We start from the raw sequence: 144,179 nt of genomic DNA, 5'->3' as shown, positions 1-144,179 counted from the left end.
TAAAGTGGTGTTTCAGGTTAAGAACAGTTTCAGGTTAAGAACGGACCTCCAGAACGAATTAAGTTCTTAACCCGAGGTACCACTGTATTGTGTCCTATATCTATTGCTCAGTGTGTCATTGATGCTTTAACTAGCTCGTCTTTTGTTTCCCATTCTAATAAAAAATTATACATTTTGGATAGGAGTTCATCCTTATTTTGTAACAGTTCCTTTTTAAAATTGTGAACTTTGGTCCAAAACCGCCCTTCTTTTTGTCTACCTTACACATAGCGTATATCTGGTGGTGCATACATTCTAGATACAGCTTCATTTATTGTATTTTTTACATTTTGCTAGAAGTTTCTCACCCTTCCCCCTCCCCTTTAGAGAGGGAAACATTGGCTGGCCTCCAAAGAAATGCAAGTTCAGCAAGAGTCGGTTTTAAGTTCAGTTTTCTCTGTAGAGCAAGGAGTGGTGTGTTGTTTGATGAAAAGCTAAGGCTGTGTTCACAGTCCTGTTTCCTGTGCCTTTACAGTGCTGTGGGTTTTTAAATTTCTGTGTCCACACCGTGTTATCCAAATTGTGAACATGGCCTAAGGCTGTTTCCTGATGACAACACATTGCAGGAGATAGTGATAGCCCCCAGCTTTCAAGGAGGATTCAGACAAATTCACGGAGGAGAAGACAATTGATAGCTACAATTACTAGCCATGATGACTATGCTCTGTACCTTTGGAATGCGGGTGGCGCTGTGGTCTAAACCACTGAGTCTCTTGGACTTGCTGATCGGAAGGTCAGTGATTCGAATCCCCGCAATGGGCTGAGCTCCCGTTGCTCTGTCCCAGCTCCTGCCAACCTAGCAGTTCAAAAGCACGCCAGTGCAAGCAGATAAATAGGTACCACTGCGGCAGGAAGGTAAACGGCGTTTCCTTGCGCTCTGACTTTTGTCACAGTGTTCCATTGTGCCAGAAGTGGTTTAGTCCTGCTGCCCACATGACCCAGAAAGCTGTCTGTGGACAAATGCCAGCTCCCTCGGCCTGAAAGCAAGATGAGCGTTGCAACCCCATAGTCGCCTGTGACTGTATTTAACCATCCAGGGGTCCTTTACCTTTGCCTTTTTTTTACCTGCTCTGTCCCTTTAGCCCTGCACCCCATCTGCTTTGGATAGGCCCTCAAGCCTCCAGCACAGATTAGGTGGGGCATGGTGGGAGCACTGTTGTGGGGAGGGGAAGAAGGGGAAGTTCAAATTTTGAATTTTTATGCTGTGAACCACCCTGGGAGCTTCAGGTGAAGGGTGGGATAGAAATTTATATAAATAAATTGTGTGTTTATTTATAATAGGGACGTGGGTGGCGCTGTGGGTTAAACCACAGAGCCTAGGGCTTGCCGATCAGAAGGTCAGCGGTTTGAATCCCCATGACGGCTCCCGTTGCTTGGTCCCTGCTCCTGCCAACCTAGCAGTTCGAAAGCATGTCAAAGTGCAAGTAGATAAATAGGTACCGCTCCGGTGGAAGGTAAATGGTGTTTCTGTGTGCTGCTCTGGTTCGCCAGAAGCGGCTTAGTCATGCTGGCCACATGACCCGGAAGCTGTACGCCGGCTCCCTCGGCCAATAAAGCGAGATGAGCGCCGCAACCCCAGAGTCATCCGTGACTGGACCTAAAGGTCCGGGGTCCCTTTACCTTTACCTTTTATTTATAATGGATGTAATGTTGGGTCTCACCCATTAACAGCAGTAGTGTGTACGTACACACGCACACCCAAAAACTATCATGATCATGACAAAATACAAAGAATCACTCAACATCCATGCCGCATAGCCTTCGTAACAGTAGCCTTTGATAGGCATCCTCTGTGGGTTGGTGTGGGAAAATGATTGCTTGTACATAAGAGCATGAGCAAAGTTCTTATTATTGCAGGGTGATTTCATAGCTAAAAGCATCCTTGGAGCATGAACAGCGCGTGAATAGCTCATGCTGTCCCAAATGATTGGTCAACGTAACATAGCCTGATCGTCTGCGTGGTCTAGTGCGATGGCCCTTATCTGCTGGCTTAGAACAAGGTTGCATTCTTGTGGTTGTTACTTTTTCGAGTACGAGACAGAACAAGCGTTGGGCTGGAGGTAGAGAGGATGTATTTTTTGCTGTGCACAATAAAGGCTGGCTATTAGGCTCTTTGAAACCTATCTTGGTGTGAGACTGATTTCTTCGGATGTTGAGCAGGCCCTCGACATTTGGTGCCCCGTGTGGTTGGTCCAATCCAGAGGAGGGGAATCTCATGCTCTGGCGGGCTGGGAATCAAATGTGGCCCCAGGCCTCCCTATCTGTCTCACAGAACCTTCCCCAGTCCACATCTTGCTTCACCCTCAAAATGTTTTGGCTCAGCTGGAATGAATCCTTAAATTCTGATAATACCTCTCTCCGTGGAGGATGAGGTGAGGTGACTGCATGTAGAAACTAGCCTGCTGCACCAAGATGGATTTTACATTAATTGCTCTATCCATCCCCCCCCCTTTTTTTTATTTTTTTGCCTCCCACCACTGGTTTGTGGCTTTTGGAAGGTTGCCCAGCAGGGAATGCAGACTCCAGTCTGAAAAAGGTTCCCCACCCAATGGTCCTTTCAGAGCTATCTGTTGCTCCATCATGTGGCACTGAGTTCCACAGTTTTAGCTGTGCATCATTGCAAAGAAGCACCCCGGATGTCATGGACTGGTTAGAGGCAGAGGAATGGAGGCAGGAACCAACTGGGGAACCCCTAATGGGAGAAGGCTCAGAGACTGGGGAGTAGTGGTGGGACGATGGCGAGTGGTTAAGAGGGAAAAGACTGGGAGGAGGAGGTGTCGGAAGCTGAAGTGGTAACAGGGATTAGTGAGCGGGGAGAGTTTGTGGCAGAGAGAAGTCCAGAATCAGAGGCAGAAGCTGAAGCAGGAGAGGAGGGAGGCCAAGAGGCTGGTGCAGAGTCAAAGGTGTTTCCCCTTCCTGCTGTAACAAGCTCCTTTTCCCTCTGGTCTCCCAGAACCAGTAGAGGCATGAAGTGAGAGGAGCAAAAACGATATGCAGCCTTAGTCTTCAATTGCTTGGGGGGGAGAAACCCTGGAGAGGAAATAACATAGCCAGCTGTGGAGAGGCAGGGACCTTTAGTCTCAGCAACTGATTCATGAGGCAAGACCTATCAGGGATGAGTTCCTGTGCTCACTGGGCCTGACACTCTTCCAAGTCTGTGCATATCCTGCCCTTGCTAATAAAGTGTTAACTTCAATGTGCACAGTGTGATTTACTGCTGGCTTGCTCCTGTCGCTGAATCTTCCCACAAAATCTGCTTCTTTGGTTGACATACACACCCTTGTCTTCTACTGTGATGAGACAGGGAGAAGCCGCTGCCTTGTTCTGGGTCATGGATTGTTCTGGCTCCACGCCCCTCCTCGTCCTTCCCCAAAGATGCCAAGTGACAAACAATGGGCAGAATTGTCTTTCCGATTTGCCAGGGGTTGACAAAGAGCCACTCGACCTGCCGCTGAGCCATTAGTTGCAAAACAGTCAGAGAGGACTCTTTTGCTCAGACATATTATCTAAGCCCTTTAGGGGACGCCTGGGGAGCTGGAGCAAGTATCTATTCTCTGAGAGACGCCTTTTTGTTCTGATTTTGCTTTAGGTTTCTTTTCTTCTCTTCTCTTCCCTCTCCCCACCCTTCCCTTCCCAAACCTCCAAGTCAAGTTCATCTTTATTCATAAAGCATGCCATGTCGCTTTAAGAAACAGCTACCTTAAGCGGCAGGTCCTAAAGAACCAAGGAGCAATCAAGTAAGGACTTGCACAGATAATATTTGCTATATTTGCATCCTGTCTCCTTACCTATCCCTAAAAGATCAGGGTGCTTCCCCCCCCCCCCCCGCCACCTCATCATCACAAGAACCCTGTGAAGTAGATTAGGCTGAGAAATAGGGACCCAGTGAGCTTGGCTTATTACAATTATACCCCACTTTTACGACAATGAGCCCAAGAATTAGGGCAAATAATAATAATAATAATAATAATAATAATAATAATAATAATAATACTCTGGGCAGCTTCCACAAAATATTAAAATACAACAATTCATCAAATATTATAAGCTTTCCTAAACAGGGCTGTCTTCAGATGTCTTCTAAAAGTCAGATAGTTGTTTATCTCTTTGACATCTGATGGGAGGGCCTTCCACAGGAAGGGTGCCACTACCGAGAAGGCCCTCTGCCTGGTTCCCTGTAACTTCGCTTCTGGCAGTGAGGGAACCACCAGAAGGCCCTCGGAGCTGGACCTCAGCGTCTGGGCAGAACGATGGGGGTGGAGACGCTCCTTCAGGTATACTGGGCCGAGGCCGTTTTAAAGGTCAGCACCAACACTTTGAAGTGTGCTTGGAAACGTACTGGGAACCAATGTAGGCCTTTCAGGACCGTCAGTTATGTGGTCTCGGTGGCCACTCCCAGTCACCAGTCTAGCTGCCACATTCTGGATTAGTTGTAGTTTCCGGGTCACCTTCAAAGTAGCCCCATGTAGAGAGCATTGCAGTAGTCCAAGCGGGAGATAACCAGAGCATGCACCACTCTGGCGAGACAGTCCGCAGGCAGGTAGGGTCTCAGCCTGCGTACCAGATGGAGCTGGTAGACAGCTGCCCTGGATACAGAATTGACCAGCACCTCCATGGACAGCTGTGAGTCCAAAATGACTCCCAGGCTGCGCACCTGGTCCTTCACATGCATTCCTTCCCAGAATTTCATTTTCACAACAACCTTATGAGATAAGTTAGGCTGAGAGATAGTGATCGCCCAGAAAGCTTCACAGCTGGGAAAGGCTTGAACTCTGCTCTTTCCTCTCCTAGTCCAATTCTCTCACCTTCGCACTATATTGGCTCTGTGTGATGATGAACTGGCCAGGTGAATCGTCTCCAGGTCCCACAATCTCCCCGATCTTTCACTGTCCCAGGTGTTGGACTTTAATGAAGAGGGGCAGGTGTGGGGGACGCCCACATTTTCTAAATCAGCCAAATATAAGGACTCAAGTACCATATTTTTTGCACCATAACACTCACTTTTTTCCTCCTAGAAAGTAAGGGGAAATCTCTGTGCGTGTTATGGAGCGAATGCCTATGGGTGGCCGGGGGGGGGGGGATCTGCTGCAGTCGTGAGCAGAGGATCCATGGTTCCCCTTCCTTCCCTCCTCCATGGCTCGCTTTGAAACTGTCTGGTTGGCTGCTTTAAACCGTGCTCTCTGTCCCTCTCTCTTCCCCACTCAGCTCGCTAAAGAGCAGCAAAGCTTTTCAGCTCTCTAAGCCGGGGAGGAGGGAGAGAAGCAGAGCCTGCTTGTTTTAAAGGAGCAAAGCGGGAGAGGAGAGGAGCCTTCTCCCCTTATACCCCTCTTCAGCATTATTAGCAGCATCCTTCTCCACACACCCCACGCATGCTCCTTGTCCCTTGAGTGCTTTTCCTTCCCTCCCCACTTAAAACGTGGTTACAAAGCACGGATCCACAGGATTTTTACATTGGGCTACCCCAAACTCATTGTCAGATCACATGTCTGTGGCCACAGCATGAACCACAAAAATCATACATCCACTGTTTCATTTAGAATATTTTTTTTCTTGTTTTCCTCCTCTAAAAACTACGTGCGTGTTATGGTCAGGTGCATGTTATAGAGCGAAAAATATGGTATTTGTTGTTTAGTCGTTTAGTCGTGTCCGACTCCTCGTGACCCCATGGACCAGAGCACACCAGGCACTCCTGTCTTCCACTGCCTCCCACAGTTTGGTCAAACTCATGTTTGTAGCTTTGAGAACACTGTCCAACCATCTCATCCTCTGTCGTCCCCTTCTCCTTGTGCCCTCCATCTTTCCCAACATCAGGGTCTTTTCCAGAGAGTCTTCTCTTCTCATGAGGTGGCCAAAGTATTAGAGCATCAGCTTCAGGATCTGTCCTTCCAGCGAACATTCAGGGCTGATTCCTTCAGAATGGAGAGGTTTGATCTTCTTGCAGTCCATGGGACTCTCAAGAGTCTCCTCCAGCACCAGAATTCAAAAGCATCAATTCTTTGGCGATCAGCCTTCTTTATGGTCCAGCTTTCACTTCCATACATCACTACTGGGAAAACCATAGCTTTAACTATACGGACCTTTGTCGGCAAGGTGATGTCTCTGCTTTTGAAGATGCTGTCTAGGCCTGTCATTGCCCTTCTCCCAAGAAGCAGGCACCTTTTAATTTCGTGGCTGCTGTCACCATTACACAGCTCCAATAGTTGCAGTGGCAAGGGATCAGTACCAAGGACAGCTCACAGAGAGGTTCATATCCTGGCTAAAACAGCCTGAGATGTTGCTTCAACACTTGTCAGTTGCCAATTGAGGACTGAAATTGTACTGTGGGGAAGAGAGTGGTTTTAACTGGACGTTCCTGGGTAATACATGTTCACAGGTAAAATGATACTGTTCTGAGTAATGTCAGGAAGCCTCGTGCGCAGAGTAGACCCACTGAAATTGCAATAGACCTAAATAACTTGAGTCTAATGATTTTGATGGGTCTGCTCTGCACATGACTAACATCATAGCTGTCATAATGCATAGGGGGTTTTTTAAATAGAAAAAGAAAATTACTTGGCTTGTTTGTTTTAGATTGAGTGCATCTCGGTTGCTGCTTGATGCAATATTAATTGCCTTCCTTGTTTTCTCTTTGCTGGAGACAACCGCCGCATTCCACAGAACAAGCCATTAGAGTATCCGAGGAACAGAAGTCATTCAGTTTATTGTAATGGTATATTTCTCACTTCCTTTTCCAACAACAATCCAAAAACAGCAACGAGTTCATAATTCCCTTAATGAGCTTGAGTATTGCTCTGGTACTATGGTGAGATTGCAAGCACTTGTGGTTGGCAAACGCCTAACATTTCCCAGCTCTTTGTAGGGTGATTAGAGCCCTTAAGAAGGAGATATGGGAATGGTAGGCCAAAGCTGGGAAGGATTCTCTTACTTAAAAGAGAAAAAGAGAGACAAGACAACAGGACTTGGTCTCAGCATATAATTAAACTGCGGAACTTACTGTATGCTTGTGAAACATGGACCACTTATAAACGCCATCTCCAACTCCTTGAAAGATTCCATCAACGCTGTCTCCGAAAAAATTTACACATCACTTGGGAAGACAGGCAAACTAATATCAATGTACTGGAAGAAGCAAAGATCACCAGTGTCGAAGCAATGATTCTACAACATCAACTTTGTTGGACTGGTCATGTTGTGCAGATGCCTGATGATCATCTTCCAAAGCAACTACTCTATTCCAAACTTAAAAATGGAAAGCGTAATGCTGGTGGTCAACAAAAGAGGTTTAAAGACTGTCTTGAGGCAAATCTAAAAAAATGTAGTATAAACACTGTCAACTGGGAAACACTGGCCTGCAAGTGCTCCAATTGGAGAACAGCTTTTACCAAAGGTGTCATGGGCTTTGAAGACACTTGAACTCAGGACGCAAGGGAGAAATGTGCTAAGAGGAAGGCGCGCTTGGCAAATCCACACTGTGAACAGCTCCCACCCGGAAACCTATGCCCCCACTGTGGAAGGATGTGTGGATCCAGAATTGGCTTCCACAGTCACTTACGGACTCACTTTTAAAGCCATGTTTATGGAAGACAATCTTACTCAGCTATGAGTGATCGCCAAAGAAACTGCGGAACTCATGTCCACAGGAGGCAGTGATGGACACCAACTACACAGGGTGATCACAATGCCACAAGCAAGCCAGATGAGTGCTTGGGACACATATTTTTAGGGGTAATAATAAGCCCACATGCCCTCCAATAGATATATCCCAGAATCTCTTGCAACGCACATAGGACACTGTGGCTCAAGTACTGCCACACACATGAAGCAGTGGCAGCTGGTTCCATTGACACTGGTAGGGTGGGAGGCTGGGAGGCCAACAGTAGGCGGCGCCAGAGCCAGTGACAAGCAGAAACACCCTCTGACTGGTTGTACACAAGAAAGCAGGTGGGTGGAGGCTGGTTGAGGGCAGAGGTTGTTGGCATAGCTCCCCATTTGTCCTAATGGACCAGGCTCCACTGATGGGGAGGTATAACTAATTTTGCCTGGGGGCTTGCAGTGGAGGAAGAGCTGTTAATTTGGCAGTGGGAAAAACATTGCAATCAGATGTACAGGAAGTGGACAGAAGGATACATAACCATTGTGCAATATATCGCGTGGAAAATGGAGCAAGTTTGTTCCCTCCTGCTCCGGAAGTCAAGACCCGAACCGATGGACTCAAGTTAGAAGAAAGGAGATTCTGACTCAACATCAGGAAGAACTTTCTGACAGTAAGAGCTGTTTGGCAGTGGAACGGTCTCCCTCGGAAGGTGGTGGGCTCTCCTTCCTTGGAGGTTTTTAAGCAGAGTTTGGATGGCCATCTGCCATGGAAGCTTTAGCTGAGACTTTTGCATTGCTTGGGGTTGGACTAGAGAACCCCTGAGGTCCCTTCCAACTCTACAATTCTATGCTTCTGTTGTGGAGCATCGGCCACAGATGCATTTGAGCAGACATGGTGGGGCAGAGGTGCTTACCTGACCTCCCAGCAGGTGAGTCCTTGCTGCTTCCTGGAAGGATGAGGCAGCATCAAGGTCGGTGCACTGCAGATGTGCTGCTCCTGCTGATGTGTTTGCACCACCCTCCCTGCCTCCTCACCCCTCCCGATAATTAGCAGTGACTCACCTGACCGGAGGTCAGACCAGAGCCTTCCACCCCATCTCTTACAGCTTTTAAGTCACTCATCTCAGGCCTCAGGACTTATCAAAAGCTTTAAATGAAGCCATTTAAAGATATGATGATTGATTGATTGATTGATTGATTGTATTATTATTTTTTGCAAACAGCAGCCTGAAGAGTTTGAAATGGCATCTGGCATCAAAACTGATTCTACGGCTAAATGCAAGATGGATTGATGTATAATTGCTGTCAATAAGCATTTGCATTGCAATTTACAAGAGGGACCTGCAGTACAATAGTGCAATGTGGGGCTCCCTGGTTGAGGTTACCAGCAAGGCAGCCATGTTCCAAACCATCCCAAAAACAGATGCTCAGCATTCTGCTAAGTCCTCGTTGGGTTTTCTAAAATTTTGTGTACTTCTGCAAATCCTGGACTTTCCTGAGCATGCTGGTACCTGCTCCTTGTTTTTCAGTGGGACCGTTTGGGCTATGCAGTGGTTGTTACTCTGCGTATGAGTTCATCATTAGAAGGGTAAAGGTAAAGGGACCCCTGACGATTAGGTCCAGTCGTGACCGACTCTGGGGTTGCAGCGCTCATCTCGCTTTATTGGCCGAGGGAGCCGGTGTACAGCCTCTGGGTCATGTGGCCAGCATGACTAAGCCACTTCTGGCGAACCAGAGCAGTGCACGGAAACACCGTTTACCTTCCCGCCGGAGCGGTACCTATTTATCTACTTGCACTTTGACGTGCTTTCGAACTGCTAGGTTGGCAGGAGCAGGGACCAAGCAACGGGAGCTCACCCCGTCACGGGGATTCGAACTGCCGACCTTCTGATCGGCAGGTCCTAGGCTCTGTGGTTTAAACCACAGCGCCACCCGCATCCCTTCATTAGAAGGGTACTTTGTCTTAATATTGCTGCACACCAGCCCAATCTCTGAGCGGTGTAGCATTCCAAAGGTTCCAGGCACTTTTCCAGGGTCTGGGTTAGCTTGTTCCAGCAAGGCAGTTCCTATGAATGGCATGCACAAGACGTGTCCTTCTCAAAGCCTATCAGTGACCTCAATAACTGCTGTTATTTTAATTTAATTTGAATAGCATTTCTAGGGTCTGTTGGGTCCCAATATCATCATATTGCAAAATTACCCAGCTCCTCTTGAGGGTCACTTTGATCCACGCAAGAGTCTGCAGATACTTTCTTGTGTTACTAAGGTCTTCCCATGGGAAGCAAGATGAATGCTTTGTGAGTTTGACTGACCCAAATTGGTCTCTTTATGCTACTTATGGATATAGCAAAGCTATGTATGGGGTAGCAAAGCCTTGAACTGACTGCATCTCCTTCAAGGAGACATAAGAAATGGAGCAGGCTGAGTCAGCAGAATGGTGAGGGTCTTTGGAACTCGGGTCTCAGGTGGCTTCTACATCACTGGAACGATAGTGGATGGAAATAAACAACAACAAAATCATTTTTCCACAATGGGCAAAGGACACAACTGAACGTCTTGACTTCATTTTTGAGAAGAAGGAAGCCCAAGGCTATGTGCTTGTCAGGAATGAGCCAGCTCCAAGCGAAGGTTTGCAGCCAACTGCAGAAAGCAGCCAGGAACAGAAAGGCTTAGATGTTAGTCAGGCAGGGGAGAGCTGGCAGCTGCAGACTTCGGCTCTTCCTGACCTTGATGGGCAAGCTGATAAGGCAGTAGCTGAGAGCAGGCTAGAACACAGCCAAAGCTTGCCGTAAGCTCAAATAGGCACGAATAGATTCAGAGACAGCCTCTCAGATCAGGAACGGGTTGGAGCTGATTCACTATGTCTGAAGAGTCAGCGAATGGGAGGGCTGCAAGATAGGGAGCAAAACAAGAGACGTAAAGGTCGTAAATTCAGTATCTTCTGTCAATGCCGGAAGGAGTCTTCAGAAGGGTCATCTTGAGTAATGATGCCAGAGGCTTGTCAGAGCCATCTGGAACTATCTGTTTTTGCAATAAATCCTCCTTTTTAATTGCCGACGCTTACAGTGTTATCAAGCTGGGAACCTGAACTCCTGACAGTGCTAAAGCATCTTTCCACAGCTTAGTGCCCTCAAGATGTTTTGGGCTATAACTCACATCAATATCAGCCAGCATAGGCAATGGTCAAGGATGATGGAAGTTGAACCGAGTTGAGGAAGTCTGGGCAAAAGACCTCACTGAATCTAAGCAGGGCTGGGTGTGGCCAATGCTTGGAGAGGAGTCTGTCTGAAACCCTGCCTGTGCAGGGAGTTCCATGGGATGTATTCTTCCCTTATCTCTTTCTTCAAGGTGGCTTGCAAAATATAAAAAAAGACAGTGTGCAGTGTGCATTTTTTAAAAAAATCATTTTTGCACAGTAACAATTATATGTGTCTATTAAAAGCGTATAATTTTCCCAAACACCACTATCTGGGCTTCAGAGCAGGACCAGTGGCTTCTAAGCAGACATACTGCTTGAGAATAGGAAACGCCGAACGTATAGTGGGTTGCATCAAATGTTAGTTATATTCAGGGTAAGCCCAGATATGGGAGAGACATGTTTTGTTGCAGCTGGGGAAGATGAAGGCGCCCAGTTGTCCGTTTCTTCTCTCTGAGCTCCTCCCAGCCATCATTCCTCCTCTGGTCACTGCTATGGATACATGGCCTGACTGTCTCCAGGCACTGCGGTCGTCTACAAGGGATACCCACACAGGTACTATTATTTCCCTTGATTGGGGCTCTATACTTCTGTTGATGCAGTCTAGAATATCAGCTTTTTTTGCTTCTGCACCACACTGTGAATTCATGTCAGGCTTGTGGTCTGCTAAGACACCCCCCCCCCAGATCCTTTTCTCATGTACCACCGGCAAACCTGGTGTTCCCCCCGCCATCTTATATGTATTCAGCTGATTATTCCTCCCTAATTGTAGAACTGTGATGGCCTGGGAATCCGATTCAGAGGATGAACCGGAGGAATCCCAGCCTGCACAGGAGTCCCCGCCTCCAGGACCGGCTGAACTGGGGCAGGGCCTTGATTCTGAGGTGCCTGCACCTGTGCCGGATCCTCAGGAGCAGGCACCAGGTGAATCCATTCTGGCTCCAGAGGTAGTTGAGGACTCAGTGCCTACAGGTGAGTCTCCCCCTGGGCCCAGTAACCCTTCAGCCTCTCCTGAACTGCAGAGGCTCAGGGCAGAGAGGCGAAGGGAACTGGTTTCTCCCAGGAGGAGTGCTCGCCTTAAGGCCAGGAGAGGCGGGTCTCCTGGGGGCTGGGACCGCCCCTGGCCTCAGAGAAGATAAAGGCCAGTCAGCGCGGTCCCAGGTTGCGGGAGCAACGTCGTCGTTGAGTACCTGCTCCTGTCTGGACCCAGACCTGACCCTCCAGTGTTCCTGTCCTTGCCCGGCTCCTCGCTGTGGACCCCGCTTCGCCCGTGGAGGACTGTCTGCCGACCCTCAACTCAGGTCCTGGACCTCGCCCCACGGTAACCTCCACCCGGGACCAGCACAAGAACCTTACATTTGCCCTTTTGAAATTCATTTTGTTAGTTTGGGCCCAGTTCTCCAGTCTGTTAAGATCATCTTGAATCCTGTCTTCTGCAGTATTAGCTACCCCTCCCAGTTTGGTGTTACCTGCAAATTTGATGAGCAGTCCCTTTATTCCTTTGCCCACGTCGTTTATAAAGATGTTGAACAACAACGGCCCCAAGACAAAACACTGTGGCACCCCACTTGTCACTTTTCCCCAGGATAACAAGGAACCATTAATGAGCACTCTTTGATTTCAGTCAGTCAGCCAGCTACAAATCCAATAATAATAATAATAATAATAATAATAATAATAATAATAATAATAATAATAATTTATTATTTATACCCCGCCCATCCTGCTGGGTGTCCCCAGCCACTCTGGACAACTTCCAACAGAATATTAAAATACAATAACCTATTAAACATTTACAGATAGGTAGCTGTGTTGGTCTGCCATAGTCAAAACAAAATTTTTTTTTCTTTCCAGTAGCACCTTAAAGACCAACTAAGTTAGTTCTTGGTATGAGCTTTCGTGTGCATGCACACTTCTTCAGATACTCTGAATACTTCTGTTTCAGAGTATCTGAAGAAGTGTGCATGCACACGAAAGCTCATACCAAGAACTAACTTAGTTGGTCTTTAAGGTGCTACTGGAAAGAAATTTTTTTTGTTTTGACTATTAAACATTAAAAGCTTCCCTAAACAGGACTGCCTTCAGATGTCTTCTAAAAGTCTGGTAGTTGTTTTTCTCTTTGACATCTGGTGGGAGGATGTTCCACAGGGTGGGTGCCACTACCAAGAAGGCCCTCTGCCTGGTTCCCTGTAACTTGGCTTCTCGTAGTGAGGAAACTGACAGAAGGCCCTCAGTGCTGGACCTCAGTGTCCGGGCAGACACCTCACCCAGCCTGCATTTTACCAGCTCCTCCACAATAATATCATGGGGGACATTCTCAAAAGCCTTATTGAAATCAAGATACACTACATCCGTAGCATTCTCCTGATCCACCAAGCTGGTGACTTTATCAAAAAAATAAACTTTATCAAAAAAAAAAGTTCACCACACAATATCTGCCTCTGCTAGCTTTTTGTGTCTTATAGTTTTGGTGTGTGTGTGTCCCCATTGTCCAGGTGTGTGCTCCACTTTCTGGGTCTATTTTTCTGCCTTTCATTTTAAGAATAGAAGTGTCTCCAGATGGGAGGGATATAAATAAGAAATTATTATTATTATACTCAGGGCCTGTCTCCCGCTCCCTGCATTAAAGTCTCCCCATTCCTCTCCCCACCTGAATGCTTTATTCGCTGCTCCAGCATGCAGAAGACTCAGAGATACCAGGGTTTCTTTGAAAGCAATATTTTGCACATGATTTGAAATGGTAAGGGTCTGTGTTGGAGATGGAGGCCCTATGATGCCCAAGACATGGGCGTAACCAGGATTTATGTTGGAGGGGCAAGACACCCACCTGTCATCATCCTTTCACTCTATCGCTCAGCCAGGTTGCCAGTTGTGTTGCTAGAATGCACCGCAAACTCATGCAAGCAACCTCAGCGATCATTTCAATTTAAAATATTCCAATTATTTCTACTCTTAAGTATTTTTATTTGCTTACAGTGGTACCTCGGGTTAAGAACTTAATTCGTTCTGGAGGTCCGTTCTTAACCTGAAACTGTTCTTAACCTGAAGCACCACTTTAGCTAATGGGGCCTCCCACTGCTGCCGTACGATTTCTGTTCTCATCCTGAAGCAAAGTTCTTAACTCGAGGTACTATTTCTGGGTTAGCGGAGTCTGTGACCTGAAGTGTCTGTAACCTGAGGTACCACTATAATTGATTTAGAGGGGAGCAGCTGCCCCCCTGGCTATGCCCCAGATAATATTTATAATAATGCCCCGCCCATCTGGCTGGGTTTTCCCAGCCACTCTGGATGGCTCCCAACAGAATATTAAAACCATGATAAAACATCAAACAGTAAAAACTTCCCTAAACAGGGCTGTCTTCAGATGTCTTCTAAAAGTCAGATAGTTGTTTATTTCCTTGATATCTGATGGGAGGGCATTCCACAGGGTGGGCGCCACTACCGAGAAGGCCCTCTGCCTGGTTCCCTGCAACCTCACTTCTCGCAGTGAGGGAACCGCCAGAAGGCCCTCGGAGCTGGACCTCAGTGTCTGGGCTGAACGATGGGGATGGAAACGCTCCTTCAGGTATATTGGGCTGAGGCCGTTTTGGTCTTTAAAGGTCAGCACCAACACTTTGAATTGATGTTGTTGGACTACAGATTCCAACATCCCTGGCTGATGACCACAGTGGCTTGCAGTTGGAGTCGGAAGCAGGGATAGCCAACGTGGTGACGTCCAGATGTTGGTCCCATCAGCCCTTTCTAGCATAGCCAAAGGCTAGTGGTGATGGGAGCTGGAGGCCAGAAACATCTGGATGACATCAGGTTCCCCTTCCCCATCCGATGCTGAAGAAAGGAGGAGTTGGGAAAATAAAGAGGTTTCTGTGTAATAAGCACACATATGTTCTCCAGTAAAGTCTAATTCCATCCTTAGTCACGGAGGAAGTAAGTGTTATGAGTCTCCTATCAAATTGCCAAAGGCCTTGGTGGATGAAGTGACTCATTCTGAACAAAGCATGGCACTTACAAGTTGTACTTGCCCTCCGAGAAAATAAATATACATGCCAGAATGTAGAAAAAGGCACAGGGACCAAAATAGCCACCAACCAGCCTTATTTCCAGTCAAGTGGTTAGAGCGTTGGACTAGGAAACAGAACGACCAGGGTTCAAAACCCTACTCAGTCATGGAGCTCACTGGGTAACCTTGGGCCAGTCACTGTTTCTTAGACTGACCTGCCTCACAGGGTTGCTGTGATGATAACATGGGGAGGGGAACCCATGTAGGCTGCCACCTTGAGTTCCTTAGAGAAAAGGCGGAAACCTAATAAATAAACAGATCGTTTCTAAATGATTTTATTAGTTGAGTTTGCACCTTCTTTATACATATATATACAGTGGTACCTTGGGTTACATACGCATCAGGTTACATACGCTTCAGGTTACAGACTCCCCTAACCCAGAAATATTACCTCAGGTTAAGAACTTTGCTTCAGGATGAGAACAGAAATCGTGCTCCGGCGGCCTGGCAACAGCTGGAGGCCCCATTAGCTAAAGTGGTGCTTCAGTTAAGAACAGTTTCAGGTTAAGAACGGACCTCTGGAACGAATTAAGTACTTAACTTGAGGTACCACTGTGTGTGTGTGTGTGTGTGTGTGTGTGTTTAAGCTACCATTCCTTCAGTCTTGAAAAGCCCCATGGGGTGAAAAAAGAGGGCAAATAGTCTGCAAATGGCCAGACTCTGCGTTGCGATCCGCCGCCTGCCCGAAATAAACTCTGGGTGTCAGGATGATAAAACCATTGTGGGCTCTCAGAAGGGAGGTTGTCACAGCAAGAAGGCGCCCGTAATTAATAGAGCTGCCATACAGCTCCCAGGAAGGCTAAGAATAAAACACTCCCTCCGAGGGACCCAAAAAGTTTTGAAAAATCTCCTCTTTGGCTTAATTATATTACAAGGGATGGCACACATTGGGAGGGGGGCGAGGATGGAAACGGGTAATGTGTGTGCAAGGGAGAGTTGCAAAAGGCAAGGCGGAAAAGTGGGAAGGAGGAAAAAACGAGACAAAGGTGAAAATGGGGGTACAAAGGGGATTGCAAAAAGTATAGTTAAAGCTATGGTTTTCCCAGTAGTGATGTACGGAAGTGAGAGCTGGACCATAAAGAAGGCTGGTCGCCAAAGAATTGATGTTTTTGAATTATGGTGCTGGAGGAGACTCTTGAGAGTCCCATGGACTGCAAGAAGATCAAACATCTCCATTCTTAAGGAAATCAGCCCTGAGTGCTCACTGGAAGGACAGATCCTGAAGCTGAGGCTCCAAGACTTTGGCCACCTCCTGAGAAGAGAAGACTCCCTGGAAAAGACCCTGATGTTGGGAAAGATGGAGGGCACAAGGAGAAGGGGACGACAGAGGATGAGGCGGTTGGACAGTGTTGTCGAAGCTACTAACATTAGTTTGACCAAACTGCAGGAGGCAGTGGAAGACAGGGGGTCACGAAGAGTCGGACATGACTAAACGACTAAACAACAAAATGGGTCATTAAAGGAACAAAGGAAGTGGCTCAATGGCAGAGGTGAAATGGGTGGGGGTGCCCTCCCTCAACTCACTGGTAGTTAAAAAGATAAAGGCCAGAGTTGAAGAGTTGACTTAGGTGAGGTAGAACCTAAATGTTGCAAGGCTGGGCAGCTGGGAAGTTTCATTAATGTGTGACCCTGAAATTCTGGGTCCCCCTCCAAACTGATGCCAAAGTTTAGCGATAGTTTAGTGCCGTGAACCCCACATTTTGTGCCACCCCCCAAACCAAGCAATTGACACAGCAGATCAAGGTCACAATGCCCCCCCCCCCACAAAAAACTCAACCTTGTCTGATTGACTCCAAACAGGAGCCAAAGTTTTGAGCTGGTTTTGTGCTATGGACCCCACGTTTTGTCCCACCAACCCCCAAACTGAGTAACTGTCACTCAAACTGGGGTGACAAGTAAATGACCCAAAACCCAACCTTGTCAACCCCTCCCTATAACCCTGGCCAGAGTGAGAACCACCCCCTTTATGCAAATGTGGCCTTTGACTATTTCGCTTTGCACCCCCAAAGTGCCTCCCCGAAAAGGGATTTTCTAGAGCTGCCACAGCACACCTAGCTGGGGCAGCAGGCTTTTTCAATGCTGCCTGCCTGCCCAGGGTCCTGGTCCCTGCTCTGCTTTCACCACTCCTGGTGTTCAGTCCCTTCAGAGCCCAGCAAATGGGAAGAGTGGGATGAGCAGGATAGCTAGACAGCTAGACCAGCTAGATTAGCAACCTGAGATGTGGGCTCAGGAGGAGAGGGTGGTGAACAAGCTATCCTTACGGGGTCTCAAGAATAGATCCACACGGTGTATTCATCAATATTTTTAACTCGCTTCCTGAGGGGACTTCCTGAAAGCACCAACGCAAAATATTATAAATAGGACTGAGGCAAAACGACTTACTAGCTTTCGTTTCCATTTGAAGTGAGGGTCTAAAACAGGGCGTTCCATGGAACTAGCTGAAATGACCGGCAGAATCCGAGATTTGGATGAAGAATCAGTTGAGGGGGATTGGAAAAAATTTAAAGACTATTTGCAAAAATATTATAAGTTGTATGAATCTTAAGATAGTGCATGTTATTGGAAATGTTATGCTTTAGCAAATATGATTAAGCAAATGGTAAAATAAGTCACAAATGAGAAAAGAAGATAAGTGAACCAAACATATTATGTTTATTTTAAAGGTATTAAAATTGAGATACAACATATTGAATACGGAGACATAATAACTGAAAGTTGTAACAAGGTTTGAAATAAGGTAACAAATTGCTGATATTGTTATTACAAAGAACGCAGATTTGGAAGGTGTGGGGAAGTCCAATGGGGATATACGGAAAGTGGAATGTTTGTATATCTATAACTTTATTAAGGTTTTTTCTTTTTCTTTTGTTAAAAAAAAAAAATCAAAAAAAGTGTTTCTTGTATTTGGTTTCTTCTGTACTATTTGGAATGTATAAAACTATGAAAAGAAACGCAATAAAAAATATTTAAAAATAAATAAATAAATAAAACAGGGCGTTCCAACTTTTCATACCAAGTGGGCTTCAAGAGTTCTTCGACATGGAACCGGTGGGCCACACACTGCCTTGTCTCACATGGGGTTGAGGGAAGAGGGGCCAAAATTTGGTGCCCCTCTCAGGCTTTGGGCCAAGTGAGGTGCCAGGCTTTGGGATGGAGGCACAAGGCTCTGGCAGGGTCCCAGAGCCCTCTTTCCTCCTTTCCAAAGCTGGGAAATTACTAAATAAGCTTTGGGAAGGAGAAGGGGGACTCAGAGCCCTCACACCTCCTTCGTAAAGCCCAGTGTTTTCTTACCCAGATAAATGTTTCCATGGGCCACCAAGATAGTCCTCAAGAGACATATGTGGCCCCCAGACTCTGTGTTGGTCCACCCTGGCCTAAAAAATAACAAAAATCACCTCCCATTTGGGGCATCTGCTACAGGAATGATTGGCACTGATTACTAGTTGGCTTTCCCTGGGGAAAAAACTGCTAGTTTTACGTTGCTGTGGATTCCCAAACAGATGATCTGCATCTGAGACCTTCTCCTCTTAACTTTGCCACAGCCACATTTAAATTGTTTGCAGGTTGCTTTGTCTATTACAATACAATTCAGTTCGTGTTATGTGTTATGTGAACTTCACATAGCAAAAGACCAGGAACATATCTTTTGGGAAAATTGAATAGTGATATTCCAAGAGAAAATACTAAATTCTTTCTGTACGTGACATCAGCGGCAGAAATCCTGGTGACTAAGTACTGGAAGGGTAACCAGGTACCGACCGAAGAGTTATGTGAATTATGTGAATATTTGGAACTGGCCAAATTGATGGATATAATAAGATTAAAGCCAATGAATACAGTCAAGAAGGAATGGAAGTGCTTGAATGATTATTTAGAAAGACAAGGTTCTAATGTAAAAATTTGGCTGTGTCTAGAATGACCTCGTGAATGGAAAAGGGGAAACATACATATATACATTTCTATATATTAAGATGAAAATAATACTGAAATACAGATAAAATATGAAATGTGAAAGGAAGTGTTGTGAGAGTGATGGAAGTCTATTATTACTATTATTTTGTAAAATAGTGTTTATTGTATTGAAATATTATACTTTTCTTTATTCTTTTACTGTCTACTTTTCTTGGCATTTCCCCCCCTTTTTCTTCTCTATTTTTTCTTTCTTTATATTATTCTTTATGTATGGTTTGGTACCGATGCATTTACTTTGCAATAAAAACAAAAAAACAAAAACAATACAGTTCGTGTATTTGCTTCTTAAAACAAAAATATTCGTATGCAGCGATTTCATAAAAAGTAGCTAGCAACAATTACATACCAATTGCTTTTAAAAAACAGCCATCAACAATTATACGTACAGACAAACAATTAAAAAACGCACATCAAAATTTAGAATTATAGGTAGTCAGCTAATTATTATAGAGCTTTTTCTTAATTGTCCGCATGAGGCTGGCAGCAGCAGACATTACGTATCCCTCCTGCTCATTCCTGGTCTAAGTCTGACTCACGGAAGGTTTTTCATTCCTCAGTATCAAAGTAAGCTGGGCTCAAATCTAGGGCTCGGTTGAAAGTTCTCCAGTGAAAACTTATTTTATTTTTTTATACTTTTCAGATATATACATTTCACTGATTTTACAATCATTTTGACATTTCAAAACTTGACTTCCTTCCCCATCTTTCTGCGGTTCTGTAAATTTATTTTTAATATCTTCTGCATATCCAAATTAACTTAACTTACTCATTTATTTTATCTTCTTTATATATATACTCTGATGTAGCTGCAAGTTATTACAATAATCCTGCCAGCGTTTTTATCTGTTTACAATTTATCTGTAAATATTCAATAAACCATTTCCATTCTTTTATAAAAAGTTTGTTATCTTGATTTCTTATTCTTCCGGTAAGTTTTGCCATTTCTGCATATTTCATAAGTTTTTGTATCCATTCTTCCTTTGCTAGGACTTCTGTTTCTTTCCATTTTGGGGCAAGTAATATTCTTGCCGCTGTAGTTGCATACATGAATAAATTTCTATACAATTTAGTTAGTTATATCCCTATAATTCCCAAGAGAAAGTCTTCTGGTGTTTTGTTTTGTTTGTTTTGTTTTGTTTTGTTTTGTTTTATGTTTTGTTTTGTTTTTACAAATGTTATTTTAAACATCCTTTAAAACTCCGGTGAAAACTTTTGGCCAAATTCGGAGCCAAAACAGAATGAGCCAGAGGGGTATGATGGATGTGGCCAGGGCTGAACGGGGGCGTTTGTCCTACCCACCTGCTAAAATTGGCCTGGGAGTGTAGGGACAGATAACTATTTGCCCTCCTGGGCTAAAAAAAATTGCCCCACCCCTGGGCTACAGAACCAATGTTTGTGACCTAAAACATTACTTTCGAAACTGGGAGCTGCTTGGACCTGAGTGTGTCTGGAAATTTCACCCTTGAATTTATGATGCCTTTTTCTCCTCAACCCAGATCCGTGTGGGGTTGTTGCAGCTATTCTGCCGGAAAGCTCTCTGCACGTGCTTGAAGGTGCTTTAGTCATTACATCACTTGTTTTGTATCAGAGGTCCACCGCTGCAAACAGGTGATGCCGTTGCTAAACCCATGGCTTGCTTCCAGCCACCAATCTCTGCTGCTGAAAGAGGTCTGTGGGGAGAGATGAGAGAGAGAGAGAAAACTCATTTGCTTCACCAAATGAATATCAGATTTGAATGTTGCTGATTGTCTGCTGTGTGGCAGCTGGGAGACCTGAGTGCATATTGGACTTCATACCTCGGTGCTCTTTCTGAAAGACATCCACTTCCTTGCACTCAAAGGGAGTTGAAATGTCTCCACTTCCTTGCATACGTCTTGGCACAAATGCCCGTTAGGCTGCTGTTGCAAGTCCAGTTTAAAGGTACAGAACCATCAGACGGGAGAGTCTTGAAGTTGCAGACTGAGCAGACAGAAAAACAGGCCAGCTTGTCACGGTTTTCCCCACTAGGGTGTGATGTGTGCACTTCTCTTTAAATTATCATAATTATTTCCATGTTTGCATCTATGCACACAAGTTCCTATATGCACATTTTATGTCCTTTTGTTTGCAGAAGGAGGTGATGTATTTCCTCCTTTAAAAAAAAAGTGACCCTTTATTTGCAGAAAAAGCAGCATTAAATGCTGCAATCACACTTTCCTAGGAATAAGGTCCCGCTGGATATTGTGGGACCAGATCCTGAGTAAATATGCATACACAGAGTGGGATTGCCAAGGCCTAAGACAGATGGTTTGAGGACCCAATGACCTGTGGAAAAAGCCAAACCCGGCATAACCCACCCAGCTGCTTACGGAAGTCTCCTGGGTACTTCCTTACGAATCTCCCTGGAAATGAATACCCAATACCCTGAGTTTAATTACTCCTAACAATATCTCAGCTGACACACTTGTGCCAGTTCCGGCTGTAAAACTCCTGAGCCAGAACGTTATGAGTCAGGGGTTCTCGACCCCTCAAGAGGCCTGCAGGCAGAGTATCTCCTTTCATTGCTACTATATGAAGTATCTTGGCTTTTAAGCACTTCCCTTGTTGTCATATATCAAAAAGAGGGCCCCAGGGAAACTGAGGAAGGATGAAATCTCAGCAGGATGCCACTCTGTCAGAATAAGCAGAAAATCAGGGTTACTTTGTCACCTTTGCTGAGAGATCGCCTGTCTTTGGCCTTCCCTCAACTGTCACCTAGCCTGCCTGGACTGCTTATACCTCAGCTGGTCATTATTGTGGGAATGTTCAGGGATGCAGAAGAGGATATATTGTTTGATTATAGCCTTTCCAACTTGTGTTAACAAGTTCACAATTTAGCTGATTAACATTCCCCTTTTTAAACTCACAGCGGATGCGTTTGCTCAGGCTCGCTAAAGCCTCTATAATAACTGTTCTGGTATTTCCCCCTTATTCCCTCATAAAAGATAAGACACGAGACGGTCTTCTATAAAAGTATAAAAAGAGTTTACTCCCATTCTGTTCATAGTGGGATCCCAGAAGGCAGACTTAGCTTAGAAAAGTAACATACACCTGGAAACTATCTCATAAGGAGACAGTCCCTTTGTCCTCTCTTGGCTGGAGGCCAAGAGAACATCTTTGGCTAAGCAGATGTTGCTTCTTTGATGCATGTAGTCAAAGAGAGAGAGATGGCTGTCCTGCCTTTTGTAGTTACCTGCACAGGTGAGGCCACACCCACCTCTAGTCACATGCAGAGGAAGTCTGTCCCAGCCCAGAAGGAAACAGGAAGTTTACCTGCTGGCTGGACAAACATTCTTACCCATGTATAAACATGTTCACTCTAGGAATGTTGTACTTGACTGCTCTTGTGTTTCACATCCCACAATTATTTCCACTGCAATGTCAAGAGCCGATGCCTGTGTTTGCCATTATTATTATTATTATTATTATTATTATTATTATTATTATTAGTGGTGGGCAGGGCCTGAGACAAAAGTGGGTGGAGCAAGAGATGTAAATGGTGTCTTTGGAAAGTAGGATATAGTTTCTCCACACACAGCTCACTATCCTGCACCCCAGAAGCAGTGGCGTAGCGTACTGGGGGCCATGGGGTGGTTTCCCCAATTGCTAGGGGGCTCAAAATGTCAACCCCCATTGGTGCCTCAATATGGCTGCCCGCTTCCGTCACTGGGCTCCATTGAAAATGACTTCTCTACGCAAATCAGGAAGTGACCTCTCCAGACAATGAGACAACTCTTCTTTTCTTATCTCTGTGGCTGTGATCTCCTGGCAGTTTGGCTGGAATGTGAGCTGAGAGAAAGAAAGCACAACAAGCTGGAGCAGAGGGTCAGAGAGCCATGGCTGATTTCTGCTGGCATCCAAGATGGTGGCCGTGGCAGAAGCAATAACCTCTTGGAGTTGAAATAAAAAAGTTTAAGGTCTTATATATATAAGAAATGTTCATAAATGTACCAAGCAAACACGTACATAAATATATAAACCACATGTCTGAAGCAGCACAGGAAAACAGCCATGAAGCCATTTTGGCTCCCAAACTGACCAAATGTTTTCTCTGCAAAGTCAAAGGAAAATGGAAAAGCCTCCCCATTGTCTTTTCCTTCACAAATCCTGTCTTAAGGGTATGTCTGTGTATGAATAGGGTGAGCCTGTGACCTGGCTCAGGAACTAAGTATTTATCATTACAAAAGACTGGCCAGGCTCCCCAGGGTATCCAATCAAGTAAGCATTAACAGGTAACCTGCCAGACAGGAGATAAATGACAGGAGATGAACAACGCACTCAGATTTCTGCTGTAGACTGCCCTTTCTGTAATGTAGGTATTGTTAAGTTGTGGGCGAACATATCAGACGACACAGCAATTCTTCAAACAGCTCTTGTTTATTCAAAGGCCAGAACAGAACTGAACTGAGCAGCTCAATCAGCCTGCTTATATAGAGCTCCAGAACAACGTAACTGTTGCAACTTTCTAAAACTATCCAATCACTGAACGTCACTTTCGATCCTTCATTTGCATACAAACTATCCAATCACTGAACGTGACTTTCGATCCTTCATTTGCATACAAACTATCCAATCACTGAACATCACTTTTGATCCTTCATTTGCATAACTATCTACAGTATCCCCCTGCTGGCCCAGGGTGAGAACTTCAGGACATAACAGGTATGATGTGTCTGGGGGTGGTCTTTGACTCCAGGGCAGGCAATTTAAAATGTCTATATAAGGGCTTGCACGCATGGCTCTGGGTCCTCATCCTTCTCCTGCGTGTGGGGAGACCATGTTGCAACAGTTCAATAAAGATCAGTCTTACTAGCTGCTTTGCTTCTCAATATTCTCTGGTTGGCCTCTGTTCTTTTCTCCGACCGATGGAGAACCTACAAAGGACTCTATAAGGGCTCTTGTGTCCCCCATAAGGAAATTAGGGCAGATTTTCATTTATTACAGAGTGTAATGCTGGGAGCCCCTCCATCATAGGCTCAGGTTGTATATATGTATAAACCATATATCCTAAAGACACCACCATCTCCGCTGTGCCTCATTTCCAAAAGGAAACAGGAACCCTGTGTCAGCTCCCGGAATCCCTGGAATCTCACACTGCTCAGAGATTGGGATGGCAGGCAACAGTATGACACTTTTGATTGGACATTGAATGGCTAGAGCCAGTATGGCATAATGGTTAGAGTGTCGGACTAGGACCTGTGAGATCAGGGTTCAAATCCCCACTCAGCCATGAAGCTCATTGGGCAACCTTAGGCCAACCACTGTCTCTGAGCCTAGCCTACCTCTCAGGGTTGTTGTGCGGATAAAATGGGGGGGGGCAGGGAACCATGTACCCCGCCTCGAGGTCCTTGGAAGAAAAGATGGGATGCAAATGCAATAAATAATGTACAGTGGTACCTCAGGTTAAGTACTTAATACATTCTGGAGGTCAGTTCTTAACCTGAAACTGTTTTTAACCTGAAGCACCACTTTAGCTAATGGGGCCTCTTGCTGCTGCCGCACCACGGAGCACTATTTCTGTTCTCATCCTGAAGCAACGTTCTTAACCTGAAGCACTATTTCTGGGTTAGCGGAGTCTGTAACCTGAAGCGTATGTAACCTGAAGCGTATGTAACCGGAGGTACCACTGTAATGAATTAGTTCTCTCTGCTTTGAATCTTCCTTCTTTTTCTCCTTTTGTGCCCAGGACAAGATTTGCTCAAGGGCCGCTCACTAATATTGCCAAACAAATTTAACATGTCTGCAAACTGTGGTTTTGGCTTTCTCTGACACGGACGGAATTGACGTGCCAAATTATGCCACTCGAACACAGCCCCCAATGTGCAAATCCTCTGCCGCGCTTGCAAATGAAGCATTGTCTACTGAAGACAACGGCTCATTAATTTCCGAGATAGGTTCAAATGCAAAGTGGAGAATTTCACAGCAGGGCTGTCAATTATAAGAAAGCAACACACACACACTTTCCACCTCGCCCTGAGAAAATGTGCCATTCCTGGACCGCATTGGAAAGATTGTAGCTGTACCCTTTATAGTCATAAGCTGGAAGTTCAAAAGACATTGGGGAAACCCATGATTTGAATAGAGATCCCTTTAAAATCAAAAGGGACAGAATGGGGACATTGGCAAGAATAATGTTAACCAGAACACCTTCCTTGTTCTCTTAGAACGGCAAGGACCTGAGAGTTCCCGCAACGTTCCGGCAAGTTCTGGCCCCCCAAAACAAACTGCGGTGTTATCAAAGTACTGGGGGTGAAGAAGAAAAATGAAACATCTACCCACCCCTCAGCCTGAAGCATGGACAGTTCTAAACATGTGTTTGTGTAATTAACAAGAATAAGCTGTTTAAAGGGGATTACGCCTCCTTAAAGCCACAGCCATATGCCGACTGAGGGAGAAAGGTGCATTTCAGTTAATATCAGATTGCTCTGGAGCTGTGAGCAAGAGGGGGGCGGGCAGGCAACAAGACCCTGCTCTTTCTGCCGCGGAACTTGGTAGCCGGCCCAGTGAAAATGGATTGGATATAATGGCCTGTAACCCCGGAATCTGAAAGAGCACACTTAATAATTTCATTGATTACCATGGGGCAGGGCTTAGTGTGGTTTACAGTAATTATGTGAAACTCCAGGCTCTGCTCCCCGGAGGCAGGGAGGGGATAAACTGGGGCCCTGTGTAACAAGGGAAATGTTGAAGGCAGCCCTAGGAAGTGTTGCCAACTCGTTTTTTGACACCCGTGCTCCGGTACTTGAGCTGCGGACACTAGTGGGTGCCAAAGGTGGCCCCCACTTCAAAAAGCTTCCACTGCTGATTTATGCACAAATCCAATGGCATCATAAAACATTGCCTCTTTTTTATCTTCTGTTGTTGTTGTTGTTGTCATTATTTTTATATCCCACCAAGGAACTCAAGGTGAGTGAGTTGTGCCCTGCATGTTTAGATCCCTGAAAGAAAGGGGATTTAAATCATAACAATTTTATAAAGTTGTGTGTCTTTGTTTCTCAATTTTAGGGTTGCCATGTTTCAAAAGGAAAGCCCCAAAGTTGTTTTACAAAAATGCAAAAAATACACAATTTTTTGCATTGTGACTTGCAGTTATTTTTATTGATCATAGATTAGTCATTATTTATTGTAATTGTTAAGAGTGAATTTCTGTTTATTATTTGCTGATGTTTTGAGAATTAATTTTATTGTGTACTATTATGTTCTAATAGATTACTGAATATTACTTTATCTGATATATAAGTCATTCCATTTTAAAGTTACGGTTTATTTTGACTTTTTGCATTGGATCAGATTATTATAAGGTGTGTGTTCTTTGTTGTATATTCTGTTGTTGTAAACCGACTAGTGTATAGTGATATAGAAAGGTGGTATAAAAATTAAAAGTGAAATGAAAGAAATGGCATACATTATTCCCTCTGTCTCCATCTTATTCTCACAACAACCCTGTGAGGTAGGTAAGATTGAAATACAGTAACTGGCCCAAAGTTCACTAGCTGGCTATTTGAACCCTTGTCTCCCAGGCCCTAGTCCAGGCTAGCAGGCTAACCACTATTGCCACACTTCATCCCTGAGACAAATCTCATTTCCTGGTAGCTGTCACTCACTTTGTGCAACAGGGAAAGGAGCACACTTTTGTCCTAATGAAGAAACTAATTAACTTTGGTTAGTTTTGTTTAACTTTTTTTTTCCTTACCCGGAAGATCTCTGTTCCCCTGCGACTTCCTTCCTACCAGATGGCAACGAGAATTTTTCTCTTTATAATTAAGGGCAACATCCTTAAACAGCTTTGGAAGACAATTGTCACCTCTTCTGCTAGATCTCAATGTTTCTTACGTGTCCATCATTGCAAGGCACGGCACTCCCTTTGGTAAAAGAAATCACACCCCTTCTGGGCATTAGGGAACTGATAACACTTAGAAAGTTGGCATGATATGAGTCAGTCATCTGTGTGGGGAAATGGAGGGACTGTTTTCAAATTGAGGGCCGTAATCCCCTCTGGGCAACATTCTGAGGGCCACATGGTGTGGTGGGCGGAGCCAGGGGCAAACATGGGCGGAGCAATGAATATTCATTTCACTTTGGCACAGTGGGCTAGCTTCTATAGGAACACACCCTTCTCTTTCCTCCATCCAGACAAACGAGAGACATTGCAAGAGTTTAAGAATGCATCCCAGCCTGGCAAAAACATTCAAGACATGTGTGAAGCAGCGCTAGTGAGGAGGGCGGCCAGAGGAGAGTTCTGAGCGACCAGGCAGGAAGACTGTATTTGGCCCCTTGGTTTGCCCATCTTCCACCCCTGATCTATTTGATTATTTGCAGACCACTTTTTGTTTCAAAGTAGTTCCAAGGCAATATTGTGGGCTCTGACCAGCTCTCTTCGATATTTGGGCAGGTTTTGGTTTTTGGCAGAATTTAGGCCCCAACTTTATTGATTATAGAAAGTGACTGGTTGCATAGACTCTGGTTCGACTAGCTCCCTGCCATGCAGGTAGCGCTGACCCAGGGTTCCAGCATAGGTCAGCCAAGGGTGAACACCTAGATAAGCGGAAAGCCGGGAATGGGCTAACTCCCCCTGGACTAATGTCCCCCTGGACTCAGGCACGGGCACAACCCCCTCACAGGGGTTGACCAAACCATTGAGTCCCTGGATTCCTTTAATGGATGCATTCTCCCATCCCTATCACCTGAACCAGAGCCTATCCGCAACCTTACAAGTTGTGACGATTTGCTACGTGGCAGGTGAAACCCAAATGGCAACAGCCAATCAGCCAAGTGGGGAAAATTCCTGCTGTGCCCCTGTCCCAACAACAGAGGACACACGACGACATAGCAAGCTCAAGCACAAAGCCCTAAAAGTAGGGAGGGGTGGGCGGGTGTTCCGAATGCATGCGCCGAAAGAGGAAGCTCTGGGTCACATGCATGGGCATAAATAGGTCCCTCAAACCGTTTAGACTGCGTCCCATTGGCCAGATTGCACCCAGCTTCGAGGGACCTACCAATAAGGTGTTGTGGCTGTCCAAATGTACCCACCCAAAACACAGGGTGTCAGTTGTCCAGGTCTCACCGCAATATGTGCCCTCTTTAAGGGAGGACCCGATTTGTCAGATTGTTCTGTTTTGCAACGCAGGGGATTTTTTTGTTGTTGCATGGTGTCTTTGTTTGGCAATCCAAGTGAGCCGGAGGATTTTCCTATGACACTCTGGTTCACATGAGCTCTTGACTCCCTTGAACATAGGAACACAGGAAGCTGCCTTACAAGGAGTCAAGACTATTGGTCCATCTACCTCAGTACTGTCCACACGGACTGGCAGCAGCTTTCCAGAATTCCAGGCAGGAGCATCTCCCAGAGTTACCTGGAGATGCTGAGGAGCAAATCTGTGACCTTCTGCTTGCTCTACCAGGGAGCTATGGGCCTTCTGTGAAATAGTGAAGGGCATGGGATCATTCTCTTCCAAGCAGAACTTCTCTTTCACAGAATGCCGAACAATAAACTCAGGGCGCACAATGACGAATAGCAATTACGTGCCCTTAGCAGGCTATTAGTCTCTCCCCCCCCACACACACACATCATGTACGTGTTTGAGGAGATTATCCACGATTTAGGATTACCGCTGTTGTTCTCAACATTTAATTCTGCCTTCCATGCACCTATGCGAGGGAGGCCTCTCCGCTTCCCTGCCCCACACGCAATCTGGATTTTCGTGATGCTACTGTTGACATTACGGTTATTTTATTTTTTTTAAAAAGCATAACCCTAACCCTCCATCGGCATAGATACAGGACCCCAAATGAGAGCAACCACGCTGTAAAATAACGGCGCAACCTCGAAAAATATATGCCACCACACAAATAACAGCCGATAAAAAAGAAAAAAGGACAATGGGCTAGACAATAATCAGCTTACCAAAAAAAATGGAAATGGGAGGTCAAAGAAATAAGCTGTAACTGGAGGCTGAGATGATGACAACTTGGGCGAAAGCAGTATCTGTGGGGACGGATGTGTACATTTGGTTCCCTCACAACGGGGGGGGGGGGCGTCAAAGGCTCCAATTGGTTTCACTCATTCAAAACATTCCAGGGAGTTTCCTGGCTTACAATAGCTAATGTTACTGTAGGCTGCATCAGCAGAAGGATAGCATCCAGATCAAGGGAAGTACTGTGGTACCTCGGGTTAAGAACTTAATTCGTTCCAGAGGTCCGTTCTTAACCTGAAACTGTTCTTAACCTGAAGCACCACTTTAGTTAATGGGGCCTCCCACCGCCGCCGTGCTGCCGCTGCACGATTTCTGTTCTCATCCTGAAGCAAAGTTCTTAACCCGAGATAATATTTAGCGGAGTCTGTAACCTGAAGCGTATGTAACCCAAGGTACCACTGTACATTCCTGAAAGCCTGGGCCACTCTCACTCCCAACGTGATTGGCTGTCTAAACTTCCAAGCTGGGAATCACGACTCCGAGTTCAAGGGCCAATGGCAGAGGCCCAAATCCTGAAATGTTCTGTGATTGGACATCATGTATCAAATTAGAACGCCAACGCCGCACGATTTCTGTGCTCATCCTGAGGTAAAGTTCTTAACCCAAGGTACTACTTCCGGGTTAGAGGAGTCTGTAACCCGAAGTGTTTGTAACCCGAGGTGTTTGTAACCCGAGGCACCACTGTAATATTGCCACTTTATTCTGCCTTGGTCAGACCACACCTGGAATTCTTTGTCCAGTTCTTGCAGCCACAATTTAAGGAGAATGGCGACAAGCTGGAAGGTGTGCAGAGGAGTGCGACCAAGATGATCCAGGGTCTGGAAACCAAAACTCGAGGTTAGCTGGGTATGTTTAGCCTGGGTAAGAGGAGACTTGAGAGGAGATATGATTGCAATCTTTGAATATCTAAAGGTCTGTCACATGGAAGATGGAGAATGCTGGACCATTGGCTTCAAGTTGCAAGGAAGCAGATTCCACCAGGACGAACGTTCTGACAGTAAGAGCTGTTTGACCTTGGAACAGACTCAGGAGGCCAGGCCTAGCTGTCAGGGACTGGTCAAAGGAGGAGTGGTGGAGACCGTCTCCCCAGCCTGACCCTTCCAGAAAAGAAGGAGACAGTTCAGAATTACAACAGGGGTTTGAGGGAGGTCGCAGCTCAGAGGCAGATGAGGGGGAAAGCTGGGAAATATTGGGAGAGGAGGAGGAGGAGGAGGAGGAGGAGGAGGAGGAGGAGGAGGAGGAGAAGAAGAAGAAGAAGAAGAAGAAGAAGAAGAAGAAGAAGAAGAAGAAGAAGGGGAGTGACAGCTGACGGACTCTGTGTCTTTAGAAAGCATTCCAGACAACACACCCTCTCCCAGAACCTGGCGGGCATTGAAAGTTGGAGAGCAAAGACCTCAAAGGTAGAGGGCACTTCCCAGCACCCGTAGCTATGACTCACGAGGAAGTGGGAGAGAAGGAGGGGGTGGAGATTCACTCGGAGCAACGCCATTATTCTGAGAGGCTGCATTCCCAAGCCTCTCTCTGTGAATATTGAATAAAAGCAGATGGCAAGGACTTTTCCTTGTCTTGTCCGTTCTTGGCAGCCTGCTGTGGGGGTTGGTACGTCTGCCGCCTGACTGAAGCTTTCCCACAGTCGCTGAAGCCATTTCTCTGCATCTAGCCATTCCAGTACACTAATAAAGAGATTGGAGGAGCCCTTGAACACATACAACTCATGTTCAGCTTTTGCCTCCAGCACAGCTGGCTGCATCTATCGTTCTGGATATCGATGTTGGTCCAGCACGCACGATGCTTGGACAGTGTTGTATGGACACGGGAGAGGTTGGGAGAGGGAAATGACTCAAGCACCAGCAAGCTGAGTCGCCAGCTTTCGGAGCTAAATGCACAAAGATGCAACAGGCAGCTACAGAGACATCTCCATAACAATGGGGAGATTTGGCAGATAACATGACTGCATCACAGATACCACGAGACAGCTGGGAGCGCATTAAAAAAAAAACCCACACATGCACCAGAATGACCCATCTCCAGTACAGCCCACCTGCCGCCCTATGTCTCCAATGTCTTAATTTATGTATTCAATAAAGACGTATTAAAGCTGGTCTCACTCTCCTGAGGTCTCTGTGGGCTCTCAGCGGAGCAGTCTCCCCTCCTCTGTCATGCCGTTCTATCAAAATTACACAAGCAATTAAGTCGTAATTAGCCTCTTTTGGCAAAAAGGCATCTGAGACTTAAGCTTACACGGTTGCTCTTAATGACTGCTCGACACCGGCGCTGTGGAAAATTAATCATGCATTTGGCTTAATTAATTAGCTGATCCCTTTGCCAGCAACAGGGTGGGTGTGGAAGTGATACCAGATACCACGTGATCCCGGATAGAGCTGCCTGGAAGGCACATGGAGGTTTCATGTGGACTAGCATCCTCATTATTATTTATTAAACTTGTACATCTCCCTATACCCATAGATCTTACGGTGGTTCACAACACACTTTTGGTATGCGCTAGGTGCCCATTCTGAGATTTTTCACTATGCAATTTCTTTTCAGAGCAAGCATCTGTTTATGGAAAGCTGGGATCTACTGATGGACCTCTGGGCGATTTGGGGTGTAGAAACAAGGGTCAGTTTATTTCTGAAGTAGGAGGATTAGCCAAGAATGTAAGACATTGCTGCATAAACCCAACATTATATTCTAGAATCAATGGAGACTGGCTACTAGTTTTTTCTATGTAGTCCACACACAATCCAGATCTATGGTCGTTGTTGTTGTTGTTGTTGTTGTTGTTGTTGTTGTTGTTGTTACTGCCCCTGGAAAGCACTTCTTGAGAAACTGGTTTCATTCCTAACTTAGGTCCCATTTATCTGTGAGATCACCTTACCACCATATATGCCCACTCAACCACTTTGATCTGTGGAACTGGCACACTTACAGCTGCCTGTTCCACATTTGTAAGAAATTAATCTTTTAGGGTGACAGCACTCGGGATTCTATGGAATTCCCTGCTTTCTAACATCAGGCAGGCACATTCGCTGCACCCCTTTCAGGGTCTGCTAAAAACATTTTTGTTTAGATAAGCCTAAATGTAGTGCGTTTTAGTCTGTTTTTAGTTTATCGCTAGTTTTAATTTTTTTAAAATGTTTTAGTCGTTTTCAGCTGGCTTTGCCAATGACTTAGAATCACAGAAGTCCGCTCACCTTCCCCGGTGAGCAGTGACCCAGCTGGAGAGCAGAGGGATGCTGCCCGTGTCATCGGGACTCCCGGCTGCGTCATGTCCCCAGCTGACCAATTGGCACAGCCAGGGGCGTGGCCGCTTGCCATTTAAACTGTGGCATCCTCCTTTCACCTCCTTGCCGGATCTCCCAGCCCACCCGCCCTCTTTTTATGCGTTGCTATGACAGCAGCCTTGCCATGGACTAATGTCAGCCGCCATATTGGTGGGGCCAGGTAGGAATTTTTCCACTTGGCAAATTGGCACCAGCCATTTGGTTTTCACCTACCTTGTAGCAATCGTCACAACCTTGTAAGGTTAGGCATTGGGTAAGCCTTTGTTATGGGAGGGGAGGTTGTAGCTTCCAGCTGCCCCTCCTCAGTAAGAGTATCCTGTTAAAGGGATCTAGGGGTGTGGATCCTGTCTGAAGCCTGGTTGTGGGCTGGGGCCATGCCATGCCCCATCAGGGACCTTGGGGGGTGCCCCAATTTGACATATGTCATAGGGCTCCCCCTACTGTGGTTTACCCTTAGTGGGAATCCCTGCAGATGGACAGGAGTCAGGATATACAGTGGTACCTCAGGTTAAGTACTTAATTCGTTCCGGAGGTCCATACCAGAAACTGTTCTTAACCTGAAGCACCACTTTAGTTAATGGGGCCTTGTGCTGCTGCCGCACTGTTGGAGCACAATTTCTGTTCTCATCCTGAAGCAAAGTTCTTAACCTGAAGCACTATTTCTGGGTTAGCGGAGTCTGTAACCTGAAGCATATGTAACCTGAAGCGTATGTAGCCTGAGGTACCACTGTAGTTCAGTTTCACCCAATGCATAAGCCAAACCACTCAAATCTGTAACCAATAAAGTTGTGGCCTATTTTATCCCATTAACCTAAGTATTCGTGTCCATATGTTTATTATCTAAGGGAACTGTGGGACCTGGGGCCTCGCCACACAATAGTAGAGTTGCTTTATACTTTTTGTAAATCACTGCGGGGGGCGTTTTGCAATCAAACGGTGTATATATTTTATGAAACGAAGAAACTAGGTTTTCACCTGTGAGTTCAGGAGCTTGGATCCTGGATCCTGGGTTAAGTGAGACCGTGGGTTTGATCCAATAAGATTGTTTTTATGTTCATAGAACACACTGCCAAAGCACCTGAATGAAGTCTCTTTAATCAAATAACATTTTCAAAGGAATGGCTTTGTCAGTTGAGCCATGGATGAAAACATATGCCAAGATGAAAGAGGATGTTGGGCTGATATTTCATCTTCCCATTTCTTTAGCTGTTATCTAAAAAGAAAAAGGAGGAAAAAACACTTATCCACCAGTGCTACCACCCCCGTAATCCAGACATTTTCTTTAATGAGCCTCACATTTAGAAGTGACAACAATGGATCTCTTTGAGCAGCCTGTTTGTTTGTTGAGGCCAAGGACCTTGGGACGAGAGCAAACCGCAGAATATAAATTACATTTCTCTGAGATTCGCTAAATAAAACATGCAGTTGGGGGAATAAGAGGGGAGTTTGTTAAATATTTCAGAGCATCTCCTCCTTCGAAGGTCCTCTTGCTCCCTCACTCCTTGTGTGCCAATGTGCAAAATGTTTTCATACTCAAACGACTGTTAGATTTATTTTAAAACAGCATTTTCTCCCCCACCCCCAAAAAACCTCACGGAAAGCATGCCACTTAACTCTACATCAAGAGCTTTACAAGGAATCAATTGCGCCAAAATTAAACAAATTTTGATACCCAATGAGCTACGACAGAACCCATTTACTAATCAATATTGGGACTGAGAGCTAAGCTGTCTTTCCTGGAGATATTTTTACAACTCTATGAGGCAAATTTTGTTTTTTTGTTGGAATCGAATCACGGGGAGAAACAGGAGATTCTTTCCCTTATTTGTCAGGCAAGATGCTCCATTATTTACACCGCATTTGTAGAGAACAAAGCCAAAGAGAGCTTATCTTCCTTCTTAATGAAAGGTCCTCCTTCCTTTTAAGAGAGAACACGCACTCTTCAAATATTTCCTTTGATTGCGTTTCATCTGTAAGCTCTAAATATAACAAAAGCACAGGGAGGTTTTCGTTCACAGGTTTCTCTGCAAATGGCTCTCAGGCATTTTTGAGCCGTGGGTGTCCTTGCTAGGCAGGCTGGGTCAACAGGTGACCCCCTCTGAGGTTCCTGGTTTGAGTGAGAAGTTCTAGAATGTGGAACCTAGAAGGCAATCATTAAAGACTTCTGATCTGTTGGCAAGGCAAAGACAGAAAGCCACTCCTAGTCTTTAAAGCATGAATGGGGAGAGGACAAGCGCAGGATCCAAATGAGACTCTCGAAACGCTCATTAGGCCACAGCGGGTGGCGCTGTGGGTAAAAGCCTCAGCGCCTAGGGCTTGCCAATCGAAAGGTCGGCGGTTCGAATCCCCGCGGCGGGGTGCGCTCCCGTTGCTCGGTCCCAGCGCCTGCCAACCTAGCAGTTCGAAAGCACCCCCGGGTGCAAGTAGATAAATAGGGACCGCTTTCTAGCGGGAAGGTAAACGGCGTTTCCGTGTACGGCTCTGGCTCGCCAGAGCAGCGATGTCACACTGGCCACGTGACCCAGAAGTGTCTTTGGACAGCGCTGGCCCCCGGCCTCTTAAGTGAGATGGGCGCACAACCCCAGAGTCTGGCAAGACTGGCCCGTACGGGCAGGGGTACCTTTACCTTTACCTTCTCTAGGGCTGGATGACATATTGATATATTGTCCAAAATCGGTTTGAAGTCCATGTTGTGATATTGCTTTCCTAATTTCTGACCTAGCAATATATCACAAATCATTATGTGCGTGCAGTGCCGGATTTACGTATAATCCAAACAAGCTATAGTTTAGGGCCCCACGCTCTTGGGGGCCCAAAAAGAAAATTAAAGGGAAAGAAAACCTGGATGTACATTTCCAAAATATAAGATATAAAAAAATAAAAATAAAACCTACATAAAGAGACAGTTTTCTGCTTTGTTTTGTGTTGTGTAGGCTCCTATGGTGTAAGTAATGGGCCCGCAAATTGTTATTTGCACATGTGCAAGTGGCTTTAGATACCTATTAGGTCCATAAATTACCATATAGCATATATTCAACACAAAAAAAAGTTGTTGACAATTTGTTGTTGACAAAGGACAGCTGGACATATACACGGCCCCATTACTTTTAGTAGCTTAGGGCCTCATCAAACCTAAATCCGGCCCTCTGTGTATGTGTGTGTGCGTGCTATGTCTCCCAGCTTCATCTGGTACGCAGGCTGAGACCCCACCTGCCCATGGACTGTCTCGCCAGAGTGGTGCATGCTCTGGTTATCTCCCACTTGGACTACTGCAATGCCCTCTACGTGGGGCTACCTTTGAAGGTGACCTGTAAACTGCAATTAATCCAGAATGCGGCAGCTAGACTGGTGACTGGGAGTGGCTGCCGGGACCATATACAGTAACACCGGTCCTGAGAGACCTGCATTGGCTCCCAGTACGTTTCCGAGCACAATTCAAGTGTTGGTGCTGACCTTTAAAGCCCTAAACGGCCTCGGTCCTGTATACCTGAAGGAACGTCTACACCCCCATCATTCAGCCCAGACACTGAGATCCAGCGCCGAGGGCCTTCTGGTGGTTCCCTCATTGCGAGAAGTGAGGTTACAGGGAACCAGAGAGAGGGCCTTCTTGGAAGTGGCGCCCGCCCTCTGGAACGCCTTCCCATCAGATGTCAAGGAAATAAGCAGCTATCCTAATTTTAAAAGACATCTGAAGGCAGCCCTGTTTAGGGAAGTTTTTAATATTTAATGCTGTATTGTTTTTAACACTCAATTGGGAGCTGTCCAGAGTTGCTGGGGAAACTCATCCAGATGGGCAGGGTATAAATTTATTATTATTATTATTATTATTATTATTATTATTATTATTATTATTATGCAAAAATCACAATGTGGAAAAAAACCAGGAAGCCAGGCAATGCCTCTGCAAAGCTCCATCCTTATTTCAGACACTGTGATATATCAATATATTACAATGTTTTGCTGGTGATATATTGCAATGTTGAAAACCAAGAAATCATGCTTTGAAATGTTCAACTAGGGATAGCTCAGTTGGGGCAGCATGGGACTCTTAATCTCACGGCCATGGGTTTGAGCCCCACAATGAACGAAAGATTCCTTCATTGCAAGGGGTTGGATGAGAATAATCCTCACAGTCCATTCCAATTCTATGATTTGTGCTTATATAAAGCTTTGCATTGCATTTCTCCGACCAAACAAGGTTTACAGTAATGCATATAAATTAGCGTGCGAAAAAAGTGAAGACTATTGGTGAAAATAATGTAGAAAGTTGCATTATGCAAAAATCTGTTCGTTAGTCAAAACTGCTTATAAAAATGCACTAACATGCTGATGAATTTCCATGAGCGTTTTCATTTTGCAATTCTGGGCTGCCTCAATAGGAGTATAGCATCTAGATCAAGGGAAGTAATAGTGCCACTGTATTCTGCTCTGGTCAGACCTCACCTGGAGTACTGTGTCCAGTTCTGGGCACCACAGTTCAAGAAGGACACTGACAAACTGGAACGTGTCCAGAGGAGGGCAACCAAAATGGTCAAAGGCCTGGAAATGATGCCTTATGAAGAACGGCTAAGGGAGCTGGGCATGTTTAGCCTGGAGAAGAGGAGGTTAAGGGGTGATATGATAGCCATGTTCAAATATATAAAAGGATGTCATATGGAGGAGGGAGAAAGGTTGTTTTCTGCTGCTCCGGGGAAGCGGACACGGAGCAATGGATCCAAACTACAAGAAAGAAGATTCCGCCTAAACATTAGGAAGAACTTCCTGACAGTAAGAGCTGTTCGACAGTGGAATTTGCTGCCAAGGAGTGTGGTGGAGTCTCCTTCTTTGGAGGTCTTTAAGCAGAGGCTTGACAACCATATGTCAGGAGTGCTCTGATGGTGTTTCCTGCTTGGCAGGGGGTTGGACTCGATGGCCCTTGTGGTCTCTTCCAACTCTATGATTCTATGATTTTTAAAAAAAAAAACAGCACCAAATGGCAGATTGCTGCAAAATGTGGAGAACTGAATTTAAGGGTGGAAAAGTTAGAAATGGAGAGACCCTAAACTGGCAGGTCCTGTTCGTTTCCCTGAATGAAAACTGCAGACTGCAAATGACTGGGAGGTGAAATAATACTTTTACCGTCAGCACTTTCCACTCCCCCAGCCCTCCCCCCAGTATTTCATTAAAGAAGACATATCGACTCTGATAAAGTTAAAGCCGCTGGTCTCTCTTAATTGTTCTTGACATTTCCTTTGGTGTGCCATATGATGGATCACCCCAGGAACTCAAGTCTCAGATAGCTGGCAAGGGAAGTCAAGAAAGTCATCTGTTTGTCTTATTTCTGGTGGGGGTGGGATCCTTCCCACTCAAGGGCCCAGTTCCCAGAAGGGCCTCACCTCTGATGGGTGAAAAATAAGGTTTGCATAGAGGGGAACAGATCTGTGGGCTGAGAGCCGGACTTACTTTATTCGCATTTATTTGTAAGATTTCTTACCAGCCCCTCACCATAAGGTCACAGGTTGTCCTGGACTGGTTGGACACAGAAGAATGGTGGAAGGTACCAGCTGGGGAACTCCCAAGGGAAGAAGGCTCAGAGCCTGGGGATTGGTGGTGGGACAACCAGGAGTGGTCAGAGAGAGAAGACTGGGAAGAGGAGGGGTAACAGGACTCAGTGAGCGGGGAGAGTCTGTGGCAGAGGGAAGGCCAGAATCGGAGGCAGAAGTAGGAGCAGGAGGGTGGGATGATGGAGGATGAGAGGCAGAGCTGAATCTGGCTGGTGAAGTTTCTCAGGTGTCTCCCCTCCTGCTGCAACCAGCTTTCCTCCACCCCCATCGTTCAGCCCGGACACTGAGATCCAGCGCCGAAGGCCTTCTGGCGGTTCCCTCATTTCAAGAAGTGAGGCTACAGGGAACCAGGCAGAGGGCCTTCTCAGTAGTGGCGCCCGCCCTGTGGAACACCTTCCCATCAGATGTCAAAGAGATAAACAACTACCTGACATTCAGAAGACATCTTAAGGCAGCCCTGTTTAGGGAAGTTTTTAATATGTAACGCTGTACTGTTTTTAACACTTGATTGGGAGCCGCCCAGAATGGCTGGGGAAACTCAGCCAGATGCCAGATGGGCGGGGTATAAATAATAAATTATTATTATTATTATTATTATTATTATTATTATTATTATTATTATTATTATTATTATTCCTCTCCCAGAACCAGAAGAGGCATGAAAAGGGCAGCAGAGAAGCTAGCAGGGGCAAGGGGAAAACTGCTCAGACTCGTGCTTTCTAGAAACAGCACATGGAAGCATGGACAAGCCCTTAGTTTTCTTTATCTCTTCAACCAGCAGTCTTACCAGACTGAGTAACGGGTGGCACTGTGGTCTAAACCACTGAGCCTCTTGGGCAGGGGTCAGCAACCTAAGGCCCAGGGGCCAGAAGCGACCTGCGGAGGTCCTTTGACCGGCCCATGAGCCACCACCGAACCAAGCTGCCTGCTCGTGTGCTGCACTAAACCGGCGCGGCGCAGCACAGGGACTCGCTTCCACAGCGCCGGAAATCACATCTACGCAGATGCCAGAAATTGCGAGGGCGCAATCCGGCCCATGGAGGGATCTCCGCGGGACCGATCCGGCTTAAGCAAAATAAACCTTGCTAACCCCTGCTCTTGGGCTTGTCGATCAGAAGGTCGGTGGTTCGAATCCCCACAATGGGGTGAGCTCCCATTGCTCTGTCCCAGCTCCTGCCAACCGAGCAGTTTGAAAGCACACCAGTGCAAGTAGATAAATAGGTACTGCTGCGGTGGGAAGGTAAATGGCGTTTCCATGCGCTCTGGTTTCCATCAGTGTTCCGATGTGCCAAAAGCGGTTTAGTCATGCTGGCCACATGACCTGGAAAGCTGTCTGTTGACAAACGCCGGCTCCCTCGACCTGAAAGCAAGATGAGCACCGCAACCCCATAGCAGTGGTGGGCGGGACCAGAGGCAAAAGTTGGCAGAACAGTGCTTGTAAATTTTGCCTTGTAGACTAGATTCCACACTCACATGCCCCTCTCTATCCTCCATGCAAGGAAGGAAGAAGCGTTATCAGAGTTGAAGGACACATTCCCGCCAGGCAAAAACTTAAGGAGGGTACAAAGAGGGGGTGGCCTGGAAAGAGGGGTGTGGCTATGGAGGGTGTTTGGCATAGGGAGAGAGTCCCAAGGGCCAAACAGAGAGGTTTGGAGGGCCAAATAGAGATGTTTATCCCCTGGGTCTGAGATTCCTCATTCCTCCTTTAACATCTAAAACCAGCACTTTGAGTTGCCTTGCCCTAGATATTCTTGCAACTGGCACAAAATCCAGACATTGACAGCCAAAATATTCCTCCCCCCACCTCACAGAGTTGGCTGTCAATTCTACTGCACTGTCAGATTTGGGGGGGGGGGGCCTGAAACAAAGTAAAAGAGCTTTTAATTTGGCGAGTGGAGATGGCAACGAAGCGAGGCACCTTGCCCAGGGATTGGCTTCCCTACGCAGAGAACTGTCTGGTCTCGCCTTCCTCCTCTCCGTCTCTTCTTGTGTGGCCTTCAATCAGCTTGGCTCTTTCTGACATGTGGTGACACCAGTCTAGAAGTCCCCATCTGTTTTCCCCGGCGTAGGGCTCCCTCCCTTCCCCGGGCCCAGATCGACGTTTTAATTAACAAGGCTGTTTCGCAGAGGCAAAACCTTTGCTGAACATGTAATTTAAAAATTGCAGAGGGCAGGAATGGAGGGAGAGGAGGAGGCAATCGGACACAGCTGCCCTTGTTTGAGCTCTCAAAGTGTTGCTATTGAAAATGAGACTTTGGCCCCACCTACGTCATATATTTCAAGCACTCATAATACCACTTTAACACCGTCATGGCTTCCCGCAAAGAATCATGGGGATTGTAGTTTGTTAAGGGTGCTGAGAGTTGTTAGGCGAAACCCTCGCAGAGATACAATTCCCAGCACCCTTAACAAACTATAGTTTACAGGGATCTTTGGGTTCAGATCCTCTGTCATTTTCATAAGACCCCACATATGCAAAGAGCCTCAGCAGTGTGGAGTGGTTAGAGCACAGGTGAGGAATGCCAGGCCTGGGGGCCGAATGCTGCCTTCTAGGCTGTCGATCTGGCCCTTGGGAATGTCCCAAGGACACACCATCTCTCCACAAGCCCTTCACCGCCTCCTGGAATGATCTTGCCTGGCTGGATCCTGTCCTTGTCCTCTGATGACGCATCTTGCTTGCTTGGAAGGATGGAGGATAGAGAGAGGTGCTTACCTGTTCAGAGGAGGTCAACTGAGATGATCAAGGGTCTGGAAACCAAGCCTCATGAAGAATGGTTGAAGGGGCTGGGTATCTTTAGCCTGGAAAAGAGGAGACTGAGAGGAGATAGGATAGCCATCTCAAATATCTCAAGGGCTGTCACATGGAAGAGGGAGCAAGCTTGTTTTCTCCTGCCCTGGAGGGTAGGACTCGAACCCATGGCTTCAAGTTACAAGAAAGGAGATTCCGACTAAACATCAGGAAGGACTTTCTGACAATAAGAGCTGTTCAACAGTGGAACGGTCTCCCTCGGGACTCTCCTTCCTTGCAGTTTTTAAGCAGAGGTTGAATCAGGGCCGTCTTGCCCATAGAGGCAAGTGGTGTGGGGCACCGGGGCGCCAAGTTCTGGAGGGCACCATGGAAGAGGTGGAGGCTGGACGCGGCACCTCCCGGCATCAGCTCGCTGCCCTCGCTCACCTCCGAAGCAGCGCCACGCCCGGAGCCTCCACCTGCCATTGCTACCACAGCTCGGGCGCCAGGGAAGAGGCAGAGGCTGGGAGCAGTGACTCCCAGCATCAGCTCGCCGTCCTCGCCCACCTCGCTGAAGCCGCACCACGCCCGGAGCCTCCGCCTCTTCCCCGCCAGAGGAGCCACCCTCCAGCTGCTGCCCACCTCCTCCAGCCCCACAAAGCTACCGGCAGTGCCCTAAAAAGGTCGGCAACTCTGGGAAACGGGTTGGGGGCGCCGGAGGGATCTTTGCACCACGGCGCTGGATATACTTAAGACGGCCCTGGGTTGAATGGCCATCTGTCATGGATGCTTTAGCTGAGATTCCTGCATTGCAGAGGGTTGGACTAGATGAAACTTGGGGTTCCTTCCAACTCCACAATTCTATGAGAGAGAGTAGCCTACTGTGCAAAGCCCAACTTTATACAGTGGTACCTCGGGTTACAGACGCTTCAAGTTACAGACGCTTCAGGTTACAGACTCCGCTAACCCTGAAATATTACCTCGGGTTAAGAACTTTGCTTCAGGATGAGAACAGAAATCATGCGGCAGCAGCAGGAGGCCCCATTAGCTAAAGTGGTACCTCAGGTTAAGAACAGTTTCAGGTTAAGAACAGACCTCCAGAACGAATTAAGTTCTTAACCCGAGGTACCACTGTATTCTTTCCTGACCTACTTTCCCCACTATTCCTGCCCAGCATAGGCATGTGACCCATAGAATATTAGCCAGAAGGGAGTGCAAAGCCCCTTTTTTCTGAAAAAGGATTCCCACATGTGCTGCAGAAATATTTGTGGACTAAAGAGCCCACTTCATCAGATCAGATGCGTTTAGTGAAACGGTAATAGGTTTGTGCTGTAGTAAGTCTGTTCCTCCTTAAGGTGCCATGAGACTTTCCCAGCGTCCACACTAATGTGTGGTTTCATGCTTCTGGGTAGCATTCCCTCCCTGGCTTGCATCTCTGGTGCACTTATTAAACCTTCTTCCAAGAGATGTAGGGAACTGATAATACTGGCTGGGAGGGTCAGAGAGGAACCCATTTCATGCCCTTGAGAGCTCCCTCTCCATCTCCATCCTGCTGCCACCGAGCTCCAGCCAAATTGACTTAACGCAAGGCAACTGCATGTTAAAGCCTGGTTAAAAATACAACGTAACTGGATTGCTATCGATGTTTCGTTTGGCAGGATGAATTCGGGAGACTTTACACGGCCGTCAGCAGAAAGACTCGTTTTTTTCTCTGCCAGAGATTGCAAAGCATGTAAACAGAACCGGCCCATACATGAGGCGGATTGCAGTAGGTGGATCCAGAGGCAAAAACGGGCAGAGAAATGGACCTGTTACCTGTGCACAATAGGCAGCAATCTAGCCATGCTAAGAACAGAGATTTACACACACACACACACCCCTCCATCTCACATCCAGGCAAGTAAGAGGCAGCATCTCTAGTCGAGGGCAAATTCCAGACAGGCAGAATCAGCAAGAGGTGTGGCATGGGGAAGAGGGAGAACCAAGTAGAATCTCGAAGGGCAGATCTGAACCCCTGGAGGGCCGCATTTGGACCCCAGGCCTGAGGTTCCCTCCCCGTTCCCTAGAGGATTACAGTGGTACCTCGGACTACATATGCTTCAGGTTACAGACTCTACTAACCCAGAAATAGTGCTTCAGGTTAAGAACTTTGCTTCAGGATGAGAACAGAAATTGTCCTCTGGCGGCGCAGCAGCAGCAGCAGCAGGAGGCCCCATTAGCTAAAGTGGTGCTTCAGGTTAAGAAGAGTTTCAGGTTAAGAACGGACCTCCGGAACAAATTAAGTACTTAACCCGAGGTACAACTGTATGTATGTATGTATGTATGTATGTATGTATGTATGTATGTATTTATTTATTTATTTATTTATTTATTTATTTATACATACATACATACATACATACATACATGCATGCATGCATACATACCCCACCCATCTTGTTGTGTTGCCCCAGCTACTCTGGGCGGCTTCTAAAACATATAAAAACATAATTAAACATTAGTAGTAACAATCTGATCCGATATTTAAAAAGTCACAATAACTTTAAAACAAACAACTAAGAATAACTAAGGAGATAGTACAAGAATACTTGGCTAGTCTAGATGTATTCAAGTCTCCAGGGCCAGATGAACTGCATCCAAGAGTATTAAAAGAACTGGCAGATGTGATTTCAGAACCACTGGCAGTCATCTTTGAGAATTCCTGGAGAACAGGCGAAGTCCCGGCAGACTGGAGGAGGGCAAATGTTGTCCCTATTTTCAAAAAGGGGAAAAGAGAGGACCCAAATAATTACCGCCCAGTCAGTCTGACATCAATACCAGGGAAGATTCTGGAGCAGATCATTAAGCAAACAGTCTGTGAGCACCTAGAAAGGAATGCTGTGATCACCAATAGTCAGCATGGATTTCTGAAAAATAAGTCATGTCAGACTAACCTGATCTCGTTTTTTGACAGAATTACAAGCCTGGTAGATGAAGGGAACGCAGTGGATGTAGTCTACCTTGATTTCAGCAAGGCATTTGACAAGGTGCCCCATGATATTCTTGTAAAGAAGCTGGTAAAATGCGGTCTTGACTATGCTACCACTCAGTGGATTTGTAACTGGCTGACTGACCGAACCCAAAGGGTGCTCATCAATGGTTCCTCTTCATCCTGGAGAAGAGTGACTAGTGGGGTGCCACAGGGTTCTGTCTTGGGCCCGGTCTTATTCAACATCTTTATCAACGACTTGGATGATGGACTCAAGGGCATCCTGATCAAATTTGCAGATGACACCAAACTGGGAGGGGTGGCTAACACCCCAGAGGACAGGATCACACTTCAAAACGACCTTGACAGATTAGAGAACTGGGCCAAAACAAACAAGATGAATTTTAACAGGGAGAAATGTAAAGTATTGCACTTGGGCAAAAAAAATGAGAGGCACAAATACAAGATGGGTGACACCTGGCTTGAGAGCAGTACATGTGAAAAGGATCTAGGAGTCTTGGTTGACCACAAACTTGACATGAGCCAACAGTGTGACGCGGCAGCTAAAAAAGCCAATGCAATTCTGGGCCTCATCAATAGGAGTATAGCATCTAGATCAAGGGAAGTAATAGTGCCACTGTATTCTGCTCTGGTCAGACCTCACCTGGAGTACTGTGTCCAGTTCTGGGCACCACAGTTCAAGAAGGACACTGACAAACTGGAACGTGTCCAGAGGAGGGCAACCAAAATGGTCAAAGGCCTGGAAATGATGCCTTATGAAGAACGGCTAAGGGAGCTGGGCATGTTTAGCCTGGAGAAGAGGAGGTTAAAGGGTGATATGATAGCCATGTTCAAATATATAAAAGGATGTCACATAGAGGAGGGAGAAAGGCTGTTTTCTGCTGCTCCAGAGAAGCGGACACGGAGCAATGGATCCGAACTACAAGAAAGAAGATTCCACCTAAACATTAGGAAGAACTTCCTGACAGTAAGAGCTGTTCGACAGTGGAATTTGCTGCCAAGGAGTGTGGTGGAGTCTCCTTCTTTGGAGGTCTTTAAGCAGAGGCTTGACAACCATATGTCAGGAGTGCTCTGATGGTGTTTCCTGCTTGGCAGGGGGTTGGACTCGATGGCCCTTGTGGTCTCTTCCAACTCTATGATTCTATGATTCTATGATTCTAACTTACATCAAGCAAAGCAACATTCAACAGTCCATCAGAGTCTAATCGTAAACAGTACAATTTAGCATCAGCAAATAATAATTAAACACTTACCAGCCACAATAAGGAATTACCAATCTGTAATCAATAAAAATACGTAACAGCAAATCACAATGCATAAAATACAACAAGACATACAAAACCATGTAAAAGGATCCAGTTGAGAAACAAGGGCACACAGCTTATAAAACACGGCCCTGGATGCTCTGAGGTATTGAGGGAAGTGAAAAAACATCCGTTCCTAGCTGCCCGTCACATGACAAGGGCAAGAATCAGTGCTACTTAGGATATAAACATGCTTGGCATCGTAGGAGCCAACTCTGAGGGGCTGAGGTTCCTTCGCCCCACCCAATAAAACATTTGAGGGGACCAGCCCCCCGGCCCCAAGTTGATGGGTGTTGCCATTCAAATGATGCATGCATTCTGTACCACGTGATCAGGACATGCACACTCCCAATATTTTATTCAAGTTGGCACCCCTGCTTGGGATAATTGTGTCAAAAAACAATGACAACCACACGTCCTGAGAAACCCAACGCTGGGATCAGCAATAAATTGTGCTCACTTACATAGGCTCCGACTCCTAGAGACCAAGGAACTTCACCCCCCCCCCAATATATTTTTTTTAGGACAGGCCCCCTCAATATTCAGAGGGTATTCGGCTTCATCCCCTGGCTCCTCATGATGTTGCACGCATGATATCAGAAAGTTGCGTCAGGCCCCCTCAATCATCTTGAGAAGATGACAGCTCTGCTCACTTATTTATAATAATGATGAGAACCTACATATATACTGGATCATTTAGGGACATCTATACTTTTCAAAAGCAAGAACTGCTTCAACGTATCCAAGTCAATTCAAAATAGCCGTTACAAAATCATTATCATTTTTTATAGCTGTTATCATTTCCACTCTGTAATTGGACTTGAGTTATTAGGCACAAGCTATTGGGGAAGACTAACAGTGGAAATACATTCATCTGTTGCGGAGCCTACAGATTTTTTTGATAATTTTTTTTTTAAAGATGATCTAATAATTTTGCAGTCCCTATTTTTAGAAGTCTTCAGCTGGCGAGAATGGGTGTGCTGCATTTTTTATGGCGCCTGAAAAACTGTACATGTAAATAAATTATTAGCATAGACTGATTTATTGTTGATCCCGGGAACTGATTTCCTTCTGAGTATTCAAACAATATTTATTTGCAAGGCCTTGTTGTTAAACAATATACCCCAGTGATGCCCCACACTGGACCAGACCCCAAAAAGTCTGGGAGGGTCATATTAGGAGTTGCCAGGACCCATAAGAATATTTGAGGAGTCCTGCTGGATCAAAGCAAAGACACACCTGGCCCAGCATGTTGTTCACACAGTGGCCAACAAGGTGCAAGACATGAACACAATAGGCCTCTTCCAGTTGTGATCTTCAGCGATTGGTATTACTCAGCCTCTAATACTAGAGATAGGGACCCGGGTGGCACTGTGGGTTAAACCACAGAGCCTAGGACTTGCCTTTCAGAAGGTCAGCGGTTCGAATCCCCGCAACAGGGTGAATTCCCGTTGCTTGGTCCCTGCTCCTGTCAACCTAGCAGTTCAAAAGCATGTCAAAAGTGCAAGTAGATAAATAGGTACCACTCCAGCGGGAAGGTAAACGGCATTTCCGTGCGCTGCTCTGGTTCGCCAGAAGCTGCTTAGTCATGCTGGCCACATGACCCGGAAGCTGTACGCCGGCTCCCTTGGCCAGTAAAGTGAGATGAACGCCGCAACCCCAGTGTCGTTCGCGAGTGGACCTAACGGTCAGGGGTCCCTTTACCTTTAATACTAGAGATAATGTATATAGCAAGGATGGAGAAACTCAGGCTTGAGGACCTCAAGGCCTCTCTGCCTGACCCTTGGGATTCTCCACAAAACTTATATTGTTGGCATCAGATTGTTTCGAGACACAACGGAGTGTGCCTCTGTGGGTCAAGCCAAACTGCTGCATTAGCAGCACTAAGGTGCTAGCCTGGGCAGTGTGTATGGAGAACTTGGGCTGCCCAGGCAACAAGACCTCATGCTCGGCTTCGCTGATGTGGTCCGAAGGAAAGCAGAGCAAGACATTTGGCACAGCTTAGCTGAACGAGTTGCCGGACGTAGTCATGTAAGGTGCCACCCAACTGTCTTAGGGACCCCACTCTGGATTTGTGTAGAGTTTACTCCTGAGCCTTTTCATCTCTTGAAGATATCCCACAAGGCAGCAAAGGTTTAGGTTCAGAGTTTTCCTTCTCCTAGATGGGCTACCTTCCCAGGTTGATTGTCAGTGAAGGATGTCAGAGAAGTTCCTTCACTGACATTGATGTGCCCCTCGCTTCCCACTAAGGCACATGCAGAAACCACCTTCTTGGACCCACTCTTGGCCTCATCCACTCAATCCACCAGAGCCTGGCTTCACATGCAGGGGAAGCCCTTAACTCACTAAGAGTTTAAGACCCATTGGCTCGCCTCACCAGATTTAGCCAACCAGTCGAAACCATTTCCCAGGATGTGGCCACTGTCACAGACTGACAGCTTCTAGGAGCCACAGGTGATAGCTGAGAGCAGGGTGGGGACCAAAGGTGGGCAGACTATCCCAGAAGGAGCACAATGTGCCACCTACCAGAGGTACCACCCCTCCCCATACACCCCACAAAATTTATATACCCCTTGATTATGTTGTTGTTGTTTAGTCATTTAGTCGTGTCCGACTCTTCGTGATCCCATGGACCAGAGCACGCCAGGCACTCCTGTCTTCCACTGCCTCCCGCAGTTTGGTCAAACTCATGCTGGTAGCTTCAAGAACACTGTCCAACCATCCCGTCCTCTGTCGTCCCCTTCTCCTTGTGCCCTCAGTCTATCCCAACATCAGGGTCTTTTCCAGGGCCCTTGATTATACATAGCCCTTTAAGCAGCTCACTAGAAACATTAAAATTACAAATGCAAGACAGCCTTGGCCAGGCACTAACAAAACTGGGCCTATCTCTGCTCAACAGGGACAATGGAGGGTGTTGCTGAGGGCGGGATGAATCATTTTGCTGCTCCTTTGCTCTTCCACCAGCCAGATCCCTGGAGATCCGTCTCGCCTGGATGGATCGATAAGACACGGTTCGGCTCCATTATCCTCAATCTGCTCTCTCACACTTCCGGTGTCTCTTGCAGCTGCTGGCAAGCTTGTCAAGACGCTATTGATCCGTCGCTGAGTGACAGGAGCTCCTTCAGATTTACACGGTGGCAGCCGCTCATTGGGCATGTGACAAGGAGGCCACCAAAGAGGCAGGTGAGCGGAGGTATCACCCAGGGGGAGAGCATTCGAAGAAAACCACCCAGCACAACCCCAGAATCAGGTTTTTGTCTTTCGCCACCACCCAAGAATGAGATGACTCTCTTACGGAGCAAAGTGAGATGGTTGTTGTTTTTTTATCAGAAGAAAAATGAGTCTGATGGAGGTTTAAGGTATTGGGTATATTTAGCTGGGAGAGAAAAAAGCAGAGACATCACCTTGCCGACAAAGGTCCATATAGTCAAAGCTATGGTTTTCCCAGTAGTAACGTATAGAAGTGAGAGCTGGACCATTAAGAAGGCTGAACGCTGAAGAATTGATGCTTTTGAATTCTGGTGCTGGAGGAGACTCTTGAGAGTCCCATGGACTGCAAGAAGATCCAACCGATCCATTCTGAAGGAAATCAGCCCTGAGTGCTCAGTGGAAGGACAGATCCTGAAGCTGAGGCTCCAATACTTTAGCCACCTCATGAGAAGAGAAGACTCCCTGGAAAAGACCCTGATGTTGGGAAAGATGGAGGGCACAAGGAGAAGGGGACGACAGAGGACGAGGTGGTGGGACAGTGTTCTCAAAGCTACTAACATGAGTTTGACCAAACTGCGGGAGGCACTGGAAGACAGGAGTGCCTGGCGTGCTCTGGTCCATGGGGTCACAAAGAGTCGGTTTATTCCTTATAATGAAGAGCTGCCTTGCTTTGCCCGCCCCCCCCCCTTACATAAAGCATGGTGGCTCTTTGTTTTTGCCTTATATTTTCCGCTACCCGCTTGAAAGTTCTAATGAGAGAGATGGTCTTTTATCATCCTAATTAGACGTGACCTTGCAAGGCCTTGGAGATGCATATATGGAGAAGATGAATGGATGCCTATGACAGCAGGACTGGGTGCTCAACCTTTAGATGACAAAGCAATACGGATGATCTTCCAGAAAAACAAAACTTGCGAGCCTGCTTTTTGGCGTCCTTCTTCTAAAAGCCCTCTGCCAGCTTCGGTGCAGATAGGAAGATGTTCCGTGTCACGAAATGGCAGGACAACGGGGAGGGGAAAGAGGATCTCAGCAAAGGGGGCAGACACCACTGGGACCCGCCGGGGTAAGCCAGGGATCGGAAAGGAGAGGTTGGGGTTGCGGAAAGTACACACAGGATGACAGAGGATGGCGAGGGGAAGCTGCCTGACCAAGAGTTTCTCTTGGTCCACCCTGTAGTCTTCACACCATTTAAACATTTTGTTTCCCTGGCAGCGTGTGTTTTGCCCATGGGTGACAGTGTGCAGGAATCTCAACGCAAGCATACAGGATACATGGCGAAGTATCATGAAGTACCATTCCCTTCTGGCGGTTCCCTCGCTGCGAGAAGTGAGGTTACAGGGAACCAGCAGAGGGCCTTCTCAGCAGCAGCAGAAGAAGAAGAGTTTGGATTTGATATCCCGCTTTATCACTACCCGAAGGAGTCTCAAAGCGGCTCACAATCTCCTTTTCCCTTCCTCCCCCACAACAAACACTCTATGAGGTGAGTGAGGCTGAGAGACTTCAAAGAAGTGTGACTAGCCCAAGGTCACCCAGCAGCTGCATGTGGAGGAGCGGAGACGTGAACCCGGTTCCCCGGATTACGAGTCTACTGCTCTTAACCACTACACCACACAGTAGTATTTTTTTTTAATTATTATTATTATTATTGTTATTATTTATACCCCGCCCATCTGGCTGAGACTCCCCAGCCACTCTAGGTGGCTCCCAATCGAGTGTTAAAAACAATACAGCATTAAATATTAAAAACTTCCCTAAACAGGGCCGTCTTCAGATGTCTTTTAAAGATAGGATAGCTGTTTATCTCTTTGACATCTGATGGGAGGGTGTTCCACAGGGTGGGCGCCACTACCGAGAAGGCCCTCTATCTGGTTCCCTCTAACCTCACTTCTCGCAATGAGGGTACTGCCAGAAGGCCCTTGGCAAAGGATCTCAGTGTCCGGGCTGAACGATGGGGGTGGAGACGCTCCTTCAGGTATACAGGACCGAGGCCGTTTAGGGCTTTAAAGGTCAGCACCAACACTTTGACATGTTTCACCTTTCACTCTCACCTGCCGTGTGAAACGCCCTCCCAGCAGATGTCAAGGCAATAAGCAACTATTTTACTTTTAAAAGACATCTGAAGGCAGCCCTGTTTAGGGAAGTTTTTGATGTTTAATGCTGTGTTGTGTTTTTAATATTCGGTTGGGAGCCGTCCAGAGTGGCTGGGGAAACCCAGCAAGATGCGCAGGGTATAAATAATAAATTATTATTACTATTACTATTATTATTGGTGGGTTCCCACGAGGCAAGACACAGTGATAACAGCAATAACCTTTATTGAAGTACATAACTGGGAAACGGACAAAGCAACTGCTTATATACATTCCTGAAGCCTGGGCCACTCCCACACCCAACGTGATTGGCTGTCTAAACTCCCAAGCTGCGAATCACGACTCAGAGTTCAAGGGCCAACGGCAGAGGCCAAAATCCTGAAATGTTCTGTGATTGGACATCATGTATCGAATCAGAACGCAGGAGTTCAGAATCCTTAGTCCCAACTCAAGCTTAGGCAAACACAGGCCACTGAATACATAACACATGGCCACCCAACCTCTGTTTGAAAATCTCAGAGGGAGGAGAGTCTATCACGTTCCAATAAGTCTGTTCCACTGTCAAATGTTCTCCTATAAATAAAGAAAACATAAACAAATAACAAACACATTGTTGCTGCTGCTTATTTTGTGGACGTTTGTAAAAACGTAAAAGCAATAAAATTACATTTATTTAAAAAAAGATTGGGTGGTAGGTAAGGTGTCCAGGTGGACAGGGCTCTTGAATGTTTAATGGTTGTACAGAAGAGGGAATTTCAACCACCGTCTTAAAAAATAATAATAGTGACTTTATTCCATTACGTTTGGCAATAAAATATTTCGCATTATAACTGTTAAAAAATCTGGAAGAACTGCTCTTCCTTGCAGCAGCTGCAGAACAGGCAGAAACTTAACAGATGAGGCTTATTTGAGCAATCAGAAAGCTTCCTGTGCGGAGTTTGCCTGCCAACCACATGCAGCTGTTAAAGGCAGAGGAGTCCTGCCAAGGTGGGCAGGCCAGGAGAGGTTGGCACCCTTTTCTGCTCTCAATTCCAGAAGTGCAGTTTTAGAGGGACAAAGAGGAGGGGAAGGAGGGAGACCTATCCAAACATGAAACACTTTGTCGGGGGAAGGAACAAATAGTTCAGCAGAGGCTTGTGAGTGCGAACTCTGGTTATACGGGTATTATTTTTAGAAAGTTTCCAGAGCGGTAGCGGCATCAGTCTCTTGCTGCAAAAACAAAGACAGTGGTACCTCGCAAGACGAATGCCTCACAAGACGGAAAACTCGCAAGACGAAAGGGTTTTTGGTTTTTTGAGTTGCTTCGCAAGACGATTTTCCCTATGGGCTTGCTTCGCAAGACGGAAACGTCTTGCAAGTTTGTTTCCTTTTTCTTAAAACCGTTAATACAGTTGCGACTTGACTTCGAGGAGCAACTCATAGCACGCGGTGTGGTAGGCTTTTTTGAGGTTTTTGAAGACTTTGGTGATTTTTGAAGCTTTTCCAAAACCGTGCTTCGCAAGACGAAAAAACTCACGGAATGAATTAATTTTGTCTTGTGAGGCACCACTGTAATCCCGTGGCACCTTAAAGACTTAGGGCCCCTGCAGATGATCTTTATTACACATTCATGATTGTTTGCACTCGTGATGTTGTCGGGGAGGTCACACGAGATCCCGCTTTCATTACTGTTTCCGTTTCAAGATGTCCAAGGGCAGTCATACATTGTTTCCTTTTAAATAACTTTTATTAAGTTTTACAATTTTATATTCAACACAATCGTTATCATCACAAAAGAATATATAAATCCCATTCTCCTCCACCTTCCCTCCAGTGACTTCCCTCAACTTCCGCTTCTGGTTCTTTAAATATTTACTTCTCTTGCTTGTTTTATTCTACCCTAATTTTTTAATCATTTACAGTGGTACCTCGGGTTACAGACACTTCAGGTTACAGACTCCACTAACCCAGAAATAGTACCTCGGGTTAAGAACTTTGCTTCAGGATGAGAACAGAAATCGCTCTGCGGCAGCGGGAGGCCCCATTAGCTAAAGTGGTACCTCAGGTTAAGAACGGTTTCAGATTAAGAATGGACCTCTGGAATGAATTACCGTATTTTTCCATCTATAAGACGCCCCCATGTATAAGAGGCCCCCTATTTTTGGGGACTCAGATTTAAGAAAATGGGAGGAGATGTATCTGTGTATAAGACGCCCCCTAATTTTTGACATTATTTTTAAGGGGAAAAACCTAGTCTTATACATGGAAAAATACAGTAAGTTCTTAACCCGAAGTACTACTGTAGTTTGATATTGGTGTGATCTTATCGTTGTTGTGCCATACCCTTTGGTATTACATCTTACCCTTCATTATTTTCTCATTATTACATCTTAACTTTTATGCTTGTTTTCTTAATTGTAAGTGTTTACTCAAATCCTGCTAGTGAGTCCACTTCTTTACAACATTCCTGTAAATACAACATATACTTTTTAAAGTCTCTATTGTCCTTGTCTCTTAGTTTCCCAGTTAGTTTTGCCATTTCGGCGTACACCAGTTTTTCTTGCCGTATTTCTTTCGTTGGTATTGTCTCGTCTTTCCACAGTCACACTTTGCTTCCAATCAGCCCTCTTGCTGCTGAAGCCCTGCGACTTTCCGTACTACAAATGCTTTTTTTTAATTGTGCTACATCTCCTCTGTACGGCAATGATGTTCGTTGCACCGTAGAAGCACTGCGGAAGAAAGTAAAGCAGGATAAACCCACCATTAATGCAATATTATTGGGCCTTAAGAACATGCTGGAAAAGTCACCTGCAGCGCGGAACAACAGTCCCGAGGGACCCTAACCGATGTATTATGGGCTGTATGGAAGCTTATGCCCTAATATATTTGTTACTCTTTAAGATGCCACGGGGACTCTCGCCTTATTTTTAGAAAGGTTATTTCAGGTTATTCTGCCTTGAGATGGTCTAATTGCTTCAACATGCCTTCCTGGTGCTTTTCCAGATCCACAAATAGGCCTCCCACATTGCACTAACCTTTCTTTAAATACCCCACAGTCGATTCCAATGGAGGTTGCCAACTTCTTCCTTTGATACCGGCCCTGCTGCTGTGCTTTTCAACAGTGCATGTGTATAACAAAACGGAGCACCTGAAACTTTTTCTACTATAGCAGGAAAGGGGATCCTGTGGCTTTCTGGGTGTTGCAGGACCAACTCCTGCCAGACCAAGCCAACAATCAAGAGATGGCAGGAATTGTACTCCAGCAACATCTGAAGAGCTGCAAGTTCCCCCATCCCTGACTATAGAAACAAAGTTAAGAGGCAGAGCCGTCTTTCCCATACGGCTTAGTGGTTCATTGCGCCAGGGCGCCGGCCTCTCAGGGGCGCTCCGGTGAGTGAGGGAGCTGCATGGCTTTCCCAGCGGCCTCCACTTTCCCTGCACACCTGCGAGCTGCTCCCCGTCAAACATATGGCTGGTGGACATGCAGCTTGCCTCCCAAGCCCCCACAGGGATTGCTCTCCCGCAGCCGCTGGGGAGAGTTGCACACCCCCCCACACCCCATGGCTCCCCCCCAACTATCTGTGGTAATTTGGGGGCGCTGAGCGGATATTTGCACCCCGGCGCCGCATCTGCTAAAGATGGCCCTGTTAAGAGGGGTGAGCAACTCACAACTTCCAAGCAGAGATTGAATAACAGTAGAATTTTGAAGCGTAAAATGATGGAATTTCATTTTTGCTACTTAATTATTAGTAGGGATCATGATGATGATAAATTTATACCCCGCCCATCTGGCTGAGTTTCCCCAGCCACTCTGGGCGGCTTCCAATCGAGTGTTAAAAACAATACAGCATTAAATATTAAAAACTTCCCTAAACAGGGCTGCCTTCAGATGTCTTTTAAAGATAAGATAGCTACTTATTTCCTTCACATCTGAAGGGAGGGTGTTCCACAGGGCGGGCGCCACTATCGAGAAGGCCCTCTGTCTGGTTCCCTGTAACCTCACTGCTCGCAATGAGGGAACAGCCAGATGGCCCTCGGGGCTGGATCTGTGTCCAGGCTGAACGATGGGGGTGGAGACGCTCCTTCAGGTATAGGGATGAGAGGGGAATTCAACTCAGGATGCATTTAAAGGCAAACCACCACAATTTTCACTTTCTGTGGGATAACCAGCCTCGTATAACCAACATGCTTAAGTCTACTGAAGCCCTTTTGCCTCAGCATCCCTCGTTTGCTCTTATTCATGGCAAAACTAATCCAGACCAACCCTCAGATGCTTGCAGATGCTCCCCTAATCCTGGAAGCTCTCCCTTTCTCGTTCCCATGGAAAACTATGTATCCTTAGGCAGACCTACAGTCATGGTTTTTAACATTAAGGAAGGGTTAAGAAATGGTTTACATAGCATATTTGGACACACAAAGTCCCACTTTTAACCTTCGTATCACGTTATTAAAATGAGACCCCATAGAGCTCTGCAGAGCAACCAGCAGCAGGGAGACAACGTTTTGACCACACACACAAAACAAAGGTTAAAAAAAAAAGCCGCTCTAATTTACGAGTACGCCCTGTGATGTTTTAGAACGACATTATCTAATATCGTCCTAATAACATTACACAGGTCAGTGTAGATACACCTCTTACTGCTCTCTAGGAAACACCTATGTTTTGTGTGAGAGAGCATCCTTAGAATTCTGGTCCATTGAGGAAGAGAAAGTTCAATTAAATCAGGCTCCTGTTTTTTGGCACAGCAAGTCTGAAATAATATAGTTTAGCCGGGAACAGCAAATGCATCTGGGGACTTTGGGAAACAGCCGAAACCTTATTTCTTTTCGTTTCTTTTTTTTTTCTTTTGGTCAGTGTCTAAAAAAAGAAAGGGGGTGAAATAAAACCCTTTTGAGCTAATAAAGTAATTTTAAAATGATGGATTTCTCTCTCTCTCTCTTCTGTTCCTTTCCTTACTGGGGCCTAATGCATTTTTAATGCTTCTTGATGTAGCTATTAAGTTTGTAATTGAAGGAGAGGGGAAGGAAGACCTGTGTAAGTTGGAATGAACCAGCATGGAGACTTCAGCGGAGGAATGGACAGATCTCTCAATTTCTGGATTTTTCGATTTTAAACTCAGTTCTTCCCTGTTCAACATCATTTTGCTATTTATTTGTTGTTGTTGTTTAAAAACCTGCAATAAAAATTCACACACAGTTCAAATCAAATCAATAAGCAGCATTTTTATGCCCAGTTTTGTATGCCCATTGCACCTCGATTGTCAAACGTTTCGGAAGTCAAATGGTCTTCTGGAACAGATTACGTTCGACAACTGAGGTACCCCTGTATTTTTATTATTGTTGTTATCAATTTCTATTGATTTATTGGTTGGTTTGTTCCTTGTAGAGGATATTTTGTGTTTAATGTTTGATGTTTAATTGTGTTTTTATATATGTTGTAAGCTGCCGAGTGGCAGGGGAAACCCAGCCAGATGGGTGGGATATAAAAAAAATAAAAAATTAAGTGACCTCCCCAGGTGCAAGCCTGGGCAGTGGGTACTGGGGTCCTGGGCTGCCTAGGCTTGCAGCAGGAGGGAGAGACACCTGTGACTCTTCGTTCTTGAAAGACCTGCATTGGCTCCCAGTACGTTTCCAAGCACAACTCAAAGCGTTGGTGCTGACCTTTAAAGCCCTAAACGGCCTCGGTCCAGTATATCTGAAAGAGCGTCTCCATCCCTATCATTCTGCCCGGACACTGAGGTCCATCTCCAAGGGCCTTCTGGCGGTTCCCTCCCTGCGAGAAGCCAAGTTACAGGGAACCAGGCAGAGGACCTTCTCAGTAGTGGCACCCGCCCTGTGGAACGCCCTCCCACCAGATGTCCAAGAGAACAACAACTACCAGACTTTTAGAAGACATCTGAAGGCAGCCCTGCTTAGGGAAGCTTTTAATGTTTGATGCATTATTGTACAGTGGTACCTCGGGTTACAGACGCTTCAGGTTACAGACTCTGCTAACCCAGAAATAGTACCTCAGGTTAAGAACTTTGCTTCAGGATGAGAACACAAATTGCGCGGCGGCAGGCCCCGTTAGCTAAAGTGGTGCTTCAGGTTAAGAACGGACCTCCAGAATGAATTAAGTTCTTAACCTGAGGTACCACTGTATTTTAATATTTTGTTGGAAGCCGCCCAGAGTGGCTGGGGAAGCCCAGCCAGATGGGTGGGGTAGAAATAATAAATTTATTATTATTATTATTATTATTATTATTATTATTATTATTATTAGCTAGACTCATCTCTGCCTCTTGGCCCTCCTCCTCTCCTGCTTCAGCTTCTTCCTCTGTTTCTGGCCTTCTCTCTGCCACAGACTCTCCCTGCTCACTAAGCCCTGCTATCTCTTCAGCTTCCGACACCTCCTCCTCCCAATCTTCTCTCTCTTCTCCCTCTGACCACTCATGGTCGTCCCACCACCACCACTCCCCAGGATCTGAGCCTTCTTCCCTGGATGGTTCTCCAGCTGGTTCCTCCCAGAACGCCTCTGCGTCCAACCGGTCCAGGACAGCACCCTGTTCCCTGCTAGCATTGTCTCTCAAGAGCCCTCCCTCCAGCTTTGCAGCTTCTGGAGAACAAGAAAGAGCTGCTCTTTAGTCGCACCATCTGGTGGCTTCTGTTTCTGTGGGTGGAGGCCCCCCTCTGCTAAGACTTCCATGGCCTCCGGTGACCAATGGCCCCATTGTAAAGGGGGAACAATAGCAATGGCCTCCACCCCTAGTCCCACCCAATCACGTCCCGTCCCCGCTGCAACAATGACAACAAACGGCTTGTGTTAGAGCAACAATGCATATTGTTGTATCCCACACTTCCTTTACGGCAGCAAAGGGGGGGGGGGGACAAAGCTGGAATCCTGGCAGTACAGAAGCCTTTGTCCACATCCACTGATAGGCCAGGGCTGAAAGCGGAGGAGTTGGGAGATGGGTCAGGAGCACCAATCACAGGCCTCGTTGTAAACTGGGTGGGTGGTGGCATCCAGTCACAGGTCTTGACACAAATCAGGTGGGTGGTGGCATGTGGCTATTTGCTATAGTTAAAACCTTTGTGGAGCAGTGGTAAAATTCAAACTACAGGGCACTTCCAAGGAGAGTCCTGAGAAAGCCAGTGTGGTGTAGTGGTTAAGAGCAGTTGACTTGTAATCCGGTGAACCAGGTTCGATTCCCCACTCCTCCACATGCAGCTGTTGGGTGACCTTGGGCTCGTCACACTTCTCTGAAGTCTCTCAGCCCCACTCACCTCTCAGAGTCTTTGTTGTGGGGGAGGGAGGGAAAAGGAGATTGTTAGCCGCTTTGAGACTCCGTAAAGGTAAAGGGACCCCTGACCATTAGGTCCAGTCATGGCCAACTCTGGGGTTGCGGCACTCATCTCGCTTTACTGGCTGAGGGAGCTGGCGTACAGCTTCCGGGTCATGTGGCCAGCATGACTAAGCCGCTTCTGGCGAACCAGAGCAGCGCACGGAAACGCCGTTTACCTTCCCGCCGGAGCGGTACCTATTTAGGCTTTGACTGGCTGGCTAAGCCAGGTGACGGGAACCAATGGGTCTCAAACCCTCAGTGAGTTAGGGGCTACCCCTGCATGCAAAGACAGGCTGTGGTCGATTGAGTAGACAAGACCAATAGCAGGTCCAGTGGTCCAGAAGGTGGTTTCTGCACGTGCTGTAGAGGGAAGTGAGGGGCAGATGGGGCTCGTCCACCTGGGAAGGAAACCCATCTAGAAGGAAAACTCTGGTGCTAAATGTCCATGGCCTTGAGGCTAAACTCATTCGTGAGAAAGGCTTGGGAGTAAACCCAATGGGAAAATCTGTACCCTCTGCCTTGTGGGACATCTTCGGGAGAAGAAAAGGCTCAGGAGTAAACCCTATACAAATCCAGAGTGGGGTTCCTAAGACAGTTGGATGGTGCCTTGTACGCCTCCTTCCGGCAACTCCTTCAGCCAAGCTGGGGCCAAACGTCTTGCTCTGCTTTCCTTTGGTCCGTAACAGGGATGCTGAGGGGGGGGGTGACTTCTGGGCAGCCCAGGACCCCCATACACACTGCCCAGGCTTGCACTCCGGGGAGGTCACTTTGGTGCTGCTAACACGGTGCTTTGACTTCACCCCCGAAAGCAAACTCCATTGTCTCTCGAGAAGAAGGGTTTGGATTTGATGTCCCGCCTTTCACTCCCCTTCAGGAGTCTCAAAGCGGCTAACATTCTCCTTTCCCTTCCTCCCCCACAACAAACACTCTGTGAGGTGAGTGGGGCTGAGAGACTTCAAAGAAGTGTGACTGGCCCAAGGTCACCCAGCAGCTGCATGTGGAGGAGCGGAGAAGCAAACCCGGTTCACCAGATTACGAGACTACCGCTCTTAACCACTACACCACACTGGCTCTCTGAGACAGAAAAATGCCTAAAATTCTATTTTTACCGCCAGGGAAGTGCAGGAGGTGGGTTTTCTTTTAAAAATATTTATTAAAAATTGCATTTTAATATTATCCTTTCTCAGTAAACATGTTTTGCATGTAGTTTTGATTAATAAACACGTTTTTTGCTGTCTGGCATACTTCTCAGGGTTACAGTGAGAATAAAAACGGGATGATGGCAGGTACAGTGCCATCAGCATCTTGGTGGAAAAGTGGGATCTACGATTGTGATAGCTAGTTAGCAAATTAAGCCTACAATCCCAGCTCCACTCACCTGGAAGCCCCATCAAATTCAATAGGACTTATTTCTGAGCAGACATGGTTAATACTGTTTAATCTTCTATGGTACAATGTAGAGGGGCAAACATATGTCAACAGCACCCTCTAGTGGTGAATGATGGGAAAGTTTGGATATCACTTTCTTATAATGATCAGAAAATTTCCCAGACAATGGCCAACAAGTAAGGGAAACTGTGTTGCAGCACCTGATGGGATGAATAGCACCTGTGAGTGGAGACACAATGTGCATTTTTATGTCTACTCAGGTGCAAGAAGTGTAGTGGCAAATTCAGAAGTACAGGGTCCCTTCACCCTCTGTGGGATAACCAGTCTTGTATAACCAATATGCTTAAATCTAATTAATGCATGAAGGGGTTAAAACCATAAAGTAAGCTGTCCTGCCAGGCCTAGCTATGGTACTTCACCTTATCTTGGGAGTAAATAGGTAATCAGATCTGTCTACCTGAGAAGCTCAGCATGTGAAGAGCTTTGGGCTGGTTGCTCCAGCTCTGCTGTATGGCTCTCACTTTTGAGTTCATATATCCATAATCTAGGAACATTTACCACTTTGTAACTAAACTTAAGTTCTACTGCCTCTGCAATTTTTCTGAAGCACATGAACATGACCTTCGAAGGCTTTGCAAGTAAACCAATTTTTAACTTAACATATATGCCACATTTTTCCTGTGATGAGTGAGGAGGGAAACTTTGGAAAGAAACTGTGGGGACATTTTGGAACTCACTTTGAGGGTCACATTTTAAAGGACTAATAGCCTATATTTTCACAATTTACTTTGCTGCATACTTTGTGACTTTAAATCTCTGCTGGGGTTCCCACACCAAAGACTACTTGCCGCAAACTTGGATCTTGGCATCCAGTAATGTATTTTGCACCAATACTCTCACAGCCACAACTCCTCACAGCCACTCCTCCTTCTACAATTATACAATAATCTTATAACTATGCAATAATAATTATAATTGCAATGTATCCCTAATTATAATTATGCAATAGTTATAATTAGGGATACATTGCAATGATCGGTGGAGATCTCCATGTGTTGCCTTTCAGCTAGATATATTATTTTCCATGTACATACATAGGCAAATAATTTGGAGTGCTCCAATATCTTATTTTGGGGTGGCTTAAGCTGTGTTTTCGCCAAAGAATTGATGCTTTTGAATTATGGTGCTGGAGGAAACTCTTGAGAGTCCCGTGGACTGCAAGAAGATCAAACCTTTTCATTCTTAAGGAAATCAGCCCTGAGTGCTCACTGGAGGGACCCTGATGTTGGGAAAGATGGAGGGCACAAGGAGAAGGGGAGGGCAGAGGACGAGATGGTTGGATAGTGTTCTCAAAGCTACAAACATGAGTTTGACAAAACTGCGGGAGGCAGTGGAAGACAGGAGTGCCTGGCGTGCTCTGGTCCATGGGGTCACGAAGAGCCGGACACGACTAAACAACAACAAAAAAGCTGTGTTTTCCTTGAAGAATTTAAAATGATGCAAGTAATTCCAGCCTGAACATCTGTGGCACAAAGGTATTGAGGTTACGGGGGGTGGGGTGGCTGCAGTTAAAAATGGATCATTTCACAAAAGCATCAAATGGAATTTCTTGCACTTGCGTATGCCATTTATTACATTCACCAGGAAGACAACTTTGGCATCGTTAAGCCACTTTGAGTAGACAAAAATGCTTAAAAATAAGCACAAAGCCCCTTACTTCTCTTTTGAAGCTGTGCTGCTATGAATAAAAGATTAATAGGGATATGGTACCTAATTTGGAAGGCAGTCGTCAAAATGATGTGATAGCACTCTTGAAGTACCTTCTACAACCCCTCTCCCAACTCTGTGAAAAAGGCAAAAGGAACTTAATTCCTTGCTTTAAGGGATAAATTCAGCATGGATAAGAACTAGCAACCAGGCTAGTTCTTCTAGGCCCCATCTCCACTCTGCATTTAATCTGCTGGTTAGCCTGAACTTTCTATTGCAATCCTCCCAACGTGTTTTTTAACCACACCAAAAAATGTGGGAAAATGATAAAACGATGGCAATAGTGTATGACATTTTAAGTTCCACCAGGAATTTGGGAATAAGTCAGGAGACAGTGGGCTGCTCCCGCTTACGCATTCATGGTGGTTTTCTGCTGCTGCTGGTACTGAGGTGGTTATACAGGATTATTCCAATACCTTTTGCACCTGCAAATGTTTTGTGGCACACCTACTTCCTTTGTTCCCTATCCTGTGTCTTCCTGCTGAAATCCTGTAGCATTTTATACGACTGATGTTTCGGTTTAATTTGTTTATTGCCCTTATTTTGTCATGCAGCGGGACCCCTCCAGATAGCAGTAATGCAATTAACATGGGGGCAGTATTGCAGAACCAATAGAGCAGAATGATTTGTCAGCAGTCCAGTGTAAATCCACCGCTATTGCACTATTGTTGCATCCATGTCATGTTGCAAAAATGAACAGCAGCGTAAAAGCCCTTTGTACACTTGCCTTGACGGAATATAGATTTTAAAAACACTTGGGTTTAACAGTTTTCTGTAAGTTGTCCTGTAAACATGTAAGGCAGTCTGGAGCTATTGCAAATCGGCAATCAGCTCCGATCTAGGTATGCAACTCATCACAGAATAATGACAACACATTATAGCAATGGACAATTTGGGTCAAATCAAGGATGCCTTAAGAAAGCAGTTCTCTTCCCCCAGCTAGGAATTAATGCAAGATTTAAGAGTTGTGATGGCGAACAGCTTTAGACCAGTGTTTTTTGGACTACAACTCCCATCATCCCTAGCTAGCAGGAACTGTGGTCGGGAATGATGGAAGTTGTAGTCCAAAAACAGCTGGAGAGGGACCCAAGTTCAAGAAACACTTATTTAGAGTAAGAACGCATCATCAAGGAAAGCTTGGCTGTTACTTTTATTTAAAGTGTTTTTAAGGGAAAAAAATCACAGAAGAAACTGGGTTGGGTGGCTTATTTTATTGAAAACCAATGACCAAGTTCGTTGTTATATACAGTCTTCCAATTCATAAAAGCATCCAGTCCTTTCCTAGATACAAAACCATTTTCCATCCCCACCGGCGGGCCTTTTTTTGGAAAGGACCCAGGCGGGGTAGGGGAAGCGGAGGAGAAAAAGCAAGCAAGCTGCAGTGTAGTTTAGAGAGAGGCATGTGGTTCTCTCTAAACTAAGATCAACCCAGAAGGTTCTCTCTGGCTCCACGTAGTTCCAGCTCATGTAACAAGGACATGAAAGTATTTTCAGGCTGAGGGCCACATTCCGTAGTGCGCAACCTTTGGTGGGCCACATTCCGGGAGCGGGCAGGGCCAGAGGCAAACGCTGAATGTGAATTTTACCTACATACAATAGGCTAATTTCTACACACACACACACACACACACACACAACCATTCACCATCCAGGCAAGCGAGAGGCATTATTTGGACACATTCCAGTCAGGCAAAAACCACTCAACAAGTGTGTGAGGTAAGGTCAGTTATGGGCGTGGCCAGGACAGAGGGGGCGTGGCCAGGACAAAGGGGGCACATGGGCTTCATTTAGCCCCTTGGCCTGAATTCCCTCTAGTGGGGAAGCGGCCATTTCGTTCACTGGGTGTTCAAAATGGAGTCACTCTCGCTTTATCAAACCAGGTTTTTATTGGAAAAAGTGGGGTGGGGGGGAATATAAAAGAGGCTGAAAATCCAAAACCATGCAGTTTAAAAAAAAAAAAAAAATCACGGAAGCTTTGAAGGAAGAGGAGGATGGGCGATATTTTCCGGAAAGGTACAACAGCAACATTAAAAATAAAGACGAGTGATAAAAATTATACAACACCTGCAATTCAAAAAACCTGCCACAAGACACTTGCAGGGCTAACCCATGACAAAAGTGCAGCAGTTTGCCTTAGGAAGAGATGAAGGGAGGGGGAATTCAGGAGAAAAATAGAAAGTGATTCATCCTCTTTTTATTAAAAAAACAACAACATTAAAAATGGTGAAGGCATGGGTTTTTCGGGACAGACAAAAGAACGAACTTGATCATTCGACACCTATTTAATTTAAGGAGGTTGCTAACACAATAGCCGGCTGGCTTTGGTGACTACAAGAAGGGAGGCTGGGCAAAGTAACAGGAGCCATGATGGCAATATACCACCTCCACTTTCAGTGACGGCATGGCTACTGAAGCCCAGGTGTGGAAAGACAACACAGCCAGTGAGGGCATTGTGTTGCCAGCGTGAAAGCAGGTGGCGCCACCTCTCCTCACCCATTCCATATACCAGACGTGGGGAACCTTTGCTGAAATACAATTCCCATCAGCCCCGGCGAGGCCACTGATCCCAGGAGTTGTAGGTCAGCAACAACTGGAAGGCCAAAGTAACTCCACGCCCATCACATGCAGAAGCTACAGTTCCCATGAGCTCTTTAGCAGCCAATCCCTCTTCCCCAAGGGACTCTGCGAGTTGAATGGGGTTCTCCCAACAGCTCTCAGCAGTTTCTGGCACTGTTTAAAGTAGGAGGGGGCTATTTCAAATGTGTAGAGCAAATGGGGCCAGCACCAGTGATGGAACTGCTTCCTCAACTGCCCCCAAAATCAGCTTGCTAGCTTAGGAGGCATGCAGGTACCACTCTGTAGCTGCTCCCAGCCAATCGGCAGATGTAGCCTGAGGCAGACACTTCACTCTGCCAAATGGCAGGACCAGCCCTAACAGGAGGCAAGGGCCCTTAGCTCCTCACTTGCAGGTTTCCCGGAGGGATCTAGCTGGTCAATGATGGAACTTCGGCCTGGTCTTGCTTGCATTCCTACGGTTCCAGAACCCTGGACCTTATTCCACAGAATTAGAAAAGTAGTTAAGGCAGAGAACTTTTAGGAACATTATTGGGGTTGGGGTTAGGAAGGAGGGAAACCTAATTTCTCCAAAGGAGGTGGCCACTTTTGAAGACCCAAGGCATGCTTTTAAGAATCCAGGGATGCTTCTTAAAAAGGACCTGTTAAAAATTAGGTGGCTTGTTTTTCCCCCCTTTGAACCACAACGCTTCACTAACACTCCCTTAAGGCTGGTTGGTCTAAGTGAAATTGCTGGTTGTTTTGCCACATCTATTCCCACCTGGGCATAATGCTGCGTTTTCAAAATATAATTTATATGTACAAATATATTAGAAAGAAGGAAGATAATAATGGATATGACTTGCACGTGTGTTTAGGAGAGGGGAGAGAGACGCAATCCACAGAAACCAAGTGGGGCTATAATAATATCACAGGTAAATGCTTCCCTTTCGTCGGTCGTGGGCAGGACATTAGAGTACAACTTAGCAACAGGTGTCAACTGTGTTGGTAAGCACCTTTTCCGAGAGGATGAGGCAGGTGAGCAAAAGGAGGCGGTTCCTAGCTCAGCGGTGGAGCACCTGGCTTTCGCATGCAGAAGGTCCCAGGTTCAGATCCCAGCATTTCCAGGTAGGAATGGAAATGGGCACTGCCTGAGAAATCCCAGATAGGGACTGCCATTTAGCACACACAACACTGGACAACCTGACTCACAACTTCACCATGCGCAGACATTAGCTGGCACGACAGAAAAAGCAAGTCTGGTTGTCCTTGTGGTGGGGAAATCAACACAGATGCTTCTACCCTGCAATGTGTTGCAGATGAAAAAGTGCGGATTTTAAAAAAAGTCTTATTAAGACTACAACTCCCATCATCGCCGACTGGCTGGGTGGTACTGAAGCTGGTTTGTGTGTGTGAACTTTGGGAGGGGGGGAGAGAGAGACAGCAGAGAAAGTGTCAACATGCCCCACCCCAATACATATAGACACGTTCAACTGCTCTTGCCATTAAAAAGGAAAGAAAGATCTGGGGATTTGTTAGATAAATCTGGACGTTAGATTCTTCCCTCCACTACGTTAAATATGGCTATGAACTGCCTGTCTGTCCTTGGAACTCTTTCTATAGCAGGAGTGGGAAACACGTGGTGTTCAAAACGCTGCTCGACTAGCAATCCCATCAACCCCAGCAGAGAGCATGGCCAACGGGTGAGGGACGATGGGTATGGCAGTCTGACAACAGGATGCACTTGTGGTCTTAGGTCAGCAGAGAGATGGCAGCTCAACTCAATCACTGCTTCCAGAGCAACTTTGGAGAGGGTGAGACTCTGCTTGTGTTTAAAGAGGGGTTTGTGTATGTGTGTGTCTACTGATTTTGCCACACAACTGTGACTGGACAGAGCATTTAGAAGAAACTGATAATATATTACATTTAGCTGTGGAAAACTAAAGGAGATGTCTGTTTAGGCCTAAGAAAAACGGCTGTTAGAATTAAATGAGTAAATTTGGGGGGGGGGGCGCGATAACAAAACTAAGAGTCGTGTTAAAAACAGAATTATAGGGGTGAGTCCTTCCCAGACTTCCACAGTGGAGAACATTTAAATAACTCTTCCATTCTGCTCTAAGAGCTAGTTTTCGACATACAGGGAGTAACTGGGGTGTGGGTTCAGTTCATAGAGAACAGATCATAGAGTTGGAAGGGACCACCAGAGGCATCTAGTCCAACCTCCTGCAATGCAGGGATCTTTTGCCCAACGTGAGGCTCAAACCCACGACCCTGAGGTCAAGAGCCTCGTGATCTACTGAGCTTTTTTATTTTATTTTAATGTGATCTGCCGCTTGCAAGATGAAGTGACACCACCCAAAAAACAACCAGCCCCGCAGGTCTGCTGGTTAACCTGCGACAGGTGACACTTCTGTGGCTGCTGTGATTTTGTATGCAGTTTCAGATGGGCTCAGCTCTCTCCAAGCAAAAGTACGCATGCTCATAGACACACAAACATACACACACACGTATACACACACACAGCTGCATTTCAACAAGGCGCCTGGTTTTAAAAGTAACACAACGTGCTTTTCTCAAAACCCACCCGAGGGAGAGTTGTCTTGAGCACCCTTCAACCCTTAAGCAGATTGTGCGTGGCTACAGTTGGGACCGAAGACGTCAAAAACGTGTCATTCATAGAGGCCTCTTGTTAAAAAATAATAATAATATCGCTCTCTAAGTCCAGCATGATGCCGAGAAAGGGGGTGGGAGGAAAGAGAAAAATTATTTTTGGGGGGGTGGGTGGGGAGGGGAGGAAGCAGCGAAGACATTCATTCTCTTTTGTGCAAACCACAGTTGGTGCTATAAAAATCCTTATTCCGTTTTCTCTCCCCGCCAGGAGAAGGCAGGGCTGGTTCTTTTGTTCCGATGGCGAGGTTCCGTGGGACTTTTAGGAGTCCTCTCCCAGGATTTCTGTGACGAAGGAGACCATATCAGTCTCGCGGGTGTCGTGCATAGTGAAGAACGGGTGGGCCTGTTGGGGAAGGAGAACGGTTTCAGTTTGGGACAGGGAGAAGAGGTCTCATCTTGCACAAGGAGCAAAGGAAGAGGCGGTCATAGAATCGTGGCCTTGGAAGGCACCCCCAAAGGGTATCTGGTCCAGCCCCCTGCAGTGCAGGAATCACAACTAAAGAGTCCCTGATAAGATGGCCGTCCAAACTCTGTTTAAAATCCTCCAATGAAGGGCAGTCATTTCCTGGATAGCTCAGTAGGTAGAGCATGAGACTCTTAATCTCAGAATCATGGATTTGAGGCCCACATTGGTCAAAAGATTCCTGCATTGCAGGGGGTATGCCCCGCGGAGGACCTTAAGGCCCACAAATGACAACATTTTGGAGGTCCCAAGTCGCAAGGTGGTTAGATTGGTCTCAACTAGGGCCAGGGCCTTTACAGTACTGGCCCCGACTTGGTGGAACGCTCTGTCACAAGAGACTAGGGACCTATGGGACTTGACATCTTTGTGCAGGGCCTGCAAGACAGAGCTGTTCCGCCTGGCCTTTGGTTTGGACTCAAGTCTGACCCTTATGTTTCCATCCCCTTATGGTTTTTGATCTATGGGCTACTTTTAAAATGAGGCGGCATTTTAAATTGCATTTTAACCTGTATTTTAAATTGGTCCCCCCCCATTATGTTTTTACTGTAATTCTACTGTTGTTAGCTGCTCTGCACCAGGCTCTGGCCAGGGATGGTGGGGTATAAATAAAAGTATTATTATTATTATTATTATTATTATTATTATTATTCATGACTCTCGTGATCCCTTCCAACTCTACAATTCTATTAATTCCTTGCTGGCACCACATAACCCTTAACCAAATTTGGAGAAGGAAAGAAGACGAGACACTCACCATGAGTTCCACATAACTCAATCGTTCGGCAGGATTCTTCCTCAAACTGAGAGAACGAAAAACAAGGAAAGGAAATTCGTGAGAGTTAAGAGGTCAGTTGTACAAAACATTAAGAACTTTAGAGGAAAGCTGGATAGGTATTATGTTGCTATGAAGGAAGTAAACATAAAATGTAACTTTTTCATAGTAATGAAGCCATTGGTTTTATTTGTGTGGCATTTTAATATAGTCCTGAATACTCATCAGGTTGTTTTATGTAAACACAGTTTTGTGATATATATAGTTATGTGTAATATGTTTTGGTGATTAAATGCATCCTACCAACACCCAGAAGAAACTTGAGTGCTGTGTGAAGCTTTCATTCCTCCCAATCTATGTTATCTCTGCATAACATTAACAAAGGTTTATGTTTGAAAAAGGACAAAAACAATAGTTTGCATCATATTTTACTCATACATGGGGGGGTTTGGGGGGAAATGGGGGTGGGGGCAGGTCCCAGTATTCTGCTCTTGTTGTAGGCAGCTTTTATGTTGCCTTTTAATTACAATTATAATTTCAATTTGCATACATTTCAGCTGCCCAAATTCATCAAGGACAGTCCCTATTTCCTCTCACCTGTTCCTACAAAATTGCTTTCGCTGCTTTTGCCTTCTGCAGAGCTGCAAGAGTGCAAATTTCTGGATTTGCCATACTTAAGGGTATCAGCTTGCTACCGTGTGACTCAGTAATACCAAAAGCAACACGATGGCCTGAAACAATTACAATATAGAAAACTTTACGTAATAACGCAGAACATTAAAATTATCAAACTGAAGTCTCTAAAAGTCCTTGAATAAGTCACGGTGCCAGATTTTACCCGGCAGAGATCAAGCTTATAAAGCTTTGTATGATCAGCAAATGTCCAAATCTGAACTCTGCTGAACAGTGTTTCCGGACAGCAACTACTGTTTCATTCAGTTTTTCATCAGTTTGATCATTTTGATGTTTTGCATCATTCCATAAAGTTTTCTATACTGTAAATGTTTCTGGCCATCATGTTGTTTTTGATATTGCCGAGTCACATTGTGCAACACAGGGGTTGTTTGTTTACTTATTGCTACCATGTGACTACAGAGGTAAATCTGGGCTGGGAGTGGGGTTGGTAAGAGTTGGCAGAAATGCCCTCGCTTCCAAGGCACAGGTGTGCCCATGCATCACCCACATGAACCCAGAGATGTTTATCCCAGGAATTTCACATGCTGGTGAAGTTCACTGCAAGCTGCTAATAACAGACGGTGGAAAAATGAGGTTCCTACAAATCACTCCAACAGCAAAGCTCAGGTGGTGAAGAAGCTGTATTGCACACGTCCCTAAAACCAACAGCCAACGGGGTCCTAAACCAGATTAAAATGCCCGAGGGTAAAACCTACTTCGATAAAACCAACTTGGAGAGGCTGCCAGGGACGTTCTGAATGCAAAGCTGGGGGTGTTTTGAAGCACTGTGCTCCAGGGAAATGGATCACCTCCAGTGCAGTGCATTCTGGGAGACAAGATGGCGGCCTGGATGGGAAGGGCACCTACCACTGGGCTGTGAAGTCCACAAAGTTCTGTGAGAAGTGCTCCGCAGGCAGCTGAGGCGAGGGCTCTTCCACCACTTGCTTCAGCTGCTGGAAAGGGGTGCCCCAGGATTCGTATGGGAATCGGAGAATGGCCATTTCAATCTGAGAGGGAGAGAGCAGAACAGAACATAAACAGAGAGCCCTTCCTGGTCAAATGGAACTTCTACCTGAGTCCAGTGTTTCTGCTTGCTGCAGTAGCCAACCAGAAAGCCTGAAGGCAACAGTTTCATCGTTCTACATCCCTGACATTTCTTATTTGGAGGTATCCTGCCTTGGAACAAAGAAACTCTATTTAGCTATCACGCCCAGTAGCCACTGATGAAACTCTCCCTGTGATTTATTTTTTTTAATCCTCTTTTAAATCTAAGTACACCAATACACAGGGACGCGGGTGGCGCTGTGGGTTAAACCACAGAGCCTAGGACTTGCCACTCAGAAGGTTGGCAGTTCAAATCCCCACAACGGGGCGAGCTCGTGTTGCTCGATCCCTGCTCCTGCCAACCTAGCAGTTCAAAAGCACGTCAAAGTGCAAGTAGATAAATAGGTACCGCTCTGGCGGGAAGGTAAACGGCGATTCCGTGCGCTGCTCTGGTTTCCCAGAAGTGGCTTCGCCATGCTGGCCACATGACCTGGAAGCTGTACGCCGGCTCCCTCGGTCATTAAAGCGAGATGAGCACCGCAACCCCAGACCTAATGGACCTAATGGTCAGGGGTCCCTTTACCTTTACACTAATACACACCCCTGCATCTGGTAGCAGGGAGTTCCATATGTCTATTCTAGATTGGGGCAAGCCCCACAACAAGGTGACAATATCTCATGCAATATATTTCATAGATCCTCAACAGTGTTCACGTGTTTCCTGACTGTTGAATTCTTAAACCCACAAGATTACTGATCCCTTTACACACAGACACACTTCTGCGTAGATTTCTTACCAAGGTGATGCCCAGGCTCCAGACGTCTGATTTCACATTGTACCCCTGCTGGTTCAGCTCAGGGTTTATTCTCTCCGGCTGCAAAGGAAAGGTATCGAATAGGGTTGGCACGGTCTGGTGGTTGAGCTACGGAAAGCTGGATTCAAGTCCCTGCCTAGCCACGAAACCTCACCTTGAGCCAGGACACTCCATCTCTCAGCCGCAAACTACCCTGCACGGCTGTTTTAAGGATAGAAAGGGGAGGCGAAGAACCATTCCCCCAAGTTCCTTGCAGGTAGGGTAAGATATAAATATACTGTTTGCACCTGCAGAAATCTTCAGGGCAGACAGACTGCACATTAAGTACAGTGCTACCTCGGGTTACGAACAGTCCTGCTTACAACTGCTTCGGGTTACGAACTCCACAAACCCGGAAGTAGGTGTCCTGGGTTGCGAACTTTGCCCCGGGATACGAACACAATCCGCTTCTGGGGCCACAGGAGGACTATGTAGGGAACGTGCATTTAAACGCCAGACAAAAGCATTCTTCTTCTCCCAGGCCTTTGGGCTAATTAAACAATCTATAGCCTCTTATAGGGACGCGGGTGGCGCTGTGGGTAAAAGCCTCAGCGCCTAGGGCTTGCCGATCGAAAGGTCGGCGGTTCGAATCCCCGCGGCGGGGTGCGCTCCCGTTGCTCGGTCCCAGCGCCTGCCAACCTAGCAGTTCGAAAGCACCCCCGGGTGCAAGTAGATAAATAGGGACCGCTTACTAGCGGGAAGGTAAACGGTGTTTCCGTGTGCGGCTCTGGCTCGCCAGAGCAGCGATGTCACGCTGGCCACGTGACCCGGAAGTGTCTCCGGACAGCGCTGGCCCCCGGCCTATAGAGTGAGATGGGCGCACAACCCTAGAGTCTGGCAAGACTGGCCCGTACGGGCAGGGGTACCTTTACCTTTACCTTTATAGCCTCTTATACTGGGGAGTGGTTATTGTTTACATTTGTTACCAGGTCATGTATTTTTGTGTTTTTATATTGTACACCACCCAGTGATCCTCGGATATAGGAAACAAACGAACCAACAAATAAATAATTGTGCATGTTTCTTCCTGAAGGCTGATCAGTGATCACAAAAAACTGAGTGATTGAAGGGGGGGGGCGCAAGAGAAGGGCGGTGTGCCCCAAACAACTGATCAAAAACTCACCGCCATATAAGGTTTGCAACCAGCATCCAGGGTCTTCGCCACAGAATCTACCAAGTATCCACTGATCCCGAAGTCACACATTTTGACATGTCCCTGTTTATTGATAAGGACATTGGACGGCTTCACGTCTGTTAAGAGGAAGATGCACAAAGAGAGCAGTTAACGCTTCTTTCTCTGGATCGGCTAGGGAGACTTTCCTCCGTTAATTTTTTTTTAATGAAAAACTGAGGTCCAGCTCCGAGGGCCTTCTGGCAGTTCCCTCACTGCGAGAAATGAAGCTACAGGGAAATAGGCAGAGGGCCTTCTCGGTAGTGGCGCCCTTCCTGTGGAACGCATCAGATGTCAAGGAAATAAACAACTATTTGACTTTTAGAAGACATCTGAAGGCAGCCCTGTTTAGGTAAGTTTTTAATGTCTGGTGTTTTATCGTTTTTTATTGTTATTATTATCATTAATTCTGTTGGGAGCCACCCAGAGTGGCTGGGGAAACCCAGCCAGACGGGTGGGGTATAAATATTAAACTATTATTATATGCAAAATACAGATGCAAACATGACAAGGTATGTCCAGTCAGGCAGAATGGAAACTAACTTTAGCGGCTCTGGAATGATTAATGGTGAAGCCACCTTCTATCAGCTCAGACTGTTCTCTGCCTCTATCTAGCTCAGTACTACATATTGACTGGCAACAGCTTGGCAGGGTTCTGGGCAGGCAATCTTTCTCTATGTTGTCTGCAACCAGGATCGTTCCAACAGGAGATGCTGTAGGCTGGCCTTAGGATCTTCCACATCCCAAGAGGTGCTCTGCCTATGAGCTCTACGCCCCCTGCTCAGCCCTCGTAATGCACAAACTCCAATGCCTACCTCTGTGAATCACAGACAGCTTGCTATGCAAATGCTCCAGGGCTCGGACAATCTGGAAAAAGACAAAGAGAGAGAGAGAGAGAGAGAGAGAGAGAGAGAGAGAGAGAGAGGTGTAATTCTAGCTGCAGACCAGCTTTGGCCAACCAGGTGAGCTGCCGTGCCTGGAGCGACCCAGCAGTAAAGCCTCTCCTCCTAACAGAGGGAAGGAGTTGTGAGCAGGAGTTGGTTCCCCTGTCGGCAGGGGGGCGTATTCAGCCCCCCTGCGTCAGCTTACCTGGCTGCCGCGCTACGCCTGTAGGCCAGCCAATAGGACTGGCTTGTGGGCAGGGTTTAGCCGCATTCAAACAGCCGCGGCAGCTCCATCTTCACATTCTGTGCCCCTTTGTCATCAGATCACCTGGCCACCCGCCCTTTAGATCATATTTATGTGTCTGACCTTGCTATGGACTCAGGTTGGTTGCCCAGGGGGCCTGGTAGGAATGTTTATCCATCTGGCAAATTGGAACCAGCCTCTTGATTTTTCACTTACCTCGTAGCAAACCGTCACAACTTTTTGGGTATTGGCGGTTAGGCATTGGAATATGTGTCGTGTGTTGGAGGGCAGGTGTGGCCATCACCTACCCCTCCCCTTGTTGGGTATTCCTTTAAAGGAATCCGGCAGTTGTGGATCCTGTCCAATGCCCTGCTGGTGGCTAGGGCCATGGCACGACCCCCGGTGACATCATGGGAAGCTTCAGTTGTACAGTGGTACCTTGGGTAAAGCACTTAATTCGTTCCGGAGGTCCATTCTTAACCTGAAACTGTTCTTAACCTGAAGCACCACTTTAGCTAATGGGGCCTCCTGCTGCCGCCGTGCAATTTCTGTTCTCATCCTGAAGCCAAGTTCTTAACCCAAGGTCCTATTTCTGGATTAGAGGAGTCTGTAACCTGAAGCATATGTAACCTGAAGCGTATGTAACCCAAGGTACCACTGTATTTGCATCAACAAGCTCCTCCCACTGGTTGTTAACCTTCGGGTGACTCCCTGCTGAGCGGGGTGGAGTCATGTATAGACTGTTTGATCCAAAGCGTAAAGCCAATAGCACTCACATGCTGTAACCAATAAAGTTGTGGCCTTCTTTAGCCCATTAACCTTAAATTCATGTGTCCCTGTGTCTTATTTATCTCTAAGCGGGTGGCGGTCCCTCGACTCACAAATCACGCTATGCAAGCTAGAGTTAACTCTATTAGCAAAAAACACAATCTGCAGGCCTAATGAGCACAGCAACTCATCTCCAATAAGTCTTGCCCCCATGAGACTGAAGGTCCCCCATCTCCCCACAGCTGCCTAAGTCCCCTCTTCTCCAAATAATCAGAGACTGTGCCTGCGGGTATCTCCCCTCTGCCCATTTCATGCCTCTTCTGGTTCTGGGAGGTAAGTAGGGAAGGGAGTTTGTTGCGCAGGAGGGGGAGATAGCCACTTCACCAGCCTGAAATAAGCAGCTTGGGGAGACAGTCCTTGATATATAAGTTCAATTAATAAAAAGGGTTTTGCATGACCCCACCCTGATTTTAAAGAGAAGCTGGGGTCTTTCCATCTGTGTTGGCTGCTACATTCTGCGCTTAGCAACCATGCAGACTGCCCTCCCTGCCTCACTTGCTATGGGAGGGTGGGTCCCACAGCAACCTTCCCCAGAGAAAGGTGCCACTCACAGACACGGTTATTTTCCCAAGTATGTCTTCGGGGATCGTCTTCTTCTTTTCCAGGACCCTCTTATAAAATTTATCCAGAGACGTGTCCATTAGCTCCATGCAGATCCACACATCACCCTGAAAAAGAAGGGAGTGAGAGGAGAAGGGGTAGAGAGATGAATTGGTTGGCCTTCGTCAAGAGGACTGAACCTTTAGCAGGTCCTGCCCTGTGGAACTCCCTGCCAATGGAAGGGCGTGGCAGGAGTCATCCCTGCTTTATTTCGAGACATGCCTTTGGAACTTGATTTTTCAAAAATGCGCTTTATTGAGAACGCTATTTGTTTAACCAATGTTATTACTTAAGTGTTACATTTGTTGTGCTGTATACCTCAAATAAATAAATAAATACATAAGACATCTGGGGGGGCACCAGGTTGGCTCCCCCCTGCTTTTCAGCAAACGCTTCAGAGGTTGTGCTCGCTGTCTGAGGTGGCCGGCAAAAACGAAGAGGCTCTGGCCTCCCCGCTGCTCACCTACCTCTCTGAAAAGGGCTCCATAGAACGTGACAGTGTAAAAGCAGTCCACAGTCCTCATGGAAATGTCCAAGTCCATCACTAGCCTCTTCTGTTCCTGAGAGTTCACAGTGGCTCGGATTCTCTGCAGAGAGTGGGAAAGGAAAAAGGAAATAACCATACTGTCAAGGCTTCGGGAAAACTATTCCCCCCCTGGTTGTATTAAAGTCTGGAACGGATTAATCCATTTTGCATTACTTTCTATAGGAAAGTGCACCTTGGTTTTGGAATGCTTTGGTTTTGGAACGGATTAAGTTTGAGAACCAAGTTACCACTGTATTATAATAGATACAGGAGGAAATGACTAACAACAGGACCCACAAAGGGGAGGAGGGACGTCCAGGAGATTCTTTGGAAATCTTGTTTTTATGATGTATGTTGGCTATGTAATTGTAAAACTTTAATCTGAAAAACCAAACAAATAAATATTTATATAGTACTGCGGCTCTTACCTTCACAGCCATGGTGGTGTCGCTCTGCGCATGATACACTTTCTCCACTACGCCGTAAGCTCCTCTTCCCAACTCTGAAATGCTCACCAAGTCGTCGGCCTCTACTTCGAAATTCTGTTGACCAGGCGAGAGAGAGAAAGACGCACACAAAAAATGACAAAATAATACATTTAGCTTAGGATCGAGCCAATATTCGTATTGCTAACATCAGCTGGCAACCTTTATCTCTCTCACAAACAAAATTTGTTGTTAAAGAAGTTAAACCTTGATGTGATTTGCCTCTGAGAAACACACATAGCGAGGAAAAGTAGAAGAATATTGAAGAACAAAAGGACTTTGGGAAAGGACTTTGTAACCTCAGGTGTAACAAAAAAGGAAGGAGCTGTAATCTATATAAAACCGGACCCGAAACAATTACTTAAAGATGAACAAGGAAGAATTATTGATAATCCAGATAACATAACAGGGAGAAAAATTGTTGTTAATCAGTGTGCATGCGCCAAACAAGGAAAAAAAAAATATCAGCATCAACATACCTTCTCACCAACAGTAATGAAAGTCCTGGAATCCAAGTTTCTTGGAGGTCTGCAAGGAAATACAAAGGCTCTATTTAAAAGTCCAATCCAGTATCCACCACCTGGTGTTGATTTTCTGAAATTTTGCAATTTGGCTGCTGGTGAGTGTCAAACGGGTACACTCAGTAAAGTCACTAGGGCTCCAGCAAAACCGAGGGGCACATAAATGGGGAGGAGAATCTAAAGTGGAAGTGGGCAACTGTGCCCCTAACAAAGGTCATGTTGGACGCCAACTCCCATCAGCCCCAAGCCAGCATGCACAATGGTCAGGGCTTTATGAGAGATATATAGTCCAGCAGAGCCACAGACTCCTCTCTCCTTATGTAGACAAACTATGAGCTGGAGAGCTCCAGCTTTATTTGTTTTTATTTATTTATTCAATTTATAAACCGCCCTTTATCAAAAACATCCCAGGGCGGCGTACAACACTAAAAACACATTAAAGGTAAAGGGACCCCTGACCATTAGGGCCAGTCATGGACGACTCTGGGGTTGCGGCGCTCATCTCGCTTTACTGGCCGAGGGAGCCGGCGTACAAATTCCGGGTCATGTGGCCAGCATGACTAAGCCGCTTTCGGCGAACCAGAGCAGTGCACGGAAACGCCGTTTACCTTCCTGCCGGAGGAAGGACCTATTTATCTACTTGCACTTTGACGTGCTTTCAAACTGCTAGGTTGGCAGGAGCTGGGACCGAGCAACGGGAGCTCACCCCATGGCGGGGATTCAAACCGCCAACCATCTGTTCGGCAAGTTCTAGGCTCTGTGGTTTAACCCACAGCGCCACCCATGTCCCTCTGAAAACACATTACAGAACACCAATAATTAAAGATAATAATAAAAAGCATTACAGCAGACAGCATATTAGGAATTTGCAAGCAGCGGTTCTTACGTTGGTGGGACAGATGACTGCCTGTTTGCTGATGGCATGCTCAAGAGGGGCGGCCGTTTCTTCTTCGGCCCTGGAAAGAAAGAGGACACACACATCATCTTTTTCCATAGAACTGTAGAATTGGAAGGGACCCCAAGGGTCATCTAGCCCAACCCCTGCAATGCAGGAATCTTCTGCCCAACGTGGGACTCAAACCCACGACCCTGACATTAAGAGTCGTATGCTCTACCAACTGAGCTACTCCAGGTTATTTTTAATAAAGCAAGAACCAGCAGAGGCATAGCAGTGCTGAAATGAGGTTGGGAAGACTCAGGTTCGAATTCACACTCCAACACAATGTTCACTGGACTGGGTGACCATGGGAAAGTCACTATCTGACCTGCCTCACAGGGTTGTTTCAAGGGAGAGGGGGTAACTTGAGCTCTTTGGAAGGGAGAGGGAATTTTAAAAAATGTACACCCAAAATGTAATCAATTAAATCTTGATGTACCATGTTCAGAATAGGACCAGGTCCTAAACATCAATTCCAAGGTGATGACCTCTCAAGCAAATATGGAAGACAAGGTCTTTTCAAGAGTGGCACCAAAACAATGGAACACATCTCCATAAAGAACCACCAGGGTGTTTCTCCTTAAGGAATCAGTTGAAAACTTCCCCTATGGCACTATACTTTAGCCTGCAACTTTGTATTAAAGGTAAAGGGACCCCTGACCATTAGGTCCAGTCGTGGCTGACTCTGGGGTTGTGGCACTCATCTCTCTTTATTGGCTGAGGGAGCCAGCATACAGCTTCCGGGTCATGTGGCCAGCATGACTAAGCCGCTTCGGGCGAACCAGAGCAGCACACGGAAACACCGTTTACCTTCCCGCCGGAGCGGTACCTATTTATCTACTTGCACTTGACGTGCTTTTGAAACTGCTAGGTTGGCAGGAGCAGGGACCGAGCAACGGGAGCTCACCCCGTCGCGGGGATTCGAACCGTGACCTTTTGATCAGCAAGTCCTAGGCTCTGTGGTTTAACCCACAGCGCTACCCACGTCTCAACTTTGTATTAAAAACCCTTTAATTAGAATCCTTTAATTTAGCCTTTTTCAGATGGCCTCCCTCCTCTCCTGGCTTCAGCTTCTGCCTCTGAATCTGGCCTTCTCTCTGCCACAGACTCTCCCATCTCACTAAGCCCTGTTACCTTCTCCAGCATTCAACACCACCTCTTCCCAGTCTTCTCCCTCTACTTATCATTGTCCCACCACCAATCCCTGGGCTCTGAACTCTATTCTCTTAAGAATTCCAAAGGTGGTTCCTCCCACCATTCCTCTGGTTCTAACCCGTCCATGACAGTCCATGGGTGGGGAGAAGAAAAAGCACTGTGGAGACGAAGAAATGTTTCCAAAGGTTCAGGTGATCCCTTACCTACTTTCCGCTTTTCCGAGGATCCTTTAGGATCTATGAGAAAGGAGAAAGAGAAAACAAACTAAGAGCCCAATTCTAGCCAAGCCGCTGTCCAGGTACTAAAGAATTCTAAACCCCCTGCAAGGCAGGAATCTTTTGCCCAACGTGGACCTCGAACCCACAACTCTGAAATTAGGAGTCTCATGCAAGAAGTGAGGTTACAGGGAACCAGGCAGACGGCCTTCTCGGTAGTGGCCCCTGCCCTGTGGAATACCCTCCCATCAGATGTCTGGGGCAACCCAGTTAGGTGGGCAGCATATAGATCAGGCGAACTCGGCCCTCCAGATGTTTTGGGACTACAACTCCCATGATCCCTATCTAACAGGACCAGTGGTCAGGGATGATGGGAGTTGTAGTCTCAAAACATCTGGAGGGCCAAGTTTGCCTTTGCCTGATACAGATATTGAGTTGTTTTTGTTTTTATTATTTATTTTGTATTTTTTTCTACTGTGATTTTATGTTGTAACCGCCCTGAGACTTGCAGGTATGGGGCAGTATACAAATTTAATAAAGAATAAATTTATTATTATTATTGGGCTCTACCAACTGAGCTATCCCTCTCTGCTAGATGGACCAATGATCAATCCATCAATCTTTTAATTTGTATGCCGCCTTTCCAAAGTTAAAACCACGCTCAAGGCACCTTACAGCACATGTACTAACCATGAACATAAGCAAAAGCAGTCAGAAGCAAAACATCAGAACGTACACAACCAAATTGAACGATTTCCACATAAACCAACGATCTGATTTGGTACAAGGCCTGGATTTTGCCATTTAACTCCTAACCAGCACGAACCAGCTCTGGGCTGAGGGATGCACAGCACAGTGCCGAATTTCAGTTCCCCAGGGTTCCTATCCTTGGGGAGCCAAGGGCGAACAAGCCTTTCTTGACCGCTAGAGGTCACTACATCTCCAAGCATTTGGAGGGGGGGGGGAAATGAAGCAACCAGTTTGGGACAACGCCGCCTTTTTCCAGAATCCGTTCAAGCTCTTCATTCAGAATGCGGTGGCGGCAGCAACCGCTCACGGGGGGTTATGATCGTTCAGGTCACCACGTTTCCGAGGCTGGATCCAGCTGGCCAGGACTGGCGTTAGCAGCAATCGTTGCTATCCTCAGGACAACTCGAGAGACGGTGCAAAATGCCCATCTTTTCCATGGGGAACTTTGATCTTTAACGGCTTGGGCACGAAGTGTGGGGTTCTTAAGGAGAGCTCTTCTGAATTTCCACGTAACAGCACCAGTGTTGCTGCGTGTTGAGTTATTCCTTGTTCATTTCTTGCAAAGAGGTCAAGATAGCATGCTCGTTTCTTCCTCCCTCCTCAATTAATCGCCACAACAACCCTGTGAAGTAGGCTAGGCTGAGATGCAGTGACTTCCCCTTGTACAGTGGTAAAGGTAAAGGTAAAGGTACCCCTGCCCGTATGGGCCAGTCTTGCCAGACTCTAGGGTTGTGCGCTCATCTCACTCTATAGGCCGGGAGCCAGTGCTGTCCGCAGACACTTCCGGGTCACGTGGCCAGTGTGACATCGCTGCTCTGGCAGGCCAGCGCAGCACACGGAACACCGTTTACCTTCCCGCTAGTAAGCGGTCCCTATTTATCTACTTGCACCCGAAGGTGCTTTCGAACTGCTAGGTTGGCAGGCGCTGGGACCGAACGACAGGAGTGCACCCCGCCACCTGCGTCCAGTGTACAGTGGTACCTCGGGTTAAGTACTTAATTCGTTCAGGAGGTCCGTACTTAACCTGAAACTGTTCTTAACCTGAAGCACCACTTTAGCTAAAGGGGCCTCCTGCTGCCACCGCGCCGCCGGAGCAAGATTTCTGTTCTTATCCTGAAGCAAAGTTCTTAACCTGAAGCACTATTTCTGGGTTAGCGGAGTGTGTAACCTGAAGCGTATGCAATACTTCCACTGTATAGGGAAGTTTTTAATGTTTGGTGTCTTATTGTATTTTTAAAAAATATTTTGCTGGAAGCTGCCCAGAGTGGCGAGCTAGTCAGATGGGTGGCATATAAACAACCACAAAAACATTAAAAACAAAAACTATTACAGCTCCCCCAAAGTCACCCTGTGAGCTTCATGGCCAGATCAGTGGCCAACTCTGGTACTATGGCGCCCTGTGCAAGGTCAAAATTAGGCACACAGACATGCCCAGTCCTTGCTGGGCCTTGGCAAGATCTGTTGATGGCCCTTGATGCTCTGTCTGATTAACACCTGGGCTCCCCCTGCTAGAAAGCTTTCGCCTGGCACATTCCAAAATGCACACCCAACGTCAGTTCTGCAGGAGTAGGCTGCATAAAGAATGGAGGGAGGATTTGTAATAATTCTGGTAAAGAGAGGGGGGGCTTGCAGCTCCAAGATTGCAACAGCAGCTTCAACACAGATGGTGTGAGCTAAAGGGAAAATATGTAGTCAAGAAGTGGAACATCTGCCTTGCATGTAGAACATGGGTAGGCAAACTAAGGCCCGGGGGCCAGATCCGGCCCAATCACCTTCTAAATCCGGCCCACGGACGGTCCAGGAATCAGCATGTTTTTACAGGAGTAGAATGTGTGCTTTTATTTAAAATGCATCTCTGGGTTATTTGTGGGGCATAGGAATTTGTTCATCATTATTTTTTCAAAATATAGCCCAGCCCCCACAAGGTCTGAGGGACAGTGGACCGGCCCCCTGCTGAGAAAGTTTGCTGACCCCTGATGTAGAAGGTCCCAATTTCATAGCACTTCCCGGCACAGTTAAGAGAAGACTCCCCATCTGAAAGCATGGAAAGCCATTCCTAATCAGCAGAACAGTTAGAAGGATCAGTCATCTCACTTAGTAGAAGACAACTTCCTGCACTGCAAACCAAAGTCTAAGCTCCAAACCACAAATTGTACCCCCAATATTCAGGCAGACCATAGCATCTATTGTTTCTGTTCCCTGTTCCTCAAAAGTCCCCGAATCCTACCCCCAAACCAAAGCCTCTTGAGGCCGAAGCAACATCACAGTTTGTCAGTTCACATGCAACACCAAACCATGATCCGCCTGAACCATGGTTTGGAAGGGGGGGGAAACAGCTTCAACAGCCATTCACAAACTATAGATCTGTCAGCAAAAAATCAAGCATGCAAAAAATCACAGTTTCAGAGTCAAGTCTGAACAGTCTCAGGCTCAGCAGAGCACCCTGAGAAAATCTGCGGTTCTCCTGGAGTCGTGAAGATGTAGGATGGAGCTTGCAAAACTCAAAGAGATCATGGGAAGGGTTAACTGGGGGGAGAGAAATTGTCCAACACCATCGCAAAAGAGCGCCAGTGATGTCAGACCGGAACAGCAGGCAGCAGGACAATGGCCATTCATTACGGCCTTCATGAAGGAGGCGGCAGCAATGGTGTATCCTCCTATTTTCTGCTAGTGTGAAAGGACTGAGAGGAGCCATTAACTGCAACGGGCCTCTACTGCTCGGGACAGGTTTACATAGAAAAAATGTTCCGAAACACAAAATGGCCTCCATGCACTTTTCAAGACAGAGCTTTTTGGGTAGGGGGGAGGAGTGGACGGCCAATATTCAAGTTCTGCTTCTGGCCTCATCTGCACTAAACATCTGAAGCAGTTTCATGCTACTTTAAACCACCAAGGCTTACCCCAAGAATTATGGGAGCTGTAGTTTCTTAAGGGTACTGAGGGTTCTTAGGAGACCCTCGTTCTCCTCACAGAACAGAAATTCCCATAGTTCCCTGGGAAGAGGGATCAACAGTTTAGCTGCTCCAGGAACTAGCTCTGGGAGGAGACTAAAGGGGGGGGGGTTCCCTCTCCTAACACCTCACTTAACAAACGGGGGAAGCCACGACTGTGCTATTACAGTCGTACCTCGGAAGTCGAACGGAATCCGTTCCGGAAGTCCATTCAACTTCCAAAACGTTTGGAAACCAAAGCGCAGCTTCCAATTGGCTGCAGAAAACTCTTGCAGCCCATCAGAAGCTCCGTCGGACATTCGGGTTCCAAAGAACGTTCACAAACCGGAACAGTCACTTCTGGGTTTGCTGCGTTTGGGAGCCAAAACGTCCGAGTACCAAGGCATTCGGGATTCAAGGAACGACTGTATAGTGCTTTAAATGTTCAGCAAAGATGGGGCCAAAAAGAGTTGGGAGAGAGAGAGAGAGAGAGAGAGAGACAGACAGTCAGACAGACAGAGAGAGAGAGTGGTACCTCGGTTTACAAACTTAATCCGTTCCGGAAGTCCATTCTTAAACTGAAACTGTTCTTAAACCGAGGCGCCCTTTCCCTAATGAGGCCTCCCGCAGCCGGTGCACTTCCACTGTTTGGATTCCGTTCTTAGACCGAAGTAAAGTTCTCAAACTGTTTCTGGTTTTGCGGAGTTTGTAAACCAAATTGTACTTAAACAGGACTGTTTATAAACCAAGGTACCACTGCACCCTGTTTCCCGTTGCAAACAGACAGCCAGAGCATGCATGGGGGGGGGGCTGTTCTAGCTGTCACCGTTTTCAAAGCTGGGGCTCACTTGCTCCCCAAACCTGGAAAACCTGGAACCAGCTACTTGGTGTGATGAGTCTGTTTTGACAACCTGCGGCTCCTGACCATTCTCCAGCCCCAAAGTTCAGAGGAAGCCTGGGATCTCTCATCTTGAGAGAAGAGGCAGTCAGCCCACAAGACCTGAAAAGCAGAGCTGAAGCATGGAAAGGCCCCGTCTGTCTTCCCGTTTACCTACCCTGTCCCTGAGATCTAGCTGCAACCTGGTAGGGAGGGGCAGAGGCTCCACATGCCCCCCCCCCACATTGTGCAAATTTCTCCCCAAGAGATGTGGCTTCATGCAAAAAATAATGGAACACGGAAAATGTTCCTTTGTCCTAAACCAAGTGTGTAACCTGGATCCCAAAAGGCAAACAGATATGAATAAAAATATTTGATGAATTAAAATATTTGAATGGTGAGGGGAAACCCATTAAGAACATTTAATGTTACATTTATAAAAAAATAAAAATGCAAAGCTTTACCTGGAAAGCAATTTTCTCCAAATACCTGGTAGTATAGTATTTGATGCAAAATAGCATTGTGTTCTTAAGACATATGAAAACTCAAGTGAATATTCTTTACGAATAAATAAATAAATAAGAATACCCGGAAGTATTTCAAGGAATGGCCTGTAGTTTCCTTACATTGTTTAAGGTAAGAAAACTATATAGGCCATGCCTTGAAATACTTCCGGGTATTCTTCTGTTTTTATCTCTAAACTTTCTTGAGTTTTCAGATGTTTTAAGGAGGGAACAAAGGCACCGGGGGAAAACATTAGCATTTGTAAATTTTAACACATCCCAAAAGCGGTGCACCCATACACACACACACGAATTAATTGCAACTCTAAAACTGCCTGATGTTTGACTGGTGTTGCAGCTATTAATAATGTCTTTTAGAAAATGAAAAGGTTTCCAATATTCTGATTTCTCTTCCTCCCTACCATGAAAAGTTCCCCAGCCATGTTACTACCCACCTCCCAAATTCAGGAAGATTTTAAAATGTAGGTTAGTGAGGGGTTGGCTAAGGTGGGGGGGGGGGGGGGAGAGAAAACTGCCAAGGGCTCAGCCGCAGACTGAATTACTGTGTGAACCGTCCTTTCGTCACCCATAAAATGAGTGACTGCAACAAGGCTGGTCTGCCTAGTGTCAGGCGCTGTAAATCTTTTCATAGCTGAGGGGGTGTATGTTCCCCGTTGCTGCATTCCAGCGAGCAGGTAAAAACCCTTAATCTTGCCCTCCGACTAGACGCCAATTTATTTTTATTTTTTAATGCCCATCTAGTAACAGTTTATTAGTGAACTCTGTTCGTAGGGACTTCTACAGAATTTAGAATGCTGCAGGAGGCAAAGGGGTAGAAATTTGAGACAGGCGACAAAAAGAGAGAATTGTTCAACATTTACCAAGCGCATTTTGCACCTGGCGATTATCCGCCACTTCCAACCAAGTGAAGATGCCCTGGTGCCAAAATGTCACCTGACGTTTGGATCTTGCCTGTTTTCACAAGCAAATCCTGTAGAATTCAACCCATGATATTTTATCTGCACCATCAGAACAAAATTCAGGAACCAAAGAGTAGTGTTATGGGGGAAAATAGAACTTTTGAGCCCTCTGGCCCCCAAACGGCATCTAAGACATTCGGTTTTGGCGACTGTAATCCCCGGTTTAAAGGAGCCATTTGGTGCCTAGTTTATATATCCGAGTTTCTAACACTGAGAGACCCCACGCTAATGAGAGAAGGGGGAAAGCGTATTTCTAGGTCAGGCAATCCAAAACCCTGATGAAGGAAACCCAAAATTCTACAATCAGCATAAAATTAGGCCAATTGGCTTATTTTCCTTGAGGAACTTCTGCAGCAGTCTGCTATTTTTGCTCCTCTGCTTTCCCAAACTGTTAAATGAGAAGCAGCGCCAGCTTCTGAAGTCCTGCCACCCAGAAGTTCTTACTCAGATGCCTGCCTGGGATTCTGGGATCCCGGCAGCCATCGCCCCCATTCACTTTCAAGCACATCCTCGGATCCTTGAGGCCTAGAGACTTGCTCCCCGCTCCCCAAAGTGGAAGCTGTGGTGGATCAGGAAGCTGGAACGCTGTGTCCACAAACTGCAGCCCACAACTTCTACCGAGAGTGTGACACACAAGGGAGGGAGTTCTGCTCATCGGTAGACGGGCACAGCTATCAGTGGAGAGGTCTCTCATAGGTGGCCAGATTCTTGGGTCCAAACTTTGCCCCCTTTCCTCCACAATCAGGGGTGCTAGTACAATGTCGCTAGCAAATCCTACTTCTTCAAGGCTACAGAGTCTAGTTCCAGATTATTATTATTCGTTTATTTTATTATCTGCATTTTATCTAAAGGACTGCTGTAAACAGATGAAAACACTAGCAGGATTGCAATAACACTTGTAACGTGGCAAATATTACGGACAAAATGGGAGACATGTAACATGGAATACGAAATAAAAAGGATGACAACAGGACCCCATGGATACGTATTTTGTATTGTACTGTTATAATTCTGTATTTGTAAAACCAAATGAAAACAATTTTTTAAAAAAAATAAAATTATTAGTTGCATCTTTTGCCACAGCAACTCAAAGCAACTTACAAAATTTTAATATTTTAAGCAAAAAACAAGCACATACATACATTCAAACCAGTATTTAAAAAATCTAAAAGACGCATGGGGGTTTTGGGGGGGGGTGGGAAGCTATATTTAAATAATAAATAAATTTAAATAATAAATAAAATGATAAAAGATGAAACCAGGGCAGTTATACGCAATTCCTCTTTCAATACTGTTTGTGCCTGCAATGTTTGGGGATTGAACCTACTGCTTTGTTTCCAACTAATCCATTCCCCATAACTTCCTACCAAAATGCAGCATTTTTTTAATACCACTATTTTTTGAGGGCTGTCCCTCCAGATGGCAATAATGTATTAACACTGGGGAAGCATCACAGAAAAAATAAAGCAGAATGATACTGCACTGGATGCTCCAATATATCAGTGCAATATATATCCACCACCAAAGCACTATCATTACATAAAGTTGCAGAAAATGCTTGCAAAAAGACTCCACACATCTGGAGGGGTCCTACATTAGAATAATCTCCCTGTAGGGGAGGTGAGCAAACTTTTTCAGCAGGGGGCCAGTCCACTGTCCCTCAGACCTTGTGGGGGGCTGGGCTATATTTGGGAGGGGTGAGAAAATGAACGAATTCCTATGCCCCACAAGTAACCAAGAGATGCATTTTAAATAAAAGGACACATTCTACTCTTGTAAAAATACGCTGGTTCCTGGACCGTCCATGGGCCAGATTTAGAAGGCGATTGGGCCGGATCCGGCCCCCGGGCTTTAGTTTGCCTACCCATGCTGTAGGGTGCAGGTTGAACAACAACCCCACCCCCTCCACAGATCTTCAGGCTGCAGTTTACAGCAACCAGAAAAGCATCTTCAAACCCACCGCCTCAATGCCTGCGCCCTTGTTAACATTTTTATTTCCTCAGCGGCACCATTGCAACACCTCCGAGATTAAAGGATGGGTTGCAACCTCACGTTGCATTGCAATCTCCACCCTTCTGACGCACCAGCTTCCTGGAACACCTCAAGCCAGGAGCATGCATGAAAATATGCACATTTGGTGACCTGTTCCTAACCCAACAAGCTCTGCTGGAAATTCCGCCTTTCTGTTTTGGAGGCCTTGTCAACGTTTGCTGCGGCTACAGTTTCAGGGTTGCCTCTTTTGCTAAGGCTGCAGCGCAGTTCCCTCCTCCTCTTGTATACCTCTTCATCACCGCACAAACACACACAGGGCAAAGAAAAGCTATAAATAGCACAAGGAGATTTACACTCAGCTGACACTTCTCCGAATACTTGTCAGAGCAAGCAGGAGGATGACAAACCAAAACGGAGAGACAAGGAAAGAGAATTCCAGCTGGTCTAAAAATCCCCCCCAAAACCAGGAATTGCACATTAACTAAATGCCAGTTTGCAGGGAAGGGTTCTGTAAAGTACGAGGATAACAGGACCGCTCACTCGCCTAGCCAAGGAGAATGCATACAGCTTAGGAGCCATCTTTCTGCCTAATGTGCTTTCAGGTGCTACAGGCAAGAGAAGGCAAGCTCTGTATACCAGCTGCAAGCGAAGAGACGGCCGTTGCACCCAAGAGTCTTGCTTGCGAGCTTCCCAGAAACATCTGCTTAGCCACTGCGAGAGCAGGAAGCTGGATTAGGCGAGGCTCCTGCCTGATATGGCAGCCTCTTCTTATATTCTGATGCTCTTATACGGTATTAGACAAATGGACCAAAGCTAAAGCTGTATTGCTCTACCTCTACATTTTGAAGGGAGTCTGCCTCCGAACTGCAGCTGCTGGAAATTGCCAAGTCCCAGGGGAGCGAAGCTGCAACTCAGATCCCCATTCGTGGATTTTTCATTGGGATATCTTTTTGGCCACTGTGAAAACAGGGCACGGGACCAGAGAGAGCTGTCCTTAAATCCTCAAGGCCACTATGTGTTTGGTGCTGCTCCACGCATCTTGCAAAGTTCACTCGCACGGGCTTGCATGTTAGTTTGCAAACAGATTCCTAACTTGCAGGCTGCTTTTAACAATGCAGCAAGGAAACTAGTTTAAGCACTTCATTACTGGCAATGTGCAGCCCAGACAGAGAGGATGCACAAATTCTGGTGTAGCTTTGTTTATGGGGGGGAGGGTTCTCTAATTTCTTTTGGCTGGCATGGGTAGCCAAAACACATTCCTCCCAATACACGCAGCTAACAGCCGCTATAGCCAGTAGGAGAACCTGCGCTGTGCTAATGAATGTGCCGCCACACCGGTTGCGGGGAAAGAGAACAAGCAGTCCTCGCTCATACTCTTGTCGACCAACTAAACCCGTAAATAAAATCGAAAAGATAAAACTGCTGTTCTGCACAGTGTCATTCTTACCTTTAGGAATTGCAGAGAAGCCGATTGTTGACATTTGACCTATTAGTGGATAAGCAAGCAGCACACTCACCTATCCTCAATATCTTGCCAAAACAATTGTTTTCCAAGGGGCGTGCTTTTAAATTATTTCACTTCCATTGCATTACCTTTTCTTTCACCCTGAGGCCTTCCTCCAATTCCCCTAATGGAAACCCTTCATAAAAGGTAAAGGTAAAGGTACCCCTGCCCGTACAGGCCAGTCTTGACAGACTCTAGGGTTGTGTGCTCATCTCACTCAAGAGGCCGGGGGCCAGCGCTGTCCGGAGACACTTCTGGGTCACGTGGCCAGCGTGACAAAGCTGCATCTGGCGAGCCAGTGCAGCACACGGAAACGCCGTTTACCTTCCCGCTGGTAAGCAGTCCCTATTTATCTATTTGCACTTTGATGTGCTTTCGAACTGCTAGGTTGGCAGGCGCTGGGACCGAGCGACGGGAGCGCACCCCGCCACGGGGATTCGAACCACCGACCTTTCGATCGGCAAGCCCTAGGCGCTGAGGCTTTTACCCACAGCGCCACCCGGAAACCCTTCATAAACACATCCAAAATCACTTGGGTTTTGCTGGGGTTTTGTTTGTTTTTTAATGGTATGTTTGGGGCATCAACCAGCAGCCCTCTCCTAAATCCTTGATTTGTTTGGTACCAAGTGTGGATTTTTGCTAGCCTTCCAGATGATCATTCCAACAATATCAAAGCTCCAGGAAGGTGCTTCTTGTTCTATTCTGGGTTATCAATTCTACAGCAGACGACACACCGTGTTTCGCTTTGAGTTCTCCCTGCCTTGCAGACCATGCGTCAAGAGAGAATGGCGCATGTGCGTTCAGCGCATGAGCAGAGTGGAGCACAAAATGATCAACCAAAGCCATGCACATCCAGGAGAGCTGGGTAGAGATCCCTACTCAGGTTCCAAGGTTTCACGGACCAGTCTAACCACAATCACAGGATGGGTTTAAGGGATAAAAACCCAGAAGGCTACTCTGAGCTCCTGGAAGACAAGAATAAATACTGTAGTGGTAATACTGCAAACAGAGACCAATGTGCTGCAGTTTGAAGAACTCCTGTTCCTGGTTTAGAGGTCCGTCCCCCCTCCAACAATCAAGAGGTATATTTTATGGAATAAATAAATACAAAGCCAGCCTGCGTCTCTTCCAGAACTCTTCTAGCCCCCCCCCCCTCATCCAAGAGAGCTCAGCATTCTATGGTCACTGAGCATCTTCAGGCTTCACTGGACAATACTGTATTTTGGGGGGGGGGGTGCAGAAATACTCCAAACTCTTAAACTACTCCACCCCCATCATTCTACTCGGACACTGAGGTCCTTCTGGCGGTTCCCTCACTGCGAGAATCCAAGTTACAGGGAACCAGGCAGAGGGCCTTCTTGGTAGTGGCACCCGCCCTGTGGAACGCCCTCCCACCAGATGTCAGAGAAGAACAATTACCAGACTTTTAGAAGGCAGCCCTGTTTAGGGAAGCTTTTAATGTTTGATGGATTACTGTATTTTAGTATTTTGTTGGAAGCCGCCCAGAGTGGCTGGGGAAGCCCAGCCAGATGGCTGGGGTATAATTAATTAATTAATTTATTTTATTTTTATTATGGGTAACATGTAAGGGTTGGGGGGTACTTCTGCAAAGCTCGAATTTCCTCTGAGCACACAGGTGACCTGTTCCAACTTGGCTACAGTTATGTTGGCACTCACCAGCCGCGTTCACTATTAGATGGAGATACACCTGGCGTCAAATACCGCGCTATGTGCCAAGCTGACAAAACTTTTATTTGCCCAGACATTTCGGTATACAATGTCTTCAGCTGTTTGGATGGCTTTATTCCTCCGAGTCTCCATCTGCACTATATTTTTAAAGCAGTATCATATCACTTTCAAGAGTCATGGCTTGCCACCCAAAGAATACTGGGAGCTGTCGTTTGCTAAGGGTTCTGGGAGTTGTCAGGAGATTCCCAGGGCCCCTTTGCAGAGCTATAATTCCTGAAGTTTCGGGGTGGGGGGGTGGGGAAAGGGCCTGGAAAATGATTGGCAATTAAGTGCAGCTGGGCCAGGATCAGTGCAATATGCTCAAACCATCCTGTCCTCTGTGTGAGATAACCACTGGCGTAGTAAGTACACAAGGGATGACCTGGAAAGCCTTAAATCCCACCCTCTGCACAAACTGAATGGGTGGTCTTTGGCAAATCAACAAGCCCTTCCCACGTGTTGACAACAGGATATATAAAACCACTGAGGTTGGTGGCTTTGAAAAAAGGAGTGAACCGGCACCTATTTCTCTAGGGGGGAGGGTCACTGGCTACACCATGGGTAGGCAAACTAAGGCCCGGGGGCCGGATCTGGCCCAATCGCCTTCTAAATCTGGCCAGCGGACGGTCCGGGAATCAGCGTATTATAACAAGAGCAGAATGTGTCCTTTTATTTAAAATGCATCTCTGGGTTATTTGTGGAGCATAGGAATTCGTTCCTTCCCCCACCCCCCAAAAAATATGGCCCCCCACAAGGTCTGAGGGACAGTGGACGGGCCCCCTGCTGGAAAAGTTTGCTGACCCCTGATGTAGAAGGTCCCAATTTCATAGCACTTCCCGGCACAGTTAGAGAAGACTCCCCATCTGAAAGCATGGTACACTCTGTCTCTGGAAGCAGCAGTGGGTCACAGAAGCAGCAATACTTCTGAATATCAGTTGCCGGAAACTCCGGGAGGGAAGAGCTCTCTGGGGCTCAAATCCTACTTGTGGTTTTCTGGCCGGCCACTGTGAGAACAGGATGCTGGACTTAGAGGAGCCACTGAAACTGATCCAAGCAAGCTGGATGCATATTCTTACGTCTGCTTGCAAGGATTCCTGCCTGGTGCGCACTGCACAGATGTTGCCTCAAGAGGAAGGATAAAATAGGCTGCGAAGCAAGAGTGCCTTTCCGCGTCCAGCCCTGCCCCTCCCCGTGCAAGAGATGCGGCAGAAATTCTGTGCATGTCTGCAAACTTTTCCTTTCTACAGCCAAACTTTTCTTTCAGCCAGCCCCGAGAACTGGAAACTTGCTCAACGCGAAACCACCGCAGACATCAAGAGATGTTCCGAAGGCATGCCTTAATCCGGCAGAGATTGCAAGAAAGTACACGGAGTCCTGAGCGAGCGGGACAAAAGTTCGAGTTTTTTCCCCACCCCTCTCTCCAAAGGGGCCTTTCTGCGCCATCAGGTCCCCGGGAGCACACAGAGATATATACATGTTCCGAACGCATGCATGGCAAGGCAAAAAAACCCCTGCTTTTGTGCACGTGCAGAGTGCATCGCCTTATACCCCAGAATTATAACCCCCCCCCCATGGTCCACAAAGGAAAAAGGTAAAAGGCGGATCTACACGGATCCTCGTGAATTCATATGATTTTTTCATTCAAATTAAATAAAACCACCATGATACTGTAGACCATGTCTTACTCTGTAGAAAGCATCAAAAAAATCACGCATCCACTGTTTCGGGGGGGCGCAGGGGCGCAAAAACATGGTTAAAAAACACGGATCCTCATGGATCCTCATGATTTTTGCACTAGATCAGCCCAAACTCACTTTCAAATTACAAATCATGTCCAGGGGCACAACATCCACCACAGAAATCACGCATCCACGGCTTCCTGGCGAAACCGTGGCCCAAAAACGTGGTTTTCAAGAACGGATCTTCATGGATCCACACGCTTTCTGCATCGGGCCAACCCAAACTCACCGTCAAATCACATATCATAGTAAGGGGCACAGCCTACAACACAAAAAACTCGGATCCACACCTGCCTGGCCACGCCCTGGCCCAAAAACGTGGTTCCGAAGCACGGATCCTCATGAATCCTTATGATTTTTGCACTAGATCAGCCCAAACTCACCGTCAAATCACACATCATGTCCAGGGGCACAGCTTACACCACAAAAAACTCGGATCCACGGCTTCCTGGCCATTCCATGGCCCAAAAACGTGGTTCCAAAGCACGGATCCTCATGGATCCTCACGCTTTCTGCATTGTGCCAACCCAAACTCACCATCAAATCACACATCATTCCCAGGGGCACAGCCTGCACCACAAAAAACTCGGATCCACGGCATCCTGGCCACTCCATGGCCCAAAAACGTGGTTCCAAAGCACGGATCCTCATGGATCCTCACGCTTTTTGCATTGGACCAACCCAAACTCACCGTCAAATCACACATCATTCCCAGGGGCACAGCCTGCACCACAAAAAACTCGGATCCACGGTTATCTGGCAATGCCATGGCCCAAAAACGTGGTTCCGAAGCACGGATCCTCATGGATCCTCACACTTTTTGCATTGGGCCAACCCAAACTCACCGTCAAATCACACATCATTCCCAGGGGCACAGCTTACACCACAAAAAACTCGGATCCACGGCTTCCTCCCCACTCCATGGCCCAAAAACGTGGTTCCAAAGCACGGATCCTCATGGATCCTCACGCTTTTTGCATTGGGCCAACCCAAACTCACCGTCAAATCACACATCATTCCCAGGGGCACAGCCTGCACCACAAAAAACTCAGATCCACGGTTATCTGGCAATGCCATGGCCCAAAAACGTGGTTCCGAAGCACGGATCCTCATGGATCCTCACACTTTTTGCATTGGGCCAACCCAAACTCACCGTCAAATCACACATCATGTCCAGGGGCACAGCTTACACCACAAAAAACTCGGATCCACGGCTTCCTCCCCATTCCATGGCCCAAAAACGTGGTTCCAAAGCACGGATCCTCATGGATCCTCACGCTTTTTGCATTGGGCCAACCCAAATTCACCGTCAAATCACACATCATTCCCAGGGGCACAGCCTGCACCACAAAAAACTCAGATCCACGGTTATCTGGCAATGCCATGGCCCAAAAACGTGGTTCCGAAGCACGGATCCTCATGGATCCTCACACTTTTTGCATTGGGCCAACCCAAACTCACCGTCAAATCACACATCATGTCCAGGGGCACAGCTTACACCACAAAAAACTCGGATCCACGGCTTCCTGGCCACTCCATGGCCCAAAAACGTGGTTCCAAAGCACGGATCCTCATGGATCCTCACGCTTTCTGCATTGTGCCAACCCAAACTCACCATCAAATCACACATCATTCCCAGGGGCACAGCCTGCACCACAAAAAACTCGGATCCACGGCTTCCTGGTCACTTCATGGCCCAAAAACGTGGTTCCAAAGCACGGATCCTCATGGATCCTCACGCTTTTTGCATTGGGCGAACCCAAACTCACCGTCAAATCACACATCATTCCCAGGGGCACAGCTTACACCACAAAAAACTCGGATCCACGGCTTCCTCCCCACTCCATGGCCCAAAAACGTGGTTCCAAAGCACGGATCCTCATGGATCCTCACGCTTTTTGCATTGGACCAACCCAAACTCACCGTCAAATCACACATCATTCCCAGGGGCACAGCCTGCACCACAAAAAACTCGGATCCACGGCTTCCTGGCCACTCCATGGCCCAAAAACGTGGTTTTAAAGCACGGATCTTCATGGATCCTCACGCTTTTTGCATTGAGCCAACCCAAAATCACTGTCAAATCACATATCATAGCCTGGGGCACAGCCTACACCCCAAAAAACTCGGATCCACACCTGCCTGGCCATACCGTGGCCCAAAAACGTGGTTCCGAAGCATGGATCCTCATGGATCCTCATGATTTTTGCACAAGACCAGCCCAAAGTCACTATCAGATCAAACATCATGGCCAGGGGCACAGCATCCACCACAAAAATCACGGATCCACGGCTTCCTGGCCATACCGTGGCCCAAAAACGTGGTTCCGGACCACGGATCCTCATGGATCTTCACGCTTTTTGCATTGGACCACCCCAAACTCACTGTCAAATCACACATCATAGCCAGGAGCACAGCCTACACCACAAAAGTCACGGATCCATGACTTCCTGGTAAATCCATGGCCCGAAAATGTGGTTTTGAAGGACGGATCCTCATGGATCCTCACGCTTTTTGCATTGAGCTACCCTAAACTCACCGTCAAATCACACATCATGTCCAGGGGCACAGCCTACACAACAAAAAACTCGGATCCACGGTTATCTGGCAACGCCATGGACCAAAAACGTGGTTTCGAAGCACGGATCCTCATGGGTCCTCATTATTTTTGCACTAGATCAGCCCAAAGTCACCATCAGATCAAACATCATGGCCAGGGGCACAGCATCCACCACAAAAATCATGGATCCACGGCTTCCTGGCCATACCGTGGCCCAAAAACGTGGTTTTGAAGGTCGGATCTGCACGGATCCTAACGCTTTTTGCATTAGGCCACCCCAAATTCACTGTCATATCAAACATCATGTCCAGGGGGACAGCCTGCAGCACAGAAAACTCAGGTCCACGGTTATCTGGCAACGGCATGGCCCAAAAACGTGGTTTTGAAGGTCGGATCTGCACAGATCCTAACGCTTTTTGCATTAGGCCACCCCAAATTCACTGTCATATCAAACATCATGTCCAGGGGCACAGCCTGCAGCACAGAAAACTCAGGTCCACGGTTATCTGGCAACGGCATGGCCCAAATACATGGTTTTGAAGCACGGATCCTCATGGATCCTCACGCTTTTCGCATTGGGCCAACCCAAACTCACCGTCAGATCACACGTCATAGCCAGGGGCACAGCCTGCACCACAAAAATCACGGATCCACGGCTTCCTGGTCATACCGTGGCCCAAAAACGTGGTTTTGAAGCACGGATCCTCATGGATCCTCACGCTTTTTGCACTAGATCAGCCCAAATTCACCATCAAATCACACATCATCGCCGGCGGCACAGCCCGGACCACAAAAAACTGAGATCCACGGCTTCCTGGCCATACCGTGGCCCAAAAACGTAGTTTTGAAGCACGGATCCTCATGGATCCTTACGCTTTTCGCATTGGGCCAGGCCAAACTCATCATAAAAGCTGTTTGACACCTAATCGTCTCCGCCTCTCATTGCACGGGAGTCTCCTGCGCAGGGTGGGCGTGGGTAGCGGAGTGCCTGGGCTCTCTTCACTGACTTCCAGGGAAGAATCCCGGAGCCCTTCCACCTCCTCTTCCCATTGCTCTCCTGGACTCTTGGTGTCACGCGTATTTCCTTCCCCTTCCACCGAGCTGAGTCTCCCCCTTGTGCTAGGACCTTCACCTGCAGAGTCTGAGACCCTCTCCTTCTCCCGTGTCTCTGATGTCAGTTCCCTGACAGGTTGCTAATACACCAGAGGACAGGGTCAGAATTCAAAATGACCTGAATAGCCTAGAGAGCTGGGCCAAAACCAACAATATGGAGTTCAATAGGGAGAAATGTAAGGTACTACACCTGGATAGAAAAAATGAAATGCACAGGTGGGGGACACTTGGCTTGACAACAGTACCAGTGAAAGGGATCTGGGAGTCTTAGTTGACCACAAGCTGAATATGAGTCAACAGTGTGATGTGGCAGCTAAGAACGCCAATGCAATTCTGGGCTGCATCAATAGGAGTATAGTGTCTAGATCAAGTGAAGGAATGCTACCACACTATTCTGGTTGGTCAGACCACACCTGAAATACTGTGTCCAGTTGAAGAAGGATATTGTCAAGCTGGAACATGTCCAGAGGTGGGTGACCAAAATGTAAAAGGTCTGTAATCCAAGCCCTATGAGGAGAGACTTAGGGAGCTGGATTTGTTTAATCTAGAGAAGAGAAGATTAAGGAGTGACATGATAGCCATGTTTAAATATTTGAAGGGATGTCATGTTGAAGAGGGAGCAAGCTTGTTTTCTGCTGTTCTAGAGACTAGGATGCAGAATAATAGATTCAAACTATGGGAAAAGAGATTCCACCTGGGCGCGGTAATCCAGTCAGGGAAAAAGGGAGGCATACTATGTTTAGGGCACCATTTCCAGCCTCTTCTCCTTTTCGGGGTGAGAATAGTGGATCCTAAAAAGGGCTGCTCAGTCATGGATACAGCTGCTGAGCTGCTCAACTGCCTTATTCCTTGAGTCAGAACGACTGAACGCCCATGTGTCGGTTCATGACTAGGGGCTTCACATTCCTGCCCCTGTAGCCATTTAGTGATCGCCATGGGGGTTGGGTTGGGGGGGGGGGTTGGGTTGGGTTTTTGGAAGATGCCTGTGTGTGAATTTGTTTTATGTGTGTAGATCAGTGCACACTGACCAACGCACAGCCTTCGCAATAGGGCTCTGTTCTGATGGCATGAGTAGTCACGACGAACTGGTGGATCCTATCTCATGCAGCCTTCATCCGCCTTCACAGCCGTTGTAACACACTGCTTGTTATCACCCGCCTGTTCTGCCATTGAGGACTTCTTGGCTCATTCTTTGTCTAGCCCCTTCCCTGTTATGTACTAAGCTTGGATCCTAGAACAATAGGCAAGTAGGATCCTAGAATGCAAGAATTGATTGGCTTGCAGGAAAGACCAATCAGGCTCCAGGAGGGAAGCAGAACCAGCCATTCAGACGGGACTCATTGTGTAAATAATGTATATAAAAGCCTGAGGTTTTGGGGGAAATTCAGTCACTGTTTTACAAGCTGCAATAAAGAGCATGAAATCACTACAGGACTCTGAGCATATTTAATTTTCTTTGACCTTACCACCTTGGGTGACCCTGCTGGGAGTACGAGATTCCCAACGGCTTCACTCACAAGGGTCATAGGAATGTGCAAGCCCACTCACCATGACAAGTGAGAGAACTGAGATAGATTGCACTGAGCCCTGGTCTCATTAGACAAAGTGTTCCACCAAAAAGGCTCTGGCTCTGGTTGAGGACAGCTGGATATGTTTTGGGCCAGGGACCACCAGTAGGTTGCTGTTAGATGAGCATCACACTCATGGGGGTGTATTGGAAGATAATTCCCACAGATAAGAAAGGTCACAGACTGTTTAGGGCTTTAAAGATTAGCACCAAAACATTGAACCTGATTTGATACTCCACCTGGAGCCAATCCAGCTGATTAACAACCAACTGAATGTGGGCTCTCCACAAAGTCCAAGAAAGAACTCATGCATCTGCATTTTAGACCATTTGGAGTTTCTGGAGCAGTCTCAAGGGTAGCCCTGCATCTCTCTCTCTCTCTCTCTCTCTCTCTCTCTCTCTCTCTCACACACACACACACACACACACACACACACACACATATTTAAACCCTGCACTCCCCGGCTCAGGTGTATAGCAAGTTAAAGTACTCTAGTACTGTATGCAGGTGGCTACTGCATGGATCACCATGGCTAGGTTGGAAAGGGACAGGTACAGTGCCGATTGCCTAACCTGACATAGATTCAAAAATTCCAGTTTGGCTACATTTGTGACCAATGCCTCCATAGAGACAGAAGCATCCAGGATCACACCAGGACTCCTGATGGCAGCTACAGGTGACTATTGCACCCCATGAAGAGCTGGGAGCTGGCAAACCAAACTGAAATTATTCTGGCCCAGCCATTGGACGCCCATCTTTAAAGGATAGAGATTCAGCCGACTCCGTTTCCTCCATCCCAGCACACCCACCTAAAAATTGGCCAATATATCCAGGGTAGCATCTGGCCAGGGCCATGAAGCAGTAGATCCATGATGTTTGTGGTCAGATCTGTGGTTATGTACAAGATATGTGAATGAAGGGTGAATTTGGGGTTCCCCAATGCAAAAAGTGTGATGATCCATGAGGATCCGTGCTTCAAAACCATGTTTTTGAGCCATGGAGTGGCCAGGAAGCCATGGATCCGTGATTTTCCTGGTGCAGGCTGTGCCCCTGGAAATGATGTGTGATTTGCCGTTGATTTTTGGTTGGCCCAATGAAAAAAGCGTTAGGATCCATGAGGATCCGACCTTCAAAACGACGTTTTTGGGCCATGGCGTTGCCAGATAACCGTGGATGCTAGTCTTTTGTGGTGCAGACTGTACCCCTGGACATGATGTGTGATTTGATGGTGAGTTTGGGTTGGCCCAATGCAAAAAGCGTGAGGATCCATGAAGATCCGTGCTTCAAAACCACGTTTTTGGGCCACGGTATGGCCAGGAAGCCGTGGATCCATGATTTTTGTGGTGCAGGCTGTGCCCCTGGATATGATGTGTGATTTGACAGTGATTTTGGGTTGGTCCAATGCAAAAAGCGTGAGGATCCATGAGGATCCGTGCTTCAAAACCACGTTTTTGGGCCTTGGAGTGGCCAGAAGCCGTGGATCCGAGTTTTTTGTGGTGTAAGCTGTGCCCCTGGACATGATGTGTGATTTGACAGTGAGTTTGGGTTGGCCCAATGCAAAAAGTGTGAGGATCCATGAGGATCCGTGCTTCAAAACCACGTTTTTGGGCCATGGATTGGCCAGGAAGCCGTGGGTCCGAGTTTTTTGTAGTGTAAGCTGTGCCCCTGGACATGATGTGTGATTTGACAGTGAGTTTGGGGTGGCCAAATGCAGAAAGCGTGAGGATCCATGAGGATCCGTGCTTCAAAACCACGTTTTTGGGCCACGGTATGGTCAGGAAGCCGTGGATCCGTGATTTTTGTGGTGCAGGCTGTGCCTCTGGACATGATGTGTGATTTGATGGTGAGTTTGGGGTGGCCCGATGCAAAAAGCGTGAGGATCCATGAGGATCCGTGCTTCAAAACCACGTTTTTGGGCCATGAAGTGGCCAGGAAGCCGTGGATCCGAGTTTTCTGTGGTGCAGGCTCTGCCCCTGGGAATGATGTGTGATTTGATGGTGAGTTTGGGGTGGCCTGATGCAGAAAGCGTGAGGATCCATGAGGATCCGTGCTTCGGAACCACGTTTTTGGGCCTTGGAGTGGCCAGGAAGCCGTGGATCCGAGATTTTTGTGGTGTAAGCTGTGCCCCTGGACATGATGTGTGATTTGACAGTGAGTTTGGGTTGGCCCAATGCAGAAAGCGTGAGGATCCATGAGGATCCGTGCTTCAAAACCACGTTTTTGGGCCACGGTATGGTCAGGAAGCCGTGGATCCGAGTTTTTTGTGGTGCAGGCTGTGCCCCTGGACATGATGTGTGATTTGATGGTGCGTTTGGGTTGGCCCAATGCAAAAAGCGTGAGGATCCATGAGGATCCGTGCTTCGGAACCACGTTTTTGGGCCTTGGAGTGGCCAGGAAGCCGTGGATCTGAGTTTTTTGTGGTGTAATCTGTACCCCTGGGCATGATGTGTGATTTGACAGTGAGTTTGGGTTGGCCCAATGCAGAAAGCGTGAGGATCCATGAGGATCCGTGCTTCAAAACCACGTTTTTGGGCCACGGTATGGTCAGGAAGCCGTGGATCCGTGATTTTTGTGGTGCAGGCTGTGCCTCTGGACATGATGTGTGATTTGACGGTGAGTTTGGGGTGGCCCAATGCAGAAAGCGTGAGGATCCATGAGGATCCGTGCTTCAAAACCACGTTTTTGGGCCACGGTATGGTCAGGAAGCCGTGGATCCGTGATTTTTGTGGTGCAGGCTGTGCCCCTGGACATGATGTGTGATTTGATGGTGAGTTTGGGTTGGCCCAATGCAGAAAGCGTGAGGATCCATGAGGATCCGTGCTTCAAAACCACGTTTTTGGGCCACGGTATGGTCAGGAAGCCGTGGATCCGTGATTTTTGTGGTGCAGGCTGTGCCTCTGGACATGATGTGTGATTTGTCGGTGAGTTTGGGGTGGCCCGATGCAAAAAACATGAGGATCCATGAGGATCTGTGGTTCGGAACCAAGTTTTTGGGCCATGGTTTCGCCAGGAAGCCGTGGATACGTGATTTTTGTGTTGCATGCTGTGCTGCTGGCCATGATGTTTGATCTGATGGTGACTTTGGGCTGATCTAGTGCAAAAATCATGAGGATTCATGAGGATCCGTGCTTCGGAACCACGTTTTTGGGCCAGGGCGTGGCCAGGCAGGCGTGGATCCGAGTTTTTTGTGGTGTAGGCTGTGCCCCTTATTATGATATGTGATTTGACGGTGAGTTTGGGTTGGCCCAATGCAAAAAGTGTGAGGATCCATGAGGATCCGTTCTTGAAAACCACGTTTTTGGGCCATGGTATGGCCAGGAAGCCATGGATCCGTGATTTCTGTGGTGGATGTTGTGCCCCTGGACATGATGTGTAATTTGAAAGTGAGTTTGGGCTGATCTAGTGCAAAAATCATGAGGATTCATGAGGATCCGTGTTTTTTAACCATGTTTTTGCGCCATTGCGGCACCACGAAACAGTGGATGCGTGATTTTTTTGGTTCCTCCTACCGACTAAGATGTGGTCTACAGTAGCATGGTGTTTTTATTTTGTTTCAATATAAAAATCATATGAATTCATGAGGATCCGTGCCTCGGATCCATGTTTTTATGGTGCTGCAGCGCGGCAAATTGTTGGATCCACGTTTTTTATAGTCCAGTTTGTAGGCGTGCCTTCTAGGTGTGATTTGACACTGCATTTGTTGGAATTATTTTTAAAAAACTGGAGGATCCATGAGGATCCGTGTAGATCCGCCTTTTATGCAGACCCGTCCACAAACAACTGGAGACTGCAGAACAAATAAATGGACCGAGCACATCTTGGTCTAGGAACAGAGAGCTTTTAGGTGCGCGCGCGCGCACGTTCTCTGTCATTCACACACACACACAAAACAACTATGGACATTGCAAGCTTTGCAAGCACTTGGGGGGGGGGGGGTTAAGCCTCTAGCTGCCGCCCATCACCCCGTCGCCGACCCCCGGAGAGCTTTCTCCTGCAAGGGGCCAAGTGACCTTTTTGTTTGCAGAAGTTGCAACTGGGCGTGGGGGAGGGGAGGCGGACGAGAGAGGAAAAAGCAGATCACTAAGAAAAGTCCCCTTTCCAAGTCGCAGAGGCCTGTGCAAAGGAAGGGAAAAGAAGGGGGGGGGGGGGTAAAAACTCAGCAGCAGCTGCAGAGGCAACCCCAGAGAGCGTTACCTGTCAACTGCCAAAGCTAAAATCAGAACTTGGAAAGGGGAGCGGGGGGGGGGGGCTTGCAAGGCAGCATGCAACGTTAAAATGCTCTGCAGAACAATAACCCGGCGCTGGGGGGGGGGGGGTAAAGTTGTGCAACGGGGAAGCATTTCTGCGCAGACCCACACACACACAAAATGCACCACCCAACTCTTCCCCCCCCCCGCAAAACTTTTTTTTTTTTTTGCACGCTCAGGATTGAACCAGGATGACATTTCAGCCGCCCCCACCCCCCACCTTGCAAATCCCTTCCTCCGACTGTTCCCGGCACCTCCCCGCAAAACCATGCAAGTTTCCTGCGACTCTCCGCCGAGCACAGACCCTCCTTTGCAAAATAAAAAAAATTAAAATTAGCAATTGCACGCAGGGCATTTAAAGGAGTCTTGGGAGCAGCACGAGCTGCATTGCAATCGACCGCTTAAGCCTTCCGCCACCCTTTTTCCGACAGTTGCAACACATCTACCTTGTTTTCTGTCCATGTTGGTTTCCCAGAAGTGAAAGAACAGCGAACGGCACTCCTCGGAGGGGCGATTTTGCGCCCTGCAGAAAAGCAACCCCGGGTCGGCTGCAAGAAGCGGCGGCTAGTCAGAAAAGCACGGGTGCATGCTCCCAAGTTCTTGCGGACTAGAACTTTATCCGCCAATTGCTTGTTTTCGCCTCCTGCTCCCTTTAAAAAAAATAAAACACTCTTCCTTCGTGCTCTCGGCGTGCAGAAAACCCGCAGCAAGGAGGCGAGTGGAGGGAGGAAAGGTTTGCACAGAGTCAAAGCAATCCGGATTTTTTTATTTTTTTTCCCCCTTTTCCTCCCGCAGGCTAAAAAAAGAGACCCCGCGAGAGAGGCAGCAGGGAGGAGGGAGAACCAACTCCCGGCGGTAGTAAAGCGCAGCGCGATCTCTCCAGGCGGCAGCTGAGGTTGCCCCGTTCCGGGGGCTTCTCGAATTACAAGCGGAACGCAGCGCAAGTTGCAAAAAAGAGCAGCAGCGGCAGGAGAGAGGAGAGAAAGAGAGAGGCCCGTGACGTCAAACAGGAAACTGGAAGGCCGCCAGCTCGGGGAGGCAGCGGCCAGGCTGCCCGCGGGGGGGCGGGCGAGGAAAAGCCCCGGCTCCCGGGAATCGGGGCGGAAGGGAGACGGCAGCTCTGGGACGGGACACGGAGGCTGCTCATTGCAGCCTCCTCCTCCTCCTGCTGCTACTGCCGCTCGCCCAAAAAGGAGATTGATCCAGCAGCCCAAGCGAGACTTTTTGCATTGGAAACGCCGGCTCAGGATTCGAACCGGGGACCCTTCCTCTGCAAGCGCGGAAAGGGGGGCGAGCGGCACCCATGGGCAGCTGCCGCCCCTCCCTCCCTCCCTCCCTCCCTCCCAATCAAGCAAATAAATAAAAATACTTAATCACAAGTACTGTATACAGTGTAGCGGTGCTTTTTTTCTTTCTGAGGGGCTCATACACCTAAACATTTTGTGAATCTAAAGTTTGGCCTCATTGAGGGGCAGTATTTCAATAGGAATAGGAAAATGAGAGTATGCACCCCTAAACATTTTTTTACGGCAGGGGGAAAGCTCTGCACTGTAGAAAGATGGACAGATTTTTCGAAGCACTTGGGGGTCAAAATAAAAGTAAAAGAACTGTTGTGGAGACATTTCCGAATCTGCAGAGTATGATGACAGGTGGGTGTCCTGCCCCCTCCCACCCCCCAATCCTGGCTACCTGCCCCCCACAAGATAAATCCTGGCTACACCCATGCCAGCACCCCGATATTTCACTCCCTGTCTGGTGGGCTCACTGAAAGGCATGCCCCATTCATGTACAAAATTGTAACTGAATCAAACCACGTTGCAACCCAAAGTAGGCTTAGGAAATCATAAGATCCTACTTTGGGATGGGACCCCGGCGGTCATCTAGCCCAACCCGCTGCAAAGCAGGAATCTTTTTGCCCAAAGTGGGGCTCGAACCCACAACCCTGACATTAAGAGTCTCGTGCTCTACGGACTGAGCTATCCCACTTACTATTAAAAAAATTGTTAGTCGTTTTTTCTTGCCCCAAGGCAACTCTGGTTGCACAAAAAGTCCCCAAGCAGTTAATGACATAATAAAAACGCATTGCTAATTATAACATTTTATTATTTAGCTATAATATTGAGTACTGTTTCTAAAAACCTTGCCGTTGTTGAATTCTAGTATTCTAAAAACTGCTTTGAGGCTTCCTTGTTGTTTTTTTAACAATCAGGTGGCATATAATTCTTATGAAATAAATGAGTTATGAAACAGAAGCATCTACTAAGAACTGTAGGCAGATGGAAGAGTTACCTGAAAGTCGACTTCAGAGGAGATAGTTACTTCAGAGGAATAATACTTTAGGGAGATCAGGTTGAGGGTGGGGTCGTTTGTGAGTAATGTGCTGTTGTTTCTCGGCCGGAACACTGCCCACTTTCCTAGAAATGTTCCTCTCTGTGCACAAAGGCAGAATCTGATTTTTATTTTTAGGTCAGGAGTGACCTCGATGACCCTTGTTTTTAGCTTAAGCCATCAGATAAACGCCAAATGGCTTGTAATATGAATGGAAGGAAAAAAAGTAATAAAAATGTGGATAGCAGATACCTTTATGATAAATAGATTTGAAAGAGTCATTCCTTCCTGGATAAGAGAAAAGGGGATTTCCCCTTCAAAGATGGTGGTCAGCTGCAACACAGGCATACACAAGCCGACAATCACACTTTGTCTCTCTAAAACAGTCCTCCCAAATATTTTGAGTAACAGTAAGGTAAAGGGTAAAGGGACCCCTGACCATTAGGTCCAGTTGTGGACGACTCTGGGGTTGCGGTGCTGATCTCGCTTTATTGGCCGAGGGAGCCAGCGTACAGCTTCCAGGTCATGTGGCCAGCATGACTAAGCCGCTTCTGGCGAACCAGAGCAGCACACGGAAACGCCATTTACCTTCCCGCCAGAGTGGTACCTAGAATCATAGAATCATAGAGTTGGAATAGACCACAAGGGCCATCGAGTCCAACCCCCTGCCAAGCAGGAAACGCCATCAGAGCACTCCTGACATATGGTTGTCAAGCCTCTGCTTAAAGACCTCCAAAGAAGGAGACTCCACCACACTCCTGGGCAGCAAATGCCACTGTCGAACAGCTCTTACTGTCAGGAAGTTCTTCCTAATGTTTAGGTGGAATCTTCTTTCTTGTAGTTTGGATCCATTGCTCCGTGTCCGCTTCTCTGGAGCAGCAGAAAACAACCTTTCTCCCTCCTCTATATGACATCCTTTTATATATTTGAACATGGCTATCATATCACCCCTTAACCTCCTCTTCTCCAGGCTAAACATGCCCAGCTCCCTTAGCCGTTCCTCATAAGGCATTGTTTCCTATTTATCTACTTGCACTTTTGACGTGCTTTTGAACTGCTAGGTGGGCAGGAGCAGGGACCGAGCAACGGGAGCTCACCCTGTCGCGGGGATTCGAACCACCAACCTTCTGATCGGCAAGTCCTAGGCTCTGTGGTTTAACCCACAGCGCCACCCGCGTACCCAGTAACAGTAACAGTAGGCGGAGCCTATTGGACATTGGGTGGAGCCAAGAGCGAGAAACTGGTCAATGGAAGGTAGCTAGACACGAATTCTAGCACCTTCCACTCAGATATTCCTTCCTGCCCTGAAACCTCAGATCAAACACAGAGGGTTGCATCTAAGTTTTATTTAGACTGGGCCCACTGAAATCGATAGATCACGTGCATTAATTTCAATGGGTCTTCTTTGGGTAAGACTAACACTGGAGACAACTCCGAGACTTGGCAACCCTTGTGTGATTTCACACATTACATGGACAAACCTGGGTTTCAGAACTCCAGTGGGTTTACACCCAAAGCAGGTCTGGCCTACAAGTTTATGTCCATAGGGTGCCATCATCCTTTCAGGGCCTGTGGGTACATTTGCAAACCAGAGGAGTTGCTGCGGGCCGAAACTCCTCTATCTCCCCATCTGTGGCATCACTGAAATTGCCCCTGCACCGTGGTTGGGCTTTTAAAATGAGTCTTTTATTGGCTAAAGGCGGCCTCTTTCAAGCACAATTTCAGCAGGGATTGGGGGGCGGCGGAGAGAATGGAACCCTGTGGGCACGAAGGCAAGCGTTTGTGTGCCCACAAGTGCCACACTGGCAACCCACATTTCAGCCCCTTGCAAGGCTCTGTGTGTACGCCCTTGGCAAACCTAGAATCATGGAATTGCAGAATTGGAGGGGCTCCCCAAAGATCATCTAGTCCAACCCCGCTGCAATGCAGGAATCTCAACTTACACAGGCCTGCAAACTCCCTGCATTTGGCTTAAGAAGAACCGTGCATCTCTCCAAGATATCGAAGGGGAAGCCGACGACGGAAACAAAGGCTACCTCGTGTGTTTTTTAAAATAAACGAAATAATAACAGTAATATAATAATAGCAGCGGTGAAAAGGTTTTGTTTGTGTTCCACTGTAGCTGGGTAGCTATGGAACTTCTTTGGGAGAGGGTGCCTCCTGGTGACAGCTCTCACCTATCCCGGTTGACGCCAAACTGCCAAGCCCGGCCTCCTTCACAGCAACCTGCGTCAGGAGCGAAACAAGAGATCCTCTTTTGGAACATGAGCAAGCCAGCTGTCAGGAGGAGAGTGGAATCAGTAACCCTATGCCAGTGCGCTTGCGGGGGTTTTGATTTTTTTCCGGGGAGGGGGAAGGAGGGCGGCCGGGAGGGAGGCAGAAAGAGAAGAGATTGGATGGACTTGTTTGAAGTTAGGCAGGCAGGCACGTGCGTGAAACACGACTCAGTGCAGGATCTGTGCTAGGAGGAGCATTTGTGCACTGTTATCAAACTGATGCACCGTCCGCCACAAATATACGATTATTTCATCAATGAAATACTGCAAATAAAAAACACTCTGCAGGAGCTCATAATGATTTAATAATGTACCTCTCTGCTCAGTGCGGGGTAGGGTGAGAGAGTGATTTTAAGTAAGCGCTACAGCATGGTTGCAAAAGTTAGATCCTTTCCTCTGCACCAAAGTCCCAATCAAAACTGGGACCTCTTTGCAGCTGAGTTTTAGGAAGGGTGAGGGGAGACGTTGTTTGCTCCCAAGACAGATAATCCTCCCTCTTCTGCCCAGCTATTAAAGGTGGCAGAGGTCCAGTCCTGATTATTATTAACTAAGCTGCTAGACACCATATACTTAGTACGATTCCCAAATGCATCTACTACATTAAGGACAGATTCGAACACTCAACCCCTGACATGGTACTAAATAGATTCCCAGCTCGCTTTTGGGGGTAACTAGCCCCTCCTAAAGCAGATTACAGCATACTTGTAAAAGCAGAATGAATAAACAAACCATAAATAAATAGCTAAGGTGGCAGCAGCAGAGAAAACCTTTGTTGAAAAGCACGGGGCATTGAAAGTAACCACATGCAAAAAGGGAGGCCAGACGTTCTTCCAAAGAAAATGTGGAGTCGCCATAGAAGGGGCTCTGTCCTTGGTACTCACTAATCTCACAGCTTTCACCAGTAGATTAAGGTAAAGGTAAAGGGACCGTTTACCTTCCCGCCAGAGCGGTACCTATTTATCTACTTGCACTTTGACGTGCTTTCGAACTGCTAGGTCGGCCCTCCAGGTGTTTTTGGCCTACAACTCCCATGATCCCTAGCTAGCAGGAACAGTGGTCAGGGATGCTGGGAATTGTAGTCTCAAAACATTGGGGGGGGGGGCCCGAGGTTGAAGAAGCCTGAGCTAGGGCCTTTTAAATTACGGAGGGAGCAGTGTTAGAAACTCAGGTATATAAGCTCATTGCCAAATGGCAGTGAACCCTGCACTCCTTGGAGGAAAAGGTGGGATATAAATACAATAAGCTCTTCTTGTTTAACTGTGTAAGAAAGCTGGAAACAGCCAGCCAGACGGAGATGTCGGTCGCCAACGTGGCATCCCCATGAGATCTCCATGTGCTTACAATTGGACCAGCACCAGTCAAAAAACGCGCCTGGCTAATTTCGAACATTGGGAAGCGGTGTTGTTTTGCTTGTTACTATGTTATGTATTTTTGCATTTTTATTTTGTAAACCACCCTGTGATGTAGAAATTTTAAAAATACATACAGTATAGAAATCCTGCTGACCCAGTCGAGCGTTTCTGTTACCTGCTGGGAACAGAATGCAGTCAACGCAGAATTAAACCCTGTCCTCCCACCCATAGGCTGATGTCACCGGGGTTGGGGAATGTCCTGGCAGGCCGAATTGGACCCCATTTTTGACCCACGAGCTGCAAGCTCCATACACTGTAGTAAGGGAAATTGCATGCGTGCATGTATATTATATATGTGACAAGCTTGCATACATAAATGTACCGGTATATATCTGGATAAATTTGAGACTAAAACGTTGGTGAATTTTCATTAGGACTTTTTTTTTAATCACTTATTGTGGAGAACTGAACTTAGGGAAAACGAGAAACCAAAGTTGACAGATTCACCAACCTCGCAGGGTTGTTGTGGCGATGAAATGGGGAGAATCAGGCGTGCCACCTTCTGTTCTTTATGGGAAAGACTGAACACAAATGCAATAGTAACAACATAATGGAGCAGAAACGCACGCTGTCCTATTGCTTCCCAAGGGCTGGTAGGAAAACTGGTCATCGTTACCTGATCAGAGAGAAATCGAAGTTTCAGTGCCGCTGGAGAAACTTGTTCATCTCCCTCTCGCCCCCCTCCTATCATTCCGAAGTGAGTCAGTCTAGGAAACAATAGGGCACCCAGTTGCTTTACCTTCAAATGAGCAGAGTTTCGTCATCGCCAAAAAATGCCCCAATTACATTACGTTAAGTTAAACCATATACGTTGAGTGAGGCTTGTGGGGAAAGGGGGTGGGGGGGTGGGGGGTGGACCGTGGCTGAGTTAACCGCAAAATTCTTGCATTATGAGGCTGTGCCTCTTCAGCCCCTCTATAATGGGACCCAGATGGGCTGCAGAGGCACAGATCTCCATATACAGAGAGGCGCGCTGAGGTTTGCTCTTGCAGAAAGCCTAAGAAGTGGATAGCAACCTTCCCCGCAAGGCTGGCTCCATCGAACCATTTCTGCTGATTGGGTTTTAGAACCGTGATCTCATAAGCCCCTAGAGAAAAGGGGCGGGGGAGACTTTTTTTTTTATTCCAACTCAGCAAAAAAAATTCCAACTCAGGCACATGAGCTGACCTGGCACTAAACCCGAGATCCAGCGGGCTTGCAAGGCCGTGGGCACAGCAGATTCACCAGCTAGAGGAAGAGAAACCAGGAAGGGGCTGGGTGGGAAGCAGCAATTGAGCCTTGGGGTTTTGAAGAACCAGTGGAGGGTTTTTGAGACAGACAGTAGATGTGTGGAAAGGAATTGCGCACTTATGGCATGCTCTGTCAGATACAAGAAAAAGCAGCATCACAGGCAGATGCAGGGGTGTGGCCAAGAGGCAGGCCCAAGAGACAAATTTACATATGCTAATGTATACGAATAGATGCTAATTTAAAATCCAATCACAGCAAATTAAGATGCACAAGCTCTCTGCTTTGCAGCACAGCCACAAACCCCGTAAGCAAATAATTATATCTCTTTTGGTTATGTTTTTAAAAAGTTGCAGAGGGGAGAGAAGGGGATGGAGATATGGGGCCCAGATCGGCAAAACCCAGGGCTTGAGTCATTCTCCAACACCTGGGAAGGAGGATTCAGATTAGCCTCCTGACCACCAACATGCAGTATTTTTCAGCCTGTAGGGAGAAGGAATGTGAGGAGGCAAGGATTTCCATCCTGCTCTGCACTTGTCACAATCAGCGCCGTTTCCCTTCGGCTGCAGTTTGGCTTCCTCCATAAGCAACATAATTAACATAGGGTATCCGGAACTTTTGGGACGCAGGTGGCGCTGTGGGTTAAAGCCTCAGCACCTAGGACTTGCTGATCGAAAGGTCGGCGGTTCGAATCCCTGCGGCGGGGTGCGCTCCTGTCGTTCGGTCCCAGCGCCTGCCAACCTAGCAGTTCGAAAGCACCCCCGGGTGCAAGTAGATAAATAGGGACCGCTTACTAGCGGGAAGGTAAACGGTGTTTCCGTGTGCGGCTCTGGCTCGCCAGAGCAGCGATGTCACGCTGGCCACGTGACCTGGAAATGTCTGCGGACAGCACCGGCTCCCGGCCTATAGAGTGAGATGAGCGCACAACCCTAGAGTCTGGCAAGACTGGCCCGTACAGGCAGGGGTACCTTTACCTTTACCTTTATCCGGAACTTTAGGGACGCGGGTGGCGCTGTGGGTTAAACCACAGAGCCTAGGATTTGCTGATCAGAAGGTCGGCGGTTCAAATCCCCGCGACGGGGTGAGCTCCCGTTGCTCAGTTCCTGCTCCTGCCAACCTAGCAGTTCAAAAGCACATCAAAGTGCAAGTAGATAAATAGGTACCACTCCGTTGGGAAGGTAAAAGGCGTTTCCATGCACTGCTCTGATTCGCCAGAAACATCTTAGTCATGCTGGCCACATGACCCAGAAGCTGTACGCTGGCTCCCTCGGCCAATAAAGCGAGATGAGCGCCGCAACCCCAGAGTCGGCCACGACTGGACCTAATGGTCAGGGGTCCCTTTACCTTTAATATGCAACTTTGCATGCTTTCACTGAGTAGAGGGCAGGGTTGAGTGTAACAGATGAAGAAATTACACTTTGTTGTTTCCCAGTAAGCCCCCCAAACTCTGTCCCTGCCCCTCTTGCACACTCTCTCTCTCCCTCCTTCATGAGACAACCATGAGAAACTAGCTGCACTGTGTAGGTTAGAATCTGATGCCATCCTTGTAAATACAAAGAAACTCAGTACTGTATGTTCTTTTTTTCTTAAATAATTTTTATTGATTTTCTTTTCACATGTCAAATATCCAGCATCCTTACTAAACATTCATTTTCCAATTTCCCCCCTCCCTGTTGACTTCCCTCAGCTTCCATTTCTGGTTTGTTACATCAAATGCTACATTATGCTGTTTGTATATAATACAATGTTATATTTCTTGTTCTCTGTAAATCAAATTGTAAATGTTTATTTAAATCCTGCCAACGAGTCCATTTTTTTTGTTGTTTCTGCAAATATACTGTAAAGGGTTCCCATTCTTTTTCAAAATCACCATTGTCCTTTTCACACAGTTTGTCTGTTAACGTTGATAACTTGTAAAGAACCTGTTCTTTACCAGTGGGACCTTGGTGCAATCCGTTTACTCTTCTTAAGGCAATGGTAGTGAGGCGCGAATGAGACAAAATGGGCAGACCCAGCTTCCAAACTATTAAAACTCTCCTATAAACTAACTGATTTTATTTATTTCTTTAGAAACCCAAGGATTCATTATGCTGTTACATAACTAACTTCAGTCCGTTTTAATGGAAGGGAAACATCAAAAACGATGCAGAAAGGTCATCGGCAATTTCGAGTGGGAAAATACTAGGAAAGGTAAAGATTAAAGCAGCTCCTCTCCCCGTTGCATGACTGCTTTCCAGGACAACCAGTGATGATTGAGAAGGACCAGAGCTCAGAGGTGGAGCATCAGCCTTGCATGCAGAACAATGTCCTAATGTTTGATACCAGACATCTCCAGGCAGGGCAAGGTGAGGCCTATGTCTGAAACCCTGGAGAGCTGCCGTCAGCCAGAGCAGACGCTGGCAAGCCATATAGGCTAATGGTCTGCTACCAGGCAGCTTCCTATGTTCCTAGGAGCAAAAGAAATTTGCATCTGCATATCACACAGCAAGATCCCAGCGTACTGTCTTTCCACATGCAGGCAGTGTTCTAAATTAAAGGTAAAGGTAAAGGGACGCCTGACCATTAGGTCCAGTCGTGGCCGACTCTGGGCTTGTGGCGCTCATCTCGCTTTATTGGCCGAGGAAGCCGGCGTACAGCTTCTGGGTCACGTGGCCAGCATGACTAAGCCGCTTCTGGCAAACCAGAGCAGTGCACGGAAACGCCGTTTACCTTCCCACCGGAGTGGTACCTATTTATCTACTTGCACTTTGACGTGCTTTCGAACTGCTAGGTTGGCAGGAGCAGGGACCGAGCAACGGGAGCTCACCCCGTCACAGGGATTCAAACTGCCAACCTTCTGATCGGCAAGCCCTAGGTTCTGTGGTTTAACCCACAGCGCCACCCACATGGTGGCACTCGTGACCAAGTGAAGATGCCTGGGCGCCAGGATGGTGCCTGGTATCTCCATCATTTGGGGATCATTGGATCTGGGCTGTTTTCACACACTGATACCCCGCGTACTGTAGAATTCTGTTTTATCTGCACAATCGGGAGTGAACGTCTGGAACCGAAATGCTTTTTGGAACAGTCACCGTTAAGAAAAAGAGGTCGGAATAGGTCTATACACACACACACACACACACACAGACTGCCCCTGGATCAGGTGACTTTTCTTCTTTAAATTCTCAAAAGTTCTTAACCTAGCTCAAGGTTGTCATCTGAACTAGCCAGAGGTTTAACTGAGAATCAATCACAATCTGTCCATCATTTGAAAAATAAGACTTTGCAGCCGCCTTGCCCAAAAATGGAAACTAGACATTCCGTTTTGGCGACTGCAACCTTGGGTTTAAGGAGCCATTTAATAATAATAATTTATTATTTGTACCCCGCCCATCTGGCTGGGTCTCCCCAGCCACTCTGGGCGGCTTCCACAAAGACCAAAAATACATTAAAACGTCACACATTAAAAACTTCCCTGAACAGGGCTGCCTCAAGATGTCTTCTGAATGTCAGGTAGTTGTTTATCTCCTTGACACCTGATGGGAGGGCGTTCCACAGGGCGGGCGCCACTACCAAGAAGGCCTCTGCCTGGTTCCCTGTAGCTTTGCTTCTCGCAATGAGGGAACCGCCAGAAGGCCCTCGGCGCTGGACCTCAGCGTCCGGGCAGAACGATGGGGGTGGAGACGCTCCTAGCTTATGTATCTGAGTTTCTAAGACTGCATGGGGGGAGTTTGACAGGGGTGGGAACATTCAGATATGCAGCTTTTGCTTCCCACTGGCTTTTTACATTATTATTTTTTGGCACCGACTGTCCACATTCTTGTGCTCTAGCAGGTCAGCTCTGAAATATGCGGTGCCCCGAGACCCCGTCTGCCAGCAGCAGTGTGGCTGGCCTCGCAGAACGAACGTGGGCTGCACACTCAACTCTTCCTGCAAGGGAAACAATTCTCAGAACGAGGAGCGACTGGAAGAGAGGCCAGCATGACTCAGCGCCTTGCCGACAAGCCTGGAGCTCGGCCAGAGCTTACTTCTATCTAGGGCAGGGGGCCTTTGCGAGCTCTGAAGGTAGCACAAGGAGGAAGGCTGGAGGCAGAAAATGAAAATGCACCCCTTCGACACCGTCGCACCTCTTGCACAGCTCAGTGCACAACAGACCAAGGGCTCAACCACGACAGGTGGCCATGCAACTTCTGCTTAAAAGCCTCCAGTGAAGGCAAGCCCCTTTGTTTTTGCATGTTCTCCACTAACACTTGCATTCTTGTGCATATATTTTTCTGCAAATTTTACACTAATAAGTGCATTCTTGTGCACAGCACGTGGCTGGAACGCTGCATGCATAATTCAGAGACGTGCAAATCTCAAAGAACTGCTGTGTTTCAATTTGTTTCAGGAAGGGCAAATAAGGTAAAGATCACCTTTAAATGCAAACTGATTCCAAATTCTTTCTGCTTCCCAACTGATCACCACCCCATCTCAAAAATTTCTGCCTAAGACAATCTAGTTTTAAAAAATGGGATAGAGGGAAAGGAGGATTTTTTTAAAAGCATCATTTTAACTGAGATGGTAGTTTCCAAGATTACATGGAAATCTAGCTTTGCAGGTTTTCCCCCTCCACTATCCACAGTTATGACGGAGGAAATAAAAAGTCATTCAGTTCTATGGAAATTGGATTTCCCCACAGCAGGCTAGTCCCAGGCACAAAAGCACCCCATCCCTTGCCAGCTCAAGATCTCAAAGGCTGTGAATGAACCCTTCTGGAACCAGCAGGGCAGGAATTTCAAGGCAGAGGTCTGGGGCCCCACACAGAAGAATGGACAGGAAAGCCCCCACACAGACCAGGGCTGCCTTGCCCCATTTTGAAGTGAGTGAAGGAATATACTATCAGGAGCAGGGGGTGTGTGACACATTGCACCCATTCAATGCAGCCTAAAAGTACCTACTAATTGCTTCTTCTTCTTTGGCAATCACTCATAGCCGAGTAAGATTGTCTTCCATAAACAGTTTTAACAGTGAGTCCATAAGCATGCCTTCCTCTTAGCACGTTTCTCCCTTGCGTCCCGAGTTCGAGTGTCTTCAAAGCCCATAACAACAACAATAATTTATTATTTATACCCACCCATCTGGCTAGGTTTCCCCAGCCACTTTGGGCGGCTTCCAACAAAATATTAAAATACAGTGGTACCTCAGGTTTAGAACTTATTAGTTCTGGAGGTCTGTCCTTAACCTGAGGTACCACTTTAGCTAATGGGGCCTCCCGCTGCCGCCGTGCAATTTCTGTTCTCATCCTGAAGCAAAGTTCTTAACCCGAGGTACTATTTCTGGGTTAGCAGAGTCTGTAACCTGAAGCATCTGTAACCCGAGGTACCACTGTGCAATAGTCTGTTAAACATTAAAATCTTCCCTAAACAGGACTGCCTTCAGATGTCTTCTAAAAGTCTGGTAGTTGTTTTTCTCTTTGACATCTGGTGGGAGGGTGTTGCACAGGGCGGGCGCCATGACCAGGAAGGTCCTCTGCCTGGTTTCCTGTAACTTGGCTTCTCGCAGTGAGAGAACTGCCAGAAGGCCCTCGGCGCTGGACCTCAGTGTCCGGGCAGAATGATGGGGGTGGAGACGCTCCTTCAGGTGTCCTTCAGCCCATGACACCTTTGGTAAAGGCTGCTCTCCAATTGGAGCACTTGCAGGCCAGTGTGTCCCAGTTGTCAGTATTTATACTACTTTTTTAGATTTGCCTTGAGAGAGTCTTTAAACCTCTTTTGTTGACCACCAGCATTACGCTTTCAATTTTTAAGTTCGGAATAGAGTAGTTGCTTTGGAAGACGATAATCAGGAATCTGCACAACATGACTAGTCCAACAAAGCTGATGTTGAAGAATCAACCTACAAATTGCACCCAAGTTGTCCCTGCCACACTTTTGCCTTCCAGTAACATTAAGAACAGCGTGTCACCTACCTACATGTCTGCCTTTCCTCTAGCTACAATTTGCCGTGATGTCCAAAGGTACACATTTTTATTATTTTAAAAAAATACTTTTCCCCGTTTTGTTTTATATATAAGAAAAGGCAGAAAACAAAGTTCTGTTTATTACATTTATAAACCATCTTTATCTTCCAAGCTCAAGGTGGTCGTTTTCGTCCCCATTTTATCCTTACAACTACCTTGTGAGGTAGGTTAGGCCGAGAGATTGTGACTGTCCCAAGGCCACCCAGTGAATTCCATGGCCAAGTAGGGATTTGAACCCGGCTCTCCCAGGCCCTAGTCCAACAGTTTAACCACTACACCACCCTGGCTCTCCCCATACACTCAGATCAACTTTAATATATAAAGCTCTTAACCGCTTAGGACCAGTTTATTGTGGAATTGCCTTTTCCCACTTGACCGCTTCAGTAAGCAGAGGTCGCCCTGTTACACATACGATCCACATTTGTGAGAAACTGATCTTTAATTGTGGTAGCAGCTACACTTTGGAACTCCCTGCTGATTGGATATCAGGAATCTTTGCTGTATTCTTTTCAGCACCTGCTTAAAACTATTTTGTTTAGGCAAGTCTATCTGGACATACAGATGTTGTTCTTTTTAGATTAACTGCCGATTTTAATTACTTTAAGCAACTGTAAACATTTAAACTGTTATTGATAATCTGAATATTTCTTGTAAACTGCCAGGAAGTTTTACTGCAATCATGAATAATGAAATATTGGAGGTCCTGTCCCCACGCCTGCCCCCCTCTCCTGCCAGATTAAGTACAGCAGGTAGACAGAGAAGGAGGATGGTGCTGAGGCTCTAAAGTCTGCAGTCTCCCCAAGGAAGTCTGTCTTGCCTGTCTTCATAAGGCATTTTCCCCAGCTAATTAAAACCTGACTTTCGGGATGCCTTTGGGAAGGTTGGTATTGATCTGCTGCAGCGATTTTGCTGCATCATCAAGAACATGGGTAGGCAACCTGAGGCCCGGGGGCCGGATCCGGCTCAATCGCCTTCTAAATCTCACAGACAGTCCGGGAATCAGTGTGTTTTTACATGAGTAGAATGTGTCCTTTTATTTAAAATGCATCTCTGGGTTATTTGTGGGGCCTGCCTGGTGTTTTTACACGAGTAGAATGTGTGCTTTTATTTAAAATGCATCTCTGGGGGCATAGGAATTCATTCATTCCCCCCCAAAAAATATATATAGTCCAGCCCCCCCCCCCCCATAAGGTCTGAAGGACAGTGGACCGGCCCCCTGCTGAAAAAGTTTGCTGACCCCTGATCAAGAACATAGGATGTTGCTTTCTATACCACAGGGGTGTGGAACCTGTGGCCCCCCCAGATATTGCTGACACACAATTCCCACCATCCCTGACCACTGGTCTTGCTGGTCGAAGCTGATGTGGAGCTGGAGGGCCACAAGGTTCCTGACCTCACTTATGCCAAGTCAGACTGCTGGTTTTTCTTCCTCAGTAGCATTCAGTATTTTTCCAGGGGTCTCAGGCAACTCTCTATCCCAACCCTTATCTAGGGACATGTTTTGCATCCAAAGCCTGCGCTCTCAACTCACTACCATTAAGAAGCACGCTCAATGTGCAGGCCTGCTAGACCTGCAGCTTACACCCACCAGGAGTGATGCCTTAACTGCTTCCACATGTACTGCATCAGGAGCAGGGTGGATAAAAATTAATGGTTTTTTAAAAATTTAAAAAATCAATTGTTTTCTGCTTTAAATGGGATTTTTTTCTGCTTTAAATTGGATTTTTTAAAAAACTTAAATTGGATTTTTAAAATAAAATGCTTTTGGAGGAAAAATCTTTCTAAAGATAGTTTTCTATTTAAGTTACATTATAGTCCAAAGGGTTATTTCCATCAGGAAATAAGGATTTGTTTAAAGTTTTTCATGTGTGCTAAAACTCAGTCTAAGGTGTTTTTGTTAAACAAAATTGTTTAACCGCATCAGTTAACAAACAGGGATACATATGCTATAATGTTATTGTTTTAGTTAAATAAATTGTTTAAATTGTTAAGGAAATGATTATTTTTCTCCTTCCAACAAAGTACAGCAGAAAAGTTGTCCAAATATAAACAGTTAACTTATTAAACCTCACAATAATTTCGTAATTATCTGTCTGTGTATTTCTAACAGCATAACCAAATCAGTCATTTTTGATATAACTGTAAAAACTACTCTGAAAAATTTATTATTCCAAAAATGAAACCTTCCTCTGGTTGTAAATATTAAGATTATACCAGCAAGAATGAGTCTTTCTGTAAAAAAAAAAAAAATAATGATTCTAAGCAAGTCTTACTGACCAGTGATTTAAATCAATTTGATTAAAATCAAATCCACCCTGGCCAGGAGGATTTTGGGCATCACATGGCAGGACAGAGGCTCAAACGAAGATGTGCTCTCGCAAGCCCACGTTCCCAGCATGTTCACAGTCCTGTCTCTGCGACGTCTGCGCTGGCTTGGTCATGTCCACAGAATGGAAGATGGCAGGATTGCCAAGGATGTGCTCTACGGGGAGCAGGTTTCAGACACCGGGACCCATTGCCAGACCAACTCTATGTGTTACAAAGATGTCTGCAAACATGACATGAAGGCTGGCAACACCAACCCGGCCATGTGGGAATCCCTCGTGTGCCTGGAGACAGGCAGTCAAGTCCTGTATCCATAGCAGTGACCAGAGGAGGAATGACGGCTGGGAGGAGCTCAGAGAGAAGGAACGCCATGGTGCATCTGCAGCAACAAAACTGGGCGCCTTCATCTCCCCCAGCTGCAACAAAACATGTCTTTCCTGTATCGGTCTCTACTGCCACAGCAGGCGCTGCGACTCTCCAACAGTTTGACTTTACTCCCAAAAGGCGCAAACCTCCATTGTCTCCCGAGACAGACAGATGCCAGGCAAACCTTGTGCTCTATGCCTAAGCCACCTGTTCGTTTCCCTAAGATTTTTATTTATGGCTGCTGGGTTTAAACATGCTTTGCAGTTAACTGATTTGGGCTCTCGAATGGAAGAAAAGTAGAATTATTTTTTAAATACATGAAGAAGTAAAAAAATAAATAATTGCAAAGGACCCCCAAAAAAACACCTTTAAAAACCCCACTTTGTCATGAAGCTTCATTTATTTCTGTTCTTGTTTAGTACATTTCTACGCCACCTTTCATCCAAGGATCACAGGGCTGTTTACAACATAAAAACACAAAGATAATGCACGTAGCCTAGTAACAAACACTAACAAGGATCATCGGGTGACCTTGAGCTGTCACTCTCAGCCTGAATGACCTTGCAGGGCCCTTGTGAAGATTATGGTGGAGGAAAGAACTGATCACACTGTCCTGAGCAGGTGGCATTTTTAAAAAATGGAATAATTGGAATGACTAGTACAGTGGTACCTCAGGTTAAGTACTTAATTCGTTCCGGAGGTCCGTTCTTAACCTGAAACTGTTCTTAACCTGAGGTACCACTTTAGCTAATGGGGCCTCCTGCTGCCGCCGCACCGCCGGAGCACGATTTCTGTTCTCATCCTGAAGCAAAGTTCTTAACCTGAGGTAAGATTTCTGGGTTAGCAGAGTCTGTAACCTGAAGCGTATGTAACCTGAGGTACCACTGTACAGAATACAACAGCAGAAACAGCAGCCAACAAGTCAACTCAAAGGCTATTTGGAAAAGGTCTTGATCGATCTTTGAAAGGACTAAAGGGGAGTATTCATACCAACATCCTTAAGGACTAGTACCTTGTTTCCTAGGCTTGACAGCATGCTTCCATAAACCATTATTTTAAACCCACAGGTGTTTTGTGTGGTTTTAAAGCATATTTTGAGCCTGAACCACAATCGAGGATTGAATTCAGGAAATCTTGAACTGCACCAACATTCCTTTGCTTGTGTAAGAGAGACGCAGAATAAATAAAGGGGGGGGGGGTCATACAATTCTCCAGGGAGGAACTCAAGAACAGAGCAAACAAGAAGGGTGGCAGTAGTTAGCATCTGAAGATGAAAGAGAGAGAGAAACATTCCTCAGCTTCTTCCCGTGCAATTGTTACCAGCACAATTCAAGGAAAGGACGTTAACAACGAAAACCCAACTTCTAACTAAAGCCTTGTCCATCCCAACCTAAAAAGGCTCCGCGAAATGTTGATTTTCTTGCAGATAAGGCGTTTAGCAGGCCTAGGTTCAAACACACCTGTAAAGTCTGTGGTTCCAGACATTACGGAATGGTTTGGAGACAGGGAGGAGAGGAAGCACATGTCCCCTCGTGCTTCCTGTTCCCTTCATTTCTCAGTACAGTATATCCGACACGGACATTATGCATCTCTCCATGTGTTAGGAACAGGTTTGCACACAAGGAATGGGGAAGCTGCAGCCCTCCAGATGTTGCTACACTGCGGTTCCCATTAGCCCCGTTCAGCGTCACTAATGATCCAGGATGATGGGAGATGTAGTCCACAGGCACTCAACGGAAGCACATGAGACAGGCTCTTGCTGTGTGTTGTCCCCACACATTACATCGTGTCCGAAACAACTTGTACATTTTTATTTTTAAATCAGGGTCTGTATGGTGCAGTATTGGGACGAGGGTGGCGCTGTGGGTTAAACCACAGAGCCTAGGACTTGCCGATCAGAAGGTTGGCAATTCGAATCCCCACGACGGGGTGAGCTCCCGTTGCTCGGTCCCTGCTCCTGCCAACCTAGCAGTTTGAAAGCACGTCAAAGTGCAAGTAGATAAATAGGTACCACTCTGGTGGGAAGGTAAACGGCGTTTCTGTGCGCTGCTCTGGTTCGCCAGAAGCGGCTTAGTCATGCTGGCCACATGACCCAGAAGTTGTATGCCGGCTCCCTCGGCCAATAAAGCGAGATGAGCGCCACAACCCCAGAGTCGTCCACCACTGGCCCTAATCGTCAGGGGTCCCTTTACCTTTTTATGGTGCAGTGGTTAGAGTGTTGCAGGACCTGAGAGACCAGGGTCCAAACCCACACCCAGCTTTGAAAGCTCACTGGGTGACCTTAGGCCCATCACAGTACCTTAGCCTATAGTCTACCTCGCAGGGCTGTTAAGAGGATGAAAAGAAGGGAGGAGAACCATGCACAATCCGGTGAGTCCTTGGAGAAATGGCGGGATATAAATGTAAATAAATGAATACTGTACTCTTGAATTTTCAATGCCTGTGACTGCTTGTATTGAGGGTTGTGGTATGTCACACTGACCAACCTTAGCCCTGCCCACAAAAATTAGCCTTAGCCCTGCCCACAAAAATTTCCAAAGAGTCTAGTTTTCAGGCCTAATCCTTCATAAGGAGAGAGGTTAGGCTGGCCTCGACCAGAGCCAGGGCTTTTTCGGCTGTGGCGCCGATCTGGTGGAACGCTCTGTCACAAGAGACTAGGGCCCTGCGGGACTTGACATCTTTCTGCAGGGCCTGCAAGACAGAGCTGTTCCACCAGGCCTTTGGCCAGGGCACAGCCTGACCCCCTCCTTTGGCAATCCTCACAGAGCTTCTAGCCCAATGGTTGCCATTAACTTGATTGGAATTAATTTTACAATGAAATGATTTTAGAATGTTTTATCGTTTTACTGTTAGCCGCTCTGAGCCCGGCTTCGGCTGGGGAGGGTGAGATATAAATTATTATTATTATTATTATTATTATTATTATTATTATTATTATTATTACAAAAGCACCAATAATCTGAAGCAGTGAAAGAAAATTCAAGAGAATCACACCGGTGAGAAAGTTGAAAGTGCAGTAACTTCCAGCCAAACGCTTGCGGATTTTACAGGCTGCAACACAGTTTCAGCCTCGAAAAAGGAAATGAAACAAAAATAACAGTTCTCTCCCCCCCCCCCCCCTTTGTCAATGCTGCCAGGAAGATAAGAGAGCGAGCCGCAGTTATGATCCCATTCACAACTGAGCCACCCACACAAAAAGCTCTCTCCACAGCAGCCGGCTTGACATCCTCTCTTTATATACTGTTGCTTTATTTGGCTTCTGCGAAACACCAGCCAATAAGGGAGGGCGTCAACAGGAAGTGTTGCTAGCTGACCGAATTTGAATTAAACGGGCAAGGCTGGGTGGAAAGTGAAAAAAAATCACCTAAAGAAAAGGAGAAGGGATACTTGTTTTAAAAAAGAAAAGCAGCGACTCGAGTCAATGCTTTCAACACTGTTTTAAAAATAAACCCAAAGCCACTATGCGGAGCTCTTGTACAAACGCGCTCCAGAAATGCAAGGCTGTAACTAGTCAGCAAGGCAGCCTGGTCTACACAAGAGAGAACTCTGCTTGTGCGTCATGTCCAGAAGCTTTCCAGGAATCGCAGAGCATTGGGGACATTCATGGGGATTTGAGACAATCATTGGCTGCTTGGCTAGTCATCTTGGCTGCTTTGTACGCCCGGGATGAGAGGCAAAAATGCCACCAGGATCTGGGGGGTGACAGCAGCAGACAGTCATTGTACTAGTGACCTGTTTGCGAGTTTCCCACTAGGGTAAACAAAGATGATGGAGTGGGCCAGAGGCGGAGAATCCGTAGCCCTCCAAATGATGGTCGAGTAATACTAACGTATTATATTTGTTTCGCTGCAAGCCAGAACAAAGGAGGAAAGGCATTGAGAGCCGAGTCACGAAGTTGGCCAATGCAAACAGAGGACAAGGCACGACAACGTTAATTTCGCTTGCGCAGCAGCAAAAAGAAAGCAAACTCCACTTGATGGAGCAAACTTTGCCGAGCGCAACTTCCATCCTCCCAGAGTCCTCTCTTGACCCATTATTAGCTCAAGAGATCTAGGTCTACATCTAAGAACCTCACGATCTAAGACAGTGGTTCTCAAAGGGTGTGGCAGGAGACAAGGGCAAGTGGGTTGGTGTTTAAGTGATCAATGTAACACTTAAACATTCCTGTGTCGTATATCATGCTGTGGTTGGACTTGACCCACAGAGGCGTACTCCATTGTCTCGAGACAGACGGATGCCAACAAAGCACAGTACAGTATAATATAAAAATGATTATTATAATTATTTTACTATTATGCTGTCTATTATGCTTTTATTATTATTTAAATGAAGTACACTACACTAGGATCTTTTGATTGGTGAAGATCAGTACTGTATATAAATCAATTTATTATTAAATGTTATTTGCAGAATATGTAACTGCTTTGCTTTATGCTTTCTGGATGCCACAGCTGCAATAGCTACTAGCCACAATGGCTGGATCCTGTCACAGAATTTTGTAGGGTCTCTGAGGATCAGTCCACCTCCCTGCAATGCAGGAATATGCAGTTGTCCCAAACGGGGATCAAACCTGCAGCCTTGGCATTATCAGCACCACGCTCTAACCAACTGAGCTATCAGGCAGTCTGCCTTTGGATACCAGCTGCTGGGAGTTACAAGTGGGAAAATGCTGTTCCACTCAGGTCTTGCTGGCAAGCATCTGGCTGCACAATGTGATCAAAGATGTTGGACTCGATGGGCCTTTGACCTTTGTCTCCAAGGAGCTCAGGATGAAATGCACAACCCTCATTTCATCCACACAACAACCCTGTGAGGTAGGTTAGGCTGAGAGGTCAACCCAGTGAGCTTCATGGCCGAGTGGGGATTGGAACCCTGGTCTCTCGGGTCCAACACTAACCACTACACCACACTGCCTCTCGTGCACAGACCTGGCAGCACAAGATCCAGATCAGCACCTCCCAGAAGCAGCATGATTAGCCTTCAGGGTTCAGAATAACTTCCATTTTCATTGCGCAGAAAGGGGAAGGAAGAGCTGGTGGGTTTCAAGAGCTGTAGGCGTACTTAAGAGGCTCAGGCACCTGATGGCTCTTTCGGCCCGTCCTTCCTGTCTTACTGGATAACCCCAACCCGCATTTCCTTCCACTATCTGCGGCCACCACCAGCCAGAAGGAACTTGCCCCATTCCCAGCACAGCCCCTTCAGCTTGCTGCACTATTAATTTCCTGCCTCGCCAAGTTGCAAGACGGTATTGTTTGTTTCCCCAGAGATAATGTCTCCCACCACACAAACCTTCCCTCTCTTATGCATCGCATTCCATTAGAAGAATCACAACATGACCCATTTTTTTACCTGGAAGTGTACCAAATTTGTGGGGTCGCATGGACCAGATTAAAACGACTGCTGCGTTAGGTGCTCGTTTCCACGTTGCACACTCGTTTCGATGTTGGGAATCTCAGCTCTTGTGCAAAATCGGGGCTGGTTTACTTACAGCACAAGTTCAGGCATGTGAATGCACGCAACCTCCTTACAATGGTGCAATGGACACTTGGACACTCTCCCCCTTTATGCTTCAGCAATGCACCAGACCAATTTGAGTTAGGCTACCAGGACACAGTGGGGCACTTCCACCTCGATGGAACTACAGGATTTGGCAGCGTCAACCAATTAATATCACAACATGACAGATGCAACGGAGCAGAGTTTCTCCAAGCTGGGACAGTCTCTTGGCCAACTAGCGTTATGCAGTTGATGCCCTTTTCAAGCTGTCTGTTTGTGCATTAAAATATAATAACATTGAAGGAGCATCTCCAACCCCACGGTTCAGCCCAGACACAGAGGTCTAGCCTTCTGGCAGTTCCCTCATTGTAAGTGAAATTACAAGGAACATTTCAGCAGACACAAAAGGGCAATTAAAGGCATAATGAAGAGAGACACCTTCAAAGACACAAGGGCCCCCTTTCTTTAACTATGTTAATGACCAAAATCAAGACCTTGTTATACTAACAGATCAATATTCTCAGTGGAGAGGTTCCTTTAACTAATCACACCCTCCCTGTGGAACACCTTCCCATCAGATGTCAAAGAAATAAACACCTGATTTTTAGAAGACATCTGAAGGCAGTCATGTAAAGGGTAGTTTTTATTGTGGTTTTATTGAGGTTTTATTATAGGGGTAGACAACCTAAGGCCCGTGGGCCACAAGCGGCCCACGGGGGTCGGTTAACTGGCCCACAAGCCACCCCCAAACTGAGCCGCCCGCTCGACGAGTCCCCATGCGCTGCACTAAACTGGCACAGCACTGCATGGGGACTCACTTCCACGTTGCCAGAAATCGCGTCTGCACAGACGCAGGTGCCAGAAATCGCAGGTAAGCCTTGCCAACCCCTGTTTTATTGTGTTTTTAATATTTTGTTGCAAGTCACCCAGAGTGGCCAGGGCAACCCAGTCAGATGGGCGGTGTACAAATAAAAATTATTATTATTATTATTATTATTATTATTATTATTATTATTATTATTCTGGCATGAATCAGGTCTTGTTAGTTCCCAATATCTCCTACTGCACCATATGATTCTACTCTCCAGATAGCTCAGCTGGGCAATGCCACATTAAAAAGCTCAAGCTGTTCAGTATTGTTGCTGCTGCTGCTGCTTTTAAACAAAGGAAGAAATCTAATCCCCTCTAGCCAGTTCTACTATTTTCTACACAAGGAATGCATTTTGCCTGTTGGGTTTATAAATGCTGACCCACTCCAGGGAAGGGTGGGTAGGAGAGACAGGCCCCTCAAACAACTTGCAGGCACCAGGCTTAGAAATCTGAATTTATTATTATTAATTGCACTTAGTCCTCTCTTTTTTTCCTCCACAACGTGAACCGGCAAGGGGGGGGGGGCGGAATGTGAGTATTTAGAGCTGAGAGGGGGCACGAAATTTTGTCCTCGCTCAGAGAGCCACATTACCAATGTTCGCCCCTGAACCCAGACCTCCAACACATAAGGGAAACGGAAACTGAACCAGTTGGGATCTATCCTTATACAGTGCTCCCTCGGGTTACATACGCTTCAGGTTACAGACTAACCCAGAAATATTACCTCGGGTTAAGAACTTTGCTTCAGGATGAGAACAGAAATCGGGCTCCGGCGGCACAGCGGCAGTGGGAGGCCCCATTAGCTAAAGTGGTACCTCAGGTTAAGAACAATTTCAGGTTAAGAACGGACCTCCAGAACGAATTAAGTACTGTATTTTTTGCTCTATAAAAGGTAAAGGTAAAGGTACCCCTGCCCATACGGGCCAGTCTTGACAGACTCTGGGGTTGTGCGCCCATCTCACTCAAGAGGCCGGGGGCCAGCGCTGTCCGGAGACACTTCCGGGTCACGTGGCCAGCGTGACAAAGCTGCATCTGGCTAGCCAGCGCAGCACACGGAACGCCGTTTACCTTCCCGCTGGTAAGCGGTCCCTATTTATCTACTTGCACCCGGGGGTGCTTTCGAACTGCTAGGTTGGCAGGCGCTGAGACCAAGCAGCGGGAGCGCACCCCGCCGCGGGGATTCGAACCACCGACCTTTCGATCGGCAAGCCCTAGGTGCTGAGGCTTTTACCCACAGCGCCACCCGCGTCCCTTTTTGCTCTATAAGACTCGCTTTTTCCCTCCTAAAAAGTAAGGGGAAATGTGTGTGCGTCTTATGGAGCGAATGCAGGCTGCACAGCTATCCCAGAAGCCAGAACAGCAAGAGGGATCGCTGTTTTCACTGCGCAGCGATCCCTCTTGCTGTTCTGGCTTCTGAGATTCAGAATTTTTTTTTTTCTTGTTTTCCTCCTCCAAAAACTAGGTGCGTCTTGTGGTCTGGTGCACCCAAGGTACCACTGTACTTGTACTGCAAACCCTGTCACAACTCAAGGCCACACCATTTCCCCTTTAAAAGGCAGAGCCGCTTGCTTCAAAGACCAGGAAGCCGGGCCCAGCCTACACACTTCTGCCGGTGAATCAGCTTCTTCATTCAGAAACATGACGGTGCTGACTCATAAGAGGTTTACACGCCAATAGACAGGAAATGCAAATCCAGATTCTCTCTGGTTAAACACACACACACACACACACTCAGCTCAGCTCAACCCACAGGGAGGTGTTGTGGCGTCCCTCACTGAAACCCAGCAAGAATCCTGCACACCACCTCACCGGAAGGAAGATCCCCCCTCAGTTGTTGAAACCTCGGTGGGATACCTAATGCGGAAAAGACAACTGATGAGCCCACCTTCGCCCCACCCTCGTCTACACACTATTTGTTTAAAGCGGTATTGTAACACTTTAAACGAGGCATTTCCAAAGTCCGTTTCGGGGGCCTAATCCAGCCCACCAGTCAGTTTAATCCAGCCCCTATGGCAGTCTATCTCCTGTGGTAAAATCCTAAAAAAAGCTCAACAATGTCCATTTTAAAAAATGCTCAACAAGTTCAATCCTTTAAAAAAAAAAAGCTCAGCAATTTTGGTCAGCCCTCACGCATGTTCACTTCATCAAATCTGGCCCTCTCTGAAAAAAGTTTGGGCACCCTAACACTGTCATGGCTTCCTGCAAAGAATCCTGGGAGAAATAGTTTGTTACGTTTAAACCATCCATTCCTCTTCCCAGGGAATTCTGGGAACCTTGTGAGAAGAACAGGGGGTCAGCTAACAATCCTGGCTCTGCCTACTGTGGGCCCCCCGGCCTTCCGCCGTAAAAGCACCTACGGGCGCCAGCCACCACCCAGGGTAGCCCAGTCAGTTTGCTGCAACGAAAACGGCAAAGAACCAACAAATTCAGAACGGCAAGCCTTTGGCGACCCCAATCCACCTCTTCAGAATCCATGCAGTGTTGACAAGTGTTACTGGGGAGGAGGGAAATGTGGGAGAGAAAGTTTGGAGGCGGGAAATGGTATGCAAAACCTGCTGACCACAATCCTTCACACATTTCCTTGGGAGAAATCCCACTGCAATCCATGGGGCTTCCTTCCAAGGAAAGATAAGATAAGATGTTCAAGGCAAAAAAGGATGGGACAGGTCTGTCAAAGAAACTCCTGCCCGCATACCAGCCAAGGATTATTATGAACTGTAGACCTGCAAACTTTCCCCACATGCCCAGATTTTAATCTTCCTCACCCTCTTCCCTGACGGTTTATTTAAACATCCAGCCTGAAGAATTCTGCGGGATAAAAAGCAAGATGAACAATGAAATACACAGACACACCTCTGCAACATTTTGGTTGGTCCAAACAAAGGAATTGCCCTAATGTAGTTATTGCACCATTCCCCCCCCCCCCCTTCAGAACAGAATATCCAGTTCTGGTGTTAACTACACTTTTATCCTGCCGTATCTCCAAGGAATTCAAGGTAGCATAGACAATTATTTCTCCACAGCCAACCCATTTACACACACACACACACACCCCCCTCACACACACTTTGTGAAGTAGGTTACACTACAGAGCCAGGAAACCTATAGCATCTCCAAGCATTGTTGGACTGGACAATTCCCATCACTCCTAAGCCCGACCCAGACCAGTGCTCTAGCCACTACACCATGCTGCCTCTCACATCCTGTCTTTCAATAATAATAATAATAATAATAATAATAACAACAACAACAACAACAACAACAACCAAAGAATTGATGCTTTTGAATTCTGGTGCTGGAGGAGACTCTTGAGAGTCCCATGGACTGCAAGATCAAACCTATCCATTCTGAAGGAAAGCAGCCCTGAGTGCTCACTGGAAGGACAGATCCTGAAGCTGAGGCTCCAAGACTTTGGCCACCTCATGAGAAGAGAAGACTCCCTGGAAAAGACCCTGATGTTGGGAAAGATGGAGGGCACAAGGAGACAGGGACGACAGAGGACGAGATGGTTGGATAGTGTTCTCGAAGCTACCAGCATGAGTTTGACCAAACTGCGGGAGGCAGTGGAAGACAGGAGTGCCTGGCGTGCTCTGGTCCATGGGGTCATGAAGAGTCGGACACTACTAAACGACTCAACAACCACCACCACCAAAGTACACAACGGAAACCTCCATTCTGACTCAAGCTCACTTCCTTTCCTCGAGGGCTTAATAAAGATGCCATGGCCAAATTTATGCATCAGCTTAACCAGATTCAGAAGGAAGTGATTTTTATTCATTTATGGCAGTGATGCCCAATGTGGAGGCCCCTCCATTGGCTATGCTAGTAGTGGGTGATGGGAATTGGAGTCCAACAACTGGAGGGTGTGCAATATTTGCTACGCCTGCTTTAAGACAGCTGTATATTATTATTCTTGCAAATATATACCACAGCAGTTCACATTACGGTCTGAGGTTTTGGTCTGAAGATGCAAGAGGGCCTGCAGAAGCAAAATAGGTCCGCTTCTGGTCAGTATCTGGGTGGCTGACCATCTCAGAACAGGAGGTATGCCGATTTGAGTTCCAGGATGGAAGAAAGGTGAGACAGAAATTGCTGTTGACATCCATTTGTCCCGGGCGCAAATCTCAGCAGCGTATATGGAAGGCAGCCCTGTACATATCTGGGAGTTTTAAATGTTTGACGTTTTATTATGTTTTTATATTTTGCTGCAAGCCTCCCAGAGTGGCTGGGGAAAGCCAGCCAGATGGGCAGGGTATAAATAATAAAATTATTGTTATTATTATTAAAATATTATGGAGGTCCTGGGCTGCTCAAACAACAAGACACCCCACTTGGTCTTGCTGATGTGGTCCCAAAGAAAGCAGTGCATTTAAAGGGATATTATAATATGATGAATACGCGAGCAGGATTTGAGTTATGAGCAACGGAAAGATTTAGAAATCATTGTACTGTGATTAGGATACAAAAGAGGGAAGATGGGGTGGAGCAAAGAGGTAGGGGGGGATTGGAAAACAGGATAAGAAATTGATAAAACGAAAGAATTGTAGACGTACCTCGGTGTGACGCTAACATATGAGAGTGCTGGAGGTGAAATAGTTAAACAGGTTACCCAATCAGAACCCAGGGGGTGGAGTCAGAGGGACTATAAAACCAGCTCTGGAAGGGGGAAACGGAGTTTGTTGGGAGTTGGGTGGTTGGTTGGAGTGGGAGTGAATTGGGATAGAGTCTGTGGGTAGGTTGAGTTAGTGTAGCGAAATAAGCTGAGTCAGGAACAGTTAGGGAGCTAGGAAGACAAGTAAATATCTGAGAGGTGGTTTAGTGAGTGAGAGCAGGTAGCGGAAGTTATAGGTCTGGATAGGCAGCCCATGATTGTAATTGACTGAGACCATTTATGAAACCACACACTTGTTAAACTGCAATAAATAAACAGAAGTTTATGTTGCAATTTAACCCTGACTGGGCCTGGGTGGTGGCAGCGAGAAATAAAGTGGTGAAACGTCCAGGGACCCTGTGTGATCGCCACACTCAGTTCCCCAATGCCTTGGAAGTCGAATGTTCCGGCTGCTGAAGGATCAAAAACCGGAAGTGAGTGTTCCAGTTTTCGAACGTTCTTTCGGAAGCTGAACATTTGACGGGGCTTCCACGGCTTCCGATTGGCTGCAGGAGCTTCCTGCAGCCAATCGGAAGCCGTGCTTTGAAAGTCGAACATTCCAGAAGTCGAATAGACTTCCAGAATGAATTCTGTTCAACTTCCAAGGTACAAATGCATTACATATTGGAATTATATGTGAAATCTGTGAGAATTGAATAAAATTCCACATACTGTATTTAAATGAAAAGGAAAGCAGAGCAATAGGTTTGGCATCAGCTTGGCTGCAGGAGTTGCCAAAAGGAGGCGAACAAAAATTAAAAATAGTATTTTGTAATATAATGCCGCTACGTATTTAAAACACAGTGGTACCTCGGGTTACATACGATTCAGGTTACACACTCCGCTAACCCAGAAATAGTGCTTCAGGTTAAGAACTTTGCTTCAGGATAAGAACAGAAATCGGGCTCCGGCGGCGTGGCGGCAGCAGGAGGCCCCATTAGCTAAAGTGGTGCTTCAGGTTAAGAACAGTTTCAGGTTAAGAACGGACCTCCGGAACAAATTAAGTACTTAACCCAAGGTAACACTGTACTCCCCAAAAACACAACTAACACAAAACCACTTTCCAAATTCACCTCAAAACTTCCAGCGACTATGTGGTGAAAGTATAATTTCCCTCCATAGGGCTCTGTAGTAAAGCATTTGCTATGCAGGCAGAAGGGGCCCGGGTTCAATCTCTGACATCTCCATATAGGGGTGGGAGACTCCTGCCTGAAACCCTTGAGGGCTCCTGCCAGTCAGTGTAGACAATACTGACCTACATGGACCAACGGTCTGACTCAGGTATAAGGCAGCTTCCTATGTTTTGAAAAGATTATTCAAGTTCCTTGTCATCACGCTCACCTGTAAAGGCACCTGACAAGCCAGTGATGCCTTCCAGGCTCACTCACCTGCACAGGTGATAATTCCCCAGCATCCTTTCCACATGAGGTTAAGCAAACACAAACATGCAAGCAGCAGCACAAGATACAGCATTATTTGCAAAGCTAATAGATAATAGCTGTTGAAAGGAACATACTTTGATCACATCCAGTTATAATAATAATAATACTAATAATATTTCTTTATACTTTATTTTAAACTTTTATTTTATTTATGTTGCTTCTCCAAGAAAATATTCTGCTGCTTTAAGTTGAAGAAGATTGGATACTTATAATAAAAAGAAGTTTGCTGTATTAATTAATATATAAATATATTAAAGGTTTTTATTCATAATAGCCCAAAGTAGTGTTTTCTTATGGGTGAGCATCCAATAAAGTCCACTTTCAGTGCAATCCTATAAAAACTTCCATTAATTCCATTAAACTATTATTCCATTAACCTATTTTTATTTATAATAACTATACTTATTATATTTATCATCATCATCATTCCATTATTATTCCATTAACCCAATCCCATTAATGGGGCTTACTTCTGAGTAGACACATATAGGAATGCTCAGGTAACTGACAACAATTCCCGTCAGCCCCTTGGGCAACGGTCAGAAATATATTGATCCAGCAACAGTGGGAAAGCCACAGGTTCCCCACCCCTGAACTAGGACTGACCATGGATTAGCTCACAGAAAGAGCATACTGGCAGCCATCTTTTCTTTGACAACCTGTTGCATCTTTATTTATGTGAGAAACAGCCCAGGTCGTTGCATGTCTTTATATGCTCAGTTAACACAAGGTCATGCAGGTGGCTTTTGTATGTGATGTTAATACAGTTGTACCTTGGTTTGCAAACGCCTTGCGAGTCGAACGCTTTGGCTCCCAAACGTCGCAGACCCGGAAGTGAGTGTTCCTGTTTGCAAACATTCTTTGGAACCCGAATTGGAAACTGCGCTTTGGTTTCCGAATGTTTTCCCCACTTACATGCATTTTGACTCATGTGCGACCGCATCTACGTGCAGCGCCAGGAAATATTTAAATAAATAGATTTAAACAGTAAAAATGGCACAAAAAGAGTGGGAACACAGCTTGAAATCCCATGAGCCTTTGCACCAACATTTGAGGACAGTGGAGAGCTAGAGTTTGGAGGGAATTGTTGTGATGGAGTTTGGTGGGGGGTTTTGTGGATTTTGGACCGAGTTCAGTTTTTTAGATGGTGTTCCCCACTATACATGATTTCATGTATACGTGTGGTACCTGGGAATGTAACCCCCATCAGTGGGGAGACACCTGCATCAGGATTTCTGTCATTTAATTCTACTTGGGGCTCATCATGCTCTTCCACGACTGCTGATTTATGTATCTTCAATGGGACTGCCAGATCAGGAGCATCCCAGATCCTGAGATTTCAGGGCCCAAGCCTGAGACTTGGTGATGTCACAGGGACAGGCCCTGGAGATGGAGGTTAATTGGGAGAGGGGAGCAGAGGAGGACAGGTCTCCCAGAGGTTCTATGCTATAATTTGCAGCCAAGTCCTGCTGGGCTAACGCTCGCAAACAACATGCGTAAGCTTCTTAATATTCTTTTACTCTATTAAAGGCATTCTCACCCACCTGAAGATTCAAGCCGTCTACCTGTCAGGGGAAGGCAAACCTGGAGACTGGTCAGAACTGGAGGTCTGGTAACCTGAATGTATAGTTTTTAATATATTGACCAAATATTCTATTACTGCAAATCACTTTCTGTTCATTTTGCAGTTTGGCAAGTAAGATAAGCAGATACACACACCTTTAAAAAATAAATGGCACAATGACCCTACAGCTTTCCATTTCCGACTTATTTAAAAACCCACATACAAAGTGGTTTTGGAGTCGTTTAGAGGGTTTGTTTTTTAAAAAAAATGGTCCAAATAAATTAGCCCACTTCATTAAGTGACTTCCTGTGTCACCTTTGGGCATTCTCACCCGCCAAAGAGATTTCTGCAAACATGCCAAAAGGGAAGTGGGCGATGACAGGCCTCCAAGTATGTGCCGAAAGGATATTAAGGACTGATTTTTACAACACAGCAACCGCTTGCTTTTATCACACCAGCTTTTGAGGCATTTCCAAAAGCTTCTGGCTGTCTCCAGCAAAACTCTATTCCACAAGACTGTAGCTCAGTGGTAGAACATTAGGTCCATTAATACAGGAACTTACGACCCTCCAGATCAGAGCTTTCCAAACTTTTAGCATCAGTGACACACTTTTTAGACATGCATCATTTTGCAACACAATAATTCAGTTTTACTAGCAAACTGGAGGTTAAACTAACCCCTTTTCAGCCCCAGGAGGAGTGCAGGGAGCGTGACACACCTAGAACACACTAACATGTCATGACACACAGTTTGGAAAGCTCTGCTCCAGATGTTCCTGGACTCCAGTTCCCATCAGCCCCAGGCAAGATGGCCAATGGTCAGGGATTGTGGGAGCTGTAGTCCATCAACATCTGGTTCCTCACCCTTGGACCAAAGATACTTAGCCCAACCAGAAAAACATTGCCTGCCTGCCCATACATATTTGTTGACTCATCTGCCTGCCTGCACATACCTATGTTAGTCAGTGATGGACAACTGTCCTCCAATTTTCAAAATTCTCCCAGTTCATTTGCAGGCAAGAGATTCTTACCCACCGCAGGCAAATCGGGCAAGCTGCTATTTACGAGCCTGCCATAAAGCAAGCCTGGCAAATGGGAACACCGAAACGCAAAGAACATTTCGGTATCTAGCCGTCTCTCTCTCTCTCTCTCTCTCTCTCTCTCTCTCTCTCTTCTTGCCAGTTACGCAAGTAGTAATTACTCTATTATGCCTAACTATGCAAACAACGTGCGGGCCATACCCCAGTAGTCATTAACAGAGTACTTAAAAGGGTTCCCCGGCCTTTGATGTTGGGAATTAACAAATAACGAAGCATTCTTGTTCCAACTGTAATCCCAGAAAGGGACATTCCCTTGTATTTAATTTTTTTTTATTTTTATCTTAAGCAGAACACACACACAGGCACACACAGCTCAGGTGTGCTGCCCGGACAAAAGTGTGAAACACAATTCCATTTTCATACACTTACAATTCCCATTGTGCTCAATAGGGTTTATTCGATGGGCACGGGGTTGCAGGCCAGTATATGTTTTCTGTACAATTAACTGCAATGTCAGCACAAACCAAGCTGTTTTCCAAATTTTGCTGCCTTCCCCTCTCCCGCCCCCCCCCCAAAAAAAAACTAGAATTAAACCACTTCAGCAGCCTTGGAAATTCTAGGTGCAGGACAAGGATGCTGAACCTCAGTCCCAGGAAATAAATGACGCCCCCCCCCAACCTGTCTCCCTGGCCCTTGGGACCCTCCTCAGGCCATGCTCCAACCCAGACGAAAGGAATGAATAATCTAAATAATCTTATAGCATCTTGAAATGTCTGTCCATTTTATGTCTTCAGCACCAAAGCCCACACCTTCATTAGGACCGCCCACCACCCATCACATAAATGGCTGCTGGGTGACAAAACGCACCTTGCGAATTTTGGACGCTGGGGCCATCTGAATAAGTCAGTCTCAGCCTGCCAAGGAGGAAGCTAGTCTAACCTCTCCTGGGAGGGAATTCCACCAAGTTGGGGCCACGGGAAAAGGCTCCCTTTCGTGCCACCGCCGACCATGCGCTTCTGATGCTCATGGGACCGACAGAAGGTGGTCGACCGAGGATCCTAGCACCCAGGCAGGTTCATATACAGTGGTATCTCAGGTTACATACGCTTCAGGTAACAGCCTCCGCTAACCCAGAAATAGTGCTTCAGGTTAAGAACTTTGCTTCAGGATGAGAACAGAAATCGTGCTCTGGCGGCGCGGCGGCGGCAGGAGGCCCCATTAGCTAAAGTGGTGCTTCAGGTTAAGAACAGACCTCCAGAATGAATTAAGTACTTAACCCAAGGTACCACTGTATAGGGAGGCACATTCTTTCAGGGAGCCTGGGCCCAAGTCATATAGGGCTTCAGAGGTCATAACCAACACTTTGAATTGTGCAATTGTTTTCATGACCTGGGGTAGCCCAGCTGGTACAGCACGAGACTTTTAATCTCATGGTTGTGGGTTCAAGCCCCACAGCGGGCAAAAGATTCCAGCATTGCAGGGGGTTGGGCAAGGTTATCTACGTGCGCTCCCTTCCAGCTCTACAATTCTATGCTCTCTGGAAGAGGCGCCAGTCAGCAGCCGGGCTGGAGCATTTGGGGGCAGCTGAAGCTTCCAAATAAGAGGGGTTTGATATTTTGTCCAGGACAGGAGGACAAGGGCCTCAGACTCCACCTCTGCAGAGCCACAGGGGTACTTGCGTTCATGCTGGGGGCTCTTAAAGCATCTCCCCATATCCCTCGTTGCCAATGGCAAGAATTCAGACTGAATCTTGCCCTCTATCTCTGTACTGCTGCATCCTCCAGCCACTGACTCCTAGCAGGAAAGGAAGCTGCCTAATACCAGATCAGACCATTGGTTTTTATCCAGCTACATCTACCGTCCACAACAGACACGTCCTACTCTATAGAGACTGCAATCTACTCCCAGTATAATGTGATCTACCCATTGTCACTGCCCACAATTGTTGAGCTTTCCTTAGGGGAAGAGACCAGAGTTGAGCTTTTTGGGGGAAAGGTGTCAGACTATCAATCACAACAGTCCGCAGCCCTCACTCCTTCTCCCACTCTGCCACCAACTAAGGGAGTTAAAGCTTTCACAGCAGCGCCAGCAGGGGCAGGATGCGTCGGCATTGCTCAGGAACAACCGGGCAATCTCTTTTTACTCCTGCAATCGACCTGGATAACCCTGGCAATCTACCTGTCGATCGTGGTCGCCCGGTTGGTCTACAATTACCAGAAGCACCTCTCCAGGGATTCAGGCAAGCAACATTCCCAACCCTATCTGGCGATGCCAGGAATTGAACCCGGGACCTTCTACATGCAAGGCGGAATCTCTACTGGTGAGCTAGGACCTTTCCCCAGCAGGACTCTTATTCTGCCCTGCGTCCTCCGACATGCGGCAAGGACCACAGCAGCTGTGCAATATCTTGCCCCTTGGACAGAGTTCAGGCAGTCGAGAACAAGCAGCCAGATCCCACGCAAAGAGGACTGAGATTTGGAAACAGAAACGTGAGCAAGTGTTCCAAAACAAAAGCATGACACTATCTGCCCATCCCACCAAGGCTGAGTTACAGCTCAGAGCTGCTGCATGACACAGAGCGAAGCTCACGCAGCCTGCGATGATAAGAGCAGAAATATGAAACATCTGTAGAAAGAACTGGCGCAGCACAGGGGAAGAACTGCCTGTGAAGTTCATAAGGGCAAGCAAGGCCTTCTGATTTCTCCATGCGTTTGTACCTTATACCATCATTACGCCACCCAGCCTCTTAAGGAACTCAACTCACCCACTTTATCTTCACAACAACCTTGCAAGGCCAGGCGCAAAGAACCCTGCGGTGGGCCAATGCTCTAACCGCTGCACCACACTGCCCCTCATGTTTATATGCACAGATAAAGACAACACACACTTTTCTAAGATACACATTACTTATAACACAAAACAGCGTACACCACCTTGAATTCCTTGAAGGAACTGGGGGATATAAACGTAATAATTTACATGTTATAGAGAGGATTGTTGGCTCCCTCTGTCAAGTTTCAGACAAGTTGCTTTTAATTTCACCAATAATTTAGCAACGTCTGTATTTTTATGCTTAACTGGTTTTTCAAACCCTGCTCTTAGGTTTAAGCCGTGAACTTGTTTCTTAGCCATCCAAACTGTTTCATTAACATTTTATGCCTTTTTTCCTTCTTTTGTAAGCTACATCAAGCCTATTTCTTAAAGAAAGGCAGGACGCAAACTTCCAAATAAATATCGCCCATACAAAATTTTACACAGAAGCACCTTTTCAAATTCCATTTCTTCGCTACGTTGAATGACCCTCGCACACTAGTGTGGCCCCAAAATATATAACTCGGGGTAAGTTTGGGGTAGGGAGAAGGAAGGCTATGTGCCACCAATATTCCATGACGTTCTACAAGTCTTTAGCTGAATCAGTGCCCTGCTTATTTTCTTTATCCAAAAAGATGTCTAGCATCACTCCACTTTTGAATAACTTACCAGAAAAGCGGTATTCCTTGTCCAGTGCAACACACTGCGCAGAGTAGGGATTACACAACTAAACAACAACAACAACACTTTCACACTAGTGCAGTTTACAACACACACACAAAGCAAAAAAGAATACATCCATCATAAAATACAATCCACTGTGTAATCCACTGTGGGTGCACACCTGGCACACCTGTTTGCACCCACAGTGGATTACAGAGACCTCGATACAATTTTGGACTGAAAAATAAATACACTCAGATTTGACACCTAAAGAGGTGATTCCGATTCCGCACCAATCACGCTCCTGGCAAGCCACCTTCCAGATATTACTGTACCACAAAACCATTAATAATCACCTAATTAATAGTACTGGCAAATTACCTTTCAACACTGTTCTCAAGACATTGCACTGGCATAATAAGGACGGAAAATAAAACGCATTCAAGGAAGTTCAGGGGCAACCGATCTCATTCTCACCAACGAATTCAAAACTCGTTTTAAAAACGGTTAAACAAAACAGTAAGAGATAATAAAGACAGTGTGACCACCTTTCGGTTTTAAAGAGAAGAGGGCAAAATCTGGAAGATCCCGTTCTCGGAGTGCCAGAGCTATCGTTAGGCCAGATTTATAGTCACAAGATTATTCTATTTGACTTGTGCGCTCAAACATTTCGCATTTGGGAGAGATCAGCAAGAGATCTTGCATTGCTTATCCTTGCAAAAAAAATTTAATTTTTTTGGCGGTTTCGAGCGTTGTGTGTTTCCTGCCATCCGTTTCTGAACACCGAAGTTTGCATTGGGGTGGAGCGCGGGGGGGCGAGCAGCTGGCCTTTGCCTGGGGCGCAAAAGAGCCTCTTGCCACTCGCGCAACCCACGCGAGATCCCTCTCTTACCTTTCGGAAGGGACATGGCTCTCTCTCTGGCTGAGTGGATCGGCGGAGGAGAGAGAGCGCTGCTTCCTGGCGGGTTCCGCCCGATGAAGATCCTGCTAGGCGCCCAGGTGAGGCAGCGGGAGACGTCGGGGCAGGGCGCGCGCCGGCAGCACCCAGGACATGTCCAAACAGCCTCGCAGCCTTCGCGGGGATCAAGCGCAACAGCCTCTGCAGGAGGGGCGGCGAGGAGCTTGCATAAAAGGAGCCCCGGCCCCGCCCAGGACCATCCGTTCTGCCCCCCGCATTGGCTGCCTTCTCTGAAGGGGCGGGGTTGTGCTAGGCCACGCCCCCTCCCTGCTCTACCTTTTATACTCAGGTAGCCCTGCAGGGAATCCCAGTCACCGGCTGCGCTGTGGAGAAGCGTTGATCTATGCACAAGGCGGAAGGCGCTCTGGGTGCCCCAGGAATCCTCGTCACCTTCTTCCCCTGCAAGTTTTTTTTTTTTTTTAATGTCTGTACTGCTTTATATTTTTAAGAAAAATCTCAAACCGGTTTAGGTAAAGGTAAAGGGACCCCTGACCATTAGGTCCAGTCGTGGCCGACTCTGGGGTTGCAGTGCTCATCTCGCTTTATTGGCCAAGGGAGCCAGCGTACAGCTTCCGCGCCATGTGGCCAGCATGACTAAGCCGCTTCTGGCGAACCAGAGCAGCGCACGGAAACGCCGTTTACCTTCCCGCCGGAGCGGTACCTATTTATCTACTTGCACTTTGATGTGCTTTCGAACTGCTAGGTGGGCAGGAGCAGGGACCGAGCAACAGGAGCTCACCCCGTCACGGGGATTCGAACCGCCGACCTTCTGATCGGCAAGTCCTAGGCTCTGTGGTTTACAGCAAAGCAGTTTGCAGCATATTAAATCAATAAAACATAAATAAAACAATCTGAAGAAAGTCAAATATAGAGCATACAGTCAAAGCAACATAACAGAAAACTAAAATGTTATCTTAAAAGATTTCAAAATAAAAGTTGGTTTCCCTGCACTGGGTTACCACTGGCATGGTGTGTTTCAGCATCCGAGGTCTTGCTTCTTCTGCGCCCTTGCCCTCTGAGCTTTGGCAAGAGGCTGCCAGGAAAACAGGAAGCTAGCTGCTGCTACTAGCCTTCGTTGGCATAAGTTAAAACAGTAAAATCATCCAAAGTCATCCAAATGCATTGATAATCCAAACACATACAATATATAAAAGACTACATAGCCACCATTGAATAAATCAGGAAATGTTAGATTTAGCTTTAAACATCTTGGCTAAGTACCCTGAAACAATCTTTGTAGTTTCATCCCTCGACAAATATTTGATGACAGACTCTTTGTAAATCAATATTTTGAGCTGCAAGGCAGTCCCTAGGAGATCTCTGCGATGAGTGTCGAGAAGAGAGCAATCCCAAATTATGTGATGGTGTTTTCCTATTACAGGAACAGAATCTGTTCTGTTTTAAAAAAAAAACTCAGGAAGCTAGTTGTCTTGTTGCACCGAGTCAGAAAAATCCATAATTTTCATGTGGTCCGTGGAGGGGGTGTGGGTGGGGAAGTTTGGAAATTTAGGGAAATTTGTATTTAGGGAAGATTTGTATTACCACGGGGCACCATAAAAGCTAACTGCTGCAGAACTCAGCCACATTACAACCATGTGTATCCCATCCCATCCGTCTACAGCAGAATAATCCCACAGTGCATTAAAACAGCCCATTAAGAGTTTCACCCAAATGTTCGTACGGTGCATCGTGCATTGTGCAAGATAGAAGTGCTACATTGCTGTCGTCAGGAAGCTGCCCCATGTGGTGAACCAGGGAACTACAAGTGGCAGCATTATCTGCGGAGAACCACCCAAGCTTGGAATCTGGAACTTCCAGAGCAGGATGAGTTATCAAAAGGGATTATTGTTCCAGCTTAACATTATGTGGCGGGCAAGAGTCACATCCATGCCACATGTTCCTTAGCACTTTTATGCCACGTTAGCAGCCACAGGGAATCCTGGGAACTGTAGTTTGTTCAGGGTGCTGGGAATTGTAGGTCTGTGTTTTATTATTTATTAAAACAGTGTCCATAGATCTCATGGGCAGTCCGCAGAAGGGGGCACAACCAAGAGCCCTCACGCAGCTGCCGGCTTCCATGGAGATCCCCACCCCAATCTGGAAATGTCAGCAGAGCAACTCAAGTTCATGATGAGCAGCTGTGGACCCCAGAATGAGGCGGGCGAGGGGCCCCAGCATGGCTCAGCCCAGTGCTCCTCTCTGAGGATGTTGGAAGGATTCCCTGCCAAAGGTTGCATTGGCTGGTTGGGCTCTGCCCTGTGCAGGCTCCAGTGGAGGTGAGCTCAGGTGGCGGTTGCAGCTTGCCCACCCTGGGTCCCGGCAACCCACGCTATGCTGCTGCATCACCAGAGGCCACCCCTAGCTCTCAGTGTGGTGTAGTGGTTAAGAGCGGTGGACTCGTAATCTGGTGAACCGGGTTCGCTTCCCCACTCCTCCACATGCAGCTGCTGGGTGACCTTGGGCTAGTCACACTTCTTTGAAGTCTCTCAGCCCCACTCACCTCACAGAGTGTTTGTTGTGGGGGAGGAAGGGAAAGGAGAATGTTAGCTGCTTTGAGACTCCTTAAAGGGAGTGAAAGGCAGGATATCAAATCCAAACTCCTCCTCCTCCTCCTCCTCCTCCTCCTCCTCCTCCTCCTCCTCCTTCTTCTTCTTCTTCCTGAGCTGGCAACACCCTACACCAGGCATGGCCAAACTTGGCCCTCTAGCTGTTTTCAGACTACAACTCCCATCATCCCTAGCTGACAGGGCCAGTGGTCAGGGATGATGGGAACTGTAGTCCCAAAACAGCTGGAGGGCCAAGTTTGGCCATGCCTGCCCTACACACACTGGGGTGAAAAATAGGGATCCAAATGCAATCTGGCCTCTCTGTGTGTCTTAACTCCCTCTTATCTCGAAGGGTAGAATTGGGTAAGAGGGTGGACAGGAAAAGAGAAGCCTTATGAGAAGAATGAAAAGGCGGGGAGATGTTAGGACAGCATGCGTGGGCGGAGAAGTTATTCATTTCAGTAGGAAAGGAAGGTGTGGAAAGGAAGCTGTTAGGCTGCTAATCTGTGTCATGGATTAAAGGAGTACAGTACCCACCACCTGGGAGGAAACAATGAGAGATTGCAGGCCGCTCCCACCAATGTTAAATGTGTCTTTTGCACCTAATAGGCAAATACACTAATAATAATTATAATAAGCCTCTGCTGCAGGGAAGGTTTGACAGGTATCTGGGCTGCAGCAGGTAAGTAGGTAGCAGGGGAGTTTAACCCTTTTGCACCCTGCTGTGGTCCTGAGGAAGGTCCCTTCTCTGAAACTAAAGTATCTGTGCTGGGAGGAATCCCCCACTTTGGTTCACTCCTGAGAGTCCCACCAGAACTACTTGCAGCGAAATGCTAAGCATATAATCCAGGGTATAGATAACATGGTAAAAGAGATGTCTCTTTTATTTACTTTATTGTTCATTTATTGCATTCCCACCCCACCCTTTTCCTCCAAGAACCACTGTACATTTAAAGCAGGCTTCCTCAAACTCGGCCCTCCAGATGTTTTTGGCCTACAACTCCCATAATCCCTAGCTAGCAGGACCAGTGGTCAGGGATGATGGGAATTGTAGTCTCAAAACATCCAAGTTTGAGGAAGCCTGATTTAAAGCAATATTAGATCGCTTTAAATGGTAATGCCCCCCCCCCGCGAGTCCCGGGAACTGTAGTTTGTTAAGGGTGACTGAGCGTTGTTAGGTCATAGGGTTGCCATATCTTGAAGACCCGCCCTGAGATATGCTCAGGTTTTCCCAGACATATGGCAACCCTAGGTAATGGTAAAGGGACCCCTGACCATTAGGTCCAGTCGTAACTGACTCTGGGGTTGCGGCGCTCATCTCGCTTTATTGGCCAAGGGAGCCGGCATACAGCTTCCGGGTCATGTGGCCAGCATGACTAAGCCGCTTCTGGCGAACCAGAGCAGCGCACGGAAACGCCATTTACCTTCCCGCCGGAGTGGTACCTATTTATCTACTTGCACTTTGATGTGCTTTCGAACTGCTAGGTTGGCAGGAGCAGGGACTGAGCAATGGGAGCTCACCCTGTCGCGGGGATTTGAACCGCTGACCTTCTGCTTGGCAAGTCCTAGGCTCTGTGGTTTAGCCCACAGTGCCACCCGCGTCCCTCCATGGCAACCCTAGGAGACCCCTATTCCCCTCTCAGAGCTACAATTCCCTGAGTTCCCTGGCAAGAGGGATTGATCATTAAACCATTCTGGGAAGGGGAGTTAGAGAGTCTCCTAATAGCTCTCAGCACCCCTTAACAAAACAGGAGTGGCCCACCAATTAGGCAAGGTGAGGTGACTGCCTTGGGCGGCAGGATCCACAGGGGCAGCAGAGACAGCTTCCAAGGAACACATTGCCGGCTGCTGCCGCCACTGCTGTGGTAGCAGCATGACAACTGCCCCTCACTCCTTGGGGGCTGCTCAGCAGCCTCCGCCATTCCGCCTCTACAGGAACCTCTTGGCAAATGAGTGTTGCTGTTCTCCTCCCGCCACGGGGAGTAAATGGCAGGGACTGCCACCCACAATGCTTTTGATTCCCACTTCAACCATCAGGTAAGGCTGATTTTATTCTCGTCCTTGTTCCCCATGTACATCTTCATTCACCCCCTTGTTCCCTGGTGGGGTGCTATGCAGGCAACTCCCCATTGTGTTCCAGGTCATGGCCCACTCTGTTTCGGGGCTGAAAAACGGTGCCCATGTTGGCAATTGCGTACATGTCAAACGTGTGCAAAGGGGGAGTTGCCTGTACAGTGGTACCTCGGGTTAAGTACTTAATTTGTTCTTGAGGTCCTTTCTTAACCTGAAACTGTTCTTAACCTGAAGCACCACTTTAGCCAATGGGGCTTCCCGCTGCTGCTGCTGCGCCGCCGGAGCACAATTTCTGTTTTCATCCTGAAGCAAAGTTCTTAACTCGAGGTACTATTTCTGGGTTAGCAGCATCTGTAACTTGAAGCGTATGTAACCCGAGGTACCAGTGTACTGTGGTTCATTTCAGGCACCAAAGTGCCCTGGGCCAGCCCTGTTAACAAACTACATCTCCCAGGATTCTTTGAGGGAAGTCATGACTGTTTAAAGTGGAATGTCACTGTTTTGAAAGTATAGTTTGATGGAGGTCTTCATTATGTTTTGAGCATGAGCCTGAGGGAAAGAATGTTCACCACCTGTGATGGATCTTAAGCTTAACTCACCAGCAGCATAGAAGTCTTGGGTGTTGCACAGAGAGTGTCGTTTGATGGTTTAATCACAAGGTGGCATGGGACTTGTTTGAGCTGTGAGTTTCAAGACAGCCAAGGTGCTTCCAGGTGAGGCATTAGGTCAGCCTTCCTCAAACTTGGGTTCCCAGGTGTTTGCTGGACTACAACACCCACCATACCTAGCCAGCATGGCCAGCGGTCAGGGATGATGGGAGTTGTGGTTTCAAAAACATCTTCAAACCCAGACTCAGAGGCAGAAGAGGAGGGCTGGAGAGGGGGCAAGAGGCAGTGATCGGGCAGGATTTTCCCTGAAGAATCCAGGGATTTCCAAGCAAGGAGACTGCTTGGGAAAGACCCTGGAGGGGAGGAGTCTTGCAGAGTGGGGAAAAGGCAGGGACCTTCAGTCCTTGCAACTGCTTCACTGGAGCAAGACCTACTACTGGGAAGAGTTGCTAGGATCACTAGGCTTGCTCTGTGAAGAGTGAAGAGCACTGACACCATGTCTTTTATTGCTGGTCATGTGACATCCGGTCAGCTGATCAAGGAGGGCAGATCAACCAGCCCAGGTTGCATCTGGACTTCTACTTAGCAAGCTGCCTTATACCAGGTCAACCAACTGGTTCCTCTAAGCTCAGTATTTCCTGCAATGGCTCTCCAGGCTTTCAAACTGGGAGTATTTCCCAGTCCTACCTGGAGATGCCAGGGACGAAACCATGGACCTTCTGCATGCAAATCAGGTGTTCCAACATCATACTATGACCATCCCCAGAAAGGCTTTGATATGAGACTCAGGTTATAAATAAGCTCTACGTTCCTACAACGCCAGCCTTTGAGTGTTTGTGTGTGATGACTTGGGAGAAGACAAAATTGCTCCTCCGTCTCCCCCTCCACCCTGAGCTTGAAAAACATGCCCACACGTCATTCATGCTTCCTTGAGATTCAGCCAACAGAACCTTCCCTTGTTTGCGATTTAACAGGAGCAGGGAGAAGGTCAGGTGGCCTTGCAGGAAAAGGACTCGTAAATGAGCTGCATGAGTAAATAGCACGGCACATACTGGGTGGTTTTCATATTCCCCACCCACTTCCATTCCAGAAATTCTTTGCTGTCAAGGGCCCTCTCCAAAGAATGCACGCAACAGACACACAATGAGAGGCAAGAGGCTGGCCGAGTGCCTCTTTAGGGAAGTGAGGCAGCAAGTGACTTGGCATGTGTACACATTAGCAGCTTAAAACACAGTGAGGTCGTCTGTCTGCTGTCCCCACCCCTGCATTTCAAGTTACATTTGCACTTGCTGTACCTAGGGCTGCCAGCCCTCCAGGTCTGAGCTGAAGTCTTCAGGTTCGCCTGGCCCCCTCCAGGTGGCAGGTGGAGGGCTTGAATATCCAAGATTGACTTTATTAGGAAAGCGGTACATGCAGCTTGCAAGCTTCAGCTCAGAAGCTGGCTCCAAATTATAGCATGTACACGCTGGGGGATATGCCTTCCTCTGCTCCCCTCTCCCAGTTAACCTCCGTCTCCAGTGCCCATCCCCATGACATCACCAGGAGCTGTCCTTAGGACTCAGGTTTGGGCCCTGACCTGGGTACATTACCTGATTTGTTTCCTTATGCCTGCAACTCCTCTGAAATCCTATTCTAGGAAGCTGTCGTTTGCACATGTGCAATGGGAGTTCAAACTGTACACACTTCAGCTTATCTGTGGCTTGCAGTTTCAACTTGTGTTTAAGCTGGTTTGTGGGAAATTACAACAAACCTGATCACTTCTCAGGAAATACAGGGTGCATATGGATTGTGCGGCTCACATCATGTGTACTCAGCTACAAACTCCAGTTGTGGGAGCATGCTGGAGTCAGAGTAAACAACAACAACAATTTATTTATACCCCGCCCATCTGGCTGGGTTTCCCCAGCCACTCTGGGCGGCTGCCAACAAAATATTAAAACACAATGGTCTGTTAAACATTAAAAGTTTCCCTAAACAGGGCTGCCTTCAGATGTCTTGTAAAAGTCTGGTAGTTGTTTTTCTCTTTGACATCTGGTGGGAGGGCGTTCCACAGGGCGGGTGCCACTACCGAGAAGGCCCTCTGCCTGTGACTTGGCTTCTCGCAGTGAGGGAACCGCTAGGAGGCCCTCGGCACTGGACCTCAGTGTCCGGGCAGAACGATGGGGGTGGAGACGCTCCTTCAGGTATACTGGGCTGAGGCCATTTAGGGCTTTAAAGGTCAGCACCAACACTTTGAATTGTGCTCGGAAACGTACTGGGAGCCAGTGTAGGTCTTTCAAGATATGTGCACATATCCTTGTAGTACCTAGAATAATGATGGTCCAACTTGTGACCAGTGGGCCAGATCCAGGCCCCAAAGCAATTAATACCAACAGTAATAATCTGACCCCAGTCAGTTAATTATGGAGATCAAATTCACACCCTACAGTTCTACCACTCTAACATGGCCATGGCTTCCCCCAGAGAATCCCGGGAATCCTGGTTAATTAAGGGTGCTGAGAATGGTAGCTCTGAGGTCACTAATAAACTCTTGGCTTATTTGGGGAAAGCCATGACTGTGTTAAAGTGGTATCAGAGTGTTGTAAATGTATGACATGGATATGAGTGGACATCCTACCTTTCTGTCGAAAACAAACCAAAGCTGATTAAAAGAGGAGAGAACCAAAATGGAACAGATTAGATCTTATGGACATTTTCACTGTAAAGTCAGCAACAGCTAAAGCTTCATGAAAGATCATACAAAGATAAAAATTCACTAGCAACACATTTAAATAATATGAAATAGCTGTTCATAAACTATAAGTCAGCTGGATGTTGGTTGTTGTTTTTTTAAAGAAGTCCCCTACAGTGGTACCTCTGGTTATATATGCTTCAGGTTGCATATGCTTCAGGTTACAGACTCTGCTAACCCAGAAATAGTGCTTCAGGTTAAGAACTTTGCTTCAGGATGAGAACAGAAATTGTGCTCTGGCGGCGTGGCAGCAGCAGGAGGCCCCATTAGCTAAAGTGGTGCTTCAGGTTAAGAACAGTTTCAGGTTAAGTACGAACCTCCGTAACAAATTAAGTACTTAACCCGAGGTACCACTGTACTATCTAAAAAACAAAGAGAGGGGGAGACAAACTAGGATGGCTGCTCATGCATCACCCAAGAAGAAAAGAGACAACACCAATTTGCATTAAAAATACCTTTGTTAATTTGTGTACCACTTAATGGGAATCACAAAAGGGGAAAGCATTGTCACACTCAGATCCTGTTTGTAGGCTTCCTATCTGCATTCCCATCTTGTAGGCAGCTGAGAACTAGGTTGGCCTGGGGTGGGGAATATTTTTTTGGCTCTACAAGCTGAACCTGGCCTACCTGCTCTCTCCAGTTAACCTAAGAGGCTGTTTTCTGAAAACACACCTGGCTGTCCCATATGCAACATCAGATGCAAGGCAGGCCATCCTGCAGCTGCAGAAAACTGGAATGATTTCGAAGCAGATGCACGGGGAATTCCTGTGTTGTGTACACACTATGTATTTAAAGTACATTCAAGGCATGTTTCTTCCCCTCAAAGGATTCTGGGAACCTTGGTTTGTTAAGTTAGGTTGATGGGAGTTGTAGCTCTATGATGGGTAAACTACAGAGCCCAGAATTCTTTGAGAGAAAGAATGTGCTTTGCATGTGATTTAAAGGTATAGTGTACACAGCCAAGTTCGGGCGCACCAGCCAGTTCCCAGACTTTAAACTCAAATATAACTGTGAGAAGGATTTTAGCCCACTCTCTTAAAAAAAGAAAAATACATTTATATTTAACTTCAAAGGGGGACATTGCAAATAAGAGGCTTAATTAAAAAGTGAGAAGTGAATAAATTCAGTCAGGATAGTTTCCTCCGTTTCCCAGTTAGCTAATATGACTCATGCCATTCAGTTTAATCCTAGGCAGAATCCACACAATGGGGCAAATTCAGAGGAAGTTTCGTGCCAGTTCCATAAATGCCCTAAGCACTGAAATTTAATC

General features: G+C 46.8%; 1 protein-coding gene across 2 annotated transcripts; it reads right to left on the bottom strand.

The window, feature by feature from the left end:
• Positions 1-61,650: 61,650 nt before the first annotated feature.
• MAP2K3 (mitogen-activated protein kinase kinase 3) lies at positions 61,651-135,086 on the bottom strand. 2 transcript variants are annotated; one of them, XM_028705602.2, is made up of 13 exons: positions 134,886-135,086; positions 77,040-77,072; positions 75,631-75,700; positions 74,703-74,751; positions 74,167-74,280; positions 73,680-73,799; positions 73,164-73,280; positions 71,472-71,523; positions 70,609-70,736; positions 69,429-69,506; positions 68,455-68,594; positions 66,895-66,940; positions 61,651-66,020 (listed from the first exon to the last, which is right to left on the bottom strand). In XM_028705602.2, exons 1-13 carry the CDS (start codon positions 134,899-134,901, stop codon positions 65,937-65,939), a joined length of 1,047 nt encoding a protein of 348 aa, XP_028561435.1. In that variant the 5' UTR covers positions 134,902-135,086; the 3' UTR covers positions 61,651-65,936. The 2 variants fall into 2 exon arrangements, with proteins under 2 accessions (XP_028561435.1, XP_028561434.1); XM_028705601.2 differs by lacking the exon at positions 134,886-135,086 and adding an exon at positions 99,989-100,672.
• Positions 135,087-144,179: the final 9,093 nt, after the last annotated feature.

This window comes from Podarcis muralis, chromosome 14 (assembly GCF_964188315.1).
Source record: "Podarcis muralis chromosome 14, rPodMur119.hap1.1, whole genome shotgun sequence".
Classification (NCBI taxonomy): Eukaryota; Metazoa; Chordata; class Lepidosauria; order Squamata; family Lacertidae; genus Podarcis; species Podarcis muralis.
This window is presented reverse-complemented; position numbering and strand designations above follow the sequence as displayed.

Coding starts and splice junctions, on each gene's coding strand:
- MAP2K3 (XM_028705602.2), bottom strand. Junction 74,752..75,630: donor CAGTCATCTGTCCCACCAAC/GTAAGAACCGCT, acceptor ATTTCCTTGCAG/ACCTCCAAGAAACTTGGATT. Junction 69,507..70,608: donor GTTGCAAACCTTATATGGCG/GTGAGTTTTTGA, acceptor TTTCCTTTGCAG/CCGGAGAGAATAAACCCTGA.